Here is a 126,560-nt window from a genome sequence, read left to right on the forward strand (position 1 = left end):
TTTGAGTTAACTTTTGTGCATGGCGAGAGAAAGGGATTCAGTTTCATTTTGTTGCATATGGATTTCCAGTTTTCCCAGCACCATTTGTTGAAGATGCTATCCTTCCTCCATTGCATGCTTTTAGCCCCTTTATCAAATATAAGATAGTTGTAGTTTTGTGGATTGGCTTCTGTGTCCTCTATTCTGTACCATTGGTCCACCCGCCTGTTTTGGTACCAGTACCATGCTGTTTTTGTCACTATTGCTCTGTAATATAGTTTGAAATCTGGTATCGCTATACCGCCTGATTCACACTTCCTGTTTAGCATTGTTTTTGCTATTCTGGGTCTTTTATTTTTCCATATGAATTTCATGATTGCTTTCTCTATTCCTACAAGAAATGCTGTTGGGATTTTGATTGGCATTGCATTAAACCTATAGAGAACTTTGGGTAATATCGCCATTTTGATGATGTTAGTTCTGCCTATCCATGAACAGGGTATATTTTTCCATCTTCTAATATCTTCTTCTATCTCTCTTTAGGGTTATGTAGTTTTCATTGTATAAATCTTTCACCTCTTTTGTTAGGTTGATTCCCAAGTATTTTATTTTTTTTTTGAGGATATTGTGAATGGAGTGTTTTTTCCTCATTTCCATTTCAGAAGTTTTGTCGCTGATATACAGAAATGCCTTTGATTTATGCGTGTTGATTTTATATCCTGCCACTTTGCTGAATACATTTATTAGTTCTAGTAGTTTCTTTGTAGACCCTTTTGGGTCTTCTAGGTATAGAATCATGTCATCTGCAAATAGTGATAATTTAAGTTCTTCTTTTCCTATTTTTATGCCTTTAATTTCTTTCGTCTGTCTAATTGCTCTGGCCAGTGTTTCGAGAACTATATTGAATAGAAGTGGTGATAGAGGGCATCCCTGTCTTGTTCCAGATTTTAGAGGGAATGCCTTTAACTTTTGTCCATTCAGAATGATGCTAGCCTGAGGCTTAGCATAGATAGCTTTTACAATGTCAAGGTAAGTTCCAGTTATCCCTAGTTTATCTAATGTTTTGAACATAAAGAGATGCTGTACTTTGTTGAATGCTTTCTCTGCGTCTATCGAGATGATCATATGGTTCTTATCTTTAAGTATATTGATGTGGTGAATAACATTTATTGATTTCCGTATATTGAACCATCCTTGCATCCCAGGGATGAATCCTACTTGATCATGGTGCACAATTTTTTTGATGTGTTTTTGTATTTGATTTGCCAGAATTTTATTGAGGATTTTTGCATCTAGGTTCATTAGAGATATTGGTCTGTAGTTTTCTTTCTTTGAGGTGTCTTTGTCTGGTTTCGGAATCAGGGTTATGTTGGCCTCATAGAATGAATTTGGAAGTTCTCCCTCTTTTTCTATTTCCTGAAATAACTTGAAAAGTATTGGTATTAATTCTTCTTTAAAGGTTTTGTAAAACTCCGCTGTATACCCATCCGGACCTGGACTTTTCTTGGTTGGTAGTCTTTTGATGGCTTCTTCAATTTCATCCATTGATATTGGTCTGTTCAAATTGTGTGTATCCTCCTGACTCAGTCTGGGCAAATCATATGACTTAAGAAATTTATCGATGTCTTCACTATCTTCTATTTTATTGGAATATAGGTTTTCAAAATAATTTCTAATTGTCTTCTGTATTTCTGTAGCATCTGTTGTGATATTGCCTTTTTCATCCCGTATGTTAGTAATTTGAGTTCTCTCTCTTCTTCTCTTCGTTAGCATGGCTAAAGGTCTGTTGATCTTATTTATTTTTTCGAAGAACCAACTTTTAGTTTTGTTAATTTTTTCAATAGTTTCTTTTGTTTCAATTTCATTGATTTCCGCTCTGATTTTAATTACTTCTTGCCTTCTGCTACATTTGCTATTGTTTTGCTCTTCCTTTTCTAGGGCTTTGAGATGAAGTGTGAGCTCATTTATTTGTTGGTTTTTTCTTTTTTGGGGGAATGACCACCAGGCGATGAATTTTCCTCTTAAAATTGCTTTCATTGTGTCCCATAGATTCCGATATGTTGTGTCTGTATTTTCATTTATCTCTAAGAATTTTTTGATTTCCTCCTTTATGTCTTCTGTAACCCATTGATCATTCAGTAACATATTGTTCATTTTCCATGCGATGTAGGATTTTTCCTTCTTTCTTTTATCGTTGATTTCCAGTTTCATTCCATGATGATCAGATAAAATGCAAGGTATTATCTCCACCCCTTTATATTTACTGAGGGTTGCCCTATGGCATAATATATGGTCTATTTTTGAGAAGGATCCATGTGCTGCTGAGAAAAAAGTATATCCATTTGATGATGGTTGATATATTCTATATATGTCAGTTAAGTCTAGGTTATTGATTGTGATATTGAGGTCAATAGTTTCTTTATTCAACTTTTGTTTGGAGGATCTGTCCAATGGTGAGAGAGGTGTGTTGAAGTCTCCCATAATTATTGTGTTGTGGTCTATTTGATTCTTGAACTTGAGGAGAATTTGTTTTATGAACGTCGCAGCACCATTATTTGGTGCATAAATATTGATAATTGTTATGTCTTGTTGGTGAATGGTTCCCTTTAACAGTATATAATGTCCTTCTTTATCCCTTTTGATTAACTTAGTCTTGAAGTCAATTTTATTCGATATGAGGATGGCCACCCCTGCTTGCTTACGAGGACCGTGTGCATGGTATATTTTTTCCCATCCTTTCACCTTCAGCCTGTGTATGTCTTTTCCAAACAGCTGTGTCTCCTGGAGGCAGCATATTGTTGGATTTGTTTTTTTAATCCATGATACCAGCCTATGTCGCTTTATTGGAGAGTTTAAGCCATTAACATTCAGAGTTACTATTGATATATGGTTTGTACTTCCATCCATGTTTGATTATTTATCCTTTTTTAAAAAAATTTAGTTTGTTTCTCCATGATTATCTTTCCCCTTGCCCTCTGTCTTTACCGAGGCACTTCCTACTGATGGTTTTGTTTATTGTTTTTCATTTCTTCCTCGTGTAGTGTTTTGCTCAAAATGCTTTGCAATGCTGGTTTTCTGGCTGCAAATTCTTTTAACTTTTGTTTATCATGAAAGATTTTTATTTCTTTGTCATACCTGAAGCTTAATTTTGCTGGATACAGAATTCTTGGTTGGCATCCATTGTCTTTCAGTGTTTGAAATACATTGTTCCATGACCTTCTTGCTTTCAGTGTCTGTGATGAAAAATCCGTTGTTAACCTTATTGGTTTACCCCTGAATGTAATCTGTCTCCTTTCTCTTGTAGCTTTTAATATTTTCTCTTTGTTCTGTATATTGGATATCTTCATAACAATGTGTCTTGGCGTTGGTCTACTGTGATTTTGTGTGCTTGGTGTCCTGTATGCATCTTTAATTTGTATATCTGTTTCCTTTTTTATTTCTGGAAAGTTTTCTGTAATTATTTCATTCAGCAGGTTACTTGGTTTTTTTATGTTATCCCATAACTCTTGGATGTTTTTCTCGTGATTTTTTACCAGCCTTTCTGAGTTCGCTAGACTCTTTTCAAGATGGTATATTTTGTCTTCATTATCTGACGTTCTGGCTTCTACTTGCTCCACTCTGTTAGTGATACTCTCAATTGAGTTTTTAATTTGGTTTATTGTTTCCTTCATTGCTAGAATTATTGTTTGATTATTTTTTATAATCTCTATCTCCTGATAAAGATGCTTAACTTCTTCTTTTATCTGTTTATGTAATTCATTCTCAATGTGTTCTTTCGCTGCTTGAATTTGCTGTCTCATATCCTCTTTAAGGTTCCATTCCATCTGTCTAAGGTGTTCCTTGAGTTCTTTATATGACCATTTTTCTGATGACTCTAGGTCCTCCTGAATATTTAGGCTGTCCTGCATTGTTTGTACTCCTTTTCTTCCTTGCTCTTTGCAGCTGCTCATGTTACTTCTTGTTCTGTTTGACTGATGAGTTACTGTTTACTCCTATAAATTTATTAGATGCTTGGGAGGAAAGGTATTAGAAGGGAAGGGAAGAAGTCACTAAAGAGAATGAGAGTAAGCAGGTAGAATTCAAGGAAGGGGGGATAAGATAATTGAAAAGAAATGAAAAGACAAAAGAAGAAAAAAATAGGAAATAAAAAAAGAAAAAAATTTTTTAAATAATAAAAAAAATTAAAATTAAAATTAGAAGAAAAAAAATTTAAAAAAACAACAAGAAAAATGAAAATAAAGAAAAACCCAAATCAAAAAAAAAAAGAGAAAAGAAAAAAAAAACTAATAAATGCAGTCTTAGAGTTTGATTAACTTCTCTTCCAGTAGGTGGCGCTGTGCCCACCAGGCCAAGTTTCTCCTGTCAATACGCGGGAACCAATCACTGTGCAGCAGCTCCTCCCAGACTGGGCGAGTCTCCAATCCTGGGTGCCTAGGGCCTCCTCTTGTGTCTAGTCACTTCCCACTTTTCCTCTAGCCAGGCCCCTCTCACGGGTGCCGCTCACCACAATACTGGCTACACGCCAGGTCTGCTGCTCCTGGGAGCCCTGTTTTCATGAGCGACTGGGCACACTCTTCCAGTTTGCCATTCCCTCAGACCCTAAGTTTGTAGAGCTTGGGGCTGAGAATCCTCAGCGAATTTTACTTGCCCTCCGGTAGCCACGCCCCCGGTAGCTGGTGCAAGAGACCTCAGCTCTCAGCACTGGTGGGAGCGGTAGTTCCGCGCCACGGGTCCCGCACCACCTCTGATTCCCTCGGTCTGGCTATCGTGCTCACGGGAGAGCTGGGAGGTGCCCTTACAGGAGAGTTGGGAGGGGCCCTTAAGGTTTCCCCGATGTGTGGAGAGGGAAGGCTAGGGAATTACACACCTGTAGCCGCAGGTTTCAATGAAGTTATCTCCTCCCCCGCAGTCTGATGACGTCAGTTCTCTGCCATGGTGGTATCTCTTGCAAATGGCGACAGTTCGTTTCCCTTTGCCAGGCGACCAATGCAACGGGTGGGTCCCTACTGTCTCTCCCAAGCCCCGTTTCAAACCTGTGGCCACTACCTATGAAGGCTCGGTAGGCATTTACCTCCGTAGGATGAGAAGGGCCGACCAGTTGTTTCAGCCAGATGGATTAGTGCTGAGTCACAGCTGTTTGTCTGCGGGAAGCAGGCGAACGGGAGCTTGAATTCAGCTGATCCGGGCTCAGTGTGTGTTCTGAGAGGCCCAGACTGTTCGCCCCAGATCCACGTCAGCTCAGCATTGCCTAGTGATCCTGAGCAAACAGATTTAGGTTGTTTACGACTCCCTATGCCTACACAGCTGAAGAGGTCAGAGACTTGATCTCTCTGCGCCCGCCGCCATGTTGGAATCTCCCCTTTTTCTAGGGCTTTGAGCTGTAATGCCAGGTAATTTATTTGTTGACTTTTTCTTCTTTTAATGAATGAACTTCATGCAATGAACTTTCCTCTTAGCACTGCCTTCATAGTGTCCCATGGATTTTGAAAAATTGTATTGGAGTTCTCATTGACCTCTAAGAATTTTTTTTTATCTCCTTCCTGATGTCTTCTGTTATCCATGTGTCATTCAATGGTATATTGTTTAGTCTCCAGGTGTTGGAATAGCTTCTATTTTTAATATTATCATTGATTTCTAATTTCATTCAATTATGGTCAGTTAGAATTCAGGGTAGTATCGCTATTTTTTTTAATTTGCTAAGACTTGCTTTGTGGCATAACATATAGTCTATTTGGGAGAAGGATCCACGTGCTGCTGAGAAGAAAGTGTATTCGCTCATTGATGAATCAATATTCTACATATGTCTGTTAAGTCCAAATTATTGATTGTATTATTGAGTTTTATAATTTCTTTGTTTAGTTTTTGTTTGGAAGACCCATTCAGTGGTGAGAGAGGTGTATTAAACAGTATTATCATGTTATGTCTATTTGATTCTTATAGTTGAGAAGGGTTTGTTTGACATACCTAGGTGCCCCATTATTGGGGGCGTAAATATTTATGATTATAATGTCTTGTTGATGTATGAATCCCTTAAGCAGTATGAAATGTCCTTCTTTATCCCTTTTCACTAGCTTTGGTTTGAAGTCCACTTTATCTAATATGAGGATGGAAACCCCTGCTTGTTTACGTGGTCCATGTGAGTGGTAAGTTTTTTTCCCACCCTTTCACCTTCAGTCTGTGGAGGTTTTTTTCTGTGAGATGAGTCTCTTGAAGGCAGAATGTTGTTGGGTCTTTTTTTTTTCATACAATCTGTCAGTCTATGTCTTTTAATTGATGAGTTTAGGCCATTCACATTCAAATACAATAAGCTTACAGGACAAATGTACAAATTACAACCAGATCCACACCAAGGCACATTATAATGAAAATACCTAGCACACAGAATAAGGATAGAATATTAAAGGTCACAAGAGAAAGGAAACAGATCACATATAGGGGGAGACCAACTTGTATCTCAGCAGATTTTTCAACCCAGACCCTCAAAGCCAGGAGATCATGAAACAACATATACCAAGCTCTGAAAGAAAATGGATGCCAACCATGAATCTTATATCCCGCAAAATTAAGCTTTAAATTTGGTGATAAATAAAAACCTTTCATGATAAACAAAAGTTAAAATAATTTACAGTGAGAAAGCCTGCACTACAAAACATCTTCAGCAAAATAATCCAGGAGGAGAAAATGAAAAACAACAATGAAAATCAGCAAAGGGAGGTACTACACTAAAGGAAAGGGCAATCAAAGGAGAAATCAAGTTAAGTTAAAAACCTAATATTAACCAAAATGTCCAGGAATACAAATAATATTTCAGTAATAACCCTGAATGCAAATGGGAAAAAATCTTGCATTCTATCAGATTATAATGGAATAAAATCAGAAATCAGTGATAAAATAAAAAATATAAGATATTCTAACACCTAGAGACTAAATAATATGCTATTAAATGACCAACGAATAGCAGAAGAAATCAGGGATGAAATTTAAAAATACGTAAAAAGATATCATTATAGTACCTCACATGCACCAGCTTATTCCCAAGAAGTTCTTTATAACATTCTCCTCCACTAGACTATAACTGCCCTGAGTGCAGAAACAGGTAACCTTCATTTCTGCCCATTGTTCCTGGCACAGAACTTGAAATAGGGTGATTGTAAATGTGAAACCAAAATGAATGTCCCATATTTTCATTGATCTAAATGTTCTAACACCGGAAGTACAACCCAATAATGCCTGAAGAGAAGACCAAGGTAACCCCACTCAACTTATTTACATGCTCTGACATAAGTGTCAATCTTTCCCAATCTATGTGTTCTCCACCATAGGTTGTAAGAAGTTTCTTTAAAGAAATTGCCTCCTTGAAATTCTAGTTTAGAAAACTTGACACCTAAGAGAGATTCTTCTTTCAAAAATGAATAAAATCGGGGCTGGGGATGTGGCTCAAGCGGTAGCGCGCTCGCCTGGCATGCGTGCGGCCCGGGTTCGATCCTCAGCACCACATACCAACAAAGATGTTGTGTCCGCCGAGAACTAAAAAATAAATATTAAAAATTCTCTCTCTCTCTCTCTCCTCTCTCACTCTCTCTTTAAAAAAAAAAATGAATAAAATCAAGTCAATTACAGAATGGTTACATTTCGACCACAGCTCCTTTCTCTGAACTCAAATAGCAATTTCCCAAAACAACAATATAAACAGTGAACTTCAGTGGCTTACTACAATCTAGCCAGTGCACATATATATGTCTTTATAAGATTATAAAATTAGCAAGAAATGTTTTATGAACATCTTTGATGCTATTTGAACGTGTGTGTGTGTGTGGGGGGGTGTAATAAACCCTCTCCATTTGTGGGTTCTACATCCATAGATTTAACCAGTCATGGATGGGAAATATTCAGGAAAAACTTTCTATGTACTGAACATGCACAAATTCTTTTCTTGTGATTATTCTCTAAATAAACAGTATAAAAACTATTTACAGTGTACTATATATTATAAATCATCTAGACATGATTTAAAGTATACAGGGGGATATGTGTAATTATATACAAATGTTATGCCATTTTTTATAAGGAACTTTTGGTACCTCCAAAGCGTCCTAGAACCAATACTCCAAAGATACCAGGGAATGATGGTATGTATATATGTATAGAGTTCTTTTACTATTCATTTTAAATGTACAGTGGTTGAAACACCACAATTTCTTGGCCACTATGATGGATATTTGACATTAGGAGGTTCCCCAACCAAGGGAACTCCCTTCTTATCTGGAGAGAGTCTTGCCTTACTTGGTGAGAGTCAGATTTTGTCGCCCAGTATGCAGCTGGAAGAGGCCAGGCACTCTCCCACTTCTCTCCTTAGTAGCCAGGGAGTCACATGATTCAGTCTTGGCCAACTGGGGGTCTCTGCCAAAGTCAGAGAGTAAGTGAGAACATCTTTCCCAGCAGAGAAGCTGAGGATCCAGGGAGGGCATCAGTGGGCCAGCCCTCTCCAGATGGCTCCTGGGGCAGGACTTGGGTGGTGTTCAGAGCCACAGCCCACCCTCAGTTTGTCCACCTGGCTTGCTGCCTCTCTTGCCCATCCCTTGCAGCCTGCAATGCCGTTCACTCAAACTGCATTGTTTCAGGCAGCCAGGGTCATGGATGACTACATCCTTCCCAGGCTTTGGATCATTCCTTGTTTTTATCACAAGCATTTTTTCACATTTACTTAATGATTAAGAACTAAGAGCCCACTGATGTAGGATCTGTGATCCTGAGTCTAAGGAGTAGAGTTTCAAGCCCTGGGAAAAGATTGACTTACAAGTTTCTTTTGTGCACTCCAAAGCACACATGACCCTCTGGACTCCAAAAGCTTATTCTGTGTCCTCAAATACTGGCTTGGCCAGTCCCTGCTTGCACTGACTCCTGACAGACCACCTCCACAACTTAGGCAGCCTTGATCACTAAGTGACAATCAATATATCGCTAAAGAGAGGGGGACTAGGTCTTCTGTGGGAGACCTGAGGTAAGTCAGCTTTCCTGGTTGTAGCTCTGAGGGTGGTCATGGAGCAAGTGAGCTCCTTCTTGGGCCTTCCCTGCACTGCCCACAAGGTTCAGTCCAGGGGCAGGTCAACCAGAGCCAGGACTAAACAGGACACCCAGAATTGTGAGTCCCTGGGATCCCAGAGAAACTTAGGAGGCCTTGGTCCCTGGAGCAAGTAGCCTGGACAGCCCAGCTGTCAGCAAGGTCCCAGGTAAAAGGAAGCATGCTTTTTGCATACTTAGTTTTCATATTTCCAAATAAGGGGTTTCCTATTTCATTCTTATTCTTTTGTTTTAATAGAAAGTACAAAGGTTCCCCTGCCCCATGCCAAGAAGTTCTGGACCTCTGGTCCAAGTGACTACTGTGACTGATTCCAAATATATAACAAAGCAGCCAAGAAAATCAAGCGCCACGGCACAAACTTCCCGTGCTTGTGAAACATGAACTGTTTTGAGTGCACTTAGGTGGTGGGGTTAGGGTTGGTGGCCTTGAGAAGGTAGGGGCAAGCACAGTCAGCCGGGAAAACTAGAAATCTGTGTGAAGCCCTAAAACACACACACAAAAAAAGTGGGGAAAAGCAGCACCATTCTGCATACTGATGAATTCAGTATACATTTACTTTACACGTTTAATGTATGACATTTACTTATCGTGCTGCTCAATGGGGTTAGGGAGGTGTCACTGGGGACTCAGTAGGAAGTCAGGACTCCTGACTCCAGAAACCGTGAGATAAGAAAGATGTGATGTTGTTAAGTCTTGGCCTAATTTGTTATATCACAATGAGTAGCTAATACAGAGACGTTTTCTGTTATGATGTTCACACAAAAGATATTTTCTGCCAAGCATGCATGATGGTGCACACCTGTAGTCTCAGCTACTCAAGAGGCTAAGATGGGAGGATTGTTCGAGCCCAGGAGTTTGAGACCATTCTAAGTAATATAGCAAGATCCCATTTCAAAAAAAAATTTTTTTTCCATTACCCATGGAAATGCCCATACATTCTTTGAAAAAAAATTTTAGAAGGAACTAAAAATGAAAATCACACATTTTTGTCACCATTCAAATGCCATCATGTTAATAATTTGATCTATTTCTATTTTACTTTGTCTTCCACTAAGAGTTTTTTTTTTTTTTTTGGTCTACTCATAATTAGTTGTTCAGAATATATGAGTTTCTTTCTGATGTTTTTAACTTAATATTTTTTGGTTTTAATATTCACCTTTATCAGTTTTAATCCCAAATGCACATATGAAGTGTTCTGGATCTGAGGCGGATTTGTAATCAGTGACCTTCAACAAATCATAAGCCTGGGTCTGTGTCCCTGGGTGTTGCGGTGAGAGCCAGATGGAAGCTCTCCATGACCAGCTGATGTTCCTGGTATGAGGGATGGACAGGAGGGATTGTGAACGGTTACTCGTGCAAGGGAGGCAGCAGCCCTGCTCCGAAAGGGAGGAGACAAATCACTTTTTGGAGGCTGTATGGCAGGGATCCTAGATTCTCACTTTACTTTTTTGGAATGTAAATACATTTCTCCCTGGGCCAAAGAACTTAGAGTTAGTGTCCTCCTTGAAATGTAAACACATAACTGCAGAGTGAGGTAAACCTCTCTAGAGTACTCCACTATCTTAACATTTGTAACTTAACTTTTAAGGCTTGCTCCTAGCTCACTATTATGGACTGAACGTGCGTGCTCACTCCCCCACCCCACCCCACCCAGTAAAAATTCATCTGTTGAGCTCTAACTCCCAATGTGAGAGCATCTGGGTCCTGATTTAATTGGGGTTAGATGAAGTCAGGAGGCTGGGGGCTTAATGATGGGATACCTGCCTTATAGGAAGTGACACCAGAGAGATTACTGCCTCTCTGTGACTCGTGAGGACACAGTGGGAGACAGCCATTTACAGCCAGGGAGAGAGCCCTCTCCAGATACTGAAGCTTCCAGCATCTTGATCTTGAACTTCCACCTCCAGAACTGTGAGAAATTCATGTCTATTGGGTAAGCCACCCCATTTTCTGTGGTATTTTGTTATGGTAGCTTGAGTTAAGACATCAGGATTCCAAGTTTTAGCAAAATTTGTTCAGAAATCCTAAAGAAACATAAAAACATTTTCTCTCTACCACCACTCCCCCCCCACACACACACACTAGCATTATAAAATAATGCTTTTTATTACAAAGCCATAATGCTGTTGAGAAACTTGATCTTTAAAATTTCTAATACCTCTTCAGAATTGATGACAGAAAGATTAACAACACTAGTCAAAGTATTTTCCAAATTTAATATATAGTTCTGATTTTGCTTTTTTAAAAAAAATTAATAACAAGATGTGAAACATATATTTCTGATTTCCACCTGGTTCTCAAAACACCATCTCTGGTTTCCCTACTGAATAGTCCATAGTAAAGAATAAACAGATAAGTCAAGTACAGTGGTGTACACCTGTAATCCCAGTGGCTCAGGCTAAGACAGGAGGATCTCAAGTTCAAAGCCAGCCTAAGCAACTTACAGAGACCATGTCTCTACATAAAATATAAAAAGGGCTGGGGATGTGGCTCAGTGGTTGAGTGCCCCAGGTTTAATCCCCAGTACCAAAAAATAATAGTAGTAGTAATAATAATAATAATAATAATAATAATAATAATAATAAAAAACAGATAAAATAGCAAAACTATGTTCTTCACATAGCAAGCACTGGAATCACCTGGGGAGCAGTTCAGGGGTTGTTCTCTGGAGAGAAAAGTACACTTGCAAAAAAAAAAAAAGAAAGAAAGAAGGAAAAAAGAAATAAAAAATACCTCTAAGATCCAGAACATCCTTGCTCTCCTTGGCATCTCTTCATAGCCACAGAAAGGAGAGAAGCCCACCAATGGATGATGAAGGTCTGCAGCCTCCAGGCCCTGTGCACTGTGCCTGGACAGAAAGGGCCCACTGGGGGACTGGTTAACAGAGACAGGGCAGGGTTGGCCCAGGTAGGACATGGGCACAGATCTAGAATCACTTCACCCCATGATGGGAACAGCAGTGACCTAGGAGATGCAAAGCCCAAGACAGAGTGCTACAGTTTGGATATGGCTTTAGTGTGTCCCCAGAGGTTCATATCTTGGAAGCTTGGTCAGCAGTGTGGTGGAGTCGAAGTGGTGGAAACTGTAAATGGTGGGACCTTGTGGGAGGTAATTAAGTTGTGGAGGCTCCACCCTCATGAATAGATGAATGCTGTCTTGCATGAATGGGTCCAGTCTCATGTAACTAGATTTGTTCCCTCAAGAGCAGGTTGTTATAAAGTAAGACCACCCCTCATGCTTCATGCTTTCTGTACAAGACCCTTCCCACTTCTCTGCCATGTTGTGAGTCAGCAGAGGCCCTCGCCAGATGCAGTCACCCAAACTAGCTTCCAGAACTGTGAACCAAAATATATCTTTCTTGATATAGTATCCAGCTTCAGTTATTTTCTTATAGCAACAAAAAAAAATGGAATGTCAGAAGGTTCTTGGAGTTTGGGGATAACTCTCAGAATGAGAAGGGCAAGGAGACTCCACTGGAGGGCCAGAAGCCTGCACTAACAGACACCTTGGTCTCCTAACTTTTCCCAATATGTTTCCAGAACTATAGCAGAGCCAGAACACCTACCTAATGACTCAAGAGTCATTTCCAGTTCAAGAGTCATTCCTCTGTGATTCCAAAGTCACCCAGAGGCACCAGAGCCCCAAGTCTCCTCCAGGACTCCCAAAAGTCAACTCTCCCCTTGTCCTTCCCAGACCATTCTGCAAGAGGGTCCTGAAGGCGGCCCAGAAATGAAGCCCAAGGCCTGTAATCAAATGTCAAGATTTCCCATATCATTTAAAAGCAGAAGCAGGAAGCCAGGAAGGGGAAGACATGCCTGGGGACTTGGTCCCTTGTAGTTGGTGGCCTTTCTACTCTTGATGATCCTTCAATTGCTCATGTAAGGCAGTTCCCAGGACAGGATTGCAATGAGTATGTCTGGCTGCTGCTCCAAACCACGGACATTCAGAAAGCCCCCCCCCCCATGACAAAGGCCTTTATCAGGACTCTATTGCTGAAATTTACATTGTAGAGACATCAGCCATCTGGCCAGTGAGTCCTTATTGAACTACTGCAGGTGCCCAGTGCATGGGGACTTAGGAGCCATGCTAGGAAGAGACTGGAAAAACATCCCAGTCACTGGTTGTGAGATGCTTCATCTACAGATTTCCAAACTATAGTTCAGGCAACCTGGAAATTCCCCAAACCCTTATGGGGTCCTTGAGGTTAAAATGATTCCCATAATAATACTGAAATGCTATTTGCCTCTTTTATTTTATTGGCATTTGCACTGTTGGTGCACAAACAGTGGTGAGCAAAACTGCTGGGCCTTAGGGGTCCAACTTCCTAAGTACAATATCCACACTTGAGTACAATGGTGGTCTTGAGGCCAGTGCATGTGGAATTGTTGGAGTTGAAAACCGACTGGGTATATGTTTTTCTGTGAAAGACTATTTTTATGTGAAAAAATGAAGTATCATTTTACCTGAAATAATGACTGACATGCAAACAATGGTTATTCAAATTTAGGACGTTGACAGATATTTCTCTGTGAATGGGCAAAGGGAACCTCTCATTTCAAGAGAAACCATGATAGCATTTGCCGCCAATGATAAAATGTGAGCACTGGAGCAAAAATCAGGATTTTGCAAAATTTGTATCCACCATCCTGAGCTTGACAACCTCTGAATATTTGAAGACTTTTCTGGTGAGATCCATGGCAATGTTATCAAGTTTGATTTGTGATGTAATATGAAGAAAAGTGTCAACACTGGGAAACACTTCTTAATTCAGTGAGACAATGTCTCCCAAATGACATGTGCATGATGTTATCAAATCATTCATGGGCAAAAGATCTGCTCACCATGCCAGGAGACCTATCATTTTAAGGGTAAACCAAGGATAAATGGTTTCAAGTTCCACACTGAAATTAAGGAACTACTACTTGTCATGTCTTTTCACCAGAACAAAGAAGCAAATTTACAACTATATAAAAAATCTATGAAGAAAAATATACCTCCCTGTTCCTGGTATGTATTTCTTTATATACTTCAATAAATAAATAAATATATCATAAAATATTGAATGCAGAGATAGAGTTCAGACTCTAGCTGTGAGATACTAAAAATACTTATAGAAACTTAAAACAGATTCAGCTATAGAGCAGGTAATTTCAGGCTGCCATTCGCCTGCATCTCGCAGACAAATTACTCAGGCTCAGTGCTAAAGAACCCGCAGAAACTGCTTCTTGGAGCCTGCTCCTATCAGAACATACACTGAGCCCGGAGCGGCCGAATTCCGGCTCCTGGAACTGCTCTGGCCCAGGGCTAAAGAACCCGCGGAAACTGCTTCTCGGTCCGGGTCCTGCTGAATACTGTGGAGGTAAATACCAACCGAGCCTTCATAGGCAGTGGCAACAGGATTGAGACGGGGCTTGTGAGGGCCGGTCAGGACTCACCCGTTGCTTTGGTCACCTGGCAAAGGGAACGAAATGCTGCCATTTGCATGGGATACCAACATGGCAGAGATCTGATATCATCAGAAAGCAGTGGAGGAGATAACTTCATCTACACCAGCGGCGACAGAAACAGTTGGTCTCCTGGTAAAGAAAGTGAGTCACATACACCCGAGTCTCTCTCACTTTGTCATCAAGCCAGAGGGGCAGAGCAGAGCCTTCGCCCGTGACCGGAACAGGCCCAGCGGCCCGCCGGTGTGGTAGTCACGTCACCCCGATTGGAGTAGAGGCAGAGCAGAGCCGCCGCCCGCGCCCGGAACAGGCCCAGCGACCCGCCGGCGAGTTAGTCACATCACCCCAATTGGAGTAGGGGCAGAGAAGAGCCGCCACCCGAGCCCGCAAGGTAGGCAGACCTGCGACCGACCAGCAGAACAGGCCCAGCAGTCCGCGGGCATGGTAGACACGTCACACCAATTGGAGGAGGGGCAGAGCAGAGCTGCTGCCCGCGCCTGCAAGGTGGGCAGACCTGCGACCGACTGGCACAACAGACCCAGGGGCCCGTCAGCGTGGTAGACGGATCACCCCAATTGGAGGAGGAGCACAGCCGCCGCCCGCCCCTGCAAGGGAGAATTTTCAACTATACAAGAGCAATATAAATATTTAGGGGGAAAATTTCAAAAACACAACAGTTTCACCAAGCAGAAAGAAATGCGAGCAGTATGAAACGACAAGGAAAGAAAGGACCACAAGCAATGCAGGTCAACTCAACTTTAGAAGAGGTAATAGCTGCAGCAGATTGAATGTCAAATAAAGAATTCAGGATATACATGCTTCAGATGATCTGGAGTCTCAAGGAAGCCATTAGACAGCAAAATCAGACAATGAAAGATCACTTGGACAATGAATTACATAAACAAATCCAAGAAGCAAAAGATCAACTATACAGGGAGATAGAGGTTATAAAAAACAAACAAACAGAAATCCTAGAAATGCAGGAAGCAATAAACCAACTTAAAAACTCAATTGAGAATACTACCAGCAGAGTAGAACACTTAGAAGATAGAACATCAGACAATGAAGACAAAGTATTTCAACTTGAAAAGAACATAGACAGCTCAGCAAGAGTGTTAAGAAACCATGAGCAGAACATCCAAGAAATACGGGATAACATAAAGAGACCAAATCTAAGAGTCATTGGGATACAGGAAGGTATAGAGGTCCAAACCAAAGGAATGAGCAATCTATTCAATGAAATAATACGAGAAAACTTCCCAGACTTGAAGAATGAGACAGAATCCCAAATCCTAGAAGCCTACAGGACGCCGAATGTGCAAAATCATAAGAGATCCACACCTAGACACATTATAATGAAGATGCCCAACATACAGAATAAGGAGAGAATTTTAAAAGCTACAAGAGAAAGGAAGCAGATTACATTTAGGGGTAAACCAATCAGGATAACAGCTGATCTCTCAACACAGACTCTGAAAGCTAGAAGATCCTGGAAAAACATATTTCAAACACTGAAAGAAAATGGGTTCCAACCAAGAATCGTGTATCCAGCAAAATTAAGCTTCAGGATGGAAGATGAAATTAAAACCTTCCACGATAAACAAAAGTTAAAAGAATTTGCAGCTAGAAAACCATCTCTTCAAAACATCCTCGGCAAAACATTACAGGAAGAGGAAATGGAAAATAATAATGAAAACCAACAGTGGGAGGTAGGACAGTAAAGGGGGGAAAAATAATCAAAGAGGAAAACAAACCATGTTTAGTAACATAAATAAACAAATATGGCTGGAAGAACAACCCATATCTCAATAATAACCCTAAATGTTAATGGCTTAAACTCACCAATTAAGAGACACAGGCTAGTTGAATGGATCACAAAACAAGACCCAACGATATGCTGCCTACAGGAGACGCATTTGATAGGAAAACACATACATAGACTGAAGGTGAAAGGTTGGGAAAAATCATATCACTCATATGGACTTCGAAAACAAGCAGGAGTGTCCATACTCATATCAAATAAAATAGATTTCAACCCAAAGTTAATCAAAAGGGATAAAGAGGGACACTACACACTGCTCAAGGGAACCATACACCAACAAGACATAACAATCATAAATATATATGACCCAAACAATGGTGCAGCTATGTTCATCAAACAAACTCTTCTCAAGTTCAAGAGTCTAATAGACCACCATACAATAATCATGGGAGACTTCAACACACCTCTCTCACCACTGGACAGATCTTCCAAACAAAAGTTGAATAAGGAAACTATAGAACTCAATAACACAATTAATAACCTAGACTTAATTGACATATATAGAATATACCACCCAACATCAAGCAGTTACACTTTTTTCTCAGCAGCACATGGATCCTTCTCAAAAATAGATCATATATTATGTCACAGGGCAACTCTTAGACAATATAAAGGAGTAGAGATAATACCATGCATCCTATCTGATCATAATGGAATGAAATTGAAAATCAACGATAAAAGAAGGAAGGAAAAATCATGCATCACTTGGAGAATGAACAATAGGTTACTGAATGATCAATGGGTTTTAGAAGACATCAAGGAGGAAATTAAAAACTTCTTAGAGTTAAATGAAAACTCAGAGACAACATATCGGAATCTATGGGACACATTGAAAGCAGTTCTAAGAGGAAAATTCATTGCTTGGAGTTCATTCCTTAAAAAAAGAAAAAACCAACAAATAAATGATCTCATACTTCATCTCAAAATCCTAGAAAAAGAAGAGCAAAACAACAGCAAAAGAAGTAGAAGGCAAGAAATAATTAAAATCAGAGCTGAAATTAATGAAATCGAAACAAAAGAAACAATTGAAAAAAATTGACAAAACTAAAAGTTGGTTCTTTGAAAAAATAAATAAAATCGACAGACCCTTAGTCATGCTAACGAAGAGAAGAAGAGAGAGTACTCAAATTACTAGCATACGGGATGAAAAAGGCCATATCACAACAGACACTTCAGAAATACAGAAGATAATCAGAAATTATTTTGAATCCTTATACTCCAATAAAATAGAAGATAGTGAAGGCATCGATAAATTTCTTAAGTCATATGATCTTCCCAGAGTCAGGAGGATATAGACAACCTAAACAGACAAATATCAATTGAGGAAACAGAAGAAACCATCAAAAGACTACCAACTAAGAAAAGCCCAGGACCGGATGGGTATACAGCAGAGTTTTACAAAACCTTTAAAGAGGAACTAATACCAATACTTTTCAAGCTATTTCAGGAAATAGAAAAAGAGGGAGAACTTCCAAACTCATTCTACGAGGCCAACATAACCCAGATTCCTAAACCAGACAAAGACACTTCAAAGAAAGAAAACTACAGACCAATATCTCTAATGAACCTAGATGCAAAAATCCTCAATAAAATTCTGGTGAATCAGATTCAAAAAAATATCAAAAAAAATTGTGCACCTTGATCAAGTAGGATTCATCCCTGGGATGCAAGGCTGGTTCAATATACGGAAATCAATAAATGTTATTCACCACATCAATAGACTTAAAAATAAGAACCATATGATCATCTCGATAGATGCGGAAAAAGCATTCGACAAAGTACAGCATCCCTTTATGTTCAAAACTCTAGAAAAACTAGGGATAACAGGAACATACCTCAACATTGTAAAAGCAATCTATGCTAAGCCTCAGGCTAGCATCATTCTGAATGGAGAAAAATTGAAGGCATTCCCTCTAAAATCTGGAACAAGACAGGGATGCCCTCTATCACCACTTCTGTTCAACATAGTTCTCAAAACACTGGCCAGAGCAATTAGACGAAAGAAATTAAAGGCATAAAAATAGGAAAAGAAGAACTTAGATTATCACTATTTGCAGATGACATGATTCTATACCTAACAGACCCAAAAGGGTCTACAAAGAAACTATTAGAGCTAATAAATGAATTTAGCAAAGTGGCAGGATATAAAATCAACATGCATAAATCAAAGACATTCCTGTATATCAGCGACAAATCCTCTGAAATGGAAATGAGGACAACCACTCCATTCACAATATCCTCAAAAAAAATAAAATACTTGGGAATCAACCTAACAAAAGAGGTGAAAGACTTATACAATGAAAACTACAGAACCCTAAAGAGAGAAATAGAAGAAGATCTTAGAAGATGGAAAAATATACCCTGTTCATGGATAGGCAGAACTAACATCATCAAAATGGCGATATTACCAAAAGTTCTCTATAGGTTTAATGCAATGTCAATCAAAATCCCAACGGCATTTCTTGTAGAAATAGAGAAAGCAATCATGAAATTCATATAGAAAAATAAAAGACCCAGAATAGCAAAAACAATGCTAAGCAGGAAGTGTGAATCAGGCGGTATAGCGATACCAGACTTCAAACTATACTACAGAGCAATAGTAACAAAAACAGCATGGTACTGGTACCAAAACAGGCGGGTGGACCAATGGTACAGAATAGAGGACACAGAAACCAATCCACAAAACTACAACTATCTTATATTTGATAAAGGGGCTAAAAGCATGCAATGGAGGAAGGATAGCATCTTCAACAAATGGTGCTGGGAAAACTGGAAATCCATATGCAACAAAATGAAACTGAATCCCTTTCTCTCACCATGCACAAAAGTTAACTCAAAATGGATCAAGGAGCTTGATATCAAATCAGAGACACGGCATCTGATAGAAGAAAAAGTTGGCTCCGATCTACATACTGTGGGGTCGGGCTCCAAATTCCTCAATAGGACACCCATAGCACAAGAGCTAATAACTAGAATCAACAAATGGGACTTATTCAAACTAAAAAGTTTTTTCTCAGCAAAAGAAACAATAAGAGAGGTAAATAGGGAGCCTACATCCTGGGAACAAATCTTTACTCCTCACACTTCAGATAGAGCCCTAATATCCAGAGTATACAAAGAACTCAAAAAATTAGATAATAAGATAACAAATAACCCAATCAACAAATGGGCCAAGGACCTGAACAGACACTTCTCAGAGGAGGACATACAATCAATCAACAAGTACATGAAAAAATGCTCACCATCTCTAGCAGTCAGAGAAATGCAAATCAAAACCACCCTAAGATACCATCTCACTCCAGTAAGATTGGCAGCCATTATGAAGTCAAACAACAACAAGTGCTGGCGAGGATGTGGGGAAAAGGGTACACTTGTACATTGTTGGTGGGACTGCAAATTGGTGCAGCCAATTTGGAAAGCAGTATGGAGATTTCTTGGAAAGCTGGGAATGGAACCACCATTTCACCCAGCTATTCCCCTTCTCGGTCTATTCCCTAAAGACCTAAAAAGAGCATGCTACAGGGACACTGCTACATCGATGTTCATAGCAGCACAATTCACAATAGCAAGATTGTGGAACCAACCTAGATGCCCTTCAATAGACGAATGGATTAAAAAAATGTGGCATTTATACACCATGGAGTATTACTCTGCATTAAAAAATGACAAAATCATAGAATTTGGAGGGAAATGGATGGCATTAGAGCAGATTATGCTAAGTGAAGCTAGCCAATCCCTAAAAAACAAATGCCAAATGTCTTCTTTGATATAAGGAGAGTAACTAAGAACAGAGTAGGGACGAAGAGCATGAGAAGAAGATTAACATTAAACAGGGATGAGAGGTGGGAGGGAAAGGGAGAGAGAAGGGAAATTGCATGGAAATGGAAGGAGACCCTCAGGGTTATACAAAATTACATACAAGAGGAAGTGAGGGGAAAGGGAAAAATAATACAAGGGGGAGAAATGAATTACAGTAGAGGGGGTAGAGAGAGAAGAGGGGAGGAGAGGGGAGGGGAGGGGGGATAGTAGAGGATAGGAAAGGCAGCAGAATACAACAGACACTAGTATGGCAATATGTAAATCAATGGAAGTATAACTGATGTGATTCTGCAATCTGTATACGGGGTAAAAATGGGAGTTCATAACCCACTTGAATCAAAGTGTGAAATATGATATGTCAAGAACTATGTAATGTTCTGAACAACCAACAATATAAATAAATAAATAAATAAATTAGATGAGATGGATTATTCCCTGAAACTGACAAACTGTGGAAACTCACACAAGGTATATAGGTCACATGAGTAGATAGATATATATCAATTGAAAAAATTGAATCTACAATTAATATCCTTCCAAAAAGTGCCAGGTGCAAATGATTTTACCAATTGATTCCACAAAACTTTTAAAGAAGAAATAATGCTGATATGCCATGAACTTTCCCAGAAAATAGAAGCAGATGAAGCACTTCATCAGGAAACCTATGAGGGCAACTTTACCTTGATACCAAAATTAGATAAAGACAATAGTTGAAAGGAACATTACAACCAATATGACTCATGAACATGGATGTGGAAATACTTGACATAGTATTAGCAAATCTAATCCAACAATGCATTCAAAGAAATGTACCCTGTGATGAAATGGCATTGATTTTGTCAAGGTTGGTCCAACATTCAAAAATCAATCTATCATGTCGTGTGCTAAATAAAAAAGTTACATTATCATATTAATTAATATTGAAAGACATTTGACAAAATCCAACTATGACTGATGATAAAAATTCTGAGCAATCTAGAAATGGAGAACTTTCTCAACTTAATTTTTAATAATGTATTTTAACAGCCCTATAACTAGTAAAATTTTTAATGATAAGAGAATGGATTGTGAGAAACTTTTGTAATTGTCTACAAGATAGCAATATCACCTCTTAACATTTCTATTCATCATACTTGAATTCCTACCTAGTGAAACAATGAACGAATAAATGAATGAATGGCATGAATATTAGATACAAAGGAATAAATGCTGTCTTTGTTCCTTGATTGCACAATGGTAGATATATATCTCAAATGTCACAGAAAAAGGAAATAACTACTTTAATATAAATAGTCAATATGTTTCTGTACATGTTCTATTGTACAAAACTTCAGAATACTGATAAAAATCAAAAAAAGAAGTAAATAAATGAGAAAATATTCCTTGCTCAAAAAAATTTAAATAAACAAATACTTAAATAGGGTCAGCAATGTAGCTCAGTGGTATACCATAGGGTCAATCCTCAGCACCACCGCTTCCCCCACATACACAAAGGAACTACTTACTGCTTTATAAGACAAAGAAGAGAGAGACGTGAGCTAAGATCTTCTGTCTCACCATGAGTCTTTTGTCACATTGCAATTTTGCTAGAGAGTTGCTACCAACAAAAAGGACCTCATCAAATGTGGCTACCAATGTTGAATTTCCCAGTTTTCAGAACCATAAGCCAAGTAAACCTTTATTTTTTTATTTTTATTTTTTTACAAATTAGTCTATAGTACTAATTTTTAGCAACAGAAAACAGACTCAAATAGATTATTTGCTTATTTTTAAGTTTTGGGTTTTGCTACACAGTCCCTAAATCAAAGTGATAAAACATTAATGTGGGTAATGATAATATTATGTAAAACAGCATCTGGGGGCTGGGACTATAGCTCAGTGGCAGAGTCTTTGCCTAGCATATGTGAAGCACTGGTTCGATCCTCAGCACCAAAAAAAAAATAAATTCATAAACAAAGATATTGTGTGTCCCTATACAACTAAAAAAATATATATTTTTTAAAAAACAGCATATGAATTCTATAAGATAATAAACATGATCTTATTTAGAAAAAAAAGAAACTTAAAACAATGTTACTCTTCTCACTAATTTATGTTTGAAGTCAATTGTTTCCATTAAAAAATGGTTTTTTTGCATGCAATGATTTTTTTGATGAATTAATAAGTACTTATAGTTTTCTAAGTTTTAAACAAGAAAAATATTGATAGATATATCACATAAACAAAAGCTTCTTGGGGTCCTCAAACATTTGAAAACTAGAAAAGGATCCTGAGACCAAAATGGTTTCGATCTGCACCTTTAATGCCAACTTCCATCTGTTAAGCTAGAGGTTAAACCTGCAACTGGACCCTCCTGGAAATCCTGAATCACAGAGGGCACATTCATTCATTCACTCCATGGCTGCATGATGGATGCCAACCTTGTGTCAAGCATTGCACATCCAACCTGACTAGACAGAGTTAGGGTATGGGCTGTAACGATTAATTTGTGTCGACTTGACTGGACTATGAGCTGCCCAGATTAAACATGGTTTCTGGGAATGTCTGTGGGGCTGTTTCTGGATAAACTAGCATTTGCATCAGTGAACTCAGTAATGTGAGTCGGCATGGTCCAATCTACTGGGGACCTGAGTAGAACAAAAGGCAGAGGAAGGAGAAAATCCTCCCACCTCATACTTTTTTCTGTCTCATTGCTTGAGCTAGGAGCTCTCATTTCCCTCTCTCCTGCCCTTATACTGCAGTTTACACCATTTTGGTTCCCCAGTTCTCTGGCTTTTGAACTTAGGCTGAATTATACCACTACTTTCCTGGGTCTCAAGGTTGCAGTTGGCAGATCATGGGGCTTCTCGGCCTCCGTGGTGCTGTGGGACAATTCCTCATAATAGACCTCTGAACATCAAATAAATACATAACAGATCCTATATATCTGTTTCTGTACTGAATGATAATATAGGAGCACAGATCCATACAAACAGCAGTGCTACCATTTGAAACTCTGGAGACAGACAGTCCTCTTTGACTGTCCTACACTATTGGAGACCCCATTGATTCTATGGAGTTGAAGAAATTGCTTTAAGGGCTTAGAGGTTGTCTCAGTCCATCTTCTGCTATTATAACATAATATCTGAGACTGGATAATTTATAAAGAACAGAAGTTTAATTTGGCTCATGGTCCTGTGGGCTGGAAAGTCCAAGAGCATAATGAAGAAGTTATGACTAGCCTGCAAGAAAAGGAAAGACACTCAACTATTCTGCATCTGTAGGCTGGTTCTTAGAGAAGGGACCTCAGAAAGAACCTGCACTTTCAAAGCACAGGAGACTTTGAAAAAAAAAAAAAAAAGGAGACATAAGCCTGCATCCTAATAGAGGGATCCCTTGTGACTCACACCCTCAACACCTAAAGTAATTCCCATTCTCCCATGAGAATACAAAGGGGTTCCCTTTCCCCTCCCCCAGGAGTGGAGACCACTAATGGTTGATCAGGGCATCTGAAAGGCTATAGGATAAAGCACCCAGGTCCAGGTGTTCCCAGGGCACTAAAAGCTCAGGAATGCCTTACTGATGGGTAGCCAGCACCCTCCCCTCCTCTCCCCTCCCCACCTCCCCTTCCCACCTTCAAGGTGCAAGGTCTTTGTCAAAGATCAACACCCAGGTAGTTTGTATGAATTCCTAGCCATTTTGTGGCTGCTTGACTGCGTCTAGGTACGTTTTTCTCTATTTATAGAGCCATTTGAATGTGTGTCCCTTCCTTCCTGTGTGGCAAGACAAGCTCAACTGAATCTGCACGCAAATGTCACAAGGTCTAAAACCTGGCTCCCCCTCACACAGGGCTGTGCTGTGCCATCAAGAGGGACTGGCAGGATGGATTCAAGGGAGCTGACCGAAGTTCAGAGACTCCCCCCAGGCTGCAACATGGAAGGGAGTCCCCACCTCCCAGGGGCCTGACCTGTCCACTCCAAGGACTTGACTATTGTTGTCAACAGTCCTCTGGGCTAGGCAAGGCCCTAGAATCCTCCATCAAGCTTGAGTCCACAAAAGCCACGCACGTGGAGACATTTCTCACGGAACAATGGCAACCACTTGTGAGCAGCTCCAGCTCTGGAACAGTGGCCCTCAGCCCAACCCATGCCTCACTCATCTGCCTATAAATATCCTCTCCAGGGCTCCTCCTTCCCCTAAGTAGGGGCAGAGATTAGCACCCCCATGTTGAGCACCAGCCCCCATCCCACTTCTCTGATGGGAAAAGACATTTTCTCAGTGTTCTGTGAAGTGATATCATCCAACCCCCAGCCATCACCACGGACTCTAAGAATCACCCTCCCTTAGCCCCTTTTCTGGACATCCTGGGACAGCTGATATTCTTCCTGTTCCAGACACCCCTGGGGGGCCTTGCCCACCACATTCAGAAATTTCCTGAGTGCTGGGCTCTGGAGTCTCTGGTCTCCCTCTGGATCAAGGCAGGCCTGCTGCCTGCGTGTAATGATCACCTCACATAGAACACCCATCAAGGAAGTGAAGGAAGCACAGCTGGCCTCCAGTTGACTTCACTGTGCAGTGAATGTCCCCAGGTCTGTGTCTTTCATCAATGCATGCCAGACACCTTCTGAGGAGGTGTCAAACACAGGACTGTCCATAGCGAGGCCCCTAGTTAAAACCACCACCTTTTCTCCTTGATAGACAGTGGTCTTCTATATCCACAGGTTCCACATCCTCAGACTGAACCAACTATGGATCCAAAATACTCAGGAAAAAAACTCCACACCAGGTACAACCACAGGAATGGGATCCTAATTAGAATAAGTTATACTGCACGTATACATAATATATCAAAATACACTCTACTGCCATGAATATCTAAAAAGAAAAAATTTGAACTGCAGACATAATTTTGGAAACATCAAAATGAAAATAAATGGGAAATTCTATGCTCAAATTTCAGGAAAAAAATTGCATCTGTATTGAACATGTACAGACTTTATTCCTTAGTCATTTTTCTCTAAACAATACAGTGTAGCAACTATTTGCATAGCATTTATATTGTATTAGGTATTATAAGTAATGTCGAGATGAGTAATTTGTGGAGGTTGTGAGCAAATACTATGACATTTTATAAAAGGGATCTGAGCATCTGCAGATTTTAGTATCTGTGAAGATCCTGGAACCAACCTATGGATACCAAGGGACGACTACAGTATTATAACTCACTAACTTATCCCTCTTAGCCACCACCTTACTCAATCCAACCTAGTCTCTGAGGCAGCCATGAGGGTCTTTTGAAAAGGCAAATTGGTGAATTTCTCTCCAATGGCTCCTTTCTGCCTCTTCAATTTCCAGAAGATATGACTTTTCTGCTATTCCAGGAGGAAGAGAAGGGGCACAAGTGACAGATCTGAGCACCAGCTACCCTGAGTTGCACAAGCAAGTCCAACTAAGACCAGCAGAGTCACCCAGCCCACGCTAGCCAAAACCAGCCATCCCCCACTCAACCCCAAGATACATGAGCACATCAGGCAGAAAACCACAGAGCTACCTTAGAAGAGTTGCCGCAGAGCTCAGCTGACACCAGAGTACACTCAGCTGACACCAGAGTGAGCCCAGCTAAAGTCAACAGAGCCACCAGCTAGGGCCAATCCACCAAAACCAGCCAAGCCTCAGGCAACCCAGAGACTCACTGCTGGGTTGCTCATAAGCTGGACAAAGTGTGGGTCCTCCACACCCCCTGTAACCAGCCCCCATGTCACAGAAGAGCTGGTGACCCTTGGAGCTGACCCCATCAGCATCTTATAGCCCCAGAGCATCTCCGAACAGTAGTGTCCTGAAGGATTTCTGTGTCATCAAACCCTTCCCTCCCATGCAGAAAGAACTGATTTAAATCCTGATGTCCTTGCTCATGGCTGGATGGCAAGGAAGACATCAGGGCCACAGAACAGAAAGCTGATCCATAAGAAGGAACATCAGCCAGTGTCGCTTCACAGATCCACCCAGGAACTTCCCAGCTTTTGACATTTGAGTGGGTTACAAGTGTGACAGTGATACCTCCAGTTATCGGTGATGAGTCCTGCTTCCCCACATGTTGAAGTCTGAACATTAGAGAAGCATGCTGAGGCAGGCATATAAAGCAGGGTTTATTTAAAAAGGGGGTAGCATAGACTTCTCCCGGGAGGGAGGGGGGGCCATAGCTGGTATCCTAGTATCCCAAGAAGCAAGGTGTTCTGCCCTTTTTATATGTCCTAGGCTTCCGTTGTTCTCCTGCCTTCTCCCCTTATCTTTCTCCTTCCTGCCTCTGTGACTAGGCCCAGGAATGCCTGGTGGGATGGCCCAAAGGTGGGAACCAGGTGGGCTGAAGGGGGAAGGGCAGGATGGAGTAGCCCAGGACTCATTAATTATCAACCTTATAGCTCCCTGTAGGGAGGGGCAACTCCTGGGATAGTTTACCTTAACAACAGGTTGGAGCAAGGGCAGGTTCTTGATAAGGGTGGAGGAAGGGCTCAGAAGGAATTAACATTTCAGTCCCTCAGGGGACAGTCTCCAACTTCCTGGACTCAAAATTTGCCTCCTTGATCCGACCTTATTCGATTTACCTATCTATACTGACTGCCTGTCTGATTCTGGCTTCAACAATACAGGGCAGGTCATCCATCTTCTCCATCTCCAACAGCTGGCCTTTGTCTCTGAGAATGGAGTCGTGAAATGTATCAGAGTCCATGACGTCACAGTATGAGCAAAGGTGATGTCTTTCACTGCCCTTGTCTCCTCTCTCTACCCTCTAGAATCTGACTTGGTTCTGAGTGGAATGTTCCCCAGTGTTCTCTGCAGTCTCTCTGAGCAGCGGTGTCCTCGCTCATCAAAGTCTCTCAGCTGTGGGCTCTGGACCACAGATGGCCAGGAGACTCTCATCACACTGGTCCTGCAAAGGCTGTGCCAGACACAGGCAGCCTGACAGAGGATGCTGAGCCAGACTCACACCCCAGTGGACTGTGGAGGGAGACGTGAAAGAAGGAAAGAATCGACAAATGAAGGCATGCTCAAAAAGACTTCATCTCTCTCTCTCTCTCTCTTTTTTATTTTATTTTTTTTGGTACCAGAGATTGTGTAATGCCAGATTCTTGGGACCCCAATAGACCTCTAGGAGCCAAATCCGATGCAATCACACAATAGTCTTTATGGCAAGCTGGAGCCTGGACTCACAACCGTTCCTGATGCAGGGGTCCCAGGGAGTGAGTCCCGGTCCTTTGTTTAGTGAGATTTTATAGGTTTGGGGGGATACTCTATGCGTCACAACATCACACAGCAAATCATTTCACACCACGGGAAAGTCAAAAAACAACTCTTAACATTGATTAGCACATTCACTGGTGGGAACAAGTTGGGTAGGGGTGATTGGTTAGTACAAGAGGGGGATTCGTTTGAACTGATTGGTTTAGGCCTTGAGGGGTGTACCTGCTAATCTACATGGTTTCCTAACATGTTATCAACCACCATAAACTACTGTCTCATGCTGATTGGTGGTTGCTAGGGGGTTGCTATGGGTTCTCACCTAGCCTGAGTCAGGGACACCTGGTGCCACAGATCTCTCCTGTTATTTGCAGACAAACAACTCAGCAGGGTGGGTATGTGCCTAGGAGTGCTCTGTGGGTTTTTCCAAGGACAAGGGTCATGCCTCCTCCCTTAGGACAGGCTTTGCTCTGAGGTAGAGGCTGGTTTCTCAAAAATGGAGTCACATCAGTTTCTCAATTGAACCCAGGAGTGCTTAACCACTGAGCCACACCCCAGCCCTGTTTTATATTTTTTTTAGAGACAGGGTCTCACCGAGTTGCTAAATACCTCACTAAGTTGCTGAGACTGGCTTTAACAACTCACAACTCTCCTGCCTCAGCCTCCTGAGCCGCTCAGATTACAGGTGTGCACCACCATGTCTGGCTAAGACTACATCTCTTGAACACTTGGGGGAAGTATTTAAACCCCTCTCCAAACTATTTGGCCACAAGCACCTAGCATCCTTTTGAATGATTGAAAAGTGTAAGGAGTCTCAGCCTTGGGGCCAGGAGGGGGCTCTAGGGCAGAAACAACCCTATCAGTCTAGGTCCTGCCCCTTCCCATAGGCCCCACTCCTACCCCTCTAAGGCCCTGCCATGCCCCACCCCTCTCCTTAGGTCAAACTCTGAGTTTCAAAAACACTGCTTTACAATATATACTCAGAAAAGGAACTGTCAGGCCAGGCGTGGTAGCACACACATGTAATCCCAGAACTCAGAAGGCTGAGTGAGGCAGGAGGATCCTAAGTTTGAGGCCAGCCTCAGCAACTTAGCAAGACCCTATCTCAAAATTTAAAGGGCAGGGGCTGGGGTCTTAGGATATGGCTCGGGGCTTCAATCCACAGTGACAAAATGGAACTGCCAGGTTGCAGGATATTTGTATATTCAATCACACTGTGTTCAGAGTGGTCAGGGGTTTTGTATCTGGCATGTTCTTAGGCTGAGCATCTTATGTTGATTAGCCATTATGAATTACACGTGCACCTCTTTTGCCTGTTTCCTTTCTTTTTTAATTCTTCTACCTCCTCTGCCTCTGGTAGAACATTATTTTATTTAAAAAAAAAAACTCCATATGGTCATAGTTGTTTTTCTCTATTTAGATTTTTCAAAAATGTTCCTGTCTACAGAGAAATTGAGATGATGGTGAAATCAGAGTCTCTCTGTTTCTGCTGGCAGGTGGGGTCTGCACAAGCTGCAGTCCTCTGCAGCTGAGAAAGTGTTGCAGTTCTTGATGGTGGTCTATGACCTCCAGTGTTGGAGCAGACCCCAGCAGCTTACCGACAATTTCTTCTTTCTGGGTTCTTGCCTTGCAAATTCAAAAAATAAAATCCACAGATGACAAAACTCCTGCAGGGTGAGGGGGGACCCAAGAAGGGTTGCTGCTTCTGTGTGCTGCTCTTGAGGTTTACAGAGCACTTGGTCCAAATTTATGCTAATCAGGGTTTGGTAAGATACTAATGCTCTTTGTTAACCGTTGAGTCTGGACTTTCATTCACGGTTGCCCCCCTTCTGTTTTCTCATTGCTGACCTGCAAAACCAGCTTCCCCGGAGATTGAGATGCATGGATCATGGACGGGGATGTAGGGGGGTTTAGAGCTATGGCACCCACAGGGGGTCAGCATGTTGCCCCAGGGTGACAGGTTGGCACACTCTGGCTTGATTCGGCCCTGGCTCAGCACACCTCCTGCCAGCTCTGGTATGGTGGACTCTGCCCACCTGGACTGCTGCTCTGCAGCACCAGGGCAATGGCTTGGCTTCAACAGAGTGATGATATCCATACACCTGTCACCTAGAATCACCCACTGGTAACATCCTGACAGGTTTATCTTATGTCATACCTACACACACACACACACACACACACACACACACACACACACACACTCTCATGGTTTTTCTGAACCATTTAAAAGAAAGTTTGCTATCATAATGCTTTACCCTTAAATCCTTTAGAACGCATCTCTTAAAAGTAAGTTCCATCTCCACCATGATCACAAAACTGCTCTCACATCTAGACTAATTAACAATGATTTTGTAATACACATGACCCAGATTTAAAATTCTCCAGTTTTCCCAAAAATGTCTTAGAGGTGACTAATAGTACTTAGCTCTGAAGAAAAGTAGCAAGAGATAAGGAGGAATAAATAGCCTACAGATTAGTCTCTTGATGGCTTTAGGAGTCAAGGAGTTTAGACTTTATCACAAGCACAGGGGAGAGCCCATTAAGGGGTTAACATAGATGGTAGATGGGCTAACAGCAAAGCTAAGGAATCGCATTTCAAAATCAGTCTAAATGACACCGACTACAGCTCTTCCACATAAATCATGTGGAGTAGAGCAGCAACAACACCAGATTAGAAATTCATCCCACAAAAATTGGCAAGTAGAGCCACTGATTTTTTTCCATTCCCAGAAGTACCAAGAGCATTCATTCCTGTCCAGATCTCACTGCCCTGAGAGGCAGGGATTCATTTCTAGCCATCCCAGCTACCCAGGTTCATTCTCTCTATCCCAAGTGCCATCTCTCTATCCCAGTTCCCATGGCAATGGGAGAGACTTTGAGTAGCCTGGTAGAGGTCAAGGGTTCATTCTCAGACTAAGAGAATGCTTTTGCCAGGGAGAAGTGGATGGGTAGATGACCTAAAAGGTGTCACCCTCAGGTGCCAGATCAATGCTGTGCTGTGACAGACTTGTGGAAAGCTTCAGAATGAGTTCTGAACCGTGGGGTTTGTAGCTCCTACCCAAAAGCATTAACTCCATCAGGGTACAATTGATTTATCTATCACTCCGATATGAGATTAGCCACATCAATTTGATTATGATATGAGAAAAGCCATTGGAGAAATTCTAAAGTTAATATTAAAGTCTTTTCCCTACCCCTTGGTTAAAAACTTTTTTTTTCTTTTCAAAATATAGTCAGCTGACATCATATAGGAAGTTTTCAAAAGTTAGAGTGTTGCATTTACAGAGACACCATATCCAACAGTGAAGACCTAAGAGGAAAAAAATACAACATATAGGAATGAGGGAGTGTATTTTTTAATACTTCAGAAAGAAAATAGCTTTTTAAAAGGAACATACTTGTCAAAGGATATAATTACAACAATTTAGTCTCATGATTTTAATTGATTTTATTTTCAATGCTAGAATAAGGCAACACTTCATTCCATAAAATCAGATAAGTATTCCAATGGTCTGAGCAGAGAAGTTTGCTTTAATAGACAGAGAAAGGCTTGGAAAAGGCAGAAATGAAAGCAAAGAAGATTGATCCTTTTAAGGTGAGGACAGGAAGACAGAACAATATGAAAATAACTGATTAGTTAGCATGGAGTTAACTTCAGGCTACCTTTTCTATGTCAAGATTAGGACAGAGGAAACTTCATTATCATGCCCATTGAAACTGGCCTATTTGGAAAATGTGGCTGTTTTCTTCTAACCCTGATTTTTTGGGGGAAGTTCAAATGAACAGCTTAATTTCAGCTTGATATAATATAAAACTTTAGCATGAGTGACTCCGTTTTGATTTCTGGCCTGTTCTACAGAAATTATGTTCTATATAAGATATTAATCAAAAACAATGGTCTTCTGTAATTTTATGCAACATATCTTCAATAATCTCTTCATAAAGTTTTTGTTGTTTGGGGGGGTGGTAACTACCTCACTAATTACAGTGCCCAAATATACTGTGGAATTGTTCTCAAAAATTAATAGTATTCCAGGGCTGGGGATGTGGCTCAAGCAGTAACGCGCTCGCCTGGCATGCACAGGGCGCTGGGTTCGATCCTCTGCACCACATTAAAAAATAAAATAAAGAGGTTGTGTCCACCGAAAACTAAAAAATTAATATTAAAAAATTAATATTATTCCATAGATGCACACGATATGCAATGGCTGTCTACATGATTTGCCATCACTTTGAAGGGAATAGGTGTTACCACCCATTAAACGTCAGCACATTAGTAAGAACACATAGCTAGCTTACCAGTATTTAATTTGTATTTCTTTGACAACCAGCAAGATGTAAACATACTAGCATGCGTGAGGCACTGGGTTCAATCCTCAGCACCACATAAAAAAATAAAATATTGTGTCCATTTACAAGCAAAAATTAAATATTAAAAAAAGAGTAAACATATAGGAAGCAGTGATGCCTAAACATTTGGACCCCTTCAAAAATTGACAGTGAAGCAAGAAAAAACAGGGAGAAGGGAGGGTTGAGGACATACTGAAGAATGAAATTGACCAAATTACGCTATGTCCATGTCTGAATATACCACAATGAATCACACTTTTATATAGAATTATAATACACTCATCTTTTTTTTTTATTATCATACCAAGTTTATTTCAACCACGTAGAAACTACACACATATATAAGCAAAATGCAGGAAAATAACTTTGACAATACTATGCATTTAGATCAGTTTTCCATTATAAACTCATGGTTGAATTGACTTTGAAATCCAAAATAAAATCATGTATTCAGAATTCTAATCATTTAAAAGTTAGCAGCTACCTCACATATGATTCTGTGGCCCAACACAGTACAGTTAGGTTACTCAGTGTTTACTACTCTCTCTTTAAACTCTAAAACCTTGTAAAATACCATATGGGCACTCTAGAAGCTATCAGAATAGTGGCCATTGGTATGAGCCAAAGTACTAATTTAACAATCTCAACATTGGAATTCAATGGACTAGAAGTAAAAATATTTTTATTATCCAAGACTAAATAATAAAAGTAACAATAAATTCTTTGACTCTTTAATCAGACAGCCAAGCTATATGAAGCATGAATATGTGCCAGGCTGTGTGAAAAGCACCAGGAATATAATGGAAAACAACCACTGTTATGGTATACACAGTCTAATGTAGGACCAGTTATAAACACACAGTTATATGGGGTCATTCTTAAGTGCTCAAGGAAATATCTGACATTCATACAATAATCATTCAATAACTATAAACTACTACTAATATTATTTATAATACAAATATGAAAAAATAAGCAAGCAAAGAACCATGCAATCATAGTATAGGAGAACTAAATCTGTTTTGGAGAGGTCAGAAAATACTTCCCAGAGATATGCTATTTATTTATTTATTTATTTTTTAATTTTATTGTTGGTTGTTCAAAACATTACATAGTTCTTAATATACCATATTTCACAGATTGATTCAAGTGGGTTATGAACTCCCATTTTTACCCCGTATACAGATTGCTGTGTCACATCAGTTACATTTCCATTGATTTACAAATTGCCTTTCTAGTGACTGATGTATTCTGCTGTCTATCCCATTCTCCACTGTCCCCTCACCCCTCCCCTCCCCTCCCCTCCCCTTCTCTCTCTCCATCCCCTCTACTATAAATCGTTTCTTCCACTTATATAATTTTTCTCCTACTCCTCTTTTCCTCTTATATGTAATTGTGTATAACCCTGAGGCTCATAAAAGAAAGGCCAATAGAATAGAGGAAAAGGACCGGGGAACAGGAGGGAAAGGAGAGAGATGAGGGGTAAGATGAATCAAATTCGTGCATGGCCACGTATGAATATGCTGCAATGAATCTTATTATGCATAATTATCAATCCATCAATAAAGATCACAAAGAAAAGAATTAAAGAAGATTAAAAAAATACAAAAACCATTGAGTTTCCCACTAGTTCACTAGGAAGAATTAGCGTTCCTGAGAGGTCATCTTCTACACCTGGATGAGATCATTTCTTTCTATATGAATCACCTGAAAACATCAAAGTGACGATAAAGATGCGGATGGGATTCAGGCCTGAAAGCACTCTCAAAGCAAGTGGGGGGGATGACTCTTAAATTGAGAAGCAGGCCTTACTGGGGCTTTTTCAAGTTTTTAAACCAAGGACATTTTTCCATCAATTTTTAAAGTGTGATTACCATGGAGAAGGGCTTTGTGGTCATGTCAGTGTTCTTGTGTTTGGAGACATGTGCCAGATTCACAACAGTCCATCTGTGGAACCAGCCTAGGGGCCCATCAATGGATGAATGGATAAAGAAAATGTGGTATGTATATACAATGGGGTTTTATTCAGCCATAAAGAAAAATGAAATTGTGTCATTTGGAGGAAAATGGATGGAGCTTTGAGACCATTATGTTGACAAACAGAGAAGGTCAAGGGTTGCATGTTCTCCCTCATATGTGGAAGCTAGAAGGGAAAAAGGGAAAGAAAGTTGGTGGGGTGGGTCAAAGGGAGATCAGTAAAATAGAGGAAATGGATGGGTGGGAAAGGGGAAACACTGGAGTATGATATAGTCAAATTATATTATTGAAAATATAAATATTAATGCATTGTGTGTATGTACAGATATGTAACAACAAATCCCACATTGTGCACAAATATAATGCACCAATAAAAAATATAGGAAACAAAAAGAGATGTGAGCTGAAGTATTAAGGGCGGATGCAACATGATTCTGCAAAACTGATCTTTAAGTGGTTCACACACTCATGGACCCCCATGCCTGTTCGCACCCGCACATAGATGTGAAAAAGGCTAAGCAGATGTGGCTAAGTGTTGACAAGCAGTGGCTCTAGGTGAGGGTAGAGACAGGTGTTCCTTGGGCTATTCTTTCAACGTTTCCTTGGTTTGATATTTTTTCAAAATTCAATTTACAGGAAAAGGAAAAACATGAATCCCATGGGTCCAGAATTATCTCCATCAGTGGAAGCCGGGCTGAGGGTCCATCCTCTGGGTGTCTTTCTGTGCCATCTACCTTCCAGATCCTTTCAGAGCTGCCACTTCTGAGCAATCAGCATGCAGTTCTTGGGACAGGGTTGCTCCACTGTTACCTGGGCTCTGTCCTCTCCACATCCCAGCACCTTGCACTCTTCCCACCTTCCAGATCCTTTCAGGGCTGCCACTTCTGAGCAATCAGCATGCAGTTCTTGGGACAGGGTTACTCCACTGTTGCCTGGGCTCTGTCCTCTCCACATCCCAGCACCTTGCACTCTTCCCTTGGCTGGAGCCCTCCCACTCATCTGAACACCCAGAGTCCTGGTGTGGAATGACAGGACCAGCAGCCCCATCTAGTGGTGGGAGAGGAACAGCCCGCGCTACCCACTCCTGGGGACTGGCACCACCCCTTCTCCCAGCCCCGCCTCTGGTCCTGACCTATCCTGATCCTCCCTGCATCCTGAGAGGCAGCAGGTGACATAGAAGGAACACAGGCTTTGGAGGCAGACAGCACACAGCAGGTGCTCCATAAATACCTGTAGAATGCATGCAGTCTGGATTCAAACTGAGACCAGCAACGTTCCATCACTCTGGTTTTGAGCAAGCTAGTTACAATCCCTGAGCTTCTGTTCCCTTATCTGGAAATTGGGGCCAATAACAGCATCTCGGGGGCTGTCGTGGAGATTAAGAGAGACTTACTGTGTGCAAGTTCCCAGAGTACAGTAAGGGCACAGCTGAAGGCAGGCATTTCTCAGCCGTAGTTGCCCTACACTGAATAATGAGCAGTCAGAAAAGCCCCCAAGAGTTGGCATTTAAGGGGGGATCTTTGTGTGGGGTTCCTGGGAGCAGGCAGGAGAGAAGGTTAGAAAGCAAGCCTGTGGCCAAATTTCAAAGACTCAGCATAATGGAACAAGATGGGCTGAGAGTGTCCCCGTTTCTGCAATAAACGCGTCAGCATGCCACGGAGGCAGAGATGAATCTAGTTGTGTGAGGCAATAATTTAGCCTGGGCTGTGGTGAGCCATGAACCTAAGCAAGGGTTCCAGAGAGCAATAACCCAGAGGACTGTCTACAGGCAACTGTGAGGTCTAGAGACCCAGCAGGGAGGGGAAATGCCTGCATTTAGAGGGACTTAAAGCCCTGAAGTGTGGGGATAGAAGTTGCAGGACTAAACTCCCTCCCAGAGGTCAGGGAGGGCCGAAGCAATGAATTTAGGAGGATTCAATCAACAACTTGCACAAACATAGCACCATAGCTGCCAAAATCATGAGCAACACGATGCTGGCAAGGTCCTTCTATATTTGAGTTAACAAAGCCAATGTACAAAAGTGATCCAATGGGGGAAAAGCAGGCTCAAACCAGCAAAGATAAAATATGGGAGAAACTCATAGAAAGGTCCGAGATTCAGATTGTCAAATGCAGGGGAGGTGAGCCCTGGGGGAAGGACACTCCTAGGAGAGGAAACAGAGGGGTTGAATTTTCCTCAAGCTCTGGGTCTTTCTGCTCAACTATCACACTGGATGCTTGATCTCATTTATCTTGAAAGCTCTGGGATATGAGGCACCCGGAGAGACGTTGGTACACGTACAACATGGTGACTAGAGTTAAAAACACTGTACTGTATACTTGAAATTTGTCAAGAGAGTAGATCTTAAACATCGTCACCACAAAAAAAAAAAATGACAAGGTGAGGCTGGGATTGTGGCTCAGCGATAGAGCACTCGTCTAGCACAGGCAGGATCCGGGTTCGATCCTCAGCACCACATAGAAATAAAGGCATTGTGTTGTGTCCATCTACACCTAAAAAATAAATATTAAAAAAAAATTACAAGGTAAAACTATGTGAGGTAATGGATGTATTAACTTGATGGTAGTAATCATAATACCATACAGATACAAATCAAGTCATTACCGTATACACCGTGAACATGTGCAATTTTGCAAATCCTACTTTAATAAAACTGGGGGAGGAATGTCCATAGTCTTGGGTGATCTTTCCATTCTAGCATAAATTATTCTTAACAATGGTTAAAGCATTATCAAAGCAATATAATCAAAACAACATAATCAGTCAACTGAAGAAGTTGGGTTGAGGCATGTTACATGGGATTCTTGAAGAGTTAATATAAATAGTAGGGAGCCTACAAAAAGGTTTCCCACTTCTTCTTTAGTCATTCTGTAGAAAAGATCACATGACCAAATCCATTTTGATTACTCTGGCCACATCCCACTCTTAGAGATATTATTACATTAAGGGCTCTGAAAAGTCATGCAGGCATGTATTTGACCATGGATAACTTTGATACGGGAATAAGACTGTACTTATAACCTTCGGAACTAGTGTGCCATCTACTAACCTTGGAAAACCCAGGCCCACACAACAAAAACTGGCTTTTGCTCCCTGGCTGTGTGTAACTTGTGACTTTTTTCCCCTAGAATTCTCACCAAGATGGGTTAGAAGACTATTTAATATCTGTGTTGTTTCTTGAAGTTCTTAAGAATAGAGAATAAAGAAACTATTTTTTAATCATCTGTACAACATCCCATTTAACCCAGCAATTCCCGTGTGGGTATCACTATCTGTTTTTTTTTGTTGTTGTTGTTGTTGTTTTTTAAAGAGAGAGTGAGAGAATTTTTAATATTTATTTTTCAGTTCTTGGTGGACACAACATCTTTGTTGGTATGTGGTGCTGAGGATCGAACCTGGGCCGCACGCATGCCAGGCGAGCGCGCTACCGCTTGAGCCACATCCCCAGCCCACTATCTCTGTTCTGCAGATAAGGAAGCAGTGGTTCTTGGAGGCTGGCAATTGGCCCCCTAGTGAAGTCAGGATACACACAGGCGCCTCCTGAGGATGTTTCTCTGCAATGCCTTTCCTCCAGAGGAGGCTAAATCCCACAACTGAGCCACCCAGGTCCGAGCGCTAGCCACAGAAAGCCATGGAGCTCTTGAATTAAGACTGGTCCAAATTGAAATATGTTGGAAACATAAAATACACACTCTTGAGAAGACTTTTGAGAAAAGAATGTAAAATATTTCATTAATAATTTCTTGTATCAATTCATGTGGAAATGATAACATTTGGATATATTGGATTACATAAAGCATATTATTCAAATTAACTTTGACAGTTTCTCGGTACTTTCTTAATGTGGCTGCTAAAGCTTAAAATGGCATATGTGGTTCACATATTTCTATTTCACATATTTCTATTGGATGGCACTATCCCTTCTCTCCTGATCTTGCATCTAGTAAAGCTTTATAATGTGGTTATTTTTGAGACAAATATAGATTGATGTCTTGATTTCTGAAAATACACTCAATCATCTAAGTTTTTGCATAATAAATTGCAAATGGAAAGGGGGAAAAAAATCCCACATACCAAGCTGTGTGCAATTGTAGCTTGATCCTGAGAACACTGGTACAGAAATGTTTAAAGAAAGAAAAAAGAGATTAGCCTTTCCTGGGAGAAGTGTGTGGTGTCAAGGGCTAAAGGAGCCCAAATTCAACTTCCCCCACATGATCCCTTGTTATGGTTTGGATATGAGGTGTTCCCCAAAAAGCTCATGTGTTAGACAATGCAGGAAGGTTCAGAGGCGAGATTAGATTGTGAGAGCTGTAACTTCATCAGTGGCTTAATCCATTTGGTGGATCAATCATTTGAATGGACTACTGGGTGGTAACTGGAGACAGGCAGAGTGGCTGCAGGAGGTGGGTCACTGGGAGTTTGCCCTTGTGTGTTATATTTTGTCCCTGGCTTTCCTCCCCACATCCCCCCACCTTCTCCCCCCTCCCCAGCTGCCATGAGCTGAGCAGCTTTCCTCCGCCATGCCCTTTGGCCATGATGTTCTGCCTCACTTCAGGCCACAGCAATGGAGTCAGCCAACCGTGAACTGAGACCTTTGAAACCAGGAGCCCAAAGTAAACTTTTCCTCCCCTTCTCTAAGTTATTCTTATCAGGTATTTTGATCCCATTGACAATAAAGCCAAGTTAACACACTCCTCAGAGACATTCTTTCCCTCCTGCAGCAGATACACCAAATGGGCACTGTATCCGTCAGCTTTCTGTCACTAGGACAGAATATCCTAAGATAACCAGCTTATAAAGAGGAAAAGGTTGATTTTTGCCTCATGATTTCAGAGGTTTCAGTCTATAATCGCTTGGCCCCTTGGTTTGGGCCTGTGGCTACATGGTACATCGCGGTGAGAGCATGTGGCAAAAGAGGTCTGCTCACCTCGTGCTGGAGATCAAGCCCTTAACACAGGCTTTGGGACACATTTATCTAAGCCATGGCAGGCACCCACCTCTCCTGGAGCCCCATGAAGGGAAACTGCCCATACACAGCTCTGGATGGAGATGAAGAAGAAGTAGTCACAGTATTTATCCTGGGGCCCATTCCTATCCTTCTGCCCATTCACCCCCCAGTAGTTGGACTAGGTGGCACATGACCAGAAGCTGGCTACCAATCTGTGACATTGTCTTCTAGGAAAAGATATAAAAGATGATAATGCCTACTCTTGGGAACAGGAACAGGGAAACATGGAAAGGGAAGAAGGGGAGAAGAAGGGGAGTGGGCACTGATGGTGTAGTACTCTGGCTTTCTTTTGACCTGTTCCTGAGGAGGGAGCCTCTACACCCTTGGAATCTCCTTGCTATTATTCATGGTGAATCCCTTGGACCCCAGTTGATGGTTTATCCCTCAAGATGAGGGCTGGTCACATCAGAAATACCAACACTGTGATCAGAAGGTTGGGACTTTGAGACATCAACCTGTCCTCAGGGTAATGGAGAGAGGCTCTTGGAGACAGGTTGAGTGAGACCCATGGGCAATGGTTCAATTGCCCATGCTGCAAGTTGAGACCCCGATAAAACTGGACAGCAAAGCTCAGTCAGGTGAGCTTCCCTGGTTAATGATACTCTGCAGATTATCACATATTGACATTCTGGGAAGATGTGTCTAGAGTGACAGAAGTTTCATGTTTGGGACCCTCCCAGACCTTACCCTAGTCTACTCTCCCTTTCGATCTGATTTGTATCCTTGTGTTACATAAAACTATAATCCTGAGGATAGTGCTTCCCAGGGTCCTGTGTGTCATTCTAGTAAATGATTAAACCTGAGAGGGTAGAGAGGATCTCTGAATTTGTAGCCAGCTGATCAGAAATGAAGGTGGCCTGGAGATCCCCAAACTTGTGACGAAGGTCCAAAGCAAGGGATAGTCTACAGATGACCGCTCCCTTAAACTATGAAGTTTGGCTTAACTCTGGATCAGTGGTATCAGAAGTCGCCACAATAGTGTTTGCCCATTCCCTCTGTTATGGTTTGTATATAAGGTGTCCCCATAAAGCTCTTGTGTTAATGCAGAATTTTCAGAGGTGAAATGATGGGACTGGATGGGATGGGATGGGATGGGATGGGATGGGTGAGAGCTGTAACCTAATCAACCCACCCTAGTTGATTGAACTTGTGCTAATGGTAGGTAGGCAGGGTGGCTAAAGGGTGAAGGTCCCTGGGGGCATGCCCTGGAAGGTTTTATCTTTCCTGAACCCCTTCCCCTTCCTCTCTCACTTCCTAACTGACATGTCTTGAGCAGCTTCTCTCTTCCACCATAATGTCCTGCTTCTCCTGGAGTCAGAGCAACAGGTCAGCTGAGGAGGACCCAGTCTCCCCTAAGTTGTTCTTGACAAGTATTTTGGTCACAGAGATGCGACTCCGACTAACACATACCGTTGTCAACAATACCTTAAAACACAAGGAACAGCCAAAGCCTTGATTCAAATCCATGTAGCCACGAGCCTCATGTTGTGTGTCTCCAATAAGACCTGGACTTCATTCCAGTTTTTCTTTTTTGCATTCTCCCCCGACTTGGGCCATGATTCTGTCATGATGCAACCTTAATAAAATACACGACTCCAGTCTTCATCTCCCTTCCACACTAAACCAGGACTCAGACCTCAGACATGTCCCCATCTTCATATTTAATCTGTTGCTAACAGTACTGGACAGTTGTCTTGTAAAGCCTGCTTTATTCAACAGAGTGAGGCCAACACACACACACAGGTACCCTTTACTAAGCCCCAATCATGTGCCAGAGACTTTTGTGTCTATAAACTTACTTTATTCCGACCAAACAAAATAGCTACTAGAATCTGTGGTTATGTAAAGATCTCAAGGTCCTTAGGTGCCTGCCAAGGTCAAGCACTGGGCAATATTTAGGCCTGGGTGGACCCAAACCCCCTCTGTCTGCACCCAGGGGTCAGAAGTGTCCCCTGAATCTTGTTACTTATCTCTGAAGCTTCCGAACAGGACAACAGTGAAGAATGCCACCCGGCAGTGATGTTCAGGAGAGCGATAGGAGGGGAGATGAGGAATTCGGGCCAGGGAGAGCCCTCCTGCTCCTACAGTTCACACCAGTGCTTGAATTGTGGTCATGGCTCTCTCTGCACCAACCTTCCTGAGGCAGAATTACGTGGGTGTTATTTGCTCAGGGAACCCCGTGCTCCTCTGGAATCGTCTATTTATGGAAATTTCTTCCACACCCTGGACAAGGGTGTTATTCATCTCTCCAATCTTCACCAAAAGCCACAACATTTTTTAACATTGTTTTTCTTCTTAAAAATTTCATTTTATACCCAATCTGTTCTGGGCATATTTTCTCATGCACAGAAGGCAACTTCATACATCCCTGGGCGTCTCTTGAGTGGGGGTTGTCTTAATGTCACGTGCCAATAGCAGCTCCCTTGCCATTGCCCCCACTAATCTCACTTACAATATTGGTGACTCAGGCACAGGGGGACCCAGGATGGGCTGTGGAAGCGATGTGGTAATCTTAGGTTTTCACTCACGGGTATAATTTTAAAATCCATGTGTGGTGATATTAACACAACCGCCTACCACATATCTGACATTTTAAAATCCCACGCTGGGTCCCTAAGGAGCACTCACTATAAGTCACCACATGGCTCTGACAGCCAACACTTACTCTTGCAACTGTGGGAGCTCTCTCCGTGGAGATCCCTGCTGCTGATGGCCACCTCCATGCGATGGCCAAAGTTAATCTGACTCCTCCTCACAGAGTCTGAGATAAAACAAGCCATCAGGGTGCTACCGGAAAGTTATTATTACATGAGCTTAATTATCCAATAGAGCCTTTATATAAAACAAAGCATTTGGCAGCGACTAAAATATTTCCTCCTCTGCTGTGTTCCATCCCAAGATGCTTTTGGCTAAGTCAGTGTGTGGTACACCGGCCCTCGGACCCGTCGAGGTCATTGCTATTCAAACGTCCCTGCCTCGATCTGTGGTTCGCCTCCCAAAATCATCCCGTGTAGGAGGTGAGAGCTGTTCTTCTCCTCACACCATACACTGCCCTGACAGGAAAACATTGGTGATTGATTGAGAAGAAGGAACAGGATGGAGGGACCCAAACAAAAAGGGCCTGAACATGAATGAAATTGTCTTTCTGAAATGAAGGCACAGCTCTGTTGGTACCAGGGTAGTGGCCTGGAGCAGGAAACCCCTTCCATTACAAATCATGTAGAAATGCTGAATAAAAATAGGTAGGGGTGTGTGTGTGTGTGTGTGTGTGTGTGTGTGTGTGTCCCCTTCGAAATGTGTAAGATGAGTTCACAGGAAAATAAGAAAATAGAAGACCAGAAGTTTGAAGGGTATGTTAGTTTTCTATCACTCCCCTAACAAACTATCCCAAACTTGGCGGTATAAGCAACACGGATTTATCTTCTTATAGTTCTGGAGGACAGAAGTACAATGCTGGTCTGACTGGACAGCATTCTCTGAGGGACAACAGATTTCCTAGGCTTCTGTCTTCCCCAGGCCACCCACACTCCTGACCCCAGGGCCTCTTCCTCCAACTTCAAAGCCAGCAACATTGCATCTCTGACCACCCTTCAGTAGGTACACCTCCCTCGGATTCTCTTCTACCCCCTCTCTTCCATTTGTGTAGACCTTTATGATGGCCTGGGGCAGGTCCAGAAAACCCAGGGTAATCATTTAATATATTTTTTAATTATTCAGTCTTAAAATCTACTGCTTCACAATCCTAATTTCATCTGCTATCTGAATGCCCTTTCCGTTATAGAATCGAATGTATTCACCAGAGACTGGGATGTGCACATTGTGGGTGAGGAGCCTGACTCTACCCACCACAGAGAAGAAACTAAAGACCAAGATTGGAAGTGGGGCTAACACATTGACCGCCTTGGGTGGGAAGTCAGCAGTTTCCAAACAGCTTGCCTTCCACCAACCACGAAGCCAGACAGACAGCCTCGGCTCACAAGAGGGGAGTTGAAACCGAGATCCCCACGAAGCCAGGACCAACAAGCTCTCTGCTCTCAGAGAATGAATAAAAGTTTGTCTACTGGCAAAAAGAGATGACAAAGGCATGTGTCTCATGGTCTCAAAATGTTCCCATGAGAATACACAACCACAGGCTTGTCCAGGACTCCCACTGCGGAGAAATAAGAAATTTGCAGTTCCAAACTGTCAACACCCTTGAGGCGACTGGAAAATCAAACTCAAAATGTCTTTGGAGAAACACACCCTCAGTCTGGGTCGCACACATTCTACCAAAGAAGCCCCACCAACAGGATTGCATAACCCAAACCTCAAGGAAAGCCTCCATTGTGAGCGACCGTACAAAAAGATAGCAAGCCAAGGAATTGGTTTCTCAGAACTCCAAATAATAGAACAAGCAGATTATAAAACAATTATTTTCATTTGGTGAAGGAGGAAGCATGATCTCTGCAGCCTTGGTCTGTGGTGTACAAAGCAGGGTGCCCAAAAGAGTGACCAGACACTGTCCACAGATAGGGGTATGCTCGGGAGGAGAGGGCAAGTTCTACCTAAGAAGAGATCTGGAAGGGCCCCCCCCCTCCTGGATGCCCTGGGGCAGTGGGAACAATCATAAGTAGCAACATGGAGGAGGTGCACAGCCTGTTTCTTAGGAAGTAGGATTGGAGATGCTGTTTAGGGAAACCACAAAAGAGAACTCCAAGCAGGAAGCATTAGCTCCACATCCATGCCAGCCCCGCCAAAGGGGCTCAAGCCAGATATCCATCGATCAGCTGAATCAGCCAAGGTGGGGGTTCTTCCTCACATCCATGGCCCTTCTTCCCCCCAGCTCCAAACTAGAGGATCTAGACATCAGACCAAGAAGGGGAGAGGGAAAGACTAGAAATAGAGAAGATGCCACCTATGTCCCCAGCCTTCTACAGGCGTCCCGCCTCAAGCCGCACTGGGCAGAAGAAGAAGAGATGCTCAGCTTCGAGTGAAGTCCTGGGGCGTTTATTTAAACAGGCAATATGTTTTCCTCATTAAATGAGAGTGGGATGTTCGTTGAAAGTCACTAGAGAACTTTTTCTTTTCTACATGTGACATCAGATGTTTTGGAAACTGCCCAAACCTTCATCCAAGGCTGAGGAAAGACGGCATAGGCTAGAAATGACAGGTTTGTATCATGCTCACCCTGCTCAGAGACTGGTGATGCTGACCCAGTAGACGTCTGTGGTTGGCCAACTCAGAGGCCCTCGCCCTACTTTTGGTCAGAGTGCCTGTCGATCACGGGCACAGCTAACAGAATGTCCAGTGGAAGTGGGAATGGGAGCCTGGTAAGGTGGTTGCCCCAAAATCCTGCAGTAAGGTCCAGGGGACCACCTTTCTGGATGATCGGCTGCTTGGTTCTTCCTTCAGTTTGATCTATAAGCCAGTATCCTTCTGTTAAGTTCCTTTTTGCTTAGCATTTGTGTTAGTCAGCTTTTCATTCCTGTGACCAAACTACCTGACAAGAACAACTTAGAGAAGGAGAAGTTCATTTTAGGCTCATGATTTCATAGGTCTCTGTCCCTGGACAGCCAAGTCCATTGCTCTGGGCCTAAAGTGAGGCAGAGGGTATATTGGAGGAAAGCTTCTCCGTTTATGGTAGCCAGGAGGCAGAGAGAGCAGACCCAAGGGCACACCCCCAGGGATCTACTTCCTCCAGCCATGACCTACACAAACAGTGACTACCCAGTTAGTTCATTCAAATAATTAATCCACTGATGAGGTCATAACTCTCATAATCTAATTATTTTTACTTCTGAACATTCCTGCCTTGTCCAACACATGAGCTTCGGGGGAAACACCTTATATTCAAACCATGACACCATTAAGTCTCGAGTTTTTGATTCTGTGACTGTTTCAATGAAATTGACACAGGTACCGGTGGTGCACACCTGTAATACCAGCAGCTCAGGAGTCTGAGGCTGGAGGATCCTAGGTTCAAAGCCAGCCTCAGCAATTGAGCAAGGCTGTAAGCAATCTAGTAAGACCGTGTCTCAAAAATACATATATATCTTTATATATATGGGACTGCGGATGTGGGCTCAGTGGTTAAGTACACTTGTGTTCAATCCCTGATACAAAAAAAAAAACTAGTTTGGAAATCATAATCTTGACTTTATATATAATCTTTTATATATTTCTTCACATTCAAATACATATTATATATTTTATATATTTTTTCAAAAGCTCTAATTACTCATCTATTACTTTTCTCAAAAGAATCGACCTCTAAGAACATATTATTTCAATGTTACCACAGTAACTTTGTTAACTTATTTAAGTTTTATAGGTGTTCCACATCTGGGATGATGGGAGAAAGTGGTTAAATGGGTTTGCGTGTTGCTTGTCCCCCACAATCCTGATGGGTGTGCCTGCGTTGTCCATGAAACAGACCGTGGCAAAACATCATGGTGAGCATTTCCATGCTCTGGTCCTAGCCTCCCACCTGTGTCCTGGGCTTCACTGATGACCCATGGCCAGTGACTAAGCCCTTTCTTCAACCAGCACATTTTTAAAAAGGAATTTGAAAACCCCTAGGCAAGCTAAGCCCTCGGCAAGCCCCACCACCCGCTACCATCTCACACCTAGTGATCTGACCCTTAAGTTGCCTGCTTGGCTCACAGGTCCTTGTTCTGATCCTCCTTTCCTTCCTCCTATCTCTGAGTTTGTCCTCTGCTTTGCCTTCTCAGCTGCAGAGGCTAGCTGAGCCTGGCAGGTCACCCAAATCCTAGCACAGTACTTGTATTTTGGAGCATTAAATCAATCATTCCTAACAACTATTCAAAGGTACCCAGTTCTTCGCACAGTAGTGAAAAAAAAATTAACTATGAGATTATTGATCAATCAAGACTTTTGTTTCTGCAGATGATTTTATTACGGAAATGTTCACACATATGTAAAGCAGAGAGAATAATGTCATGAACTCTCGAGTACCCACCACCAGCTCCAACAACTAGCAACATCTGCCCTACTTGATTCCTCTCTTCCTCCCTGGGCCTCCGACACCTTCCCACACACTCATCAGCCATGCCCACAGCAAGCTAGGTTATTTTTAAGCAAATTCAAGATGCTATAACATTTCATCCATAAACATTTACATCTATAAAGATAGCACCAAGAGATAAGATCTCTTTTTTCAAAACATAACTACCATTATCACAACAAAAATAACAGTAATTCCTTAATATCATCACATACAAACAGTATTCATATTTCCCCAATTCATGCCCCTCTTTTCTCTCTCCATGGATTTGTTTGGCCCTTTTCTTGTAATTATTTTTTAAAAATCTCTTTACAAGTTGTTTACTTGAATCTGATTCAAGTTAACACCAGTATTGCTCTTGGTCGATAAATCTCATAAATTTCTCTTTTTCTATAACAGTTCCTCCTTTCCTTTTTTTTTTTAACACTTATTTGTTGAAAAACTTGGGTGTGTTTTGGTTGACAGAGCTGTGGCTGTTGTTGCTGCCCAGCACCAAAAAAAAAAAAAAAACAAAAAAAAACAAAAAAAAAAAAACTCACCACTTACCACTAGGCCAGAAAAAGATCCAGACTCAAAACCAGAAGTCCAGTTTCTAGTGAAGGCCCATCACTTTCACATCATGGTAAAGTCAAAGAATTGTAGGTCGAACCTTCGTAAATTAGAAACTGTAGTCTGGATTTTGTTGATTGCATTCCTTATAGTTTTGGCATGTCCCTCTCTAACCTCTATACACATATACTGACAGTAGATTTAGAGATATTTCCCATTCAATTCCAATTTCTTCATGAGGCACCCTGACATCAGAGGCTCCTAATATCTGCTGTGTCTCTTTTTGTACTTTGATGTTGGGCGGGGGGTGGGGAGTGAGGTCACCCTCTGTCCTGCACTTCACTATTCACTCTCTTAACTTCAGGCAGGACCACGATTCCCTAGAGGGTTGCACGGTTGCACAGCCAATAAGAGGTTGCTTAGTAAATTCTCAATATCTTTTAAATCTCAGTCTCAAACAGAATATAATTTCATCTCGTTTTTAAAAGTTTATATATATGCTGCTACCTCAAAGTAATTCAACACTTGGCTGATTATAGGACACGATTTCATATTTAATTCTACCTATTTTTATAGCATTCATGTTTAAGCTAGTCTATCATCACACAGAGATTTCAAAGTTATCATATACCTTATAAAAATAGCATGTGAAAAGGATATTATTTCCATTTTTTGAAGGGTTATTTTGTAAAATAGGGAAAAGATGCATGGTATATATTAGGTAAATTTTTTATAAGGATTATGTAAAAAGAAACAGCATGGAATTGAGAATAAGATGTTTCAGGCATGACAGCAAGAACAGAACATTATAAAATCATGTGTTTTGTGTTTTTTTTTTCCCATTAGCAACCAGGAAACAGCATAAAAAGCAACAAAACTTAGCACAACGAATATTCCTGAGAGCCAAGGCTTCCCATTAGAGCCTCAAATAAGCACCAACAGCTGGATCTCATTTCCAGTTTGAATATTTAAAATGACACACAAACATAAAAATGCTGTTATAGACTTATTTCTCCTTGAAATAAAAATATTCTAATGTTACACTGGTTCCCATGATGACTGACTTATTTCTCTCAACTTAGGTGCTGTAGTGGGGATCTGGCCTGCTGGAATGTCCCCCAAAGGCCATGTGTCAAAGGCTTGGTCCCTAGCTTGGTGCTCTCTGGAGCCGGTGTGATCTTTAAGAGGTGGGGCCTGATGGAAGGTCCTCAGGTCACTGGGAGAATGCCCTCAAAGGGGATTGTGGGATATAAGTCTCTTCATCTTCATGTCCCAGCCATGAAGTGAACGGTTGGCTGGGCCACACACTCCTGCCATGATGTGCTGTCCTCCCTACTAAAAGTCTAAAAGCAGAAGATTCACCTAATGATAGACTGAAACCTCCATCATGGTAAGCCAAAATCAACCTTTTCTCTGTTTAAGTTGATGTATCTCAGGTATTTGTTATAGTAACAGAAAGCTGCATCACATATCAGGCAACACAATTTTACATTGTCATAGTTTCAGTTCTTCTACATCTGCTAGGATTTGATTTGGTTGAAGAAAAAAAACCTGACTGTTCTTGATTTCACCAAGGGCTTTTTTATATGTCTTTCAAATAAAAATGAATATTCATCTTCTTTAGGAGCTATGACTAGAAAGGCAAGCTCTGGTTTGGAGAGGAGAATAAGAGTACCATCCTTTTAATTTGTGAACCCTTCTTTTGGGATCGAAATCTGATGCTCAGGATAAAACATTGTTTCTGGTGTTTGCATCCCATGGTCACAGCATTACAAGAGGCATTCTTAGTGTTCCCTCTTCAAATTAGAAAAAAAAATAAGTTGCCTTCTACCTAAGCCCTGATGTCAGTATTAGAGAACATATATGTTCAAGAACTGAATTTGTCTAAACCATTTCTTTACACAAATGTACAGAATACATCCAGTCACTAAAAACGGAGCAGAGGACAGTATGGCACATGGGAATTCAGTGCCACTGCTTTTTAAACAGCTGTTTCCCCGAAGAAAAGGCAACTTCTGGCAGGCAAAAGTAAAATAGCCCTCTCACTGCATTCCTTAGCATGATTTCCAAGTCTTCAAGAGCCGGGAAGGCCAGTTGATCCCAAGGCAGGCTCTAGAGCCCCTCCTCCACTGCTGTGGCCAGGGATACACACACACCTAGTGCATGCTGACGAGCCAGCTCCGCTCCACCAGCCCGGGTTCCAAACCCAGGCTTACTTTCTGTTAACAAAACGTACGTGGATGGGCTCCGCCGGGGTCAGAAGCCCATGGGTTTTTGCATGAACAGCTTTAGTCCAAGAAGATGTTTTGATCTCAAAATGCTGAAGCAACTAAAAAGAGAAAGAGAAAGAAGGATTCAACATTGGGACAGGGCTAGGGTGTGTCTCAAGAGCACTTGCCTGGTATGTATGAGGCCCTGGGTTTCATTCCAAACACCACCCACACACAATACATGGGGGCAGCAGAAGATTCTGGATGCTCTTTAAATGCTTTTACTCCTCCTATTGTGGCAAGAGGTTTCAGGGAGGTGAGGCAATGAGAAGGTGCCTGTTCAACGTGGAGGCCAGTGACATGCTGGCCATTTGGAGATAGCATTAGATCTCATACAACAGCTTTGCCTGTCCACTGAGCAACAGTAACGAAGAGGTGCACGCAGAACGCTCTCATGATTCAGGTTTTATTCTTCATTTCAAAATCGTAGCCCCATTCTTTCCATTTTAGGTCTACATAAAGGAGGTATGGAAGGATCAAAGAGAATAGACCAAGTGAGATTTCGGGTTTCCTGCTGGATCACAACCTGCAGCTGCATCGGATACAACGCAGACACAGCAGCAGGGAGAGATGTCGGCAGGCGGGAGATGGTCCAACAGACTCTGGGTGTTGATGGCTGAATTTAAACATTCCTGACATGTTCCTTTGATTTTATTTCTCCTGTCTGCCATTCAAAAGTAGAACCAACCCTGCCTCCTAGGGTAAAAACTGGAAAGTGCCTAAATGATGGATTTTAAAGAACTCCAAAGTATCAATTGTCCGAAAGCAATAACCTGCCCAGCCAGTTGGCAAGGCCACCCTTGGGCTTAGGCAACAAAAGACAACTTGCTCTAATACAGATTCCTAGTAGGGATGGGGGCCTGGCTCAAATCATTCAGACAATGCAGGCGGCAGATGAGCTGTTGACAATATAACCTCCAACTTGTGACTAGGCTGTCCCCACTCGGCCCTACCTCTCTCTCCAGCCTTATCTCCCAGGCAAAGACTAAAGGCCCAATGATAGGTCCTCGGGTTAGGCTTCAGATCCAGGATGGAGTCAAGCAGGGATCAGGGTCAGGGCTTCAATGAGGACACTCATTCTTTGGTCATCATTAAAAGAAATGAGCAGAATGGTGTGTCTTTGGGCAGCTCCACAGTGTACGAGCACCAACGTGGTCTTGTCTAAATATCTAACCTCTGACCTTTCACTCTGACCTTGCACATTGCTCCCCATGTGATGAGGTTTGAAGACCACTCATTTGCCAGGGACCATTGGTCTGTCTTGAGAATGCCCCATGTGACAGCAGGACTCTTGAGCTCAGGGCTCCAAGAACTCCCCACACCCCATTAACATACACATACCACCTAGGCTTCAGGATTCAGCATCTTCACCTTCCACCAAACAGAATCCCAAGGAGGAAAGAAATGTGGCAGGGCCTGTGGGGTTGAGATGGTACCTGCCCAGGATGGTGTTTTACAGTACACAAGGGATTTTATGCAAACCCCTTGCTTTATTTTTAAGTTTTCAAAACTGAGTCCTCTTTCTTTACCTGAAAGTTCCGACCCAGTTGAGCCCAATAAGAGAGGTCACGCCCAAGGCCAGAGTTTGCCTTGCCTGCCTCACCTGGATCATGACCAGGTGAATTTCCAGCTCTGCGATTCTCCGCCCAATGCAACTGCGCACCCCATAGCCAAAGGGGATGGACCCAAAATTGTCAACTCTGTCCAGGTTTCCTTTTCGCAGCCAGCGCTCGGGCCTAAACTCCTTGGCCCGAGGGAAGTTCTCATCCTCGTAGGAGGTGGCATAGTGGCAGAGGGCCAGTTGGGTCTAAAAAAAAGAAAGAAGAGGATCACTTGAAGGCAGAGCAGAGGCCAGCACAGCCCTAGCCAGACTGTCCCTTCAGAGAGGCCCCTGGCCTGGGGGAGCCACAGAAGGTCCACACAGACCCAGATGGACCACACTCTTCCTTCCCCTCACACTTCCTGGCCCACTCCCATGTCAATACAGCCTCTGAGAGAGCGAGTTCCAATCCTTGGGAAACTGGCAGAGCAGAGCTGCTGCTTTTACAGGGCAGAGCCTAGGGCTAGAGGGAGTGGCCCTGTGTGCTACAGAATCATCTGTTTTGCTTTTGAGGAGTAAGTTTCCAGAGCAGTCAGACCACACAAATCATCTCACTGCTAAAGCACCATCTTCATAAGCACAGTATAAGAAAGGGACAAAGACTCCCTGAATGTCGAAGCAGATTTCCAACGCAACCACCAGTGCCCAGCCCTGCCCCTCCACCCCTGTCATGGCCACCAAACTCACGCCTTTGGGAATCAGATATCCGCCAATAACCAGGTCTTCTTGGGTGACACGGCCATTCCCTGGTAGCACTGGAAACAGCCTGGAATGGAACCAATGGGAACAGGAATGGAACAGTGACTCTTAAACTACTTCATTAAACATTTAGGCATCTGAATATATTGCCACATCCATTAAACATTCTAAAAAACAGCTGGGTGCAGTGGTGCCCACCGGTAATCCCAGCAAATCGGGAGGCTGAGAATCCCAAATTCAAGTCCTCGGCAATTTAGCAAGACCTTCCTCAAAATCAACAAAAATTTTTAAAAATTTTTAAAAGGACTGAAGATATAGCTCAGGAATAAAGCACTCCGGGGTTCTATCCCCAGTACCAAAAAAAAAAAAAAAAAAAAATCTAAGAAGTAACAGTGTACAGTTTCAGCTAAATCTTCTAAGAAGGATTCAACAGCAAGTATTCTGGGGAATACGAAAAGGGTTACAAGGTCAAAAAAGTTTGCAAAACACAAAGCAAAGCTTTGAACATGGTCTTATGTTCTCAAGGGGGAAAAAAGTTACAAGTTTCTGAAATTTTATGTATACATGGGACCACTTTATCAAAGAATAGTTCATAGGATTTAGGATCCTAAGAATCATTTAAGAAATGGTACTTCAGTTCTCAAATTGTCCTGAACAAAGAACTCTTTTAAAAAATTAAATCCATTTTTTTTAAGGTTCTGGGGATTAAACTTAGGGCCATACACTTTCTAAATATACATTTTTCCACTGAGATACACCCCCCAGTCCATTTTCTTTTTCTTTTTTTCAAGATCAGTCAGCATGCTTAAATTAAGGATTCAGTGCAAATTAAAGTATTGGTATCAAATCAGGTTTGAAAGAATTCTTTTCACGTTTACTATAGAAAATAATCTTTGTTCTTTGTCATAGCAGTTCCTCCACAGAAGATGCTGGTTAGGGGGACTGCAGAGGGGGAAGGAATTTCACTCATCATAAATGTCCATCTCCCCCCAAAACCACCCCCCTTCCACCTAAGACAACCCAGCTTTTTCCACTGTCACTGAAGCCCTGTCCAGGAGCAAATGAGCCTCACTAAGTGGCTTCTCCAACTCAGACTAGGATGTTCACACAAGAACCACAGGATACTGTGAACAGGTCTGGTAATTAGCCTAACAATCCAGTGTATTTTTCTGACAAATCAATCTTGTTCCACTTTCTCTTCAGAGGAACACAGTCAAAAGCATTGATCCAGGAGCCACTTGGAAACTCTGGATGGACCGACTGTATAAAGGAGGAATAGCATTCAGTGACTGCTTCAAAAATCTTTAGGAAGAACAATGGATATTGGAAAGACAGAGTAACTCTTCTTCTAACCCAGACAGGAGGAAAGATAGATAGTTACAAACATCCCTTTCCTACCCAGTTTAGCTGGTGGGTGTAGACTGAGGATTTGCTGAGACAAAGAATCGGGAGAAGAATGAACAGGGAAAGGTCATCAGGTACAAAGTTTCAGCTGAATAAGAGAAAGAAGTTCTGGTGTTCTTCCATGTTTCAAAACAGCTGAAAGGGAGGATGGTAAAGGGTCTCACCTCTCAGAAGTGATCAATGATAGAAATGCTAATTACCTTGAATTCATCATTCCGATGTATGCTTGTGTTGAAACATCATATTACACCCCATAAATATATGCAACTATTATTTGCCAATTAAAAATAAAATAAAACTTTAAAAAAAAAGAATCAGAGATAATAAAGGAGATAATTTGTTGACTTTTACCCCTGACTTGTACCTCAGGGTTTCCTTCAGGAGAGCTCTGACCAGCGGGACTTTGGGGACATCTGCTGCAGTTGGAACATGCCTTTCCCCCAAATTCTTGACTATCTCCCGATACACGGTCTGCTGCACTTCTGGGTGCCTTGCCAGGAGATACACTGCCCAGGATAACGTGAACGATGTCTAATAAGAGAAACCGGCAGGCACAGGCATGTCATGAGTAAAACCAAAGGTTTACACAGCAGTCAGAGTCAGATGTGACATCCCCTGGGAATAAGGGTAGGAGCAAAACCATATCCATACCATCCTATCTTTGCATTTGAGTTATTACCCAGACAAAAGATTCTTCTCCTTATTTCAGACCAGAAAAATCAAACAACTATTTTTGGAACATCAACTCTATGACTCAAGTGCTTTTTTTTTTTTTGGTGGTGGGGGGGGCGCTACAGGTGATTGAACATAGGGACACTTAACCACTGAGCCACATTCCTGGCCTTTTTTGAGAGACAGGGTCTCACTGAGTTGCTTAGTGCCTCACTAGGTTGCTCAGGCTGGCTTTGAACTCTCGATCCTCCTGCCTCAGCCTCCTGAGCTGCTGGGATTACAAACGTGTACCCCCGCCCCATGCCCAACTCAAGGACCCTTCCAATGAAGAGCCATGGGGGAAATTATTTCAGCACTTTTTGAATTATTTCAGAGCAATGTGCCTCCTCTCTAGGGAAGCCTGGGGGACCTAAGGAATGACAGTCAAGGCTAGAAGTTCTGCCTGAGCTTCACAGGACATTTGCAAAGGTTACCTGTTTTTTTGTTTAAAAAGGGGCCTAAACCTGTCCACTTTTAAAAGACCTGAGAACCATGACATTCTGGCATCCCACAGGCCCATGATGGCTGGGCCTGGCCTGCTCCAGCTGCCCTAATCTAGAGATTGAGGAGTGCTAGAAAGACATCAGTCAGTCATTGTTCCTATCAATTTATCAACAAAAATCAGCAGCTAGCCATAGAGTCTCTCATTTGTGTAGTGGTTTTTTAATTTGGTTCGGTTTGGTTTTTTAATATGGTACTGGGGATTGAACCCAGGGCCTCTCATCAACCAGGCAAGCATTCCACTACTGAGCTACACACCCAGCTCTGCGATATCACTTTTTAATACCACTTCTTGGTCTGATTACATTTCCAGTTATTTAGAATAATTCTATTTTATTATACTAAGTCCCAAGAGTTCCACTAAACTTAATACCACTATCTATGTGACTGTATTTCACTTGCTTGTAAGGAAATTCCACAGTCTAAATTCTTTTTCTTTCAATCTAATTTAATTATACCACATGAATATCATTTCTCCTCCAAGTCAATTGGTAGTGTTCTGTTTCATTCTGATATTGAACACATCTTGGTCACAGTATATTATTCGATTGCTACCCTAATGTATTCTACTAACTCGGATTTCATTTAAATGAGATCTCTATAAACATTTATCACATGGATTTGATTCACTAAAATCTCATTTAAATGAGATCCCTATAGAAATTTAGTACATGCTTATAGAGAGCAGGCTCTCCCATAATTTATAACATATAATACAATGTTCAAGCTCTTCCTTATAAATGAGAAAAAATTATTTAGATGCTTTCTATTAAGAGAACAGAAAAATTATATTAGACTCATGTCCTTAGGGGAAAATGAAACATGGTATGCAATGGTACAATATTCACTGATTTTTTTTAAAAAAAAAAAAAAGAGTAAATTACTGTTAAATACTACCACATGGATGAATCTCAAAGTCATTTCTCTGAGTGAAGGAAGCCAGATGCAGGGTATATGTATTGTATAATTCCACTGACATAAACTTTAGAAAAATATGGTAGTGGTTTCATAAATGCTTGCTGCAAACAATCTGTATCAAATTATACAGTTTAAATGGATGCAGTTTATTATGGACAAATTACACTGCACTAAAGTTGATTCCTTTAAAAAAATGAGTTTGAAATTTTAAGAATGTTTCCTGGCTTTCTTTCATTCCAGGACACAGAAAAGGACCCGGTACAATCTCAACCCCACTCATTGCGATACTCTAAATTACCACCAGGGGGCAAGAGGTACAAGTGTGTACAAATTGACTCCTAGACTAGGCGGTTCTTTCATTCTTTCCAGATGCAAGTGGTGACTTGGTGTGAGCAAATTCACACTATTCATCACTTTCACATAATCAGGATAATCACTGATTGCATCAGTTAGTTTCCATTTAATTCTTACTCTTTTTGTTTTATCCTTGCAGAATTTCTGGAAGAAGTTTATACTGTTTTTTGTTTCAACATATTTAAGTGACATTATCATAAAAGTGATATAGGTTAGCCAGGTACAATGGTGCATGTCTGTAATCCCAGCAACTTGGGAGGCTGAGGCAGGAGGATTACAAGTTCCAGGCCAGCCTCAGAAACTTAGCAAGGCCTTAAGAAACTCAATGAGACCCTGTCTCAAAATAAAAAATAAAAAGAGCTGGGGATGTGTCTCTCTGGTAAAACACCCCTGGATTAAATTCCCAGTACCAAAAAGTCAACCCTGGTTTTGGTTTGGGGGGTTCTTTTCCCTCCTTTTAAAATGAAGCTCTGTGCCTTAATCAAGGTCAAGGAAGCACTTGCATGAAGGAAAAGCATGATGTGACAAGCTCAATTGCTAAGATCTCCCACTTGTTCAACGTAGGCGGTAACCCCTTCCTTAGGAGATGCTGCCATGGGGGGCGTTCAGGTTAGTGTTTTCAATACAGCAGGGTCTGGTGCAACCTCGCTTCTTACTTTCCAGACACACCAGCAGAAGCACCCCCTCCAGCCCAGCACTTCCCCACTTTGCTGCCAGAAATTTCATTCAATTGACTATGTTCTACCACATACTGGAAGTACAAGCCTGTTGTTTTGTTTGTTTCCTTGTTTCATCACTTCCTTTTAGCAAAATTTAAAACTGTTCTAGGGCTGGGGGTTTAGCTCAGCAGCAGAGCCCTTGCTCTGAGGCCCTGGGATCGGCTGGCATTCATGAGGCCATGGGTTGGATCCCTAGAACCACAAAATAAATAAAACTACTCTGCACCTACACCCACATGTATACCATTTTTCAAACACAAGCAAATGTGTCATATTACATGTTTTAGGAAGGAACATGACTCCCCAGTCCCTGGACCTCAGCCAGAAAACCCCTGTTAACAACCCAGTGTATACTCACCACCCTTCTGCATGGCCACACGATCCCTTACAGACACATATATGCACACATAGACAGGAAGGGGGTGGCCACAGTGTCTTGCTAATGGGATCACCTCAAAGTCCATTGGCAGTGCTGTTTCATTCTGATAATGAACCCTTCTTGGTCTGGATTCTATTTTCTTGCTTCAAATTGATATGTTTACACACATACATGCACATGCACACATATTTACAAGTCAAACTGTTTTAAGTTTTCTGTCTTTACACTCTCCATATAATAGGTCATGGGTTTTGTTTTTGTCTTTTTTTGTTTGTTTTAATTTTTAGTTGTAGATGGATACAGTACCTTTATTTTAGTTATTTATGTGGTGCTGAGGATCGAACCCAGTGCCCCATGCGTGGAAGGCAAGCAATCTGCCACTGAGCCACAACCCCAGCCCAACAGGTTGTGGTTTTAAAGTTAGCCAGGCTTTATAAAATGAATTCCATGGCTTGGAAAATTTTAAAGGGTAAATAACAAGGTGTTTAATGTCTGTACCCTCTTCATGGCTGATATTATGAAATAGTGAACAAAATGTTGGCAAAATGGGGATGATTTTTAAACTGGAACACTTACTGCAATTTTATGTGTGTGATTATGGAATTGTGGTTATGTTTTTCATAGAATTGACTGTGTAGTTTTGTTTTACATTTTACAGAAAGAAAGTTTTCTCCTGGCGATTTTCTGCTAGTACAGGTGGCCTCAGTATATGTAGGATTGGTTCCAGGACAGAGGCTGGGTATGCTCAAATCATAAAACAATGGTATGACATTTGCATATGATATACATATAATTTATATACACCCTCCCCCATACTTTTAATCATCCTAGGAGATTCATAACACCTAATGAAATGTCAACGCAAATAGTTGTCATAATGTATTACCTAAGAAGTGATATAATAATGTTCATGCACATGTAATTTTTTTTCCTGAATATCTTCAATCCAGAGTTGGCTGAATCTACAGGTATGGAACCTGCAGATATGGAAGGCCAACTATACAAACAAGTACAGTGTACTTAAAGCATTTGCCCTACTAAGAATGGAACCACCATTTGACTCAGCTATCCCTCTCCTCAGTCTATACCCAAAGGACTTAAAAACAGCATACTACAGGGACACAGCCACATCAATGTTTATTGCAACACAATTCAAAATAGCTAAACTGTGGAACCAACCTAGATGCCCTTCAGTAGATGAATGGGTAAAGAAAATATGGTATATAAACACAATGGAATATTACTCAAGCAATAAAAGAGAATAAAATCATGGCATTTGCCGGTAAACAGATGAAGTTGGGGAATATAATGTTAAATGAAGTTAGCCAATCCAAAAAAAAACAAATGCTGAAGGTTTTCCTCTGATATAAGGAGGCTGATTCTTAGTGGGGTTGGGGGGGGAGCATGGGAGGATTAGATGAACTTTAGATAGGGCAGAGGGTGGGAGGGGAAGGGAGGGGACAAGGGGGTAGGGCAGATGGTGGAATGAGATGGACATCATTGCCCTAAGTCCACGTATGAAGACATGAATGGTGTGAATATACTTTGTATATAAGCAGAGATATGAAAAATCATGCTCTATATTGTAATGCATTCTGCTATCATGTATAACTAATTAGAATTTAAAAATTTTTTTAAGAATTTTTAAAAACTGGTAAATAAAAAAGAAAAAAAAAGTGTCTTCTCTACAAGGAAACACTCCACCAGAGCATGAGGAAGCAGTGCCGCGCTTCATTCATTGAGAAAACAAGCACCGGTACTTACTGTGTCAACGCCGGCCAGCAGCATCTCGGTCATGTTGGCGTAGATCTCCTCCAGCGTCAGTGTCTGGCTAAGGAAGAGGTAGGTGAGAAGTCCCCCGCTCACCCTCTCCCCTCGGTCCAATTGGCACTGTATGTCCCTCAACTTGTTGTCGACATGAATTTGGCCTGTTGGAAAATGGTATTTCTTTGAAAAGCAGTTTGGGTTGAGAATAACCACTTTTGTCTCAAGTCTCTCTTGGTCCTCCCCATGATGTAACTAACCCAATGAAGTTTGCATAGCAGGTGACAGAGGCTAGGGAAACCCAGCTTGATCTCTTGTCAGCCTTGGGGTCTCATTCATACACTTACTTGTATAAATGAATGAAAAACTAAAGACAATCTAAACATTTATTCCTTCCTGAAAGTAATATCTATCTGGAAATGTTCTAATCCAATAACCAAGGAGTTATTATTATATTATTATAATATAGAGAAACAAGAATGCAATTCTTTTTTTCCCACTCTGGTTCCAGAAAAAGAAAAATGAATTGATCAGGGCAAAGGCAATGATTATTATCTGAGATGTTACTACAAAAAGACAACAAAATATAATCTACAACAGAACCTGTACATTTAAATGAATGCTGACCTTCAAAAAGACGCCACGGGACACATCTTTTGATATTAGCATTGTTCTAAAACATTTGGAAAGGCATTTTGGAAATCACTTTTTTCTTTTTGGAAACACCTTTTTGGTAAAAAAAAAAAAAAAAAAAAAAAAAATTTGATGCCAGGCTTGGTGGCACATACTTGTAGTCCAGAGACTCAGGAGGCTGAGGCAGAAGGATCTCAAGTTTGAGGCCCCTCAGCAATTTTGCAAGGCCCTAAGCAACTTAGAGAGACCCTGTCTCAAAATAAAAAGATAAAGAACTGGGGATGTAGCTCAGTGGTTAGGCACCCCTGGGTCAAGCCTCAATATCATCACCCCCATTTATTGATTGATTGATTGATTGATTGATACTGGGGATAGAACCCAGGAGCACTCAACCACTGAGCCATATCCCCAGCCCTATTTTGTATTTTATTTAGAGACAGGATCTCACTGAGTTGTTTAGTGCCTCACCATTGCTGAGGCTGGCTTTGAGCCACTGGGATTACAGGTGGGTGCCACCACGCCTGGCCCCAAATTTTCTGAGTTGCATAAGAAAGCAAATCTTCTTTATAGTGTCACTTTGAGAATAAATAAATATTCATCTTCCTAGCTCGTTTTCACTAGGTAACAAAACAAATGAATCTATCCCTTTCAAAAAAGCTGCAATGGAGAATGTTCAAATAAAAGTCCATCAGCCTCCAATTCCCTCAACAGTTTGAGTACTGACAGATTTACTGGACTAAAGATATTATCTTCCGGAGGGAATTTTATGTGCATGTGTCACTGCTAGCATATTTTCTCAAATAGAAAGAATTATAAAATTAAAATTAGGCCATGTAACTAGTAGTCACACCCCACATGCTTTTCTTGCTTATTTGAAAAACAAATATGAAAAAGTTATGAATGCAAATAACCCCTGGAGGTCCATCGGATCATCCTCAGCCATAATCACCCCCTGCCTGGAAACACTAGATACACGGCTGCAGTCTCATCACCCTATAGATGCCATAGGTGCCCTTCCTCCAGCCTTCTCTTACTGAATTTGAAGAGTCCATCCCAGGACCTGCAGAATTCTCGCCAGGGTTTGGGGATGAAGGGGCGGAGCCATCTGGGGATGGCACCTGCGTACATGGAGGTCTTGAACATGCTGAACATGAGCTCCAGGGCTTCAATGTACTCCACTGTTGTCTGGGGGATGTGGTTCTCCAGGCATCCTAAGCGACTCTCGTAAAGGATGGTGGCCACACCTGGGTGGGGAAGACAGTTCAAATGTTCTCTTCTCCTCCATCATTTACCATTATCAATACCATAACAATACGTAATATGTGGCATTAAAAATAACTTTCAAAAGTGGTCTAAGTGGGGGCTGGGATTGTGGCTCAGCAGTAGAGCGCTCGCCTCTAATGGGCGGGACTGGGGTTCAATCCTCAGCACCACATAAAAATAAAAGCATAGTGTTGTGTCCATCTACACCTAAAAAATAAATATAAAAAATATTTTTTTAAAAGTGGTCTAAGGGGTCTGGCTGCTGATGTGGCAGAATGGGAGAGTGTACAGCTTGTGTGCCCAAGGCCATGGGTTCAGTCCTCAGCACCACACACACACACACACACACACACACACACACACACAAAGGATGCTCTGGGAGCCTTTCAAGAGTCACTCTTATCATCCGATCTCCATCCTGAACTACAGGATGCTGTGCTGCTTCATTTAAATAGCTCGCTTTACAGCCCTTAAATACATATTAGGAAACCCACCAGAGCCAGGCATGGGGGTGCACACTTGCCTATCCCAGTGACCCAGGATCAGGAGATCCGCAACTTGAGCAATTTAGCAAGAACCTGTCTCAAAATAAAAAAGGGATAGAGATGTAGCCCAGTAATAAAGCACCCCTGGGTTCAATCCCCAGTGGTAGCAGGTGGGTAGAGGGGAAGCCCATCAGAAGGACGAGATAAGAAGAATCCTAAAGTTTAAGTAGCGTGTTTAAGGTTGCAGAGGACTGGAACTCAGGTCTGAGATGACAAACCTTGTGAGGAGAGTAAGCTCTCCAAGCCTGATGCTGCTCAGCCCCTTCACACCCGCCTCTCTAGTTTGTCCTAGTTCTGAGGAGGGAGGAAGCAAAACCCAACCAGGGCCCCTTCCTGCCTCTTTTGGAGACTATGAATCAGCTTTCCATCACGGGGCTCAATGGGGATAATTGAAAACTGTCTCCTCCTGGGGATCCCAGACCCAGAGAGCTAAAGGAACAGAGGAAGTGACCTCATGGATCCGTGGAGGGTAAGATGGTTCACTGTGTTTATATTACAGTTCTCTGTTGATGTCATTGCTATTTTTAGAAAACATTCCTATCAGAATTTCAAAGTTAAGAGTTATATAAATCATATATTGCTGGTGGGACCACAAATTTGAGCAATTCTGGGAAGCTAAAGGGAGATTCCCGAAAAAACTAGGAATGGAACCACTATTTGACCTAGCTATCCCACTTCTCCTATATATCCAAAAGATTTAAAATCAGCATACTACAGTAGCCACATCAATGTTTATAGCAGCACAATTCACAGTAGCCAAGCCATGGAACCAACCTAGGTGCCCTTCAATAGATGAATGGATAAAGAAAATGTGGTACATATACACAGTAGAGTATTACTCAGCCATAAAGATTTCCCTGTAAATGTATGGGACGGAAGGCTATCATGCTTAGTGAAATCAACCAGTCCCAAAAAGTCAAAGGTTGAGTGTTTTTTCTGATAGGCAGAATATAATCCAAAATAAGGGGGTGTGATAAAAAAAAATAGAGGAAAGATCAGTGGAATGGAGGAAGGGGATTGAACAGGAAGGGGAAAGGATAGGATAAGGAAAGAACAATGGAATTCCTGTGACTTAATCTCATCATCATGTATATCCACAAGACTCTGATTATTTTTAAAAAACTATAAGTAAATAGCAGGAAGATCAATAGAGAGAAGAGAACAGAGGGAGGGAGGAAGGATTGAAAAGGGGATGTACTGGGGACTGGATTAGAGGAAATTATATTCCATGCTTTTATAATTATGTCAAAATGAATCCTAATGTTCTATATAACTAACAAGAGCCAATTAAAATGGAAAAACAAAGAGATAGGCAATATAAAAATCTTTGTTAAAATTAAAAAGAAGAGTTAAAAATTCAAAGTAATGGAAACATTATTTTAAAAAGATCCAGTACCCCCCCCAAAAAATGAGAAACCTGATAGAAGTGTCTTCCAGACATATTTTTAAGAAAAAAGCAATATGTTTTGTATACTCGAGGATATAGCTCAGTTGGTAGAGTGCTTGCCTAGCATGCACAAGGCCCTGGGTTCAATTCCCAGCACCAAAAAAAAAAAAAAATAGGGTTGGGATGTGGCTCAGTGGTCAAGTGCCCTGAGTTCAATCCCTGGTACCCCTGCCCCGCCTTCCCCCAAAGAAGAAATAATCAAGATGTAAGGAAAATTAGTTGTGCTTAAAATATGCTAGGGGAAAGGGAGGATTTAAAATACATACGTGTGTGTGTGTGTGTGTGTGTGTGTGTGTGTTTTGTATACTATCATTTATGTTTTAAAAGTAAAAAGAATATTCATGTGTATTCCATTGTAGGTACATAACAGATCTTGATGGACACATGAGAAACCGAGGGCCTTAGTCACAATAAGGAAGCAGGAGAATATTTGATGACTACCTTTTGGTTATGATATCTGAATTATCCGACAAGATGGAATGACTTTGTGATAGACCAAATATACATACACGTATATACAGTCTATCCCTTCATAACTGTGGGTTCCTTTATTTTTTAATTATGCTTTAAAAAAATGTGTAGTGACTAGGAACATGGATTCTTGAACTAAAATGACCTGGATTTGAAACTGATTTTTAATCTCTAAGAAAAGGAATTGGGGTATAACCTTGAGAAAGTTCTTTAGAAGGTCTCAGTTTTCCCTTTTGTCCAACAGCAGGGACACACCTGGTTCATGCTAGTGAAGCCAGAATTAAAGACAGGCAGTTCATATAGATAGGTGATCCAGAGAATGAAGGCCAATTTGGGTGTCAGAAGTTGGAGACTGAAATGTTAATGCCTTCAGAGCCCTTCCTCCACCCTTATCAAGATAACTGGCCCCTGCTCCAACCTGTTGCTAAGGTAACCTGTCCCAGGGACTGTCCCTCCTTATATGGAGTTATAAAAGTTGTTAATTAATGCACCCTAGGCCCCCTTCCTTCCCAGATCACTCCACCTTGGCCCCTCCAGCCCATCTGCTTCTCACCTTTTGGCCAGCCTACCTGAGCATCTCCTGAGCCTAATCAGGAAGGAGAGAGATAAGGGGGGAGAGAGCAGGAGAACAAAGAAAATCTAGGATGTATAAAAGAGGCAGAATGCTCTCATTTCTTGGGGCACCAGGATACCAGCTATGGACCCCTACTCCCTCCCAGGAGAAGTCTATGTTACCCCTTTATAAATAAACCCTGCTTTATATGCCTGCCTTCGAATGCTTCTCTAATATTAAGGAATGTGAGGAAGCAGAACTGGTCCCCCATAAATGGTGGTGTCATTAGCACTGTGGGGATGACATGTGTGTATGCACTGGGCTTACACTGCCTGGGGCACAGGAAATGCTCAAGGAAAGAAAACTACTTTTTTGGCAATTTTCCCATCTTCTGACTCCACCTCACCTTCCATTGAATATTTGAAGAAAAGATCATTGACATTAGTCACCGTTTCCCCATCTTCTGCGTGGCTCCTGAGGATGTAGATTTTTTTAATCAAATCAGCAATAACTTGGTTGACTTCTCCAGAGAAAATGGCCACATCTGTCGGTTTCAGAATTCTTTGTCTTAATACACTTCTCATCTTGAGCCACTGTTCACCTTCCCTAGAAAAACAACATGAATTTCAGATAATCTTACTTACATTGACATTCTGGGAAGGAATTCAAAACCTATGAAAAACTTCCCATCCATAAAGAATCAATAAGAGCTGCCAATCAATGAGAGCTGCCAGTCAAAATTAGATAAACAAGGGCTACAGATCAAAATGAGGTCAGCAAGAGCTGCTGGGAAGTGAGGAGGAATAACTTAACTCCTGTTAGAGCTTAAGTTGCTGCCCTTGAAGCAAACTTTTTTTTTTTTTTTTTTTTTTTTGCACCAGGGATTGAATCCAGGGGCACTTAATTCCCAGCTCATTTTTTTCTTTTCCGTTTTTTTGTTGGTTTTTTTTTTGAGACAGAGTCTCACTAAGTTTCTTAGGACCTCACTAAATTGCTGAGATTGACTTTGAATTTATGATTCTCCCGAGCCACTGGGATTACAGGCATGCACCACAGTACCCAGCTCCTGAAACAAAGTTTAAGGAAAAATTTACCCCTGGGAATCATGTAATATGATTTCCTTTGAAAAACCTATCATGATAATATTGTAACATAATTTAATATTTCTCATAATAATATCATATTTTAAAGATATGAAACTGATTAGCAAAAGAGAAATATATGCTAATCTATACATATATACTTTGTATATATATTTGTGTATATATATATAAAGTATATATGTATAAGTTCGTATGCACACTTCTCATCTTGACCCTTCATAGCTGTGGGTTCCTCATCCATGGATTCAACTAACTGAAGATCAAAAATATTTTTTAAAAATTATGATTTAGAGATGATTTAAAGCATACAGGAGGATTGTGTTGGTTTTGTGCAAATACTGCAGATTTTGGTATCCACAGGTGTCCTCGAACTAATCTGAGGACACCATGGGTTACTATTGATATTTAAAAAGAAAAAGAGAGCCAGGCATAGTAGTGCACACCTGTAATCCTAGCTACTTGGAAGGCTAAGACAGGAGGATCACAAGTTCAAAGCCAGCTTCAGCAACTTAATGAGACCCTGTCTTAAAATTGAAAAATTAAAGGGGCTAAGAATGTAGCTCAGTGGTAAAGCCTCCTTGGGTTTCACCCCACCCCACCCCGTACCAAGAAAATAATAAAATAAATCTAAAAAGAAAACCAAAAAGGGTGACTGCAGCTCTTTCCCAGGGGGGTTGGGGACTCCTGGCTGCACTTTAGAGGATGCCAAGCTCCCTAAACTGATTAGCAACACCTCTCACCATGAAGGCAGGATGCTCAGTGAACAGTCTGCAGCAGGTCTGAGGACCGCTGCACACTGTCCCTCAGAGGGTTCCAGTGAGGCTGAGCTTTGTCCAGTGGCCCACAAAAGCAACCCTCCCATCCATCCACACTCAGTGTTTCTCTCCCATTCCTTCCTGGCTTCCCCACTCCCAAATGAACCATTGCAATTAAACCCTTGCCTTGGGATCTGTTTTGGGTGACCCCAGCTAAGCCAGCCAGTCTCCTGGGCCAGGCATTCCCTCTCCCCTTCCCACCTGTTCTAAAGTCACCAGCAATATGCTATATATATATATATATATATATATATATATATATATATATACACACACACACACACACATACATACACACACATATACATATACACACACACACACATATACATATACATACACACACAGAGTATATATGTATACACACACACACATACAGAGAGAGAGAGAGAGAGAGAGAAATTGAATCTCTGGCCCACAGAAATTTGGGTCAGGGATTACATGGACATTCTGGCCTCCTCCCTGCTTGGAACTGTGCCAATTATTTCTTCAAAGGTACCAACATGTTAGTGAACCTTGTTCAGAATTAATTATCACAGTCTGCTATGAAACACGAAAATCACCATGGTGCTGGAGATTCTTAGCCCCCACTAGGAGATTTGCTTTTGGGTCTTACCCTCTTCTACAGTTTGGGTAAGTGTCCCCAGAGGCCCACATTAAACAAAGGCTTGGTCCCCAGTCCATGGCACTACTGGGAGATGATGGTGACTTTAGGAGGTAGGACCCGGGGGAGGAAGTTAGGTCGTGTGAGGATGTGTCCTTTCACACATGGGAACCCTTCCCTTGCCTCTGTCTCTTGCACTCCCCAGCTGCTAGGAGATGAGACTCTTCCTCCATCACTTGCTCCCCCCCATAATATGCTGCTTCAACACAGGCCCAAAAGCAATGAGCCAACTGACCATGGACTGAAACCTCCAAAAGTATGAGCCAAATTAAATGTTTCCTTTTTTAGAGTTGATTATCTCAGGTCTTTTGTTACAGTGATAAAAAGTCAACAACCCTCCTTCCCCTGTCCTTTAGCTCCCTGGGTGTCACTGAGTGGACACCTAAGCTGCAAAGCATTGCTTGAGAAGAGCACTGGCCCATCATTCAGTCAGTGTGGCCTCCACCTTATCCCAGCCAGCAGACCTCTTCACAGAGGAGGAGGGAGAGCCCCATGGAGCTCTGCAGCTCCTGGTGTTAGGAGATCAGGCAAACTGGCTATTTGACACTATTCCACTGAAACTTCTGTACTTTTTTAATAGCTGCCTTTTAGGAAACCAGTGTTGTGGGCATTCCTTCCTGAGTTCCCTCCAACGCTTGGCACAGCCTGGCCTGCATACTCACGCTGAGATGAGCCCGGTGGCTCTCCCTCGTAAGTCTCGGTACTCCTGCCAGGACTCCATGTTGGCTCTCTGGGGCGCGACCCCCTCCGCCCGGAGCACCTGAGCCACCATGTCGCGGTCTGCAATAGATACTACAAACTGAGGACCAAAGTGAGACTTGAAGATTTTTCCATATTCCTGTGTGTGCTTCTGCTGCAATACCGTGGAGAAACCAAAAAAAGGAAAAAACACACAAATATGATATACCTTCAATGTCAACATTCCTGTGTGTTAGAGAAGCAGAAAATGGGGGCAGAGGGAAACTGTATATTCATTCTATGGGACTGTATATCAGAGCAGTACCTTTACATATGCACATAATCATATGCATAGAGGCTTGTTTATTTGTTAGCCGTGTGGTTTTTAAAATGCCACACTGTCTTCATGGACAGAGATGCACTAAGGAGACACACATCCTAAGCCAAAGGAGCCCCAATCAACCAACCCCTACCCCACAGCCCAGCTCTACAGGAGCCTGCTCTGTGGAGTGAGTCATCTGGGGAAATACAGTGGGCCGCTAAAAATGGCCTCCAGGGGTTCAGTGATAGAGCACATGGCTAGCATCGTGTACAAGTTCAATCCCCAGCACGAAAGGGAATAAAAACATTAATAAATAAATAAATAAATTTAAAAACCTGAAAGGGAAGGGAAAGGCATTTAGACTCTAGTCTAAAGGGGAAGCAAAATCATCTCTGTTCACAGATGACAAGATTCTCTATAAAGAAAATGTTAAGGAATTCATGGAAAAAAATAAATAGACATAACTCCTGATTCAATTTGAGTAGCTTATATCTCTATGAATTTGTCCATGTCTTCAAGATTTTCTATTTGGGTATAAATTTTCAAAATAGGTTCTGATTATTGCCTGTTTTTCAGTGGTGTCTGTCATGAGATTTCCTTTTTTCATCACCAATTTTAGTAATTTGAGTTTTCTCTCTTTCTCTGATTCTTTTCAAAGAACCAACTTGTCATTTTGTTGATTTTGGCGGGGGGGGGGTGAGGATAGTTTCTTTTGTTTCAATTTCATTGATTTCAGGTTTGATTTTAATTATTACCTGTCATCTACTGCTTTTGGTGTTAATTAGGTCTTTTTTTTCCTAGGGCTTTGAGATGTAATGTTAGATAATGTATTTGTTGACTTTCTATCCTTTTAATGAATGAGCACAATGCAAATAAATTTCCTCTTATCTCCGTCTTCATAGTATACCAGAGATTTTGATATGTTGTATCGCTATTCCCATTTACCTCTAAGTATTTTTTTATTTCAGCCCTGATTTCTTCTACTAGCCATTCATCATTCAATAGCATATTGTTTAGTCTCCAGGTGTTAGAGTAACTTCTATTTTTTATTTTATCATTCATTTCTAATTTCATTTCATTATGATCTGATAGGATTCAAGGTATTATCTCTATTTTTTTTTAATTTTCTAAGAGTTGCTTTGTACCTTAAGATACAGTCAATTTTAGAGAAGGATCCATGTGCTCCTGAGAAGAAAGTGTATTCAGTCATTGACAGATGAAACATTCTATATACGTCTGTTAAGCCTAAAGTATTAATTATATTTTTTAGTTCTATAGTTTCTTTATTTTGTTTTTCTTTGAAAGATCTATCCAGTGGTGAAAGAGGTGTGTTAAAGTCACCCATTATTATTGTGTTGTGGTTTATTTGATTCTTGAAATTGACAAGGATTTGTTTGAATCAGGAGGACATAGAAAATTTAAACAGATCAATTTCAAGCAAGGAAATTGAAGACATCATCAAAAGCTTACCAAGAAAGAAAAGTCCAGGACCAGACAGATTCTCAGCCAAGTTCTACAAGACCCTACAAGAAGAACTAACACCAAGCCTCCTCAAATTATTCCATGAAATAGAAAAGGAGGGAACTCTTCCAAGCATTTTATGAAGCTAGTATCATCCCGATACCAAAACCAGACAAAGACACGTGAAGGAAAGAAAATTTCAGACCAATAATCCTGATGAACATAGATACAAAAATTCTTAATAAAATACTGGAAAATTGTATACAAAACATATTTAAAAAATAGTGCACCATGATCAAACGGGGTTCATCCCAGGGATACAACCTTGCATCAATAAAATACAGAATCAATATTTAAAATTGATCACATCAATAGATTTAAAGACAAGAATCACATGATTATCTCAATAGGTGCAGAAAAAGGATTTGACAAAATATGGCATCCATTCATGTTCAATACACTAGAAAAACGTGGGATAGTAGAAACATACCTCAACATTACAAAAGCTACATATGCTAAACACAAGGCCAACATCATTCTAAATGGAGAAAAATTTAAAGCATTTCCTGTAAAAACTGGAACAAGACAGGGATGCCCTCTTTCACCTAGAAACTCTAGCCAGAGCAATTAGACAAAAAAAGAAACTAAGGAATACAAATAGAAAGAACTCAAATTATCCCTATTTGTTGACTACATGATTCTGTATTTAGAAGACCCAAAAAACTCCACCAGAAAACTTCTTGAATTCATAAACAAATTCAGAAAAAGGATATAAAATTAACACCTATAAATCATTTGCTGTCCAATATATATCAGTGATGAATCAACTGAAAGAGAAATTAGGAAATCTATCCCATTCACAGAAAAAAAAACTCAAAGAAAATATTTGGGAATCAACCTAACAAAAAACGTGGAAAAAATCTAAAATGAAAACTACAGAACACTAAAGAAAGAAACTGAAGAAGGCCTTAGAAGATAGAAAGATCTCTTGGATAGGCAGAATTAATATTGTCAAAATGGCCATACTTCCAAAAGCACTATACAGATCAAATGCAAAGTAGACATCTAATAAGGGACTTGTATCTAGTATATGTTTTTAAAAACCTTTTGCAACTCAATAGTACAAAAAGAGTAATAGTAATTGAATTAAAAACTGGGCAAAGGATTTGAATGGACACTTCTCCAGAGATATACAAGTAGCTAATTAGCATATGGAAAAAAGCTCAATATCGTTAGTCAAAAGAAAATGCAAATCAAACATATTAGATTTCACTTCACACCAAAGAGGACGACAATAATCAAAAGGACAGATAAAGCAAGGATGTAGAAAAATCAGAACCTCTTATGCTGTTGGTGGGAATGAAAAAGGGTGTGGACACTCTGGAAAACAGCTGGCAGCTGGTCAAAGGGTTAAATATAGACTTTTTATTTTAGCCAGCAAAACCACTCTTAGATAAATATCCAAGAGAAAAGAAAACATGATACTCAAATGCTCACAGCAGCACTATTCATAATAGGCAAAGATGGAAACAATTCAAACATCTATCAATTGATGAATGGATAAGCAAAATGTAGGTACTGACACCTGCCGCAACTTGGAAAAACATTGAAACCAGTCACAAAAGACCACATTTTATGTGGTTCCATTCATATGACATGTCCAGAATAATCTACAGAAAACTAGTTAGCCAAGAGGAAGGGGAGAGTTGGAGTGACAACTGAAGGTTATGGAATTCTTTCTCTTTCTTCTCTCTTTCTTTCTAGGAGGGAATTACTGTGGATTGAATCCAGGAATATTCTACAACTGAGCCAAATCCTCAGCCCTTTCTACTATTTCAAGTCTGGGTCTCACTAAGTTGTCCAGGTTGACCTCAAACTTGTGATCCTTCTGCCTGAGCCTCCTGAGTAGCCGGGATGATAGGCGTGCACCACCATGCTCAGCTTGGAGTTTCTTTTTAGAGCATTTTAATAAAAATGTTCTAAAGCTGACTTGGTGATGGTTGTAAACTTCAAATGTGTGAACTGCACGGTACATGAATCATATATCTATGAAGTTGTGAAAGAAGGAAGGAGACAGGGAGGGAGGAAGGAGTAAATTGCAATAAATATAGATGGACAATTAAAGACAGAAAAGGGAGGGGCTCCAACATGGCTCAGTGTGACAGGACTGGCCCTGCAGAAAATGATGAAGGCTGTCTTTGGCATCCACCATCCTTTCTCAGCACTCCAATTCCCAGTCTTGGAAATGGCAGGCCAGGGAGACTGTTGTCTCTCCACTCTTTGGCCCACAGGTGAAAGCTCTTCAGTCCTTCTGTGGATTTGGGTGAGGTCCACCTAGGTGAAGACACTCAGACCTAACTGGAATGGGTGAGTCTCCAAGGGGTCACTTCTAACAAGTAACCTCAAAAGACTCCAGGTTGGGCTGGGAATGTGGCTCAAGTGGTAGTGCGCTCACCTGGCATGCGCGGGGCACTGGGTTCGATCCTCAGCACCACACAAAAATAAAATGAAGATGTGTGTCCACCGAAAACTAAAAAATAAATATTAAAAAATTCTCTCTCTCTCTTTCTCTCTCTCTCTCTCTCTCTCTCTCTCGCTCCCTCTTAAAAAAAAAAAAAAGACTCCAGGTCTCTGAATGGGACCCGTAAAGGGGTGGCTGATAATGGAAACCACTGAGAAATGGACTACTGCTCAGGCAAATCCAGCTACTGAATGGGCACATTCAGAATAGGGGGCTGGCAATAGAAATACTACACACAGTTTACAGCACTTTTCAGTGAAGTGGTACAGTCAGTGATAATACTTAAACAGAGATACTGGAGTTTGAATACTGGCTCACAGTTTACTAGCTGGGTGACCTCAGTTCCCTCACCTGCAAAATGATGAAATAATAGAACTTGCCTCACATGTAGGAGTTAGAACTTCGCCTGTATATGAAAAGAGTTCTAGAAATGTTCATTGCTGTTATTTATTTGTTATTATCAGTTTCACAGCCCAAATCTCATTTGACCTCACAATAACCAGTGGGATGGATGGAGATTGTTAGTCTCCAACTATAGTCTAGAGACAATAAGTGACTAGCCCAAGACAAGTGGCTGCAAAGGGCTATCACTGAAGAGAAGATTCTGGTACCCATGATTTTGCTGCTCTGTCACACCTGAAACAGCATTTGGTATATGTACATATACTCTGCTACTGAGTTGCGTGAGCTTGGACCTAACTTAGCTAATACTGTGGATCTCTTCCGTTTATAAGAGAATTGAATTGTAGAGCTGAATGCAAGGATTCCTTTGAGTTAACATTCTGTAATTACAAGGTGAGTGCAAGTAAACTGGATGAGATGGGTCACAGAATAATGCTCTTGCTCCCAGAAACGTTGCTTTACTGCAACCTGGAGAGCCAGAAGAAGGGCTTCACTTAGAACCAACCTAGAGCACCGGAGCACCGCTTCAGTGTGGCTAACCACAGGCTGTAAAGCACTCCCTAGCGGTTCTCAGAGGAACTGCAGGAAGAAGAGTACTTCAAACGCCAGACCTGAGAATTCTGGTGGGGTGCTCTCTGAAGAGTGAAGAAAAAGGTGAAGCCAGAGAGAGTAGGTCTAACTGGGAGCACAGAGGTCCTGCCTGCTGTGTTGTGAGAAAGCACCAAGTGAGTCAGTTCCTTGACTGTGTGCTCTGGCACGTCTGCCCCGGGGGGCATGGGTGTGGTGGTGAAAGATGTGTCTGAGCAGTGAGCAAAAATGGCTGGCTGGGTTCAGCATGGTAGGTGGAGGCTGAGCAGATGAATGGAACAAAAAAAAAAGTCAGTGGAAACTGAGACATATCCTTTTTGGGGATTCAGGTTTTAACCATGGTCAGCTTTTCAAAGAAGCCGGTGCCCAAGGAACAAACTCTAGACTGATGGTGTGAGTGAGGTTAAATGCAGATGGAAGTAGAGATGGATACAAGAAAAATTAAGCATAAAAATTTAGAAATCAGGCTGTATTGAACTCATAACAAGCAAATTAAATAGTTTCCACTGTATTTGGAAACTCTTGTCCTAAAATCTTAGGTTCATAGAAGAGAGAGAGAGAGAGAGAGAGAGAGAGAGAGAGAGAGAGAGAGAGAGAGAGAGAGAGAGAGAGAGAGAACCTTCTGGACTCCCACAATCATGATGAAGGGTGAGGGCTGGAGAGGAGGAGGCCAGTTGTGATTTCTGTTGAATTAAAATTCCTCCTCATGCTCTGTTGCTTTTTTCTTAGCGAGGTTTCTACTTCTCTGACTTTAGGCAAGGCGCCTGCGCCATCTGGGGCATTGGCTAGTTGACGAACCAAGAAATGAATGAAGCCCAGGTGGGGGGTTGGAAAAGTGCCTCCGAGGACCAGTAAGTTTCTCACAACAAAAGGAAGTGGGTGCGTGTGAGAAGAGGGTGTTTCGGGAGCCCAAGGGCCTGGATCCCAGAAGTAGCTGTGTTCTAGGATTGCAAGCCCCAGAAGGCGAGCAGATGAAGACACCAGAGGAGGCGGCAGCTGCCACCACAAGTTGGAGGGACGGAAAATTGACGCTTCCAGGGGAAGGCCACCTCAGGATAAAAGACGCAATTGGAGGGGCAAGGGTCGGGGTCAAGATGAGAAACGAGGGATCCCACATCATCTCGCCAAGGGTTACTGGCATATCTGGGATCTTACCAAGTCCCTGGCCCAGCCCTTACGCGTCGACCCTATAACTATGCAACTCCAAGCCTCTGAACTTCACTTTTTCCAATTATAAAAAAAAAAAAAAAAAAAAGTACTAGACCTGAACACAAAGCTATCAGTCACATAGAGACACGCGGGGCTCCCAAGCGCCCTGAGTTTCTGGCTGTGCTCCTGAGCCGGGTGCCCGCGCCCAACGCGTGGAGACTGCGCTGCGCTCGGCCTCCCGAGACCGCGATCCCCAGGGGGCGCTCCCCTTAGGACCTCGCAGCTCCCTCTCTCCCGGGAGACCACCGCCCGCTGCTCCTTCCCAGCTACCCCTGCCTGAAGTCACATCCCTGCCTCGCCCCCTGACGCCCCCTCCCCAGGAAATCCTCCCTGCTCCCTCGCCGGGCTCTCTCTCGGTCGTCCCTTCCGAGGACGCCACTTCCCGGAGCCTCTTCCACAGCTTTCCTTACCCTGGCCCCCTGCCCGCCGCCACTCACCGTCCTCCAGCCCGACTCCCCTCCCCGGAGTTCTCTCCCAAGGAGATCCCTATCCCGACCGCCCTTTCCCGCCGCCTCCTCCCGGAGTCGCCTTCCCAGCGCCCCTAACCGGACAACCCCTACGCGGATCCCCTCCCCGGGGCTTTGCGTCCGCCCTCGGAGGAGCAGCCCCCGGCGGCTCGCCCTCCCCGCACTGCGTGCGCGGCTACCTGGATCTCGTGGATGCGGCTGAAACCGTCCTTGCAGAAAAACTCCACCAGGTTGGCGAGGGTTCGCGGCCCCGGCATGGCCGCGAGACTCCGGGGCCCCTCGGCCCTGTCTTCGGCCCGTGGCGCCCCGGGTCGCCCAGATCCTTTGTCCTGGGCCCGCGCCCCCAATAGGAGCCCAGAGCCCAGAAGCCTGCCCCGCCCGGGCGCCGGGCGGCGAGTAGCTTTCAGGATCCGCGCCAGCAGAGCCATTGCGGTCCTTTGCATTGGTGTGCTTGTTTAAGCAGCTTCTCGGTTTCGGGGATTGCCCTTTGAGGCTGCTCTTTCCCGGGTTTTAACTTGCTGGAGCAGAGCTTCTTCGAACTCATGCCGTCTGGGCATCAGTTTACATAGATCATTATTAAAGGCTCCCTCCCTTAGGACGGAAAAAAAAAAAAAGTCTGTGATTAGACTGCGAGAGAATGAGGCTATTATTTTTTTTTTCTTCACATTAGATTAATTCAGCATTTAAGCGTTCTTCGAAACCACAAAGTTTTAAGGTCCAGCCCACTTCCAGCCATGGCCAACAAAAGAGAGAGGGAGAGAGAAATCGACTAGGATTTTAAAAACAATTTTAATTTTCTTCTTTTAAAATTACTTATAGAAAGTATAATAAAGAAATCTCCTTCGTCTTCTTTTGTGTTTTATAAAGATTTTTATGATTTTAAGTTATAGTGTTGAAATTCCACATTTAAAAATGAGAATTTGTGTTAGGGGCGAATTTGCACCCTGTTATTTTACCGCGTGCCCTAGATGATAATAAGGATCATTTATGATGGCTTTTTTGGAACTTGACAATTCTTCCCCCCACCCCTTGCAGTGTTAGGGATGGAAACCAGGCCTTAAGCGTGCTACCCAAGGGGTCTGTCACTGAGCCCTACCCCCAGTCCTGGGTTCATCATTTTGATTCTGGCCACCTTTTGAAGCAGGGAGAAAGAATGTGAGGGTAATGACTGCTGCAAATTGTAGGCATTCCCTGGGCTCTCACAGACCCTGGAGAAGTGAAAACACTTCTGTGGGTAGGCAGGGGAGTGGAATTTGCCAACATAGGGTCGGAGCTCAGTGCCTCTGCAAAAAAGGAAGTGCTTCCCCAAAGGAGGGACTTGGCATAGCAAAGACTAGGAAGGGAGCCCAGATCCTGTTAGCAGCTTAACCACTTATCCTGGAAACCCAGCACATTATTTTGAAGATTCCAGAGTTTGTACTCATGTATATAAAGGTAAATTTTTTAAACTTTTTAAAAAACTCTACAAATATTGTTACTAAACGAAAATAGTAGTTATACCTTTACAATTCTGTTAAATCTATATTGTGTTTGAATAATTATAAGTTATCATGTAAGTGACAAAAAAAACCACCATAAACTGGACACGTGACCTGTAATCAATCTAAACTACTGGGAAAGCTGAGGCAGGAGGAGTGCAAGTTTGAGACCAGTCTTAGCAACTTAGCAAGACCCTGTTTCAAAATAAAAAATAGAAAGGAGCAGGGATGAAGTTCAGTACCAAGATAACAATAATAATAAATACAGGTACAGAAATACGAGACAGATTACTCTGTCACAAACCTGGAGCTGAACATGACTGGAATTCTTGGGAAGGATGACACAGAAGAAAGCCTTCCTTAAGGAAGCAACATTCAGCAGGAATGAAGAGAGGGTCTTTCAGTAGAAGTGAGGGCAATGTGGCTAGGAGACAAGGTATGAAGAAGGGCACAGTAACCTTGCAGAGTTACTGGTCCTCAGGATTAACAAGATCATTAAAGGACCATGAGTGTAGAAGTCGACTCAGTCCATCCTGGACCAGAAGTGGTTAAATCTCTGTATATAATTCAGAAACTCTATATAAGATAATTCAAAATGGTGAAATCTCTATATAAGATAGTGTATATACAGATACATCTCTATATTAAATATTTCGAGTTGGAGGGCTGGGAGTGTAGTTCAGTGGGAATGCTTAGAAGGCACAAGGCCCTGGGTTCAATTCCTAATGCTAAAAACCATGAAGATACATAGATATGTAGAGAGATAGAGAAAGAGATTTTTTTTTTATTTGTTGATGAACCTTTATTTTATTTATTTATTTATATGCAGTGCTGAGAATTGAACCCAATGCCTCACACATGCCAGGCAAGTGCTCTATCACTGAGCCACAGCTCCAGCCCCCCATGAAGATTTTAAAAATTAAAAAAAAGCAAAATGTAGTTAGTCATCTGTTGAGGCCAATTAAGAAAAAGAACTATAGTAAAAAAAGAGAAGAAGGTAGAAGAAAGTAAAAGAATATAGTAGTTCCTTATCCACCCTCAGTAGATGTCTGAAACCTTGACCATAAAGAGACCTATCTATATGTATTTTTTTCCCATACATACATGTCTATCATAAAGTTTAATTTATGAATTAGGCACAACAACTAATAATAAGAAAAATTATAACAATATATTGCTTTTATACTATAATAAAAGTTGTTTAAAACTTAGGAGTTGTTTATTTCTGGATATTTCCATTTAATAGTTTTGGATCACAGTTGACCAATGCTATCATTCAAATGTTGTTTGTTTCTCAAGGGTCCATGTGTCAGAAGCTTGGTTCTCAGTGTGGCTTCCATTAAGAGGTGGTAGAATCATCATAAGGTGGAGCCTCGTGGGAAATCTAGATCACTGCCCTCAATTAATGTAGATCTCCCAGGACCCTGGAAGATTGGTCCTTCCCCAGTCTCTCTGGCTTCCTGTCTCAAAATGTGATCTCCCTTTCTCACATGCTCTCCCTCCATGATGCCATCTGCTTGAGGTGACACAGCTTCAAGGGCCTTTGCCAGAGTCAATGACGTACTGTTTAGACTTCCCACCTCCAAAACTGTGAGTCAAAGAAACCTCTTTTCTTAAGGGCATGGTGGCAAATACCTGTAATCCCAGCAGCTCAGGAGGCTGAGACAGGAGGATCACAGGTTGAAAACCAGCCTCAGCAACTTCACAAGGCCCTGTCTCAAAATAAAAATAAATAAATTAATTAAAAGGGCTGGGGATGTGGCTCAGTGGTAAAGTACCTCTGGGTTCAATCTTTGGTAGCAATAAATAAATAATAAACACTTTTTTTCTTTATAAAGTATCCATCATTCCAGATATTTTGTTATATCAATGGAAAGCAAACTTATATGCACAGGTATGTGAAATCATGGAAAGCAAAACCACTATGGATGAGAGGGTATTCTTGTATCATTTCATTGCTAATTATTACTAATGGAAAAATATGAATCCAGAAATAGAATAAATTCTGTCTGGGAGAATTTCTTATTCCAACCAAAAAATTAACTGTTACTTTGGTCTCTGTCCAGGTTTTCTGTAATGACATTGTCTTTATAATAAAAAAAAAAATAGATTTTAAAAAAGTAAGCCAGGAGCAGTGGCACACCTATAATACCAGCAGCTCGGGAGGCTGAGGCAGGAGGATCATGAGTTCAAAGCCAGCTTCAGCAAAAGTGAGGTGCTAAGCAATTCAGAGAGACCTGCCTCTAAACAGAAATACAAAATAGAGCTGGGGATGTGGCTCAGTGGTTGAGTGCACTTGAGTTCAATCCCTAGTACCAAAACAAATAATAATAATAATAATAGAGGAAGAAATAAAAGTAAGTGGGAATCATAATTGTGGAGGGATTCAATGAAATGTTTTAAGCCCCCCCCCTTTTTTTTTTCTTTGTGGTGCTGGGGATGGAACCCAGGGTCTTGTACATGCAAGGCAAGCATTCTACCAACTGAGCTATATCCCCAGCCCCTGTTTTTTGTTTTTTGTTTAAACAGGGTCTCACTATATTGCCTAGACTGGCCTCCAACTACTGGACTCAAGGGATTCTCCTATTCAGCCTTCCAAGTAGCTGGGACTACACACAGGTGCAGCCTACCAGTTTAGAAATCCTAAACATAAACCAATAAGCCCAGCTACTTGGGAGGTTGGCAGGAGAATAGCAAGTTTCAGGACAGCCCAGGCAACCTAGCAAGACTGTCTAAAAAACCAAAAAGGGGTGGGGCTGTAACTCAGTGGTAGATTATCCTAAGCTCAATCCTCAATGCTTCCAAAAGAAAAAAGAAATCTTAAACCTAAGTGGGAAAAAAAAAAAACATAATAATAACTTTGAGCAAGAGAAACAGATGCAGGCCTCTGATTTCAAGTAGACATGGGAGCCCCATTTGTTCCTGTCTGAATGAAGCCCAGAGAGGTTTCGTACAGATGTTTTCCCTCAAGAAAACCAACTTGTTGAGAGTACATAGAGAAACAACAGTTGCCCTTCCAGCAGAAAAGGGAGAATAATGTGTCCTCTAAAAGTTAAACAAACTCTAGGTTCAATAACTAGTCATGTGGGGAAGTAAACCCAGGAGATAGTCATGAACACCTCTCAGAACTCGGATTCAGGTAACCACCACAAATCTCCAGGAGGCAGAATGAGACTGTGGAGTGTTAGGTAAGCAAAGCCTGAGGAACTATATTTGGGGATAGAATAGGGATGACCACACTGGATCTTTGAAACAGGAACTACTATACTAGTCATTCTAGAAAGCAAGGCTCTGAATTCTGAACCTGGCCTTGCTGCTCACAGCAGGGCAAGAATGATTCACCAGGATTCCCTTTGGTCTGCATCACATTCTCTCAAGCAACTATCTGGGCTCTGATTCCATGCACTGACAGGTTTCAGTCTAAGAATTAATGGTGTTGTGAACAACCAATAAAAAAAAAATTATGTAAAGGAAAAAAAAGAATTAATGGTGTAAAAGAGAAAAACAATGGTGTGGTCTTGTTACTTCCCCCAGACCCCTCAATAAAAAGGCAGAAGAGAAAGAAAACAAGACAGAGTTAAACCAAAAGACAGAGAACCGCCTCTCCTGTGGATCAGGTGGCGCTGTTTAAGCCAAGGCTGATATCTGGCCAACAACCCTCATTAGTTGGGGCAGAGAATAAATATCTTCCCACAAAGGAATGTGGGTACTCTCCAGTAGATTCACCAGCCAGCACACCTTAGAATTAGTTACTTAGCTGCCACAAAACATGCTAGATTTTTGTGGCAAAGAACTATCATTTTAATTGAACAGCTTCATAAAATGTTGGCTTACATTTTAATATAGTCCTCTCTTGGTATTCAAGGGGAACTGGTTCCAGGATCCCCTGAAGATACTCAAATCTACAAATGCTCAAGTCCCTTATATAAAATGGCATAGTATTTGCATATTGCATATGCAATCCTCATGTATACTTTAAATCCTCTCTAGATTGCTTATAGCATCTAATACAATGTAAATGCTATGTAAATAATATTATACTACATTATTTAGGGAGTAAGGAAAAATTTGTACATGTTCAGTACAGATGCAATTTTTTTTTCAAATATTTTCAAGCTGAGGTTGGTTGAGTGGGTGTAGAATCTACAGATATGGAGGGTGGACTTCAATCATTTATTGAGCATCAGGCACAATCCTAGGCACTTCTGCACCCTTTAATCCATTAAGTTCTCACAGCTTACCTATGACATGGACATATTATCCTTGTTTTATGGATGAAGAAACAAGCAGAAGAGACTGACCAAGAAGAGTTGAGTTTGTAGGAACAAAGCTAACATTTGAGTCCAAATCTGCTTCCAAGGTTTATGAAGTCTTATGCTTTGCATATAAATGAGGAGCATGTCCACTTGGCCAGCACGGTTGCATTAGCAGGTGATGTGTTTCATAACATCCACCATTTCTTAGACACAGATGATGTGATAGACTAAAAACAAGAATGAGACCATTGTAAGGAATTCTGAAAGAAAGGTGCACATCACATAAGGCTGCAGTACAAGACAATCATCGCCAATAACAATGTTTCTATCAACATTAGGTCACGTATACAACAGGGGTCCCCTAAGATTATATTGCCAGTTTCTGGTCTGGAGTGTAAAGAGCTGGGAAGTCATGAATCCCATCCTAACAGGAAAATCTTAACAAACTGAAACCTCTTCTTATATCCAGCAGAGAATTTAGGGTCATAAGACAAACTGCTGCCCCATAAGTTGGAGACAGGTAGATAGAAAGAATCACTTCTTGAATTACTACTGGAGTAATAACCTCTGTGGGAACCAGTACTAGGATAGAAAACCTTAAACTGTAATTACTGAATGTCCAGAGGCTCTGTCTGGGTAGTTTAATAAGAGTTAAAAATTCCAGTAGGCCCAATCTTGCAGGGAGGTCCCCAGATTTTTTTAAATTCTATCTCCAGGAAGTCCTATCAGGTTTTCAATCTAAAGAGGAAAACCCCTTCATAACTCTGGCAAGGTGAAGGGGAAATTAGAGATTTTGAAATATGCCAGAGCATTCTTTCTTAACGAGGCCTGCCTCAAGAGAAATAAGTTTACCAGAGCCCAAGAGTTTAGCTGGACTCTGACTTAATGCTAATTTACAGCTTAATTTAACTCTAGCCTTATGAGAGTTTAAATATCCTGGGGGAAGGGAAATACCCCTCCTCCAGCACCCTCTCACTCTCCCGACCCACTGAAGGAGGAAATTGGAATGTATGCTGTGATGGTCACAGGCCAGGTGGACACTCACTAAAACTGAGGCTTAAGGAGCTAGAAAAGGTGCCTCCTGCTCCCACATCTTGCTAGCACCTCAACAGGGCTCCGTGCAATGAGGAAGACAAAACTAAGAACACCAGAAGAAATTTAGTGTCTGATATCTACAGCCTCACTCCTAGCCAGGTAAACATAAAATGTCAAAAAAAGGCATTTTCCCCTTGGTTCCTTATGTAAAACCCAGTACATAGTATTTGGCTTTCAACAATAAAGAAAATAAGGCACCCAAAAAGACAGAAAATATTTTGAAGAAACAAAGCAAGCATTAGAATAAGACTCAGATATGGCAGATATGCTGGAATTATCAGATTGTGAACTTAAGAAATACGTGATTAATATGTGAGTGGTACTAATGGAATAAGTGAAAAGTACACAATAAGGCAGAGAACCTAAATATAGAAATGGAAAGGTGTTTTTTTTTTAACTTAAAGATCAAAAAGAAATGCCAGAAAGAAAGAAAGAATGCCTTTTATGGGCTCCTCAAGATACTGGATACCACCAATGAAAGATTCAGGGTGCTACCAATAGAGTATTCAAAAACATTAGGCAAAAAATAAATAAATTAATAATAATAATAATAGTATTGCAAGGAGCTAGCTGCACACTGTAATCCCAGCAATGCAAGAGGCTGAGGCAGGAGGATTGCAAGTTGGAGGCCAACCTGGATGACTTTGTAAGACCCTGTCTCAAAATAAAATAAGGAAAGTTGAGGACGTAGCTCAGTGGTAGAGTGCCCCTAGGTTCAATTCACAGTGTCACAAAACTTATAATGATGACGACAATGATGATATTAGAAGGAGAGATAGACGAATCCACTCTATTAGCAACGGACACATTTGGCTGTCAGACAATCAATCAGCAGGACACAGTTGAGTGGAGCAGCACCATCTATCAGCTGAATCTAATTGGCATCTACAGACTGTCTTTCACCCGCAGAACACAAATTCTTCTCAAACTCACACAGAATATTCACCAAGATAGGCCACATTGCTCGCCATAAAACACACTTTAAGAAATTTAAAAGAATGTAAATCACCCAAAACATGCTATCAGATGACAACAGAATTAAACTAGAAATCAATAACCAAAAAAAAATCCAAGAAACCTCCAAAACAACACACTTCTAAATAACTCATAAATCAGTCTCAAGGGAATTTATGTATTTATTATTTTTCTTCTTTTTTCAGCTTTTTTCTTTCTTTCATTTCATTTATTTATTTTGGCACTTTGGGGTTTTTTTTTCAATTTTCACAAGAGAAATTCAAAAATATTTCAAATTAGGGTTGGGGTGTGGCTTAGTAGCACAACACTTGCCTAGTATGCTCCAAGCCTTGGGTTCAATCCCCAGCACCACAAAAGAAAAAACTGCTAAATGGAAATGAAAATGCAAGTTATCAACATTTGAGAGACACAAGAGTGATGTTTAGAAGGAAATTTGCAGCATTGAATGCATATATTAGGAAAAAAGGAAGATCTAAATAATCGAAGCTTCCACTTTAGGAAACTAGAAAAAGAAAAGCAAATTACACCCAATGGAAGGGGGGATGTTCTAAAAACTAGAGAAAGGAAATAAAATGCATAACAAAGAAAGCAAAAATTAATGAAATAAAGAACCAAAAAAAAATGGATTCGATTAAGTCAAAATCTTTAATTTGGGGGGAAAGTAACAAAATAGACAAATTACTACTTATATTTGCTTGATAAAAAAAGGGATAAAGTACAAATGAACAAAATAAGAAATAGTAAATGTTGAAATAAACATTGAAACAGAAAATATTTTGAGACCCCAAGGAACTACTTTTTTACTTGTTTGTTTTTTGTGTGTTTGTTTGGTACCAGGGATTGAACCCAGTGGTGCTCAACCACTAAACCACATCTCCAGCCCCTTTTTATATTTTATTTAGATACAAGGTCTCTCTAAGTTTTTTAGGGCCTTGAATAATTGCTATTTGACTTTTGAACTTGCAGACCTCCTGCCTCAGCCTTCTGAGCTGTTGTGATTACAAGTGTGCACTGGCGGGAACTACTTTTTAGACCTCTTTTAAAATATTGCAAGCTATTATGAATTAACTTCCTAGAGAAACACATTTAGAGATAGAAAATTTAAGCAGACCAATTTCTCTAGAAGAAACAGGGGAAAATATCAAGGAATTTCCACAAAAAATATGAACAAATAGATTCAATACTTCATAAATTTTTCGAGAGCACTGAAAATGAAGGAAAAATTATTTTATAAGAGAAATATAACATTGACACCTAAAGCTGGTAAAGATGTGGAATTAGCACACCACATTTATAAATCTAAGATGAAAAATCATGTTTCCAAAGACTCTGAAAAAGTCTTTGACAAAGTTCCTTAATTGTTTCTATTAAAAACATTCAAGAGTTGGATGCAGTGGCACATGCCTGTAATCCCAGGGACCCTGGAGGTTGAGACAGAAGGATCTTGAGTTCAAGACCAGCCTCAGCAACTTAGCAAAGCCATAAGCAACTTACAGAGACCCTGTCTCAAACTAAAAAAATAAAAAGGGCTAGGGATATGGCTCAGTGGTAGAATACTTAGCACAAGGCTCTTGATTTAATCCTCAACAACACAAAGAATAAAAACCAAAACAAAACAACCAAGAAAAAAGCAACACTCAAGAAAAGAGGAATTGATACTATTCTTCAGTAGATAAATGCATATGTACTTGTATACACACACCCCTTAGTGCAAAAGCCAAAATCTCATTTAATGGAAAAAGGAACTTTCCACAAAGATCATGATCAAGGCAAATTCATCTGCCATCTTCACTAGTAATCAATGTTATACTAGAGATATTAGCCAATGAAATTAGATAATAGGAATTAACTAGATGCATGAGAGTGGAAAACAAATCTATATTTTGTAGAATATATAAATGTACTAGAAAAATCCTAGAAAATCAATGATAAAAGTAATAATTCAATAAAGTAGCCGACTATAAAATTATCATATAAAAGAAATACCCTTTACATATGCAAATTATAGCCAGCTAGAATATATGATGGTAGAGAAAAATCCCATTTGCATGGCATTAAAGAAGATAAAGTACTTAGGAATAAATTTAAGAGAAAGTGTGCAAAATCTTCATGAGGTAAACATCAAATACATAAAAAGAAAGACGTTTCTTATTCTTGGATAGAATGATACAATATGAAAAAGGTGTCAGATCTCCCTAAATTAATTTATAAATTTAATGCACTCCCAATAAAAATGCCCACAAGGTTTTTTATTTTTATTTTTCAAAAATGGAACTAGAAAAGTTGATGCTAAACTTTGTATGGAAAAATAAATATGTAATTCAAGAATATTCAGGAAAAAGTTGGAGGTATAGTTCAATGGTAGAGTACTTGCTTAGTATGCATGAGGCCTTGGGCTCAGTTCCTAGCACCAAAGGAAAGAACAAAATTATACTCAGGAAAACACTAAAAAGGAAAATATAAAGCTGACTAGCCCTATTAGACACTAAAACATTTTCTAAAATCCCTGTAAAACAGTATGGTGTGGTGCTAGCACTTGTACAAGGCAGCAAGTCTATCATAGTTTGTCAAGTCTGTCATAGAAAAATCAGAAATAATTTTAGATACATATGGAACTACAGTATAAAATAAAGGTAGCAAATCAAATCACTAGGACAAAAAATGTAGTCTTAAATAAATGATCCTGGGACAACTGGTTAGCCATTTGGGAAAAGATAAAATTGAGCTATATCTCACACCTATTCAAGAATAAACTGCAAATGATCCAGGATCTAAATATAAACTGAGCTCCTACAAGTGTTAGGAGAACACTAGGCAAATTTCTATTTAGCTGCTGTGTATGTATGTGAGTGTGTGTGTGTGTGTGTGTGTGTGTGTGTAAGGTTTCTAAGAATAACTCAAAATCCAGATTCACTAAAAGAAATGTTTTTTAAAAAAAATTGATAAATTTGATTAAATTAAAACCCAAAACACTAAGATTATTTGTATGATATTTATTTGGTGATATCACCATAAACAAAGTTAAAATGCAACCAACACATTTAATGAAAATATTTGTATCATATATTACAGATAAAAGGCCAGTATATTAGTAGATAAATAACATAAAAATTGTGGGGAAGCCCCATATGGTGGCACACACCTGTAATCCCAGTGTCTCGAGAAGCTGAGACAAGAGGATTGCAAGTTCAAAACCAGCTTCAGCAATTTATCAAGGCCCTAAGAAACTCAGCAAGACCCTGTCTCTAAATAAAATATAAAATAGGGCTGAGAATGTGGCTCAGTAGTTGAGTGCCCCAGAGTTCCATCCCTGGAACCAAAAAAAAAAAGAAAGAAAAAATGAGGAGAAATTTTTAAAATCCAATAGAAAAATTGACAAAAGAACAGGAAATTCAAATAAATATGTATGAAAAAATAATATATATGAAAATGAAAAAAATTTCAATCTAGTTTATAAGAGTAATGTCAATTTATTTTTTTAATATTTATTTTTTAGTTATAGGTGGACACAATATCTTTATTTTATAATTTATGTGGTGCTGAGGATTGAACCCAGTGCCTCAAGCATGTTAGGCGAGCGCTTTATCTCTGAGCCCCAGCCCCAGCCCCAGCCCCAGAAATGTCAATTTAAACTACACTAAATATCACTTCTCATCCATCACACTGGCAAATTTAAAAAATATGTAATAGTATACTCTGATGGTGAGGTGGTAGATAAACAAGCATCTTATACGTTGCTGGGATTATGAATTAGGACCACCCTTACAGAGGGGAGATTTGGCAGTATTTAAGAAAGCTACACAAACATTTACCTTTGTAACTGGCAATCTCATTTCTACAAATTTATGCTGAAGATATACTTCCAACAATGAAAAGATAGATTGCACAAGTTTCATTATTGAAGCATTGTTTGCAATTGCAGAATATTTTAAACAACCTAAATGCTGCACACGTAAGAGAATTTAAATGAAATATGGTACAATTGCTGCTATGGTTTAGATATGAGGTATACAACTAACGCTCAAGTGTGAAACAATGCAAGAATTTTCAGAGGTGAAATGATTAGATTATGAGAGGTGTAACCTAATTGGTGGATTAATTCACTGATGGATTAACTGGGCAGTAATTGTAGGCAAGTAGGGTGTGTCTGGAGGAAGTAAGTCACTGGGGGTGTGACTTTGGGGTTTATATTTTGTCCCTGGTGAGTAGAGCTCTCTCTGCTTCCTGGTTGTCTTGTCCTGAGCTGCTTCCTCATGCCATGCCCTTCCAACATAATGTACAGTTCCACCTTAGGCCTAGAGCTATGCAGTCAGCCAGCCACAGACTGAACAGCTGAAACTGCGAGCCAGAACAAACTTTTCCTCCTTTCAATTTTTCTTGTCAGGTGTTTTGGCCACAACAACGAAAAACTGACTAAAACAGTTGCACAATGGACCACTCTGAAGTTGTAAAGAATGAGGAAGTGGGCTAGGGGTATAACTCAGTGATATAGCTCCTGTGTGAGGTCCTGGGTTCTATCCCCTGTATGAGAGAGAGAAAGATGGAGATAGAGATGGAGATAGAGATAGAGATAGAGAGAGAGAATGAGAAAGACCTGTATGAAATGGTATGAATTGGTATGATGATCCAGAATTTATTTTGATGTTTAAAAAAGTGGAAAATATTACCTACTACATTGTTGTGTAAGAAAAAAGAAAAATAAGAAAATACACATATATCCACTTATTTGAATAAAAAAAGAAATACAAGCAAAATAAGCTATATACTGAGATATGATACCTATAGGGAATGTCAGGAAATGGATGAAAAGACAAAGGAAGTAGGAGTGAGAAAAAACTTTTCTAAATATAACTTTTTTGTACAGTCTAAATTTTGTAATCATGTTAGTGTTTTACATATTCAAAAAAAGATAAATAAAATCAACAATAGGGAAGATTTTGATACATAAAAAGCCCAAATGAATCAAACTACTTATCAAATGAATAACATAACCACACTGAAGGATCATTAGGGAAAGAACCCAAGTAATATTTGAACATAAGATTAGGACTCAATGCCCTCAGGTTACAAAACAACCCTAAACAAATAGCAAACTATAATCAGAAACCTTTCTTTTCACAGCAGCATAAATTAGTACTTCCGAACTACTTCATGCACATTTTAGGACTGAGCAAATAGGAAAATATCCTGTGAAAAAATGGTTGCCAGTTTTCTCATTCTCCGAGAAGAAAGTTGTAAATATGAAAGGAAGGGCAAAATAAATCCTACACATAGAATATCTATGAATAGCTTCATAGATAATATTAAAATAAATGGAGATGTAGAAAGGTGTGTATGTGACTAAAATATTCAACAAGAACGTTTTAGAGGAAGAAAAGTTTATTTGGGACTCATAGCTTCTAGGTTTAGTCCATAGTCAGCCAACTCCATTATTCTGGGCCCAAAGTGAGCTACATCATCATCAAGGAAGGACATGGCAGAGAAAAGCTGTTCCACTCATGGTGGCCAGGAAGCAGGGAGAGCTAGAAGAAGGGGCATAGAGAAGATGAACTCTTCCAGGGCATGCCTCCAGGGACCCGCCTCCTCCAGCCATGACCCATCTGCTTACCACCCAGTTAGTCCATTCAAACTAGGATGAACTACTTATGTTACACCCCTCACAATCCAACAATTTCACCCCTGAATGTTCCTTCATTAACACAGGAGCGTTTGGGGAAGTCCTCAGATCCAAACCATAACAATGGACATGTGTGTAGACTGGCCACATAATGCTACCTCCTCTATTTCATTCCATCGGTGTATTTTTCTGCTTCTATTCCTACTGTACTCCTTTTATGAATTATCTTTGATGTTTTTGTTTCATTATTCCATGATATTTTACCATTTATCAATTTTCATAAAAAGTCTGGTTAAGAATCTGATTTAAGGGCTGGGGTTGTGGCTCAGATGTAGAGCGCTTGCCTAGTACGTGTGAGGCCCTGGGTTTGATCCTCAGCACCACATAAAAATAAACAAATAAAATAAAGGTATTGTGTCCAACTACAACACAAAAAAATAAATATTAAAAATAATCTGCTTTTAAAATAGATTAATATAATGACTAATACAGGCAAATTGACATCTTTTTTCAGGTAATCTCCACACATTTCTTGGCTTTATTTTTTGCCATATTATATTTTCAGTGCTATTATAAATAGTATTTGTTTCAATTTTCAAATATTTGATGCTAGTATATAAAAGTATATTTGTACATAAGAGGAAAGTTTTTCACTTACATGCTATCTTGACCAAATGAGTGGAGTTTGATAGTAATCCTTGCTACATGTAAGGGGGCGGGGAGGAGAAGTGGAAGAAGGAAAAGAAGGGGATGAAGGAGAAGGAGGAGGAAGAGGGGGAAAATATTGTATTGTACACCCATGCTAAATTCACTCATTAGTTCTAGGAGCTTTTTCTGAAGGTTCCATGAGATTTTTAAACTCAGTCACATCATCTGCAAGTAAAGGTAGTTTATTCCTTTCATTTCAGTCTATATGAGTTTTTCTTACCTTATTGCATTGACTAGAGCTTCTAGTACATTGCCAAGTAGAAGTGGTGGGATTGGACACAATCAGTTTCTGATCTTAGGGGAAAACATTGTTTTTCAACACTAAATGCTTTTTTTTTTTTTTTTTTTTGGTAGATATCCTCTACTGTTCTGAGAAATTTTCATGCACTCCTGATTTCCTGAGAATTTTTATCATGAGAATGCTGAATTTTGTCAAATGCATCTATTGAGACAAACACATGGTTTTTCAGTATGTTTAATTATATCAATTGATTTTTTCAAATGGTAAACCAATCTTGAAATCCTGGGACAAAATCCACTTAGTCATGATAATATCCCTTTTGTGGATTTTTAAATTTGATTTGTTAGGATTTTGTTAAGAAATTTTGCATGTTTATAAAAGATATTAGTTTGCACTTTTCTTCAAAGGTCTCTGTTATCAAAATAATACTTTCTTCATAGAGTAATTTCCGGGGGGTGGATTTTGTGCAGTTTTTTCATAGCATTCACTTGCTGTCTTTTTAATAACTGTAGAATTTGTAGTAATATCACCTCTCTCATTCCCAATATTGGTAATTTGTGTTGCTCTTCTCAAAGAACCAGATTTTAGTTTCATTGATTTTCTGTATTGTTTTACCCCATTGATTTCCTGCTTTGATTTTCATTACCTCTTCTCTTTAATTTGCTTTCTCTTTCATTTGATCTTTTTCTGGTGTCTTAAAATGGAAGTAGAGGTTACTGATTGGAGTTTTTCTCTTCTGGTATAGTTTAATGGTATACCCTGGCATACTTTTCTGTAAATGCTGTGCTGGTTGCATTCCTCAAATTTTGCTGTTGATTTTTGTTCTGGTTTTGTGATGATTGGCTAGAAGCACGGTTCAGGTAAACAAAAGTTTATTATATTCAGAAGTCCTAGAAACCAGTGGCATGTCACATCATGAGCCACATGGGGAAGATACACGATGGTCAGTCTGTAGAAACTGGAGTAAAAGGAAAGTCCAAGAGTTTTTCTTAAGAGTTTTCTTGGGAAAGGCAAGATATTTCAGGGTAAACATTTTACGATTGGCTAGTATAAATAATTTTGTTGGGCTCTAAACTATAGTGATGGTCCCTAGGTGTCTGGCACCTGGCACTAGTATGACTAAGAGGAATATTGCTTCCTGAAGTGTGTGGATCAGACAGAAGTGTGGCTCTGGGATTGGTCAGTGTGTGTGTCTGACCATGCTAATGTCTGGCCTGCTATGGCTAGGCCTTCACTATCTCAGAGTAAGATGTCAACACATAAAATATAGAAAAAAATATAAACAATACAGTTTTCATTTTCACTCAATTCAAAATATTAATTTCCTGTTTGATTCTTTCTTTAGAAAATAATAATTTTCCTTATTAGGGGTTTCCAGAAAAACAGAACCAATGGAGTACATATAGAAAGACATTTATAATGAGGGACTGGCTCATGTGATTATGGAGGCTGAGAAGTCTCCACAATCCTCCAACTGCAAGCAGAAAAGCCAGTGGGTAGTTGCATTCCATGTCTGAAGGATCAAGAACAAAGAGAACAAATTATGTGAAGTCCCAGTAGGAGTGTGAAGGCCCAGTGCCAGGAAGCTGATAATGGAAGCTCCAGCCACGCCAAGAGGCAACTCCGTTCTTCCTCTCCCTTTCTGTTCTTTCTGGTTTGTTGAATCATGCCCATCAACATTGGCAGGGAAATCTTCTCTATTTAATCTATCAATTCAAATGCTGATCTCTTCTAAAAACACCCTCACAGACACACCAAGAAATAATGTTCTATCAGATATCTGGTCACCCCTTAGCCTAGTGAACACAAAATTAACCATCACATTTTCCAAATATTTAGGGGGTTCCCAGAGATGATTCTTTATTTTTAATTGGATTCCACTGTGGTCACAGAACATAACTTGTATGACTTAAATCCTTTTAAGTTTATTGGGACTTATAAATGGTCTGAAATTGACTCTATCTTTTCAAATGGTCTGGGTCATTGAAAAAAATTCTTATTCTGGTATTATTGGTGGAGTATTCTACAATGTTCAAGTCTTTAAAATATTTACTGGTTTTGGTCTACTTATTCTAGCAATCTACTGAAAAAACTCCTAGAACTAACAAGTGAATTTAGCATGGTTGCAGAATATGGTATTGAGAAATAAAAAATCAACTGTTTCTATACTAGCAACAAACATTTGGAAATTTAGAGAATATAAAGGACCTTGTGCCAGGTGTGGTGGCACATACCTGTAATCTCAGGGGCTCAGGAGGCCAAGGCAGGAGGATCGTGAGTTCAAAGCCAGGCTCAGCAACTGGCAAGGCGCTAAACTCAGTAAGACCCTGTTCTCTAAATAAAAATACAAAATAGGGCTGAGGATGTGGCTCAGTGGCTGAGTGCTCTTGAATTCAATCCCTGGTACCCCCCACCAAAAGGAGCTTGTTCCACAGTAGATGAATAAAAACAAATTAGGACTTGGTAAACTATTTTGAAAGGATTACTGCAAGGGGGGACCATTTCATTGGGACTTATGTCTGTCTAAAGAGGCAAAATGGATTTACTTATAGGGAGGAAGAAACAAGTTGAAAGAGGGTTAGAGTCAGGCATGGTTGTACAAGCCTGTAGGCAGAAAGTTTGAAGCCAGCCTCAATAACTTAGCAAGATCTTATCTCAAATTTTTAAAAAGGGATGTAGCTCAGTGATAGAATGGCCCTGGGTTTGATTCCCAGTACCACAAAAATAAAAGAAAAAGGATGACAGGTAATTAGGGTGACAAACTGGGTGGCACTGTCAGATCACATAATGATTTATTCTGAAGGCAAGTCTATTTTCAGGAGGCAGAGGGTGGGTCAAAATTCGGGGGTTTGAGGAAAGAAGAGAATCTCCACCAAAATTTGGTTTTGATCTAATTAATCAGTAGGGGAAGACAAGAACTTTTATCATCTATGAAGCCAAGAACAGGAATTCAAAAGGCCTGTCTAGCCTTATCTCAAGGTAAAAAAAAGGGGGATGCCTGTGAGTCTTACATACAAGGAAGGGTGATTCTTTGCAGTAAGTTTTTTTCCAGAATTAAGGGGAGCAATTGGGCTCGGGTTGTGGCTCAGTTGGTAGAATGCTTGTCTCATATGTGTGGAGCACTGGGTTGGATCCTCAGCACCACACAAGTAAATAAGATAAATTTAAAAAAAAAGAAATTGTGTCTATCTACAATTTTAAAAAAACAACAGCAATTCCTTTAAATGTTTCTCCTTTGTTTGTGTGGTGCAGGGGATTGAACCCAGGGCCTGTACACGCTAGACAAGTGCTCTATACTAAGCTACACCCCCATCCCTACTTTCAAGGATCAGAGGGCTCAGGTAAAAATCATCATCATAAGTCAAGAAGTCAGCAGTCAAGAAATCCATGAGCACAAGAACAAGAAATGGGAAAATACAGAATGTATGTGGTAATGTTTTGAATATTTCAAGAACAAGGCATGACAGACGAGATTGAAGATAATGGGTGTTTTAATCAAGTTCACATCTGGTTGCCAGCACACCAGGGCTGCCAGGCAAGCCCATAGGGCTCGACATGCCTGCCTGTACACAGAACTGTCTAGCTGCCTAGGGCCTTCTCTCCTTGCATATGGGGGCTACTGCCATCTCCTGGGATTCACACAGACAGTCCTACCTGCCGGGCAACACCAATGCCTGACCTGACTCTGAGAATGTGCTTGTTTCCAAAGATCAGCTCCTGAAGTGGAATGTGGAGAAGGCAGCCCTTCAAAAGTCCCCTAATGTCAGACACTGTCTCCTCCCTGGGCAGGGCCTGTGGCTGCTTTACAGAGCACAGTTTAGGTGTGCTGGTGCTGGTAACATAAAAATAGAATGCTGCTGCTGCTGTGGCTGAGCTGCAGGGCCTCCACAGTCACTCTGGAGGCTTTATTTAGTGCAGGCTTCAAAACTTCCCAGGTGTGAACACTATTTACTGTTAGAACAGCTTCCTTCTCAGAATACAAGTTTTTACCTTGTGCATGCCTATCCTACCTTCCACAAAACAATTGTGCTCTGCCTTTCTTGTCCTCAACACATTTTCTTTCACACCAGGAACAAGACAGAAAAGCTCAGACAGCTTTAAGAATAAAGGAACTCACCATTTAGGATTCAAGGGTTCTAAAGTGCCCTTAGAAGAACTCAACCTCCTAGAATATCTAAAACATGTTTTGGGGGAGAAATAAGAGATGGTTCTCTCAGAATGAAGCACCAGGAGCCCTGTACATAGAGGCTTCCAGGAGGTGATGGCTTTTAAACTGCAGGCTTTTAACCTGGAAGGCCTACATGTTGTGGGTATCTACCACAAACCAGCCCATGGAGCGCAGTGAGGGCCACAGAAGAGAGCTATAGAAACCGAAGCCCCAAGCTGATACACCAGAACACACAAACAGGGTCCAATGCCAACTTCTCAAGCCCCAATTCCATCAGGACTACCTAACTCCAAGATCCCCAGGCTGTTCCCCATTAACACTTCTTCCATCTTTTGGTGTGTATCCCCAATAGCTCCTTAGGGATATGTTTCGCCTTATTCCTCTATGCCTGTTACTAAGTAGGTCCTCGATGGAGCCTGGTCATGTAGATAAAGTGACAAGGCATAAAAACACTTCTTCAACAAAGAGGATGAAATGTTCCATTTTGTTTATTTAGTTGAGCATCAAGATAAACATCTTTTAACAGTACAAATTTTTTTAAATATTTTTTTTAGTTGTATTTAAACACAATATCTCTATTTTATTTATTTATGTGGTGCTGAGGATTGAACCCAGGGCCTCTCACGTGTGAGAGCCACAACCCCAGCCCCCAATACAAATTTTTATATACAGGAATGACCCACTCCCAAACAAGTTTGAAAAAAAAAAAAATCAAAAAAATAATCTTGCCTTCTTTTTTAAAACCTGGGTGACACATGAAGGCAGAACCAAACCTCTGTGTTGATTTTCTTCAATATGGTCAGCAGATACTGAGTTTAGATCAGATTAGCTGGTGCTACAGTAAAGTACATAGACATGGAGAGAAGATGTTACACTGAAAAATCCCTTTCCAATGCTGGGACCAAGCACCCAGTCTTCAACCAAGTAACCTGGGTAGGTATCATTTCCGAAAGCGCTTGAAAAGCGGGTGCACATGCTTAGTGGAAGCTTTGCTTCGGGATGAGTGGTACTCCATGTACACGGTGTCATCAGCCCCGGACATAGAGCTCATGGTGCCAAAGCGCCGGGATGCCTGCGAGGCAGAGGAGAACCCAAGCTACAGTTATTCTCCAAGAGAAAAGACTCATTTAATAAATTTATAATCAAATTCAATATACTTTATTATTTTTAAACAATGTTTACTGGTCACTGTGTCTCAGGCATCATTCTGAGCATTTTACATGTATGACCTCATGTAGTCCTTATAATCATTATAAACCTCATTTTACAGAAAAGGAAATGGAGGCCTAAAGATTGAGTAACTTGTCTAAGATCACACAGCTCCTAAGGAAATGGGACTTGAACACAGGCAATCAGGCTTGAGACTCTTGTTCTTAATTAGAATGCTACACTGCTTTCCTTAATGACAACTTCAACAGTTTATTTTAAATCTCACTGAGATATCACAAAAAACTCTGAATCAAGGAAAAAGCCAAAAGCCCTGGGATTGACTCACGGCCCCACCTCTCACTGGGAGATGTCAGGCAAGTACTGAAAGTCCATGCCTCAATGAACACATCTGTAAAATGGAGATAACCACATCTGCCCTGACGGATGAGGTATAAACAGAAATTACAGAGGTCAGGGGCTTGGCCCAGAGCCCAGCACACCATTGAATCCATGTTACAGGGGAAATATGCAGCCAAGCACTGACTTCAAGGTTAGGGCCTCACCTTAGGGCCAGTGAGAACCACGGAGACCAAGCTTTTCTGGGTCTCAGTGTAAGCCGCAAACCTCTGGCAGGAGGACATCTTAAGCTGAAGGAAGGGCAGCACCAGCTCAGATGAGAGGTGCTTCCTTCCTAGCTTGTTACAGCCACTTGTCACCTTTTGGCTTTAATACTAATTGAATTTCAACAGCATCTGACTCAATTGCCCTTCTCTCCTTGAAAGGGCCTAATAACAATTCTCCATGACAATGCTCTCATTAATCACACCACATTACACTTACCTGGGAACGAAGCAGGCACTCAGTAAATTTAAAAAGAACTCTAAATTTTTCAAAATACATGCTGAAGCTACCATACAAACTGATCCTCAGACCCATCTCCCAGAGTAGAAGGTCAGCTCTATCACTATGGAGGAAACCAAAAGCGAGCTGACTTGCCCAAGGCCAACAACAGGCACTGTCCTGTCACTGCCACCTCACCCTCTGTCCCCACAGACTGAGAGGCAGAGTTTGGAGTCACCTGTTCACCTTCCTGGGCTCCAACACCAATATACTAACAAATGCTCCTGCCAGACTGTTAGAAGAACAAGCAGGAGATGAATCACAGCCACTGAGAGTTCAGCCATGTTGGACAACATATATTCAGGAAGGGATGTGCACCACAAGATTAATCGGAGTTGTTTCTATTATTCTCTTCTCCAAGTTTTTTTTTTTCCAAGTTTGTCTCTAAACCCCCCAGCCCCTGCCCCCAAGAATGTGTGCATATGTAAGTGGCCATACTCCAGCCTCACCCACTGGCTCACCTGGCTGGACTTGGAGCCAAACTCTCCTGCCACTACCTCCTCCTCCGCATCCAGGTCAGTGGCCGCCAGGACTTTCTGTAGGAGCTGCTGTTGCTCCTCCTTTGTGGAAAATGCCAACTCTTCTTCCTCCATGCCAGCAAGCTTTGTGATCACCTGCAAATTCAAAAGCAGATGCGTCCCTTTCAGTTATCTTCCCCTTGGCACCACTCAGCCTTCTCCCAAGTCCACTTCTTGTCACTTCCTTCCCATAGACACAGCCGGCCAGGTGGCCAATGGAGAGGCTCCTCTCTGGTGTTCTAGAGACCAGCTTCAGAGCTGCCTGTAACAGCTACATTAATGACTCCAAGACAGAGATGAAGGAATTACAGAGGAATCTCTGCTCCTAGTGCAGAGCATTTAATAATCTCACATAGAAGATCAACAGGAACCCTAATAACTGTAGTCCCTCAGTAGTCTTCCCATATTGAACCAGGTAAGGAAGGGAAACCAACTAAAGTTGTGCCCTTTGACAAGGATCCTCCACCCTGCTATGCTTGGCACCCAGGGCTTCCAGCAGGAAAGCACTTAATAATTTCAGGAACTGAGAATTTATTGGACAGATATTCTCTAAAAAAACAAGATGACAGTATGATGGAAACTGGGTTTTCACATCTATAGGGATAACTTACTATGAGACTTACCTAAACCTGCAGAAAGCCTGGGCTGATTACGTAAAGATAACCCCTTACCTCCCCCCAACCCCCACACACACTCCAATTTTCTGCATAATGTAAAAGGAAAACTTCTAGAAATAAGGATTTTAGTCCTTTAGGTGGCCAGACATCCAGACTACAATCAGTGGGACATATCTGCCCTGGCACAATGGCTCAAGGTCACACAACCCAGGGAACTCTTACTGGCTGCTCTGGACAAAGGTAGGTTGGTCAACATAGATATCATGTGTACATGTACCTGCCAGGCTAGCCTTTCAAAGAATCAGAGTTTTCTTTCTGAGTTGGCATTCCTGTTACCCTGAGGTGCTGCAAGGACCAAGAGTTATGAGTGCTACTATCAGCATGGATGAGGGGGTGGGGTCACGATGCAAATCTTCTAAAAAATTGGGATCAAAACCCAAGGTGTCCTGTCCTCTAGTCAAGCCTAAGAGGACTGAAAAGTGTCACTGCCCCTGGCTAAAAGAGAAGCCAATCTTGTCCTCTAAGGCTAAACATGGGAATTCTCCAACACACTAAGAGACACGACTGAAGGCCGGGGGTACAGCTCAGTGGTATAGGACATGCTTGGCATGCATGAGGATCTGGGTTTCATCCTTAGCACCAAGAGGAATTTTTTCCCCCTGCTTCCAGAACCCTCCACCCCCCCCCCAAAATAAAACCCTTTGGGACACTAAATCCTAACACAAACTTACAAGTTATGTCAATGGGAAAGAAAGCAAATTACCCCAGCCAATGAAAATTAGCCAAAGCTTTAGTAATTCCCAAGTTATTTAAAGACCCAGTTTATGATATAGATGGTTCCAATATCTGGGAAGATGCTGGGGCTTATCAGCTGAGAAAGTAAAGACAATCCTAGGCAACAGAAGCGGCACCAGTCTGAGAAAGGAACCCTAAGAGGCTCACTCTTGTAAAGGGCTGGCCACAGAGCCTAGGCACCTCACTGTGGACAAGCTACCACATTTCCCATATTTCCCACCAACATCAGAATGCTGTCTCCAGTAGTTTGTGCACAGACAAAGGAGTTTGAGGCAAAGCCTCTAATACCCTAAGGCTCTCTGCCTACCTGAGGTCTGTCTCAGGCTGGTGCCCCCACTTCTCCTGGAGGCCAGAATACCAGAAAGGCTTTGGTCATGGTCTAGCCAGAGACCTAGTGGATACATACCTTGAAACTATAACCTTGATCTACCAAGAATCTCTGTCGCTTGGTAGAGTAAGCCATTTCCTGTGTGTCCTGAGATACCAGTGAGTAGAAGAAGGCATTGTACTCCTCTGCAACCATCCCTGCAGGGAGAAGGTGACAGAAATTAGGGAAGAAGAATGTTAGAATGCGAGGAGCTTTAAGTCCCAGGCTTGGAAGCAAGCACCACAGTGAGAAACTTCTACAGGCAAGGCAGAAAAACTTGGACTTTTCCCCATGGGACTTCATCAAAATTAAAGCCTTTTGTGCCTCTATTGAGCACTATAAGAAACTAAAAAAGAATCCACAAATACCTGCAAAGCACATATCTAATAGGGTCCTTGCATCTAAAATATATCAAGAACTATCACAACTCAGTAAGACAGATAAGCCAACTATAAAATGGGCAAAGGATCTGAACAGACATTTCTCTAAAGACAATACACAAACGGCCAAGGAACACATCAACACCATTAATCAGGGAAATGCAAATCAAAACCACAATGAGAGGACTGAGGTTGTGGCTCAGTGGTAGAGCACTCGCCTAGCACATACAAGGCACTGGGTTCAATCAGCACATGCGAGGCACTGGGTTCAATCCTCAGCACCATATTAAAAAAATAAATAAATAAAATAAAGGTATTATGTCCAAATACAACTAAAAAAAATTATTAAAAAAAAAAAAAACCACAATGAGAGCCAGGCATGTAGCACATTCCTGTAATCCCAGCAGCTCCGGAGGCTGAGGCAAGAGGATCATAAGTTCAAAGCCAGCCTCAGCAAAAAGCAAGGCACTAAGGAACTCAGTGAGACCCTGTCTCTAAATAAAATACAAAATAGGGCTGGGGATGTAGCTCAGTGGTCAAGTGCCTCTGAATTCAATCCCCAGTATCAAAAACAAAAAAACACAGTGAGATGTCATCTCGTCTCCAACAGGATGGTAGAATCAGACAGATAATCACAACTGTTGTCAAGGATATGAAGAAAATGGAGCTTTCATGTACTGTATAGTGGTGCTTTGGAAAAAGTTCCTCAAAATGTTAAACACAGTGTTATTACCACATGATCCAGCAATTTCTACTAAGTATATATCCAAGAGAACTGAAAACATCCATACAAAAATTTGTATGTGAATTTCACAGTAGCACTAAGAGCCAAATATCAGAAATCACCCAAATGTCCATCAACAGATAAATAAAATATGGTATGTTCATAAGTGGAATATTAATTGGCAACAAAAAGAGAATGAAGTACTGATACATATGGGTAATCCTTTTTTTAAAAATTATTTTTTTCATTGTCAATGGACCTTTATTTTATTTTTTACTTATATGTGGTGCTGAGAATTGAACCCAGTGCCTCACACATGCTAGGCAAGCACTCTGCCACTGAGTTACAACCCCAGCCCCTGAGTAATCCTTTTAAAAACATTATGCTAAGTGAAAGAAGCGAGTCACAGAGGAACCCAGTGTGATCTTTTAATGAAACATCGAGAATAGGAAAATAGAGACAAAAGTAGATTAGTGGTTGCCTAGGGCTGAGGGATTGGGAGCAAGGGAAATGAGGAATGACTGGTAACAGATAAGGGCTTCCTTTTGGGGGTGAAGAGAATATTCTAAGTGTATGTTGTGGTATGGCTGCACAACTTTGTGAATATGCTAAAAAAGTCACTGAACAGTATACTTTAAGAGGATCACAGGTGCTTAAATCCCTGGTTAAAAACAAGCCAACAAAACAGCAGTTCAGAGAGAAAACCTCTAACCAGGGACAATGAGGACAGAAACCAGGACAGAAAATACTAAGGCCTGAAAGATCTGATTCTTCAGGAAAATCTGAACATTTCTGCTTCACAGTTCAAATATCAGGAGGTTAAGAATCTGTATACTGCCTTTGAATTCAATGGTTTCTCTTAGAAGAGCTGACTGTCCAGGAAAGAGTATACTCCCTAGGCCTCTGGGGTTGGGTGCTAGGATCCCTCACTATTCCAAAGGGCTAGATATCTTATGCCAAAATATTTTGACTGAGAAAATACAATTCTAATCAAATTTAAAGGTGTTTTCAAATTAGCTTTGCTTTTTTTGTATGTGAGAGAAAGAATAAGGAATGAGTTATTTTCACATTTGCTAACAGACTATATTCAGTTAATAAAAGTTTATCAAGCATCCTACTATATTCTGTTTTATAGGCTCATTCCTACAACAGTCCAGCAAGACAGCACAATCACCCCCACTTTGGATGGAAAAACCAAGGTTCAGAGGGGCTAATAATGTACGTAAGGTTACATAGCTAATCTGGAGCTCAGTCCATGCTACTTTAACTATCTGCCTTGCTTTTATTTATTATATAATCAACCAGCTGCCTTAAACATTCTTAAATACAATATAATTCCAACTTATGTCCACTAATCTTTCATTTTCAAATATCCTAGTAGTTCAGGTGCTTCCTGGTTTGATAAGAAAATTCCCTGAGGACAGGGCCTATTTCCTTGTCTCAGGATGTGCCTGGTCCCAGTAGGAAAGAGGCAGCCACATCTCAGCAACATCTGTCCCTGCCATGCCCATGGCTCAGGTCTGGGTCCTTCTGCTGCAGTCAATACACACAGGAAGCCCCCTCACTAAGACTGCTTAGCTGAGAGCACACTCATGTGAACTGCAGGCCACTGCCATGGAAAACATCCCCATGTTCACTCCCATGGTATGAAAAGCGAGGACCATGTGGCTGTTGAACCTTGCTTTGGGATTGCCTCTCTTCAGGGTCTTTCTGGTCCTGGGACAAAGACTGAGGCACTGAACACATTTGTGATTCATCCCTCCCTTCCTTAACCAAAGTGGTTCCAGAGGAGACTCTTCTCCACCCACAGCAGAGGAGGAAAAGCTGTCAGTTACCTTTTTTGGCTCGAAGCACCCGTCCTAGCCTCTGGGCCTCCTGCCGCCTGGAGCCACCATGGGATGAGATCTGAATGAGGACATTGGCTTCTGGAAGATCAAATGATGTGTCACCTACCTATAGAAATGAAGCAGCTGTAAGCTTAGGAAGGTTTTTACATCACACACACACACACACACACAAAATCAACTGGTTCAGAATTTTAAATTTTACTTATTTATTTTTGTATGCTGGGAATGGAGCCCAGGGCATTGGGCTTGTTAAACTGTGTTCTACCATTGAGTCACATCCCTAGCCCTGGCTTATAATTTAAATCTGCTCTGTAGATCATTTAAAAAAACACTCTCCTCTCCATACAAAGGTCCTTCTGATACAGAGAAAAGTGAAGTGGTGGACCCCCCCTGAAGGGTCTGCCTCTCTAGGATCTTGTGGGTTCTAACAGCACCAAAAAATTACTGTGGCTCAGCAAGGCTCACAGTGCTGCATGCAAAGATAACACAGACTCAAGTCAATTTTCTTCAGAGGTGAAGTACTTTACTGAAGTCATGCAACTCCTATGAAGAGGAGCTAGTACCCAAATCAATTTTCTTGTTTCTGTGGCTATAGAAATAGGTCAAAATCATCTGATAATCACTGAGACCAGCAGCAGCACCTACGAGACAATGTGGCCTGGGCTGCTGCCCAGCACGGGATTCTAATTATGGGCAGGATGTCCAACTTGGGAAGTTGACCACCAAAGGGCCACAAGCAGGGTCTAATGCTCACTTTCCTATCTATGATCACCCTACAGAGAAAATGCACTTCTGGGTTTTAGGTCTGTCTTCATCTGAATGACTTTTAAACCATCAGACCACAGCTTCTGATAGTAGGAAAGAACTTTAGTTCCTTTCCTAGGAAATACAATCTAAAATTCCTACATCCCAAGAAGAGGTAGGAAGAATCTCTGCTAAGTGAAGAGCCTTTATAGATGACACATGAAAATCCTAATGATCCCAGACCCTGGGCATGTAGGAATAAAAATGCACAAGGGAATATCTTTTGATAAACATGAACTGACTGTCCAGGAAAGAGTATACTCCCTAGGCCTCTGGGATTGGGAGCTAGGATCCCCCACTATTCCATGTGCCACACAAACCTTGGATATAAAGATGGTGTTGATTTTGGGGTTGTGCTTGAAATTCTGAAGAATTTGCATCCTTTCTCCCTGGGATGTAGGCCCATAGATATAGGGTCTAAAGAAGAACACAGATGTGTTAGAAAAATCACAGAATCATACCTCAGTTATCCTGAAAACACAGCAGATGGAAAAAATAAGCTTAAGCAAGGTCTTCTCTGAGAGGAAGCCCTAGGTCATGTCCACTGGGATATGAGAAGATCCATGACAACAACTAGCTACAAACCCACCCCTGCCAGTCTCCCCCAAGAGCCCCAGCCCGTCCCCCTCTGCTTCTAGGCCCAGGCCCACCACCCTCTTCAAGATTCCCTTTTTGACTTATTTATTTCTTACTATAGTTTTTCCTCCTTCAACATCTGTCACTCTAGGTAAAGATAAGCTTCAATTTCATGAAGCCTAAGAGAAGCAGCAAAGAAACAATTCTACATCCAAACAAAGGCTGAACACAACATTCTCCAATGTCACAAACAACCTCCAAGAAATGAGCAGAAAGTAGAAACCTTTTCCCCACTAGACTCACAGAATACCAAATAAAGTTTCTCTTCAGTTTCTAGCTCCTTGCTCAAGGGCACAAGCCTCTGGGAACCTCACTAGTCATTGCCTATGGCACCTAGGATGGTCGTATCCTTGTCTTCTATATGGGAATGTGCTGGTAGTCAGTTTCCATAGCTTCTCCAAAACCCTGACAACAGTAATGATGATGATAACAAGCACAAAGAAGACGGGAATAAAGATCCAGGGCCTACTTATATCAAGCACTGAGCTAGTACTACTTAAAAAAATAAAAATAACCCACTCATCATTGCCAATATCCATCAGAATTAAAAAGGTTAAGGTTCATGTTCCTCAATCTACACAAAAGGTTCAGGGCCAGAGCTGGGTGAGATGGTGCATATCTATAATCCCAGCAGCTAAGGAGGCTGACGCAGGAGAACTGAAAGTTCAAAGCCAGCCTTAGCAACTTATTGAGGCTGGCGCAGAAGAACTGGAAGTTCAAAGCCAGCCTTAGCAACTTAGTGAGGCATGAAGCAATTTAGCAAGACCCTGTCTCTAAATAAAATACAAAAAAGGGCTGGGGTTGTGGTTTAGTCGTTGAGTGCCCTGGGTTCATTCCCTGGTATCAAAAAGAAATGAAAAAACAGGAGCCCAAGGGAATGGAGCCCAGATGTGGCTATCTCATGGCCAGGCCCAATGGTGTCCAGGACAGTGCCTGGTAAGGACACAGGATGCACTGCTTTTGCCACTCTGTGCAGTGCTACTCAATACCCAACAATATACTACAAGATGATCTCAGATGTACCTGAGGACAAACCCCTCAGCCACACAGAGGCTGGGCAGAACCTGGGACAGCTGTACACCCAGGCTGACTGCCACAGGATAACCTAGACATAAGCTGCCTCACCTGACATAGAGAGTATCAGGGTACCATATAATCCATCATTTTCTGTGTGTCATGGAAAAAAGCTTGGGAAGCCACAAATCGTCTTGCTCAAAGTGGTGGCACAAGCATGTAGTTCTAGTGACCTACCCATGGGGCTGAGGCAGGAGGACTGCAAGTTTGAGGCCAGCTTCAGCAACTTAGTGAGACCCTGTCTCAGAATAAAAAGGACTGGAGATGTAGCTCAGTGCTCTTGGGTTCAATCCCCAGCACCCCTCAAAATAAATAAATAAATAAATAAATTTAAAATAATTTTTTAAAAAAGAAGTTTGTCTCCTCACACCCAGATTTTTAGGGGGTTCTTTTACTATTCCTCCACCACCAGGAAAAAACTTCTCACACAATGGTGAGTTCTTCAGTATCTGAAGGTTTCCCCCATACAGGAACTGGAACACCTAAAGGGTAACCACCCTCCAGGAAAAGAATCAAACATTTGGAGAACCCTTGTGAGATGCCAGGCATTAGAAATCCCTGTGGTAGCTCCAAGTGACCAAGAAATAAAAGGAGGTTCAGAGAGGTGAAGTACTTTACTGAGGTCATGCAACTAGTACCCAAGAGGAGCTAGTACCCAAATCAAAGTGTGTCTCCACAGATGACACTCCACATTATCTCACACTGCATATACCCTCAACAGTGTCTCCTGCAACTGTGCGGTGACCCCATTCCTTTCTTTAAAGCTGGAAGAACCCCTTTTACCACCACTGGACACATCAGGTTGTCCATCGTAAGTTAAGAATGAATTCGCAGAATCATTTCAAATTCAAGAAAACAGGACAAACAAAGAACATTTTTATTTATTTTTTTTTTTGGTAGCAGGTCATTAAACCCAAGGGCACTTAACCACCAAGTCAAACCCAGCCCCTTTTTTTGGTGGTGGTGGTGGGGTAATAAGGATTGAACTCAGGGGCACTTGACCACTGAGCCACATCCCCAGCCCTATTTGGTATCTTATTTATAGACAGGGTCTCACTGAGTTGCTTAGTGCCTCACCAGTTGCTAAGGCTGGCTTTGAACTCTGTGATCCTCCTGTCTCAGCCTCCCGAGCGACTAGGATTATAGGTGTATACCACCGTGTCTGACCCCTTTCTACATTTAAAAGCCAGATATTAAAAAAATTTAAAAAGAGAGTTATTAGCAAAATTTGTAATTATTCCATTACACATGAGAGAGCCATAGTTGGCTACTTCTCCCTCTGTCAGGCTGGTTTAGCACTGCCAGCACCAGCTCCAGGCAAATTAACATCTCTGCCCACAGGCTCAAATGGCTGCAGTCACAAGCAAGCCTTGGGTGTTTCAAAATAGGTGTGGGGAGGCCACCTGAAGAAGTCTCCAGATGAGCACTGAGGGGGGTAGAGGAATATACTTATTAAATATGACATAGTAAACAGAAGCACTATCCTGCTGCTGCTCTTGAACTGACACTAATTTGACAATAAAGGGCTAAAAGGACAAAAACCCACAACAAGAACAGAAGAAATAACAGCAGATGAGAGCAGTGGGTAACATCTTGGAAGCTGAAAAGCAGATGGATGCTGGTACAGTGACTGAGCTAACAGATTAGGGAAAGCAGAAGCTGGGCTGGCAGGAGGGAAAGTCAACAGAGAACAAGCCAATTTTCTGTGCAAAACACAGAAGAGTTCAAGAACTTGTGCTGGAAGGCGAGGTGGCAAGCAGAATGGCAGACAGCAGGCCTGGGAGTATGAATAAGGAGCAGAGACTCAGCCCCACAGCTGGCATGATTCCCACAGCAGACTTCAGGCGAAGCCTTCCTTTCCAGGATCTGAAAAAGGAAGGTCTATACTCAGGACATCAGCAGAGTTGAGGGCAAAAGCGAGACAGAAAGTGAAGCATGAAGGTTAAAGCATCTCCTCAAGGCTAAGACTTCACAACCCCATTTCCTCTATTCCCACACACTGGTACCCAGGGGTTGGAAAATTTCCTTCCAGAGAAAAGATTAGACCCCAAGAAAAGACCTAGAGATACTGACTTATATCTTATCAATCTCTGGATAAAACAGCCAGGTGCCTGCCTGATCATTCTGTAGGGAGGTCTATGTCCACTAAGACATACAGAATGGCTTGTCACCTTTTTAGTGACTGACTCTCAAATAAGAAAATGCAGCCACAGATTACAAAACTCTGAAAAAAGACAGAAGTTAAAAGAATCAAAGCAAAAAAAAAAAAAAAAAAAAAAAACAAAAAAAAAACCCAAAAAGAGAGACAGTGCAAGAAAACAGAAGGAAGCTTCAAAGGCTTTCGTAGCCCGAAATAAGAAGACATTATACTCAAGCAAAAAGAAAAAAAGAAAAAAAAATTATTAGCAAAATTTTTAATTCTCATTCCATTACACATGAGGGATCCACAGTTGGCTACCTCTGTTATTAAAAGTTATTAATAGGGCTGGGGATGTGGCTCAAGTGGTGGCGCGCTTGCCTGGCATGCACGGGGCGTTGGGTTTGAAACTCAGCACCACATAAAAATAAAATAAATATGTTGTGTCCACCGAAAACTAAAAAAAAATTCTCTCTCTCTTAAAAAAAAAAAAGTTATTAATAAAGAACTCTTGTGTGCTGGGGTTATGGCTCAGAGGTAGAGCGCTTGCCTAGCATGTGTGAGGCACCGGGTTCGATCCTCTGCACTACATAAAAATAAAATAAAGGTATTGTGTCCACCTACAACTAAAAAATAAGTACTTGAGAAAAAAAAAAAAAGAACTCTTGTTACCAAGCACAGTAGTGCACAACTATAATACCAGTGACTCAGAAGACTGCGGCGAGTCTCTACAACTTAGCAAAACACTATCTCAAAATAAAAAATAAAAAGGACTAGGGATATAGGCCCCTGGGTTCAATCCCCAGTACAAACAAACAAACAAACAAACAAAAACCTCTCAGAAATTAATAAAAGTTCCAATAGATGTGTTAGAAGACAAAGGGATAAAAATATGAGGAAAAAGATATGAAAATGGGTGAAGTGGTTCAGAAGATCTAACATCTGACCAATAGGGATTCTAAAAACAGAAAACAAAGAGATGATGATTAGCAAAGAAAAAGAGAAAAAACTCTCAGAACTGAAGGACACAAGTTTCCATACTGAAAGGGCCTAATGAATGTCCATTACAATGAAAGAAAAAATACTGAACTAGGCATAGCATTTTGAAATTTAAAAAGAGAAAAAAAGAGAGGGAAAGATCATCCTATCTAATAGAAGAAGGAAACACAAAGACCACAACAGACTGAAAACAGAGGAACTGGATGGCACCAGACTCCTGAGCAGCCACACAAGAAGCTTCAATGTAAATAAATACCAAGGACCAGCCAAACTACTGAAGGAGTTGAGTAAAGACATATATAAGCACTCTAAGTCTTAAAAACCTCAAGAATCTAATGGAGCATTTGCTCCAACAAAATAAGTGACTAAGAAAGAGGAGACCTGAGACTAGGACACAGAGGTTCAACACAATTAAAAAGGTGAGGCCCAGGGTTATGTCCAAGGGAAGCCCAAGATGACATCTGCTGGTATCCCTAGTCCTAGGTAACAAGCAAGCCAGAACAGAGGCGGAAGAGGAATAATGAATCTGACCAGGTAAAGAGAAAAACCAGAACTTAGAGATTACCTGACACTATTGAGAGGGAGCTTCTGGTTATGTGAAAAGTCTGGAGAAGAGTAATTAAGTGTACAGAAAACTACACAAAAGCAACAACTAAACAAATAAAAGAAAACATAATCATAGTACATTTACATATCTCCATCTGAACAATACTTATACAGTCAAAATGACATAACACTGAATTTTAATTTAATCCCAAACTTGTGTCATTACCATATTGGGAGCATGGTGGGAGAGAAAACAAAGAGGTGGGGTGGAAAGTGGTGTTTATAAAAAAACTACACCCTCAACTCCTATAGTAGCAAGGTAGTAGGCAATTCCTGCCATTGATAATCCAGAAATTGCTGCATAAACTACTTAGAAGTAAGAAGGTAAATGAAGGGAAAAAAATAAATATTCAAAGTGGCTGCCTTCAGAGAACAAGGTAGAAACAGAGGTACAGAGAACTATTGTTTTTCATAATAATCTAAATGTTAACTTGGATAAAAAAAAAATACCTTTTCTAAATCTAAAAAAAGTACAATTTTAGAAACTTGAGAAATCTTAATTTTTCTATGCCTATTTTCCAATCCATACAATAATACCTCATATGGCTGAGGTGAAGATTGAATCATACATAGATACAGGACTCCTAGCACACAGCTTTCTAGGAAGAAGCTGGTCTATATTCGTTCTCCTCTATCCACCACCACAAAAAGAATTAAGGACCTGTCTCCAAAGAGAACCTCGTCCTTTTGTGGCAGGAAGAAACACAGGCCTCCTCTTTCTTACTTGGCAGGAATTTTGCCATGGCAAGGATGTTAAGTGTAGGTGTGGGTTGTGATTTGGTGAGGATGTTCAGGGAGCAGTTCCCAAAAAGTTCTGGTTCAGGTACTAATCCACACCTAGAATGCTGACCCAGCCCATCCTGCCTTCCTTCCTTGCCCCGAACCATACAGTCTGGCCTTAACTTCCAACTACAGTGCTCACTTGGCCTGAAACTCCAGACACCAATTCCCATGCACACTTGGAGCCTAGATCTGAGACAGTGCCCACCCAGCACTGCACAACTCTATGGCCCCTATTCTCTGAGGTCAGGGTAAACAAGCTCCACCTTCCTATATGTTCTAACCTCCAACTCTGACCACCTGCTTCTCTGTCTTGCCTGGCTCCTGGGACCAGGGGCAGAGAACCAGACCTACAGATCCCAAGAAATAGGCACCTTTGCTCCTCTCAGTGGGGAAGATAAACTGGTCTGGAGGAAACTCCAAGGTTTCAATTCTTACTTGTTCAGTCGAATGGCATATTCCTTCAAGGCAAACACGTTGTCAGCAAAAACAATAATCTTGTCGTTCCTCCTTTCATGAAACTTGATCAGAAACTGGCAAGCTCTGAACTTGTTGGGGTTCATGGTGTACAGCAAGATTCGTTTCTTAGTTTTGATTGCCACATATTCCCGGTAAAACTCAGGAGACATTGGGCACCAAACCTGGATGCAAATAAGAAAAAGGGTCGGGCTGGGGATGTGGCTCAAGTGGTAATGCGCTTGCCTGGCATGCGCGGGGCGCTGGGTTCGATCCTCAGCACCACATAAAAATAAAATAAAGATGTTGTGTCCACCGAAAACTAAAAAATAAATATTAAAAAATTCTCTCTCTCTCTCTCTCAAAAAAAGAAAAAAGAAAAAGGGTCATTTTGCAAGTTTAGACATCACATGATTGGAGACTCTGAAGCTCCTTTCATGTAGCAGAATTAGCTTTAAAATTCTTCAAAACAAACCCAATGGTCATGAATTATACCTCAAAACAGCAGTCCTCCCTTATTGTGGTTTTGGTTACCCATGGTCAATGGGATATTGAAAATATTAAATGGAAATTTTCAGAAATAAACAATCCACAAACTTTAACTTGCACACTGGTTCTGAGAAGCACAGTGAAATCTCACATGGACCTGTTCTACTCTGCCTAGGGTGTGAATATCCTTTCCCCAGCCTATCCACACTATGTAACTACCCATTTGTTAATCATCTGGTAGACATTTCAGTTATCAGATTGATTGTCCCAATATCTCAGTGTTTGTATAAGTAACCCTTATTTTACTTAATAATGGCCTAAAGCACAAGAGTAGTGATGCTGACAATTCGGATGTGTCAAATAGAAGCATGTAAAAAAGGTAAAAGTTCTCAATTTATTGGGAAAGAAAAAAAAATCACATGCTGATGTTTCTAAGAGCTGTGTTAAGTTCAAACCTTTTATCTGTGAAATTGTAAAAGCGAAGAAATTATTGTTGGTTTTGCTGTTACACCTTACACACTGTAAAATTTTCAGCCACAGTACATTAAGTGCTTAGCAAAGATGGAAAATGCATGAGGTTACAGGATTTGGTACTATATGAGGTTTCTGGCATCCACTGGGGGTCTTAGAAAAAATCTCCCAGGGATAAGGAGGGAATTACTGTATAGTTATAAATATATTCACAAAATTAAACAAAATCTAATACATAATGTTAAACTGGGAACTCTCATGTTCATCATTTAACAAAGATTCTTAACACTATCATACCCAGGGAAATATTTTCATGCTATGTGCAAGTGAGGGAAACCAGATTTCCAACCATTGATGCTAGGAACCTCTCCATAGACCGCACCTCACACAGTCAGCAATGCTCCTGAGAACTCCTCCCTTGCCCAACACCCTAGCAGGGCCAGAAGCACTTTAGTTAGACTCTCAGGGGTATGAGTACAAAACACTCTGCCGCCAAGCTACCATATTCTGTTGTGGTATCAGGGGCTTTCATTCATCCTTGTGCCTGCACCCTAAATCTCACTCAAAACTCCAAAGCTGGCAAGTTCAGAGGCTGATAAAAAATAATACTAATTTCAAATTCATGTGTTTGACAGAATAAGGAATAAAGCTCCCATAGCCAGTGCCACTTCTGTACAATCATGACAGACCAATTCTTTATGATGCCAGCCCTGCAGAATTAGGGGACAACATTATTAGCCAACGCCAAGTGGAGCTCAAATTCCACAGGTGCTGCTGATTTCCCTCTGGGCCACATCCTACTTGTGACTCTATGAGTTTCTATTTTCTATAGCCAATGCAGTTCTTTTTCACAGTGTAATCTTTAAAATTCTACATTTCACAAATCATGAAACACAAATGGCTCATGATATGTCATTAGTAAATAGGAAAATATAAATTCAATCCATAAAGGGATACCACTTCACACTTAACAGGTTAGCAAAAATCAAAAGAAAAAAATCACTATTCGGTGTTAAAGGAGATGTGAAGTATCAATCACTGCTGATTATTGCAACACCCACTTTGGGAAACAGCTGAGCATATTATGGTTTGGATGTGATCTCATGTGTTGAGGGCTTGGTCCCCAGTACAGCAATATTCAGAGGTGGAACTTTGGGGAAGTGATTGAATTATGAGGACTCTGACCTTATCAGTGGATTGATTAATCTACTGATTACTTAACTGGGTACTGGTGGAAACTATAAGCAGGAAACAATTTATTAGGAAAAATAAAGCCAATGGTTGTCAATGGAGGAGCATGGTTGGAGGAAGTAGGTCACTGGGGACGTGTCCTTTTTTCTCTCCTTGTCTCTTTCCTCCTATTCTCTCTTTATCTCTGTCTCTGTCTTCTTCCAGGTACCAAGAGTTTATTAGCTTCCTTCTACCATATCCTTCTGCCATGTTCTTCCTCAACTTAGGTCTACAACAATGGAAATGGTTGATCATGGACTTAAACTTCTGAAACTATGAACCAAAATAAATCTTTCTCCTTCAAGTTGTGTCTGGTATCTGGTCTCAGCAAGGAAAAGCTGACTAACACAACTAATATACTGAACATTCAGAAACTTTCAGCCCAGAACATTCCTTCAAAGTATGTCTGTCAGGAAGGGGCTCACTATAAGGTCACAGTCCACACTGTGAATAGAGAAACTCTTACAGAGGGCACTAGGAAATAGAAAAAAGAAAAAAAAAAAAAAAAGCAGCAACATTGTCAAATGGCAAAAAAAAAAAAAAAAAAAAAAAATCTATTCTCCAAATTTAGACAGAAAATAATCTAGTGGTTGCCCAGTGCTAAGAGTAGGAGTTAGAGATACACTCCAAAAAGACACAAGGGGACTTTGTGAGGTGTTGGGATTTTTCTTAAAGTGGATTGTGAGGATAGGTACACAGCTCTTTACATTGCTAACATCATAGAATTGTACATTAACAATGTATGAATTTTATTGGTGTATAAATTAAAACCCAAAAAAGCTGTTAAAAGAACAACTTAGCAACTCAAATATCTATCAATGTTAAAAAAAAAAAAAAAAAAAAAAACTTTTTTTTATTGCTGTGTAGTATTCTGTTATATATTAAACTGTGGTATATCTGTATAATGGAATACTACAGTGATTCAAAGGAATGAACTACAGATATGTGCACCATCAAAAAGGAATAAAGAATCATGTGAAGAATAAAAATGCTGAGAAAGACAAAAGTCACAGAGAAACATAATAACCCAATTCCACTGACATAATTTTTAAAATTAAATCAGGCAAACATATATTGAGGGAAATATATGTAGAAGGTAAAGTAATAAATGAAAGCAAGACAATAACAAATACAAGCTGCATGATAGTAGTCGGCACTGACAGGTAGAAAGGAAATGAAAATAGGAGGAACAGAAGGCCTTGAAGGTCCCAGTACCTGTTCTTAGATGGTGGGGATTCCATAGACACAACTACAGGGTGAGGATTTTTTTCAACACAGCAAGAATCTTCATAGGTTACTCACACTTACCTTTATCCAGGAGACCACTTCTCACACTTTCAGGACAGAGACCACCCTACTCTACCACTGATCGACAGTCATTTTAAAGTACCAGAAAGGGGTTTTTTGGTTGTTATTCCTTCTAAAAATATTTAGCTTTGAACATGGATTTTTAACACATACCTATGCAAGTATTCATTTGAGAAAAATATTGGGAAAATGTGCTTTTTTAAATAAAAAATTATTAAGGCCACAATCTGTCTTCTTGGGGTTTTGACACTGGGAGTGGCCTTGATGGACCCCTCAGGGTAAAGGTAGGCAGAACACTTTAGGGACTCAGTCAGAAAAGGAGGATGCTCATGGAGTATAGATCCAGTGGCCTACATTAGTATCCTGACTTTACCAATTACTGACCACGTGACTGAGGACAAGGGATCCTGCTGCACTCATTTGTGAAATGGGTTAACATGCCCACCCCACAGGGTGAATGAGGGTATTGCAATAGGTAGCAGCAGTTTAGCCCACGTCCTGACCTATGTATCTGCCATGAGAAATCAACCAGATCATGTCCCCCTGCCCACAGAAGGAGTCTTTCCCTCAGACACCCACCCAACCAGGCCCAGCTACCTCAGCACACTGGACTTTAGCGATGTAGCCATTGTTCTGCAGCTCCATCCAGTTGGCTTCATAGAGCTTGGGCCCAATCAGAAAATTTAAGTCCACAATTTTGTCATCTTCCCGGACAAGGGTTGCAGTCAAACCCAGCTTACAGTGGGCCTGCACGATGGTGAGCACCCTTCGGAACATCTTAGCTGGGGGAACAAGGAAAACATTCACACGATCACTTTCTAAACTGCTTAATTACCACATGCAGCTTTATGAAGACTTAGCACCAGCCTTTGACACCACAGGGGCTCAGCTTCCCACCATCTTCCCAGAAACCAGGGAGAAAACATAGCCTAAGACAGCAATGAAACCCCAGGCATCATTCTGCCCCAAGCATCAAGCACCTAGGGGTGACTGAGGCAGAAACTCCCCTTTCCAGACACCACCAATCAGATTCACTTTGGTCAACTAACAACTTATTTTTTCTTCCTTTGTTCTGAATGTTATAGTTCTTTCTCATCTATCAAATTCAAAAAGGGTATAGGGTATTCATTTTATTTTTTTTATTGTTGGTTGTTCAAAACATTACATAGTTCTTGACATATCATATTTCACACTTTGATTCAAGTGGGTTATGAACTCCCATTTTTACCCCGTATACAGATTGCAGAATCACATCAGTTACACTTCCCCATTGATTTACATATTGCCATACTAGTGTCTGTTGTATTCTGCTGCCTTTCCTATCCTCTACTATCCCCCCTCCCCTCCCCTCCCCTCCCCTCCCCTCTTCTCTCTCTACCCCCTCTACTGTAATTCATTTCTCCCCCTTGTATTTTTTTTTAGGGTATTCATTTTAAAAGACTCAATTTATAGGTCTTCATGGGCTCAACTTTTAAAAAATTCTAGACAGAAGGTTGAATTGAATTGTGCTTATGGTACAACATAATTAAAGGTAGGGCTAGTGACATTTCAGAAATAAGTAAAAACAATAATCAGAGGAAAAAGAGACCAGAATGCACCAAAACACAATTGAAAAACAATAACAGTGAAATAACACGGTTGTCTAACTCGAAGTTTTTGTTCCACACACTGAAGCTTAACATGGTGATCTTTTTTTTTTTTTAAGAGAGAAATTTTTTTTTTTTAAAGAGAGAGTGAGAGAGGAGAGAGAGAGAGAGAGAGAGAGAGAGAGAGAGAGAGAGAGAGAGAGAGAGAATTTTTTTAATATTTATTTTTTAGTTCTCGGCAGACACAACATCTTTGTTGGTGTGTGGTGCTGAGGATCGAACCCGGGCCGCATGCATGCCAGGCGAGCGTGCTACCGCTTGAGCCACATCCCCAGCCCCATCATGGTGATCTTTTTACATGCAAGTCAACTTGGTCACCCTCTGCTCCATCCCTCACATGGCTTTCCACGTATTCAGGATGCAAGCCAAAGTCCCTGCTGTGGCCTGACACCTCCATCTTGCCCTATCCTTGACTACCACTCTCTTCTTCCTCTAGTTGCACTGCCACCTTGTGTTGTCTGAACATGCCAAGTAACTTCTTACCACAGGGCCTGTGCCCTGATGCTTGCACCCCAAAGACATCTGGATCACTACCTGGTCTGCTGTGAACAGACCAAGTAGGGATCTTCAGACATCCACAGATGCTGGAGGAGCTTTCACTGCACAAAAAGAAACAGATGCTCTGAACAATGTTCAAAAAGCAAAAAGAACAATGTTTTGAATGCTCTATGTATGCTTCACATTTCACTTTATTAGAGTAATCTCAACTTTGGACTTATTTATTTCTCAGGGCTCCCTGAAATCTGTTTTATGAAGAAAGGTTTAACTAGCCAGGCATGGTGACACAAACCATTTGCCCCCGCTAATGAGAGACTGAGGTCTCGGATCACTTAAGCCCAGGAGTTCAACACATGCGTGGGCATCGTAGTGAAATTCCATTTCAAATAAAGAGAAAGGTTTGCCTAGAAGACTATGAACAATAAAAGGAACAAACTCTCCAAAATGTTGTTACATGGAAGAATCATTATGCAAAGTACAAGAAGTCAGACACAAAAAATGTATCATGTATGATTCTATTCATATGAAAATTTCCAGAAAAGGCAAATCCATAGAGCTGGAAAGTCAGACACAAAAAATGTATCATGTATGATTCTATTCATATGAAAATTTCCAGAAAAGGCAAATCCATAGAGCTGGAAAGTCAGATACAAAAAATGTATCATGTATGATTCTATTCATATGAAAATTTCCAGAAAAGGCAAATCCATAGAGCTAGAAAGCAGTTCAGTGGTTGCCTGAGGCTAGAGAAGAAAATAGGAATTGACTACAATGGCTAGAGTTTCTATTAGATATTAACTAGGGACAAATATTAAGTCTTCAAATAAATCACAAAACTATTACAAGGGCTAGGCAGGACTCCTGGTCCAGTTTCACAGGACCATAAAAATGGAAAAGGGTAAAGTGAGTTGCAACAATAAGAAAGATGAAGAGGGGGCTGGGGTTGTGGCTCAGTGGTAGAGCACTTGCCTAGCTTGTGTGAGGTTCTGGCTCGATCCTCAGCAACACATAAAAATACATAAAATAGAGGTATTGGACACAACTAAAAAACAAAGAAAAAGATGAAGAAAGGAAGAAAATATTACTTTCTAGATGAGTACCCTGAGTCAGTGATTAAGAAAGCTATGAAGGTACACACCCCTGCATCCAGTCCCACCTACCCATGCTTAAGAATTAGTTAAAAGCCAGCCAGCAAGTCTCCCTCATCTTCTGCATGGACTAACACAGCAGGTTCTCCCCCAACCCAACAACTGAAAATTAATCTTTGTCTTTACAATGAGCAGCAGACAGCTCAGCTTCAGCCTGCTTACCTGGAATAGTGTGCACTTCATCCAGGATCATGAGGCCCCATTCCTGTGTTTTAAGCCACTCCATGACTCGCTCAGCCTCCCAGGACCTCTTGGTAGTGTGGCCCAGCATGGAGTACGTGCTAATGGCAATGGAGCAGCCTATGGGCTTGTCCTTGGCATCAGAGGTGAAGCGGCAGATCTGGCTGTCATCAATGGTGGACCACATCTTGAACTGGGCTTTCCACTGCTCCACAGACACGGCAGAGTTGCCCAGCACCAGACAGCGCTTTCTGACAGTGCACGCAGCAGTCACACCAACCAGGGACTTCCCAGCACCTATAAGAAATCAAGAGATAATCCTACTAAAAGCCAGGTTGAAATGAAGGACAGGGATGAGCAGGGACTCTTTAGCACAGGAATCTAGGCAAAATTTTTATAGTGGTCCTCATAGCAGACATTTGTGAGGCATGTACTGCTCCAGCTTGCTTTCCTCTTTATAAAGAGGCATGCCCACTCTACACACATGAGTAAAATCAGTGGGTGCTGGGCCCTTCTCTAGAACCTTACACAGATCCCCTTTAAATGGTGAAACCTTAAAATCAAACATTGAGAAGAAATATTCCTGTTAGCACTATTTTAAAGAAAGGAAAACTAGATGGAGAAGTACCTTGCCAGTGGCCTTAAGACACTGGTGTTAGGAACAGTGCACCTAGCATACATCCTGCAAAGGAAGGACTTGGAAAATGACAGCTATTAATTATTATACAGAAAACAGGGCTTAAGAATGCATTTAAAGGGCTGGGGTTGTGACTCATCAGTAGAGTGCTTGCCTAGCACGCATGAGGCACTGGGTTCAATCCTCAGCACCACACATAAAAATAAAGGGAGGCTGGGGATGTGGCTCAGTGATAAGGTGCTTGCCTATCATGTGCAGGGTGCTGGGTTCTATCCTCAGCACCACATTAAAAAAATAAAATAAAGGTATTGTGTCCAACTACAACTAAAAAATACTTATAAAAAGCATGTGTTTAAAGTGTACACAATACTAGAAAAGACAGAGAAGGTGAAATTCTAAAAGCTTATGAGTTTACTATCATCCACCACCCAAAGAACAAGATAAAAATCAATATTCCTTTCAACACAAATTCTTCCTTTACCATCAAAATAACCTATGAAGTTAAAAAAAAAAAGACAGAAACTAAAGGCAGAGACCCATGTCTTAGGGACTTTGTGGGGTGGGGGCAGGGGGTAGTCCCCAGAGGAGTCTGTGTGGCCTCTGGTTAAGAACCTAGTAGTATAGGACTTTTTTTTTTTTTTTTTAATTTGTTCTAATTAGTTGTGCATGGGGACTTGACATTCTTAAGGATAAGTGAGGTTGGTCAGGTGCCAATGTTGCTGCTGCTGCTGACTTTTCTCAGCCTTGCACACCATCAAAAGCCCTTCAGGAACAAACAAATCCATGCATCATTAGCCCGATTTTGCATGCTCTGGTTTTCTTCATGTCCTCTATCATTGCCTGAGATTTAATACGTTGCTTAATTGATCTGTTTATTATCAGTCTGTACCCCAGCTGAAGGAGCTCCATAGCCCTAGGGCTTAAGCAAGGAGCCACACACAGTAAGCACTCAATAAATATTTGCCAAGTCATGAATAGGGAAGTACCTAACCTCAGCTGTCCCTTGGAAAGGTATGACTTAGGGAAATCTGCTGAGGGAGAGTGGGAGGCAGCTGGCAGGTCCAGAGAGAAGCCTGGCCAACTTCCTCATTCAGGTTCCACTCACCACAAGGAAGAACAATGACTCCCGATCGTGCGCGTCCATTCCCAAACATCTTCCGCAGGCTCTTCTCCTGATAGGGTCTGAGGACAGCTGTGGGTTTCAGGTCAATGTTTATATCAGGGTTGACAGAATCATTCCGGAAGTCATATTCTGCTAACAGAGGGTACTCCAGGTGTATACAACGTTTCTGGAGCTCCTCAATCATTTCCTGAGGAGTCAGTATGAAGGAGGTTTTATTATCTTATTAACTCCAAAAGTATGTTAAAAAACAACACATATTCCATTGAATCCAATGATCAGAAAATGGCATTTTATCCAAGAGAATATATTTCACATCTTGCTTGCTAACAATTAGGTTAAAGCACAAAAAGCAATCCAAACTAGTAACACTGGCAAAACGAACTCTAATTAGAATCAAATGGATTCTCAGCAACTGTTTCTCATATCTCTTCAGATTTGCTTGTGAAAGTCTCTGTGAACTTGTGGGGACCAGCATTCTAGCCTGAGGAAGAAGACATTCTAACTCCATCAGGAAGAATAACATAATGGCCCACAGACACAAAAATGGGGAATACAACTAAGGATCAGAAAGGAATCTCTTTCTCTCACACACATCACATTACAGAGGAAGTTAGCGCAGGGCTGGACACATTTACTGGAGAAGCAAGGAGTGGGCATTCACTAACCTGTTTGACTTCAAAGGATACTGTCTGTGTCTCTTCTTCTTCTTCTTCATCCTTGTCCATTTGCTCATAAAAGTCAAACAAGTCCGTAGGGATGTCAGATTTACCCTGTGGATCTGTCACCCGGGAAGTAGAAGGCCCACTGCCACTATCTGCCATCTTAGAAATCTGCTAAGAGAAAGGCAGGTTTCTGGACTTGCACAAAACATTTGACCCTAATATAATCAAACAAGAAATAAAGTTGCAAAGGGGGAGTAAAAGGCTGGGCTGCTAGATTGCCAGTGCTAGAGTAAAGGAGAGAGCTGAAATCCCAAACATCCAGACCCTAGGTAACCCAGGAGCCCACGCACGCACGGCAGATTTGCTTGTGAAAGTCTCTGTGATGAGTTCAGTGGCCTCCCCCTCAGCATTCCTCAGACGGCATTCGCGGATCACTGGATCTTGGAGAAGATGCTGGATGACATCGGGGTGGGAGCTTTCAACAAAGTACCTACAAGCAGGAAAGGAAGGAGGTACCTACTGACCACTTCCTCATTTCCAAAAGACTTTGCTAATCACTTGATTCAATGGTCTGGAAATAGTGGCCTCATAATGACTTTCCTTACTCTTTTGTTCCCCCTACAACTCTCTGCCAAATCACAGCTTGGCTCTGACAAAACATGAGGGTTGGGGGCAAATCCCTACTTTGAAGTCAAGTCAGCCAGGGGTCTGAGCCCTAGCTCCCCTACTAGTGGAAACACAGTGGCCAGCAAATGAATTTCCCGCATGGGCCATATCTCTTGTTCTTTTTATCTGTGCTTTAGGGGAGTGAGATGTTTGCACAGAGCAGACAGCCCATGCACATTAGCTCTTGCCCACAGCCCTTCCTCCTATCTAATGCATGGAGGATGACAGTGCCTTGGGATGGGCCTATCACAGAATCTCTTACCTGTTGTGTTTTAGGACCAGCTTGACTTTCCCATAGCTGACTGTACACAACTGCAAGTAGACACAACACCCAACAGGCAAAATTAGCAATGAGCAGCTCATTCAGAAACATTCTCTACTGGTCAATCTTACCATCTACCAACCAAGTGAACAGCTGGGTTTACTTTAACAAAACCCAATGTATGATCCTAAAACAGATAAGCCTAAACAGAACTTCTTTCACTGGCTTCTGCTTTTTGACAAAACCTTCCTCCTGCCTAGCTAATTCTCAACCACATCTCTTAATTTATAAAACACTGCTTAAACTCCCCTTTCTGTGTTTCCCATTTTACTTTCTTCTCCATGCCAACAGCCCCCATCCTAATCCAGGTTTATCCTATCACAACAATATTACTATAGCTCCCAGCATGCAAGTGTGCATGGAGTATATACTTAGTAATTACTTAGTAATAACTAATAACTTGCTGCATAAAGAAAATATAAAACCACCTAGCCTTCCCATCAATGTTCCTATTTCTTCAACTAGAATTTAGGGAATACAGCTTAAATCCTCTCAGCTTCCCAACAACCTTCAGGAAGGAATCCAGCAGAGATTATGTGGTGACCATAAAAATCTTCCACTAAGACCTTGGGCTGCTGCCTACCTCTGCTGCCCCTCCGATCCACCACTGCATTGCCCCAGGGACCAATACAGGACATTTCCAGAAAAGTCCTCTCTCTAGACACCTTGCAAGAAAAAAGAACTCTCTCCAGAGTTCCTGCCAGCTTCCCTGGGAGTGGATGCCTAATGGCCTTTTCTGCCACTCCAGAATTGGAATCTGAATCAAATTCCCATTAGATCAGGCAAAGATAAGGAAAGTCACCATTCATCTCTTCTGAATAGCATTCATCCATATTCAAATGCTGCTCAAACATTACTTCAATATTTGAAGTTCTTTTTTACTATCCCTAATAGAACTCATTGACTCTTGAGTCTCATGCAAGTATTTACCCTTAAATGGAGTTTGGCAACTGTATCAGTCAGCTTAGGCTGCCATAACAAAATACCACAGAGTGAGTGTCTTAAACAACATTTTATTTTCTCCGAGTTCTGGAGGCTAGAAATTCATAATCAAGGTACCTACTGATTCAATTTCTGGTGAGGGTTCTATTCCTGGCTTATAGACTGCCACCTTCTCATTGTATAATACAACAGGGAGGCAGACAGAGCTCTCTAGTGTCTCCTAATAAGGATACTAATCCTATTGGATCAGAGCCGCACTCTTAGGTCTTCATTTGGTTGAAACAAATATAATCATAGGCATCAGGATTTGAACATACAAATTTTGGGGGACACAATCCATTCTACCACATCACCCATTTTGGGCTGCTTTCCCAAATAACCCTGGCCAGTATATGTCTGAATTACTACCCCCACTGTGTTAGTACAACACTGGGTCCACAGGAATAGCAATGGGTTGTTCAGTTATTATGCTTCCCACAAAAGATACAAATGGCACATTTTCATAGCTATCATAGAATGATAATCAATAGCATCTAGCCCCATTATTACCACACTGTCAAGGCAGGCAGAAATGCTAGCCTCAGCCCCGACTTGCCTTAATAAACTGAATAATTCCATCAGGGACTCCAGTCTTGCTGAGCTTCCTGAGGTACTCAGTGATGTCACTGGTTTGCAGCCCAACACTGACAGCTGCATACAAGGAGTAGGCAGTTAGCTTGTACTCATGTACATGGGTTGGTCGGCACACTGGCTCTGCAATAGCCACTAGGAAGTCTTGGGCATATTTGTAAACTGGAGAGAAAGCTTCCAAGAAGATGTGGCCATCAGGAGCCTGAGAAACACAAAATCAACACAACAGACAAGAGAACTAATGAGATGCAAAAACTCAAGATTCTTTCCCATATTGTTATCAAGAAAGGATAAGCTACCTGACATGAGGGATACTTGTGCAACCAGTACTTCAGAGAACTGTAGGTACTGTTACTTTAACCAGATACAGAAGAGCAGGGGAAAACAGAAGAAGAGGTTTCCCAAATTAGTATCTGTTTCCCACTGTTCTGCAGAGGAAAATCTTCCCCACATTACTGGCTATCCTCAAACTACTTTTTGGCTAGATTTCAACTGAGTATAGAACATTAATTATTTTAATGTTGAGCAAAAGCTGGCTACTAAAAAATGATGAAATAAATTGTTAACAGAATAAATGCTATTTATTAGGCCAGTAAAGTACTTTCAAACATGTAGTAGGTAGAACTAGGGAAGGAGTGGAAGTGAAAGGGTTAGAGATGAAGAAAGCCCAAGCATGTTTGGCTGACCTATGTGTGACCAGTTGTTCAAACAGCTGGTTGCCTCTCCCAGGGGGTTCTGAGGGGCTGTATCCCACATTTTGGAGTCTGAGAATGTCCAAGATTTAGCTGCCACTCTAGACCTTTGGGCCCTGCCTGACAGAAGGCATGCTTACCACCCAGAGGGGTCTGGAGGTGTGGTCATCCTTCAGTGGCATCTGCAGCCTGTAGTCCTTGGCTCCGTATTCATCCACTTTGGTCCCGGCCTCATCCACCTGCTTCCCGGCCGCCGAGGGGACTGACTCCTGAGAGTCGTTTCCAGGGGTATCGTCTTCATCTTCCTCTTCATCCTCATAGTGCCGTTTCTTGGACTTCTTCTTGTCTGCGGATACCGACACAGAAGTGAGCCCAGCGGGAATCTCAGTTCACTATGCACTACAGGCAGGAACCTGGAAGCAGCTTCATTCCACGGGCACCTCGATCTCCTAAGCAAGAGCCATCTGAACCCCGCAGGCGTCGAGTCCCTCAACCTCCTCCCACCCACAGCCGCTGGTAGGGCTGGGCCCAGGTCCCGCATCTCCCCATCCCGGCGGTCCGCGGGACAAGGTGTACGCGTGGGCTCGGCCGCAGCCAATACACCCCGCGCAGCTCTGACACCGAACGGTGAGAGCCGGGCCGACAGGAACGGAAAAGACACACCGCGCCCGTGCCTCCTCTCACCGCGGTCCGCCCGGTCTCTTTTGCCCATGGCAGCGACGTTAACAGCCCTTGGACACCCCCAGCGCCGACCGCTCACCGTGGCGTCTTCTTTCAGAGGAACTTCCGGCCCACAACGGAAGCTTAGCACCACTCACAGGAAGTCCCGCCTTTGGTCTCAGGTCCGGGAAGGGAAGGGTTGGAGAGGTGTAACAGGTTTCGGTCACGTGTTGCGGACGACCTCTAGTCCGGAAGTGAGGTGTTTGTCGAGCGCCGGTGTTTTCGGGCAGCTCGCCATAGTCGCTGGGGTAGAACATTGAACAAATTAAAGGCCTTGTCCTAGAATTTAAGTTCCAAAGGAGCCATGAACGAATAAATATGGTGCGAAGTGCTCTGAGGTAAAATAATACGGCCCAGAATAATGGGCCGGTGCCATTCTAGAGTGGTCCTGAAATACCCCTCCTAAGTGGAGTTATGTGAGCTGCAAAAATGATGTTCCTAGGGAAAGGTGTAGATTTGGAGGGTGGTCTTAACGTATTATATATGAGGCGGCTGTATTACTTTGCTCAATTTTTTCATAACAAATACCACAGACTACATCACTTAAACAGAAATTATTTTCTCACTCTTCTGGAGGATAAGGTCCAACCTGATTGGGTTCCTGGTGAGGGCCTGATTATTGGCTGGCAGAAAGCCACTTTCTCCCTGTGTCCTTTTGACGTCTCTTTACTTGTAAAGACACTAGTCCTATTAGATTAGCCCCACCATTACTACCTCTTTTCAACCCGCATTATTCTTTACAGGCCCTATTTTCAAATACAGTCATAGTGAGGGCTAGGCCTTCGATATATGAATTTTGGAGAAGATGCTGTTCCCATAGCAGTGGCCTATTAAACAATTAAGAGTCAAGAACAATATTAGATATGAGTCTGAAGTTCTGGATAGCATTATAAATTTGGGAATTGTCAACATATCTCTGGTATTAAAGCTATAGAACTGGTTGAGGTTACCTAGGGAGTGAGTGAATGTAGGTAGAGAAGAGGCCCAAGGACTGAGGACCTTTCATAGTGAAGAGGTTGCAAAAAAAGCATGGTACTGGTACCAAAGCAGGAAGGTAGACCACTGGTACAGAATAGAGGACACAGAGACCAATCCACAAAATTACAACTACCTTATATTAGACAAAGGTGCCAAAAGCATGCAATGGAGAAAGGATAGCATCATCAACAAATGGTGCTGGGAGAACTGGAAATCTATATGCAACAAAATGAAGTTGAATCCCTCTCTCTCACCTTGCACAAAAGTTAACTCAAAATGGATCAAGGAGCTAGGAAACAAACCAGAAACTCTGCATCTAATAGAAGAAAAAGTTGGCCCTAATCTCCATCTTGTGGGGTCGGGCTCCAAATTCCTTAATAGGACACCTAAAGCACAAGAGTTAAAATCAAGAATCAACAATTGGGACGTATTCAAACTAAAAAGTTTTTTCTCAGCAAGAGAAATAATAAGAGAGGTAAATAGGGAGCCTACATCCTGGGAACAAATATTTACCCCTCACACTTCAGATAGAGCTCTAATCTCCAGAGTATACAAAGAACTCAAAAAATTAAACAACAAGAAAACAAATAACCCAATCAACAAATGGGCCAAGGATCTGAACAGACACTTCTCAGAGGAGGATATACAATCAACAAATACACGAAAAAATGCTCACCATCTCTAGCAATCAGAGAAATGCAAATTAAAACCACTCTAAGATACCATCTCACTCCAGTAAGAATGGCAGCCATTATGAAGTCAAACAATAACAAGTGCTGGTGAGGATGTGGGGAAAAGGGTACACTTGTACATTGCTGGTGGGATTGCAAATTGGTTTAGCCAATTTGGAAAGCAGAATGGAGATTCCTGGGAAAGCTGGGAATGGAACCACCATTTGACCCAGCTATTCCCCTTCTCGGATGATACCCAAAAGACCTAAGAAGAGCATACAACAAGGACACAGCTACATCAATGTTCATAGCAGCACAATTCACAATAGCTAGACTGTGGAACCAACTCAGATGCCCTTCAATAGATGAATGGATAAAAAAAACTGTGGCATTTATACATAATGGAATAGTACTCAGCACTAAAAAATAACAAAATCATGGCATTTGCAGGGAAATGGATGGCATTAGAGCAGATTATGCTAAGTGAAGATAGCCAATCCCTAAAAAACAAATGCAGAATGTCTTCTTTGATATAAGGGGGGCGACTCAAAACAGAGCAGGGAGGAAGAGCATGAGAAGGAGATTACCATTAAATAGGAATGAGAGGTGCGTGGGAATGGGAGAGAGAAGGGGAATTGCACGTAAGATGGTAGGAGACCCTCATGGTTATGCAAAATTACATATAAGATGGTGTGAGGGGGAAGATAAAAGAGAGAGAAATGTGTCACAGTAGATTGGGTAGAAAGAGGTGATGGGAGGGGAGGGGAGGAGAGAGGGGATAAGAAGGGCAGCAGAATACAATAGACAATAGTATGGCCCTATGTATAAACGTGGCTGTATAACCAATGTGATCCTGCAATCTGTACACGTGGAAAAATAAGATTATGTACCCCATTTGAATCAAATGTATGATATGTCAAGATCATTGTAATGTTTTGAGCAACTAATTAAAAAATTTAAAAAAAAAAGAGGGCTGGGGATGTGGCTCACGTGGTAGCACGCTCACCTGGCACGCATGCGGCCCGGGTTCGATTCTCAGCACCACATACAAACAAAGATGTTGTGTCCGCCGATAACTAAAAAATAAATATTAAAAAAAAAAGGAGTCTTGGGTAACACCACCCGAAGGGCAATCAGAAGATGGTAAAATTAGGAGGCCTGGAAGTGTTCATTTCATTTCAAAGTGGAGGAAGGAATCAACTGTGTCAAATGCTACTGATCAACAGATTAGATTAAATGATTAGATTAAAAATTGAGACTCAGCAATAGATTTGCAATGCAGAGATCAGTTCTCTGCTGAATGACTTTAGTACATTGAAGATTTGCTGTTGGCCCATGGTCTAAGTGAATTTCACTGAAGAGGTGGAAGAACCACACTTTTTAAACTGGCTTTTATGCTGATAGTGGTGGCACACATGCCTGAAATCCCAGCTTCTTGGGAGGACTTGCAAATTTGACATCAGCCTTACCAATTTTGCAAGACCCCATCTGAAAAGATTTAAAAAGGAAAGTCTGGGAATGTTGTTCAACAGTAGAATACCCCTGGGTTTAATCCCCAGTTCTTAAAAAAAAAAAAAAAACTAATAAGTGAAACTGACTTTTATTTTTTCATGTTTTCCCTTTGTTTAAAGTAAAAAATCTTGGGAATTGGTAGAAAATATAGCAAAGGCTACTTAAACCACACACAACACTACCCTCTAGCTGTCTACTTTAGGGATGGGAGGAGGGGTGGGGGTGGGGGACCCTGGGCTTTCTTTGCAATTGCTAGTTAAGCACTCTATCACTGAGCTACATTCCCAGACTTTTTTTCTGTGAGTAGTTTTCTCTCTCTCTTTTGTTTGTATGAGTAGGTGTTTTTATACCATGAAAATATTATTTGTCCAAGTAATATTGTGAGCTACAAAAAATGATGTACCATATTGACATATGGTGATTTTATATCCTCCTGAGTTTTATTCACTTCTTCTTTTTTTTTTTTAATTTTTCAACGTTTATTTTTCAGTTCTCGGCAGACACACATCTTTGTTTGTATGTGGTGCTGAGGATTGAACCCGGGCCACATGCATGCCAGGGGAGTGCGCTACCGCTTGAGCCACATCCCCAGCCCCACAAATTTTGTTTTTAATGATTCTCTATTAAAAAATGGTGAATGAGGTTAACGGTGAAGTCTTTTTCTGTTAGCAGTTTTTCTATTAGGTTAAATACATGAATAAAAGGCACCAAGCAAATAGTCATAATTCTTTTAAAACTGGTTCCATTCCTAAATTAGGAGGCTTCATTCCTCTTTGACCCAACAGATCTTGCCATTTTCTCCAAGCTGTACAATTCCACTGGCCACCAGCTGGAGGGCTGCAGGAAATATTTTATGTTCTGCTAATTTTACTCTTTCAGACAAAGTTGCAACAGTGTCACCCCTTTTAACAGGAACAGCTTCTTGTAAAATAATTTGTCCAGCATCTACATCTTCAGCTACAAAGTGTACAGTGCATCCAGTAATTGTGACTCCAGCTTCCAGGGCTTGCTCATGAGCATTTGAACCCTTAAAAGAAGGGAGCAAGGAAGGATGGATGTTCAGCATTTTTCCATCCCATTTTTTGACAAAGGGGCCAGAGAGAATTCTCATGAACCCTGCAAGACAGACTATGTCTGTGGAGAACTCTTCAAGGACTTTGTCAATTGCATTGTCAAATTCTATCCGATTTTTATATAATTTATGATTAATTACTCTGGTTGGGATACCAGCTTTTTCTGCCTTATCTAAACCAGCCACTGCGGCTTTATTGGAGATAACAACAACAATGTGTGCGTGGCTATTTGGATCCTGAGTACTGTCTATGAGTGCTTGGAGGTTCGATCCTGTTCCAGATATTAAGACAGCCACTCTTGCCTTTTTTGGTTGGGCAGAGAAGTGATTTTTCAAGGAGCCGTTCACTGACACTGACTTACTCATTTGCATGGTTTCGAGCAGATTCTTGACTTTCACACGAGGGGAACCTTCGGGACATGCAACCACACTGCCAATCACCCAGGCTTCTTCCTGGCACTGTTGAATATCACTTAGAATCTGCCCTGTCTGATCCTTTGATACCACAAGGACAGCTCCAATACCACAGTTGAATGTTCTGGCCATCTCTTCTTCAGAAAGCTGTCCTTCCTGCTGTAACCATGAGAAGACCCTGGGGATCCTCCATGTCTGGGCATCTAAATCCACCCCAAATTTCTGAGGGAGAACTCTGGGAATGTTTTCCAGTAGTCCTCCACCAGTAATATGAGCAAAGGCTTTAACATGTCCTGAACGTATGACAGGTAACAAAGAACGGCTGTAGATTTTGGTTGGAGTTAGAAGTAAGTCCCCTAAGGACTGGTCACCACAACCATCAGGTGCTGGAGAGGAGTACTGCAGGGAAGAGTTTGCCACAATTTTCCTCACAAGGCTAAATCCATTGCTGTGGAGACCAGATGAAGCTATTCCAACAATAACATCCCCTTCAGTGATCCTTTCCAGGTGAGGCAGTTTCTGATCCTGCTCCATAGCACCAACAGCAAAACCAGCTAGATCATACTCTCCAGGAGGATACATGTCGGGCATTTCTGCTGTTTCACCTCCAAGGAGAGCACATCCAGCCTGTTCACAAGCTGTAGCAATTCCGGCAATGACGGCTTCAGACATATTAAGGTCAAGCTTTCCACAGGAGAAATAATCAAGGAAGAAGAGGGGCTCTGCTCCTTGTGCCAGAATATCATTTACACACATTGCAACCAAATCTTGACCAATTGTATTGTGTTTATTGCACAGCTGGGCAATCTTGAGTTTAGTTCCAACACCATCTGTTCCAGAGGCCAGAAGAGGATCTTTGAAACCAGCCGCTTTCAAATCAAAAAGACCAGCAAAACCTCCAAGATCTACGTCACAGCCTGGTCTGGAGGTGGCTTTTGCTAAAGGCTTTATTTTCTTAACCAGCATATTTCCAGCTGCAATGTCTACCCCAGATCCCTTGTAAGTGAAGCCCCTGGGCTGCTGCTGAAGGAAAGCTATGGCGCGAAAGCCGATGTCTTTCCTGTAAATTGCTCCCTCAAACTTTATAGCAGTGAGTCCCTTCTTGGCTTCTTCAAGGGCAGATATGAGGTTTTCATGAATGGCTGTTACTGTAAGGACTCTTCCCCCGCTGGTCACCACTTTGCCATTTTTGTAGGTAGTGCCTGCATGGAACACTTCTAGTCCTAAAGCTGTAGTCTCAGAAAACCCTGTTACTTCCACACCCTTGGTGTAAGCTCCAGGATAACCTTTACTTGCCATGACGACAGTTATGGCAGTGTGATTTTCTAGCCAAATGGGTAAAGATGTGCACAGCAGGCCATCTAAGGTGGACTGAATTACTTCATAAAGATCACTTTTAAGAAGTGGGAGGATTACTTGGCACTCTGGATCACCAAAACGGCAATTAAATTCCAAAACTTTTGGGCCATCCTTGGTCAGCATTATGCCAGCATAAAGAATCCCTGTGTATGGAGTACCCTCTTGCTGCATGCCATCTACTGTCCTCTGAAGGACAGTATTTTTAATTTTTAGTAACAGATCCTTAGAAACCTGAGGTGCAGGACAATAGGCTCCCATTCCCCCTGTGTTGGGGCCTTGATCTCCCTCCAGTAATCGTTTATGGTCCTGTGCTGGAGGCATGGGGGCCACTGTCCTCCCATCAGTGAAACACAGACAAGACACCTCTTCTCCTTCAAGAAGTTCTTCAACAACAATTGTTTCTCCAGCTGCTCCAAAAGCTTTATCCTGCATGATCTCCTGTACAGCTTTGCAGGCTTCCTCTTTGCTCTTTGCAACAATCACTCCTTTCCCAGCTGCAAGACCACTGGCCTTCACAACCAAAGCAGGGAAGTCCGCACTCATAATGAAGCTACAGGCCTCTTCAGGTTTGGTGAAAGCTCTCCATTGTGCAGTTGGGATTCTGTGTTGGTCCATAAACTCTTTGGCAAATCTTTTGCTGGACTCTAACTGAGCTGCTTCTGCTGTGGGGCCAAAACATCGCACTCCTGCAGAGGTCAGGTCCCCAACAATTCCAGCAGCCAGAGGTGCCTCTGGTCCAACAACTACAAATTCAATTTTCTCATCTTTGCAGAATTGAGCAAGGGCAGTATGATCAGTGATTGAGATGTCAGTATTTGAAATCTTTTCAGAGCAGGCAGTGCCTGCATTTCCTGGGGCAATAAGCACTTGTTTGACATGATGAGACTGTGCAAGCTTCCAGGCCAGCGCATGTTCCCTTCCGCCACTGCCAATGACAAGTACTCGGGCTGCCATCGCTGTCTATACCCACGGCCAAGCTGCTCGCACTCGCTGCTCGCCGGAAGTGGCCTATTCACTTCTTAAAGTGAGTGTTTAATAACAATTTAATATTTCATTGCATGACAATATCATAATTTACTTAGCCAGACCCTAGTTGGGAGCATTGGGATGGTACCTGTTTACCCAGTTATGAGTAGCTCTATGATGAATA

General features: G+C 41.4%; 3 protein-coding genes across 6 annotated transcripts; all 3 read right to left on the reverse strand.

Annotated features, from left to right (window-relative positions):
- Nucleotides 1-48,406: 48,406 nt before the first annotated feature.
- Nucleotides 48,407-73,141, reverse strand: CYP27C1 (cytochrome P450 family 27 subfamily C member 1; the record flags this gene model as incomplete). The annotated part of the gene is made up of 9 exons (XM_081261687.1): nucleotides 48,407-48,581; nucleotides 50,126-50,329; nucleotides 50,810-50,888; nucleotides 52,590-52,756; nucleotides 57,572-57,735; nucleotides 59,239-59,448; nucleotides 62,890-63,089; nucleotides 65,728-65,918; nucleotides 72,893-73,141. 9 exons carry the CDS (start codon nucleotides 73,139-73,141, stop codon nucleotides 48,465-48,467), a joined length of 1,581 nt encoding a protein of 526 aa, XP_081117813.1. The 3' UTR covers nucleotides 48,407-48,464.
- Nucleotides 73,142-91,745: 18,604 nt separating this feature from the next.
- Nucleotides 91,746-119,468, reverse strand: ERCC3 (ERCC excision repair 3, TFIIH core complex helicase subunit). Of its 4 annotated transcripts, none has more exons than XM_081261208.1 (15): nucleotides 119,348-119,466; nucleotides 118,825-119,030; nucleotides 117,958-118,194; nucleotides 116,361-116,410; nucleotides 115,787-115,922; nucleotides 115,436-115,600; nucleotides 114,753-114,957; nucleotides 112,993-113,307; nucleotides 110,136-110,320; nucleotides 106,023-106,225; nucleotides 99,673-99,769; nucleotides 98,537-98,654; nucleotides 95,637-95,755; nucleotides 93,762-93,914; nucleotides 91,746-92,323 (listed from the first exon to the last, which is right to left on the reverse strand). In XM_081261208.1, exons 1-15 carry the CDS (start codon nucleotides 119,394-119,396, stop codon nucleotides 92,192-92,194), a joined length of 2,370 nt encoding a protein of 789 aa, XP_081117334.1. In that variant the 5' UTR covers nucleotides 119,397-119,466; the 3' UTR covers nucleotides 91,746-92,191. The 4 variants fall into 4 exon arrangements, with proteins under 4 accessions (XP_081117334.1, XP_081117335.1, XP_081117336.1 ...); XM_081261209.1 differs by having other exon boundaries at nucleotides 91,748-92,323; nucleotides 119,369-119,468; XM_081261210.1 differs by lacking the exon at nucleotides 91,746-92,323 and having other exon boundaries at nucleotides 93,778-93,914; nucleotides 95,637-95,757; nucleotides 98,538-98,654.
- Nucleotides 119,469-123,119: 3,651 nt separating this feature from the next.
- On the reverse strand, nucleotides 123,120-126,413 carry LOC308630903 (trifunctional purine biosynthetic protein adenosine-3-like). The gene has a single exon (XM_081261698.1). The coding sequence runs from the start codon at nucleotides 126,362-126,364 to the stop codon at nucleotides 123,329-123,331; it is 3,036 nt and encodes a 1,011-aa protein (XP_081117824.1). The 5' UTR covers nucleotides 126,365-126,413; the 3' UTR covers nucleotides 123,120-123,328.
- Between the last annotated feature and the right edge of the window lie 147 nt (nucleotides 126,414-126,560).

Source organism: Spermophilus citellus (assembly GCF_964194105.1).
Source record: "Spermophilus citellus genome assembly, chromosome: 11".
Taxonomy (NCBI): Eukaryota; Metazoa; Chordata; class Mammalia; order Rodentia; family Sciuridae; genus Spermophilus; species Spermophilus citellus.

Bases quoted from the DNA above. Each gene is read 5' to 3' on its own strand.
- ERCC3 (XM_081261208.1), bottom strand. From the start codon at position 119,396: ATGGGCAAAAGAGACCGGGCGGACCGCGGTGAGAGGAGGCACGGGCGC. The intron at 116,411-117,957 runs GCAAGTCGGGGC...GTCTACTTGCAG, and splicing joins GAATTATTCAGTTTATTAAG to TTGTGTACAGTCAGCTATGG. The intron at 110,321-112,992 runs GTAAGCAGGCTG...TTGTTCCCCCAG, and splicing joins TGAAGTGCACACTATTCCAG to CTAAGATGTTCCGAAGGGTG.
- LOC308630903 (XM_081261698.1), bottom strand. From the start codon at position 126,364: ATGGCAGCCCGAGTACTTGTCATTGGCAGTGGCGGAAGGGAACATGCG.